General features: G+C 40.3%; 1 protein-coding gene across 1 annotated transcript; it reads left to right on the top strand.

The window, feature by feature from the left end:
- Positions 1-92,025: 92,025 nt before the first annotated feature.
- Positions 92,026-143,153, top strand: LOC127529137 (uncharacterized). Its single transcript, XM_051931754.1, has 8 exons — positions 92,026-92,176; positions 96,138-96,187; positions 96,640-96,769; positions 99,727-100,156; positions 108,731-108,903; positions 119,255-119,324; positions 123,908-124,115; positions 142,644-143,153. Exons 2-8 carry the CDS (start codon positions 96,149-96,151, stop codon positions 143,151-143,153), a joined length of 1,560 nt encoding a protein of 519 aa, XP_051787714.1. The 5' UTR covers positions 92,026-92,176; positions 96,138-96,148.
- The last annotated feature ends 1,026 nt before the right edge of the window (positions 143,154-144,179 follow it).

Genomic DNA, 144,179 nt, shown 5'->3' with positions numbered 1-144,179 from the left:
TGAAATAAGTGACCAAGTAGTGTGGTGGACGGTAGGACTTTGAGACCTCCAGATCTCAACTTGATGTTTTTTTGGAGGCATTAGGTAGAAAGCTTTGTTGTGGTGGATGGTCTCACTGTGTTTAATATTTTAATGAATACCTTAAACTTTGTGTATGTCATGGTTTAGACTTTAGAGAAGCTGGTGGTCCAGTCAATAGAACTGTTTTTGATACCTCTGTGATCTCTACATGGATTTAGAGGAAGTCATCTGACGATAAGTGACAGAGTATTTGATTACACTTTGGGAATCATAGTAGCACAGCAGTTAGCCATGGGGTCTCAAAGTTCCAGAACTCTACATTCAAATAATGGCCTGTTCACTGTTTCTTCTCTCCTTTTTGATGTGGAGCTCTGGTTTTCTCACTCATCCCAAAAACATGCACATCACATTAAAAATGGTTGAGCATGCCCTATGATGGACTGTCACCTTGTTGAAAGCTGTTTCCTGCCTTGCACCAGATCACCAGATGTGGTGCCAATAGGCCGGCATTCTTTTAAACGCTTATTTGAACATACTGGTTTAAAATTAAATACATTGTTGTTGCACCTCTTAATGATTGGTTTTGTTTTAAAGAAATGTTTTCAACCAGCCCTTATATCATGACAGTCTTCAAGGAGACATTTATTTTATAATTCATTTAAAGAATACTATATATGCTGGTAATATAGATTTTTAGACTGTGTTTGAAGAATAAAGCAAAGTAATATGTATTGTTTCTGTATAAATCAAATACAATCCACTGCTTTCTATTTTGTTACAAACGTGCTTTTGTTTAATTTGTTGGCTTTTAATAGTTGGTTAATATCAGTGGTCATTAAGGGATGGTCTTTCATGGCTTATGTATCAATTACTTTTTTACATAAAATTGTCTTCATTTTGACCATTGGAAGAGTACTAGATAAACAAAATGTATTACTACTATTATTATTTTAGTAATTATTATTTTTATTTTTTAGCTATTACAATTTATGTTAATATTGTTATTACATTTGATGATTGATCTAATTATGTATTTTATGTCAGTTTTCTTTATTATGTAGTTTCTGTATATCTAAATTTGTTCTCATATGTTTCTTGTAATTTGTGAGTGGACACCACAAGAGCCGGGCCAATTCGTTTGAATGCACTGGAGTGAAGCATAATCTTCTTGTGATTATTGATTTGTTTCTTTGGATTTATTGGTTTCTTCATTTCTTTTGCATGAATTAAAGAAAGTAATTTGGATTTTGTTTTGGGATGTGATTAGTTTTCATATTGCCATGTAAGCAACTCAAAGGAGAGCTGCACAAACTCTATGATGTGATGTGGATGTCCCAAAACACGTAAGTCTCAAAAGCTTACACAACACTTCCAACAATGCCCACGGAGGCAAAAGGGGCCTTTATGAATCTCTATAAAAAATCCATCCATCCATTATCCAACCCGCTATAACCTAACTACAGGGTCACAGGGGTCTGCTGGAGCCAATCCCAGCCAACACAAGGCACAAAGCAGGAAACAAACCCCGGGCAGGGTGCCAGCCCACCACAGGGCACACACACACACACAGCAAGCACAATTTTGAATCGCCAATGCACCTAACCTGCATGTCTTTGGACTGTGGGAGGAAACCGGAGTACCCAGAGGAAACCCACGCAAGGAGGACATGAAAACTCCACGCAGGGAGGACCCGGGAAGTGAACCCAGGTCTCTTTACTGCAAGGCAGCAGCGCTACCCACTGGGTCCTCCCTGCATGGAGTTTGCATGTTCTCCCCACAGGTGCTCCAGTTTCCTCCCACAGTCCAAAGACATGCAGGTTTGGTGGATTGGCGATCCTAAATTGTCCCTAGTGTGTGCTGGGTGTGTGTGTGTGCCCTGCCCGGGATTTGTTCCTGCCTTGCGCCCTCTGTTGGCTGGGATTGGCAGAAGATGATCTACTGTGGTGAGCCCTAACAGGAGCAGCTGAAAGTGGAAGAAGAATTTAAATGATGACAGGCAGAGATGCATGCAGAGGTAATGCATCTAAATGTTTGTAGATAAGAACTGTAGTCTTTCTTAATGTGTCTAGTCCACAAATTTCATGGAAAGTAAAAGTGTTCTGTTGTATTAGGGTCTTTGGCTGACCCTATTCTCCCTTTTATGTTCTTTATTATATAGACCTTAAATGAATACCCCAAATCCCATACTCTTACCACAATGTCAGGCACCATAGTCCAGCATTTCCCCTTTGTTTTATATCTGTAAACCCAGTAAATTAGACAGAGCAAAAGAATAGGCAGGAGAAGAAGGCTACACATGTATTCATGTATTATAGATAATGTTTTAATCTTCAAATATAACAACTAGTGCCATAAACAAAAGCAAATAGAACATGGCTTTGCCAACCATACAACTTGTTAGTGCTAGACATGTATATTCATCTCCCACAGTCCAAAGACGTGCAGGTTAGGTGCATTGGCGATTCTAAATTGTCCCTAGTGCGTGCTTGGTGTGTGGGTGTGTGTGTGTGCCCTGCGGTGGGCTGGCGCCCTGCCCGGGGTTTGTTTCCTGCCTTGCGCCCTGTGTTGGCTGGGATTGGCTCCATCAGACCCCTGTGACCCTGTAGTTAGGATATAGCTGGTTGGATAATGGATGGATGGATGTAATTTCATGCAGTGCATAAACTTGTATTTGTATTCAATTCTCTCCTTAGCCAGTTCATTGTCTGCCTAGGGCCAGGCAAACATATGACTGCCGAGAGTGACATGATCTTCTCCTCCATGGATATAAAAATGGCAGAGAGATAGAGCATGCCTTTGAAAGCCCCCCTCTTATTGTTGCATCTCAGCTCCTGACACACCCTTCCTTTCAAAGATCCCAGAGTACAGTTGGAAAAGGATCTCTTACTCAACATTTTAGAAAAGGAGTGGAAGGCAGACATGCACAGAATTCACTCGAGCTCCATATTCACAAAAAATACGATTATTCAACTTAAATTTTTTTATCGAGCACATCTATCTTGTTTAAAATTGTCCAAAATGTTTCCAGGGAAAGACCCAACCTGCGAATGCGGCAATCGAGCTCCAGCCTCATGTGTTTTAGGCCTGCACCAAATTAACATCATTTTGGACCAAAATGTGTAAATGCCTATCAGACAGCCTTGGTGTCACAATTCCTCCTAACCCATTTAGCAGCTGTGTTTGGTGGACTCCCAGATGGGTTTAAAGTGGAGAAGGACAAACAAACTGTAATGGCCTTTACTTCACTATTAGCACATAGACTTATCTTACTCAACTGGAAGAATCTTAGCCCTACTCTTTAAAGTCAGTGGGTAACTGATGTTATATACAGTGGAACCTCGGTTCACGACCATTATTCGTCCCAAAACTCTGGTCGTAAACCGATTTGATCGTGAACCGAAGCAATTTCCCCCATAGGATTGTATGTAAATTCAATTAATCCGTTCCAGACCATACGAACTGTATGTAAATATACATTTTTTTAAGTTTTTAAGCACAAATATAGTTAATTAAACCATAGAATGCACAGCGTAATAGTAAATTAAATGTAAAAACATTGAATAACACTGAGAAAACCTTGAACAACAGAGAAAACTAACAGTGCAATAGTTCGCGCTATAGCGCTACCAACCACTGGCTAAAAACACTTTTTTTTTTAATGAGTTTTAAGAACAGGGAAAAAAATGAACATTTGAAAAAATCTGTAATTTAAATAAACCACCAAGATAAGTAACATTGCAACAATGCACGCTACGAACCGATCGCTGTAAACAGAAGTGAAAACAAAATCAAGCCCAGTGCATTCGTTAACTGCCTTCCTACCTTATGTGTCCAGCTCTCTCTCTCGCGCTGCCTCTGTGTGTGTGTGTGTGTGTGTTTCTCTCTCGAGCGCGTGCCTGTGTGTGTGTGTGTTTCTCTTTCGAGCGCGTGCCTGTGTGTGTGTTTGTGTGTGTTGCGCTCTCTCGCTCGCTCTCTCTTGCTCGCTGCACAGGGAGAGACTGAACATGTACAAACCGAAAGTGAAACTGGCTTGTTCGTATACCGAGTGTGTGGTCGTGAACCGAGGCAAAAGTTTGGCGAACTTTTTGGTCGTAAACCGATTTGTATGTGTACCGAGACATTCGTGAACCGAAGTTCCACTGTACTATTTGAAATTGGAAAAAATGTAATTCTCACTTAGAGGATCTGTGCAGAACTTTTTTAAAACCCGTCAGGATCTAATCAATAACATTTTATAATAAGCCTTTGTATTGGGGAATAGGATTCTCCTCCCTCCTTTCTACGCTTAAAGGTTATATTCTGGCTGTTGGCCTTCCTCTCTTTCTCATGGTTGGGGGTTGAACTGAACTTAGTTTTGTTAAGTTTTACTTGTTTGTATGGAATGTTTCTTGTATTTAATAAATTCAATAAACAAAAAAAAAAAAAAAGTTTTCACTCAATAGTAGAATAACCCAGCACTGAGGGGGTGCTTGCTGCCAGCCTACTGTGTACATGTAGTGTGTTTACAGCACTTGTAACATTATTTGAGCCAACTTTGCTACATCAAGAGAAGGGGACACTATGAGTTATCAGCCAAAAGTAAAAAAGAAGAAGAAGAACTTAAGAGTTATAAGAAGACATCTGATTAGACTGCAAGGTTTTGTTTTTCATGGCTTTATGTTTCAGTTATTGAAATTCTAGTTTTATGTTTTGCGGAAAATAAATAGTGGCTTCAGTCTTGCTTTGCCTAAACCTCTACTGGGTACCACTGAGCCCCAAGCCCTAGACACAACTGCCAACACACAGTCCCAAGTTCAAACATAGGTTCATTTATTCAACAAAGTACCTTGGACAGGCTTCTTTAAAATCAGTCCAGCACTGTACATCACAACACAGCACAATCCTGCTCTTCTATCTGTCTGTCCTTTCTTTTCTACTCCGCTCATCTCCAGGCAAGCTTCATCTATCTTCACTCACATCTCTGACTCTCTGAGTGAAGCACAGGAGCTCCTTTTAAGCCGTACCATGGAGTGCTTTGGTGTACCAATATGCAGGCAGCATCTCTTGGGAACAGGGGAAACCTGCACCCTGCAGCTATGTCTAGCATCACCCAAGGACCCCACTTGGGACTCCCACCAGAACTTTAATTCCCATATTGCAAGGTGGGTGTCTAAATGGGGTCCATACCAGACAGATGCTACCACCTAGTGCAGGGCCATCTTAACAACATCATAGGCCCCCAGGCAAAGTAGTGCGCTGGGGCCCCCATTTTGATAGCAAAATAGAAACATACATAGGCATCAGACAAATCGTGGGCCCCCTATGCTCCTGAGGCCCCTGGCCATTATGCCCATACGTTAAGAAGGCCTTAACTACTGTACTGAAGGAACACCTAGTTCCAATAGTCTCCCTCTGTCTTTCCATTATGGTCTCCCATCCAGGAACGCTGACACCAACCAACCTGGCGGGATGCCTGTCCCTCCACACCCTCCTTTACAATACCTGTCAGTATGATAAAGGAACACCTAAATCCACCTTAATGAAAGGATAAGTGTGCGTCTGTCTGTTTGCTATGTTTCTATTATTCTAAAAGCTTTATTTTCAGTAATAAAATGCATTGCATTTGTCATTCCAACAGATGGTGCATCACACACACTAACACTGCTTTTACGAATCACAAATCAAATGGCATATAATTGAGACATGTGCACTGCATGGTGCACTGCAAATGTTAGCACTAAAGTGTACATTGATTATTTAACATTTCAACCCATCCTAGACAAGTAGCACAGCTAGTCTTTTATAAAAATCAAGCAAAACAAATGCAAACTTTTGGGATTTGCAGCAATCACATGTCCTTCCATCCATCTTCTGACTCCAATTTTCTTTCTGCAAACAGGCCATGTAAAGCAGACCCCAATCCAGGCAGTGTCATCTTTTGAAATAAAACACTGAACCAAACAATCAAGTGTGAACTGTGCTTGTGCTGGCCTCTGGCTGTGACTGGGATGACAAAGAGTCATCTGCCTGACAAGCATATGGTATAGCGAGTCCGCGGCTTCACAAGAAAGGCTGGTTTTAAAATAATCCATTTCACAGTGTCAGTCTCTGTGGGTGCGATCGTGCAGCCGCGGGGAGTTGATGAGTTAATTGGGGCGAGTCGCTCTTGCACGTGAGGGGGCAATCTTTCTCAATTGCTTCATTGGCTTCCTGCGGTGCGTGATTAAGACTCTGCGCCCACAGAGCCGTATAAGTACGGGCCGGCACAGAGAGGAAAAAAGGAAAGAAAGAAGATTGAGGAAAAAAATAGACAAAGAGAACAGAGGTTAAAAGACGTGAAGGGCAGCCTGGGGAGGACGATCGGGCCACCTGGAAGGGGAAGGTAGCACGAACTGGGGTCCCATGAAGGAGCGTAGGCTGTGGCGATCTAGGGGCTGGTTCACCCCACTGAATAATGGTGTGGAGTGGGGCGAGCATGGAAGAGGACCTCCCTATGGATCCGAGGTACGACTGGCGGAGCGTGAAGGATGATGGGAGGAGTGCTGACCACAGATGGTCTGGCTGCAATGTGCTGAAGCAGCCAAGATGGGGGTCGGGTGGATGAAGTTCATGGCTGCTGAGTCTCCACCGGCTACGCGAGTGATGGAGGAGATGAAAAAGGAGGTGTGCTGCGATCGGGAGGAGCTAGCAACTACATTATAACCTTTGGTTTTATTGGATTTATTTATTGTGTTTTTTATCCAACACTTTTCACCTGGTTTTTATGGATTTATTTATTAATGGATTTTTTTTTTATCACTGCACTGTGAACATTGTTTTTGATTGTTTTTAATAAAAGCATCTTGGCACTTTTCCACCATCCCCTTGCTCTATGTGAGATTTGTCCCCACTAGTTAGCTCTGCTCGGTCGTAACTATTGACGGTGTTGGGTTCGAGGGCCCCCAAAAGGGAAAAGGGAGCGTGGAGCAGGACCCGCATCATCACAAAACAAAAAGACATTTGTCTAATGTGGAAGGTGTCATGGAGAAAAGAAGGCAGTCTCAGAGTCCAGACGGGAATGCAGAAAAATATCTTTATTACACAGCAATGCAACGTAGAGACTTGACCGTGGTGCAAGTGCAGCAAGTTATATTACATTTCTTATCATCTATGCAAAATACTCGGTTCCTTCTAGTTTTTATTACCTAATGCCCATCACTTGACCAAAACTTGCCAACATTATTCCTTAACTTGTGCAGGTGTCTGAGACCTGTTTATTGATCAATTCCCACCATTAAGCTGGAATCAGGAGGACCCACACATGAGATACTGGGCCACTCGAATTAATAGTTTCCTGTTGCACAAGCATCCATCAAGGCTGTGTTTTAGACAACTGCATCCCTAAGACAATGGCGCTTAGTCTTCGTATAGAACACACTTTCCTTGGCTTGTCATCACCTCATGCTACTGTTTCTTATATAACTTTTATATAACCTAAAGCTAGCTAATAATACATTTCACTTTAACTTGATTAAAAAGCATCGATATATAGATTAAATTCTTTCCATATATTGTGGGATAAGAACAGGCATCCTGGCCAGGGAGGAGCATGGGTTGTTACCTGGATGGGAAGCCTGAGTGGAACAATGGATGGATTGGCCAGTTGGATGAAAAGATAACTTTATACCCAGCTGGTATAAAATAATGGATGGACCAGAGGAAGCTGGAACTTGGAAGTGGTTCCATCTCCCATGCGCTAGGTGGCAGTGGTCTGTATAGGAGAACCCAGTTGGGTCACCCACAGAGGTGCAAGGATGGTGGAATCTGGAAGTGCAGCCCCTATAGAGGTCCCTTGGGATGGATAGAGGACGCTGTCGGGGGGGGAGGACCACCCTATTTTGTCTATGGCCCATAAGTGTTTCCCCGAGGAGACAGAACGACACTGGACTATTTCCCGGGTCCAGGTTAAAAAGGAGCCCACTGCCTCACAGCGGACAACACTCAGCTGGAGGACGAAAGGAGGAAGATTCATTGATTTTACTGCAATTGTTGTTGCATTTGTAGCAGATTGTTGGAAAGAGGTCTGTCGAAAGGTGCTTTGGAAGCAATAAAAGTCCTTTATTTTATCCATATACTAGTTGATTACCCAGTGGCTTCGCTCACTGAGTGCAAGTAAAAAAATAAAATGTAGTCTATAAGTTATTAAACAGTAAAACATTAACATTTTAAGAAGATACATTGAACACTACTGGAGTGGTTTCGGGTAAACTACATTTTAAAGGCGGTATAACACAGCAGCTAGGTAAGTAATACTAACAGCAGCTAAAATGTATTTGGATCATCTCTCGGTAGTAGATCCCTTTTGAAAGGCGCTACACGACCACTGTGGTATAGAAATTACATTTTCTATGTGAACGTCCAAATTTCTGCCTGACAACCTTGCACTATGTGCCTGTGATTTAAGAGAAAAATAATTCTGATAAATGTTGATGCTGCCCTTCCGTGCTTAATGGGCAGAAGGTCCAAACAATTCGCAAGTCCAACACTTTACATGAAGAGGTCTGTACATCTTCTTAGATGTAAACTCTCCATCTTCTTAAAATAATTGATCACAAAAGCAACCTTGAATGTTGTGGGGTTTTAGTGACCTGAACTCACCTTAAGGGACAGTAAGTACTCGTGCTGGGCAATTTACAAACAGAGTCCTGCTTCGATGGTGCAAATTACACTCATTCGCAAAGATTTCCACTCTCCCAGGAGCCGACGGGGCACTTGAAGTGTCACAAACAGTGCGAGAAGAGAGGATGCTGCCCGAAACTGCGAAGCTCTCGACCCGGCAGAGCAGCCCGACATTCCGCGCCTCCCAGCGTCCACTTTGTTCTCACGACCCCTCGCCGTTGAAGGCGGTCTTGTCTTCACATTGTTTACAGCTCAGCACAGTTAAATAAAAATGGCGTCCACAAACGCAATGATTGGTTCCTGTATTATAATATGTTCTGTGGTCATACATAATTTCCATATCGTGTGGTCATACGTAATTTCCGTTTCAAAAGCGAAAAGAATTTTAGATATATATATATATATAGATAGATTGTGTGCTTTATTTGGTGTATCTGTGGTTTAGGGCTCTCTGGTACCCCCTTGTGGTTACAATATACATATTTTCTAAAATAACGGCCTACTTTGTTCTCTCCAAGATTAAAATCTCAACAGCTGTATTACTAATACAATGAGTACAGTGTCCTTGACTTGTCATTATCTCACTGACATTTTAAACTTATGCCAACACATAAAATGATGGCCTTTAAGCTACTTAAAAATATATGCATAAGTTTTTAATAATACTGAAGCTAAATGATTGATGGCACATTGATTCCTAAATATAAATTTCCTATAAAGGCAGAATAATATTTTTTCATTTTTCACACCAACACACATCCATCTTATGAGATCTGGAGGTAACAAACCTCAAAGATACAGTATGTTATCCTCCATTATGATGTATTGATATCTAACAGAAAGGAGTGGAACTGCTCACTCTCTCTGCTGAAATTTGATTTAATCTTTAAAATGACCGAAATGAACAACTGCAAATGCAATCGATAGCATAGGGTATGTTTTCTTTCAATTTTTACCTATTCTGAGAACTCTTCAACTCTGTTCATTCTAATATCCATCATCTGCTGAAGTGCAAAATGAGGCCTGGGCTCTGATTTGTAAGGTCAACTTTTCGCTATTTCTATTACATTATAATAGACAATAGAGTCTGATGAAATTAATTTTTAAAAAAGTGGTTTGCATTTAAGTGTCCTTTTTGTTTGTCAGAATTTCAGGCTATAACAGGTGCATACATGTATTATGTAAGATGAGTTTAAATGATGTAATTATTTTTCATTGAAGTGCAAGTTTTTAATTAACTATAAATTCCAGGGTGATGTTTAATTAGTATGCAGACGGGACTAATCCTTCACATATCAGTTCAGGTGCACTTCTGAAGACCCAACACATTGTGGTTCCCTTTTGTGCCTGCTCATAATAAAAAGGAGCATGCAAATAACGTGAAGCACACAGCGCATTGTTGCATTTCACCATTTTTTGATACTTCTAATTGGCCTGTTCAATGAAAGACTATGCACATGTCATCAATATAATTGTTATTCAGCTATCAGACATTCATTCTGGGAACAGATCTTGTTCATAATAAAATAATAATAATGTACAAAGACAGGGTCTTATTCAATATTGTTTGCTAAAATGGGTAAATGTTATTTTTGAATTGTTTCATTTCAGTGTATGGGCTGATGTGGTATCTTCCATTGAACTGTCAGGTAAGAAAACATAATTTTACAAGTGTATGGTATTTGACCTTTTCAATATTTGACTGTGATGTTCTCTTTCTTCAACCAATTCAATTTAATAATGTCAGGGATGCTATGCTCAAACTATATAACGCATTAGCAAGACAGCATCTTGAGTATTGTTTACAGTGCTGGTCACCACATCACAAGATAGACATAGCAGCACTCGAAGCTGTGCAGAGGAGAGCTACCAAGTGCATCATGGGACTTAACGACATGTCATACTGTGACAGACTCAGAGAATTAAACCTTTTGAGTCTGAAACAGAGGAGACTGCATGTGGACCTTATCCAGGTATTTAAAATCATCACAGGCATTGATAAAGTAGACCCAGTAACATTCTTTCAGCTTAAGAGGACATCACTGGAATTCAAGGGGAAATGCATTTAAGACTGAAGCCAGGAAGTACTGCTATACGCAAAGAGTTGTGGAACTCTGGAACAAACTACAGAGTCATGTAGTTGAAACAGAAACCCTCACAACCATTAAGAAGAATCTGGAGGAGATACTGGGACAGAATAGCAATTAGTGAAACAAACAAGCTTGATGGAGTGAATGGTCTCCTCTCATTTGTCAAATTTCTTATGTAATGATGATAATAATAATTAATTACGTTTATACTGTATAGTGCTTTTTGCACTGCTCTTTTCATAGACACACAGGAATGACTTCAATCACCAGCAATGTGTAGCACTGTGGCAGCCATTATTATGCCAGTACGCTCATACTGCCAGTACCACACATTAGCTGTTAGGTGCTGAAGGGGTGAGATGGGGGATGGTTAGGAAGCCAGAATGGACAAGGCTGTGATTGGCAGTTTTAGCCTGGGATTCAAGATACACCCTACTCTTTTCAAAAGATGCTCAGTGTTCTTTAATGACCACAGAGAATCAGGACCTCAGTTTTACATCTCATCTGAAGGATGGAGCCATATTCACAGCACAGTGTCCCCATCACTGCAGTGGGGCACTGGAATCCATATTCAGACCACAGGGTAAATACCCCCTTGCCAACACCTCTTCTAACAGCAACCCAAGTTTTTCCTAGATGGTCTCCCATCCAAGTACTGGCTGGGCCTGAACATGCTTAGCTTCAGGTGGATAATGGATGGCCAGAAGAGCTGGAGAGTAACATCAGGTATTTAAGAAGGCAAAAGCAAAGAAACAGAGAGTATTTGGACTTATGACTTTGAGAAGCTGAAAATTAAATCTAGGAGTCATGCTTTATGTGTTGGCAAATTTATGAACTACTCCTCACATTCTGTCAAACTGAAATTTCTTATCTTAATTTTATTGAATGAATAGTTAGAAACTGTCCACCTAAATTGTTAGCAAAATATCCATCTTGGTGTCCCTTGTTCAGCCATATTAACAATAATAGCTGGCAACATTCTTCTTATTATTATTATTTTACTTTTTATAAATTCCCTATAATACTTTCACTTTTGGTTATCAACATTAGGAGGTCTTTTTTAATTAAACTGAACTAACATTCACATGTTCTTCTTTACCATTTTACTGAAATGGATGAATATTCTGACTAATGTACATGAATGCGTTGTGAAAGAATGAAATTCTTTATAACTGCTGATTACAACTTTAGAGGTGGGCTCTCCTGATATAAAGCAATGAGCTGCATACAACCACTGGGCTATTATCCACAATAAACAGAAACTAAATTTAGCCATAACTGCAGATGCAAATGGAATTGAAGAAGAGATGCAAATGAAAACTGAAATAGGAGCTGAGATGGTCATGGATATGGAGGATTAAATGGAGATGGAGGTGGAACTGAAAATATAGACAGAGACAGAGGTGAACAAGGAAATGGGAGTTGAGGTGGTAATGGAGATGAAGGTAGGTGGGAACAAAGGTGGAGATGCAAGTGAAGACAGATGAGGGTTGAGGCAGAGATGGAGGTTAAAGTAGAGGTGGGAACAGATGAAGATTATGGTGTATATTGAAAGAGAGGTAGCCATTGAGGTTAAAATGGTGATGGAGGTTAAGGTAGAAGTAGGAATAAATGGAAAATCAAAGAAAGAGATAGTGATGGAGGTGAATAAGGAGATGAAGGTGAAGACTGAAATGAGTCATGAGGTAGAGGTGGAGGTAATTGAAAGAACATGCACATGGTAATGGGGAGTAAGTCCTGTTCAAGTTGGAGATGGACGTTGAGATGGCAATGAAGATGGGGTGGAAGTAGAAATGGAGATAGAGGTGTAGGTTAAGTTATAACTGGAGGTTAAAGTAGTAATGGTGGCAGTGAAAGTAGAGACAGAGGTGCACATGGAGATGGAGGTGAAGATGAGGGCTCAGGTAGAAATGTGAAAGTAAAAACAGATCTTAGCTAAAAAGTGTTCTAAATTACATTTTACAAATTACAAACACAGAACACAAAATAACTGACCAGCTGGCAGACGCTTTTAGTGACATCTTCAACATCTCCCTGAGCACCGCCATCGTCCCAACCTGCTTCAAAACCACCACCATAGTTCCCGTACCAAAAATGTCACAAGTGTCCAACCTCAATGACTACCGTCCCATTGCACTCACACCCATTATCATGAAGTGCTTTGAGAAGCTTGTCATGAGGCACATCAAAATCCTGCTGCCCCCCTCACTGGACCCCCTGCAGTTTGCTTAACGCCGGAACTGCTCAACAGATGATGCAATAACCACCACTCTCATCTGGATAATAAGGACACATACGTTCAAATGCTGTTTATCGACTTCAGCTCAGCATTCAACATGATCATTCATTCCTCAGCAGCTGATGGAAAAGATGAGCCTGCTGGGACTGAACACTTCCCTCTGTAACTGGATTCTAGATTTACTGACTGAGAGACCTCAGTCAGTCAGGATTAGAAACAACATCTCCAGAACCACCACACTGAGCACTAGAGTCCCTCAAGGCTGTGTGCTCAGTCCATTACTGTTCACACTGCTGACTCATGACTGTGCAGCAATGCACAACTCTAATCACATCATAAAATTCACTGATGACACGACTGTGGTGGGTCTCATCAGCAACAACGAGTCAGCATACAGAGAGGAGGTGCAGCGGTTAACGGACTTGTGTAAAGCCAATAACCTGTCTCTGAATGTAGACAAAACAAAGGAGATGACTGCTGACTTTAGGAAGACTAAGAGTGACCATCTGCCACTGAACATTGACGGCTCAACTGTGGAGGTCATCAATAGCACCAAATTCCTGGGTGTCCACCTGGCAGAGAGCCACACTTGGTCCCACAACACCAGCTCTTTAGCCAAGAAAGCCCAGCAGCGGCTCTACGTCTTGCGTAGGCTGAGGAAAGTCCATCTTCCACCAGCTACTCTAACAACATTCTACAGAGGAACCATAGAGGACATCCTGAGCAACTGCATCACTGTCTAGTTTGGAAGTTGCACAGTCAGGGATCGCAAAGCCCTATAACAGATATTGAAGACAGCTGAGATCATCGGTGTCTCTCTTCCCTCCATCATGGACATTTACACCACATGCTGCATCCGCAAAGCCACCAGCATTGTGAATGATCCAACACACCCTTCACATTCACTGTTTACACTCCTGCCATTGAGGAAAAAGGTACCGAAGCATTCGGGCCCTCACCACCAAAATGTGTAACAGTTTCTTCCCCCAAGCAGTCAGACTCCTGAACACTCATGGACTGGTCTGATATCTGATATATGTGTTCTGTTCTGCAGTCTTGCACATGGTTGCACATGTTTGCACATTTGACTCACATGCACTTTGTTATATATTATGTGTCTTTATGTTATGTGTTGTGGATTCTTCATTGTCCTGTGTTTTGTGTAACACTATGGTCCTGGAGGAACGTTGTTTCATTTCACTGTATGCTGTACTACTGTATATGGATGAAATGACAATAAATACTCTTGATACTTGATAATTATTCACCCCCTTCAAGTCAGTGTTTAGTAGATGCACCTTTGGCAGCCATGACAGCCTTGAGTCTGTCTGCACAGGTCTCTATCAGCTTGGCAAACAATCGGTGTCAAAAATGCCAACTTAAATCCACAGTTCTGCTCTTTTCTACCTCTACTGTCACTTCTTCTGTCAGTACAGAGAGAACACCTCCAAGGTTACAAAGGATGATGGAACTACTGCAGAGATGTCATCTCACAGTAATCCACCAATTTTTTCAAAATATTCCAGCTACAAACACATTCTGGAAGTCAGGAATATCAAAGTTACTCAGATAAAAATCACTAAAACCAGCCTGCCTTGGAATGATGCAAAGTTGAAAGATGTGGCAACGATGACTAAGGCTTACCTGAAACTCACAAAATGGATGGTGTCACACACGTGCGAATAGGAGGCAGCTGAAGGGCTTAAAGAATAATGGTAACACATCTGCCCAGGGTGCGGCAGGGTACACTAACTCTCTTTCTACGTCCCCTGCAGACCTTTCCCGGGAAATCCCACCAGGAACCACTGCCTCAACTTGGGACACGTCACTTCTGGCCCCGGCCCCGAGGACGACATCACTTCCCCCAGACCTCCTATAAAGCCTCACTCCCTTCCTCTGGAATTCAGTTCTGTTTTGGACTCAGTCTTGTAAATAACTCTGGTCTTACAATTCTTTACTTTTTCAGCCAGGAACATATTATACAGGTGGCCGCCCCAAACCTTTCCCATGTCTGAAGTCTCATCTTATTAGAGAGAAGAGAAGAAAGTGCGATTGTGGAAGCACAGAGACAAGTTGTTGCGTAACAATTATGATTGTGTCTTACATAGAACCAAGGTGTTGTCATGTGACCCTGCTAGTCATCTGTTTATGGAAAAAGAGAGGGGAAGAGAGAGTTTGGGATTTTATAGTTTTTTAGACTGTGATGTGCGAGCCTATTAATGAAATAGCCAGAAAGTGTTAGTTCTGCACATTTGGCATTCACTCAAAATGCGAATGAGGCCAATCAAGGGGGTTCGTTAAAATGTTCCTACAATTCCAACACCTACGAGCCTGCGATAGGGGCAGTGTTATTATTATCATTATACTTCTGTATGGCTGGCAACTCTAATTAAGATAACATTAACATTACCATTGTGCTCCAGTTTAACAGAAACGCTGTGAAAAGGTTTTGATGGGCACTGTCATTTACATGTTTCTTTTTCTGCCTTCAGTCAGGGAGAGCACGACCTGGAAGAGAACCAATGGCCATATCTTAGACTCTTCAGCTGACCCCATCTCTTTTAGCCACTACCAGATAAAGTTTGCTGGTTTCTTCAACATGGCGTCAGTCTATGGATGACCAACTAGGAAGGCATAACAGCATTGCCTGGTTAATCATCTTCACAACTTGTCTGTTAAAACCCTTTTTAATGTGTTCTCTGTTTCTTTTATAACATTGACCATCATGTGGTGTTAGTGAATCATTCAGAGTCCTGCACTGAGTCAGGGGTGGACACTGATCCAGCAGCTATTTGATTTAAAGTCTGCAATGGTTTCAGGAAAAGATGTAATCACCTGTAACAATGATATCAGTCAAACCCAAAAGGTTTATTTAGCATCTCTGTGTTTCACAAAATGTAGTTGCCAATGTAAACATAAGGTGTAAAAAAATTAATAATGAAATAAGAAAATCACATTAAAATATGAATAAAATAAACTTCCATTACAAAAGTACAAAGTCTGGGATCATGGAGCAGAAACTCCTACCACTACACTAAGGAATACATTGAATCAGGAGATTGACCATTATGAGCACTTTGATTGAGATGGACTATTAAATTTAAAATAGTATTTTTTTTTAGTTCACTGATATGAGCAAATGCATTTGCTATGCAGAAGAGTGACACTCTCACAAAATATTGTTTGTGATAAAGAGCTGGCAACTAAATCAAGTATGAAATGAATGCAGATTGAAGATGAGTCATTTGGCAGTCTTATCAATATTAATAAAATATGCTTCAATCGGGTTACCTGTAAAAATCAAGACATTTCTCTCTTTTTATTCATCTGATAATAATGGCCTTGTAATAATTTACTCCCACCCAGCGCTAGACTTTTGCCTGATGATTCATTGCCTTAAGTGGTCATTTAGCACCATATTACAAATCATGTCTTCCTCTTTAGTCAAGCGCTCTATTCACTGTGCAATTGATTATAAAAGTAATGAATAACATTATCCAGTATGTAGGAGTAATGAGATGGTAAAGCGCTAAATCCTAGTTGGTTGCAGTCCAAATCTGGTATGCCAGTTTTTTGTTAAGCAGTACATCTTTTGAAATTCTCTGAAGGCTTTGGAAAGCAAATGCAGCAAGCCTGGCTCTGTAGACGTAAATGGCAGTTGAAGCAAATGGTCCACGTAGGCACAGACTGTGTTATCTCAGCCACCCAACTTTATCAATGCTAGTTGGGCTTTGTTACCTGTCATTACTCTTTATATCCTTTGTGACAACCTGGTGGTGCCCCAGAGCCCCTACACCAGACACAACTCAACTAAACACAATTTCAGGTAAAATAAATGGTAGTTTACATTACATTTGCTTATTTGGCTGACACCTTTATCCAAGGCAACATTTATGATACAATTGGTTACATCTCTTTTGGTTTTCCAGGTCAGAATTTTACATCAAGGTTCAATTAGTCTGGCACAATAAATAAAGCACAATTAGTTACCCTCCATCACCTCCCACCACTCCTCCACGAGCGTCATCTGCTCCCCTCCGACTCTGACTCTCTGGTGCAGTTATGGTGGTGTCTTTTATGGCAGACCCAGAAGTACTTCTCGGGTTAAAGAATTGCACATTGGAAGCACTTTCAGTCCAGGCAGAAATTCCCCAAAGTAGGCACAATGTTCCTCTGCAGCTCCCCCTGGTGGCACCCAAGTACCCCAACAGGGCTGCCTCTCTGGATTACAACTCCCAATATTCCCTTCTGGGTTACAAATAGGAGTTCCACCAGAGGGATGCTGCCACCTGGTGTACAGGGGGAGTACAGTACATGGCCCCAGGAAGCAGCCTCTCTCTCTCCTTCTATTATGGCCTCCCATCCTGTCCAACACTTACACCCTTTAAAAAAATCTTTGTGGTTATTGAACTAATTATAGTAACTAGAAGTATTCATCCCCCGTAGAAGTTTTCAGATTTTATTATTATTATTCGACATTGAATCACAGAGGATTTAAATTGGCTTTTTTGGATGCAGAAAATACTCTTTAATGTCAAAGAGAAAACAGATCTTTGAAAAGTTAAAAGTGCTAAATTCTGTAAGCACTGTATCAGTACAAAAATTGACAATTTGTCTTTCTCTTAGGACTTTTTCGAGAAGAAGGAACAGAGGGGAGTTACTTGCTTCTACATGAAGACAGTACATGGGATGTGGAGGCCTTTCCCAACCTATCTTCTTCAGTGTTCTTCTTGTCACAAGTCAGGTATGTGTCGTGACCTCTAGGCTAGGCAACATCCCTCAGCAGAGTGACTTCTGTCTTCTTATCATTACTGGCACAAAGAAAGTGTGTTGGCAGTGGATGTTGCTTTGACTCATGATAACTAATTTCATAGCCTTCTAGCCATTAGTTTGCAATCACAAACCCTTTGCTTTAGTTTTGAAGTTCTAATTTTGAATTTTAAAAAACTTGATTTATCCATTTGTTTATCTATCTTCATCAGTCTGGCTTTAAATTTGTCTTTGCACCTTAAGGCAGTTTCTGAATGAAGTTCAAGACTTCAGGTGAATCCAAATCAATGGTCCACTGCTATGTGAAATTAAATTCTAGTGGTAGTCTGAGCCAAAGTAGCACATCACTGTTATTGGCTGTAGAGCCAACATACTGTGCAAGAAAGGACAGAGCCGCCTGTACTTCCTTAGAAGACTGGCATCCTTCAACATCTGCAGTAAGATGCTGCAGATGTTCTATCAGATGGTTGTGGCGAGTGCCCTCTTCTACGCAGTGGTGTGCTGGGGAGGCAGCATTAAGAAGAAGGATGCCTCACGCCTGGACAAACTGGTGAGGAAGGCAGGCTCTATTGTTGGCATAGAGCTGGACGGTTTGACATCCGTAGCAGAGCAACGGGCACTCAGCAGGCTCCTATCAATTATGGAGAATCCACTACATCCATTAAACAGTGTCATCTCCAGACAGAGGAGCAGTTTCAGCGACAGACTGCTGTCACTGTCCTGCTCCACTGACAGACTGAGAAGGTCATTCCTCCCCCAAACTATGCGACTCTTCAATTCCACCAGAGGGGGTAAACGTTGAACATTATTCAAGTTATTGTCTGTTTTTTACCTGCATTTTTTATTACTCTTTAATTTAATATTTTTTGCTGCTGGAGTATGTGAATTTCCCCCTGGGATTAATAAAGTATCTATCTATCTATCTATCTATCTATCTATCTATCTATCTATCTATCTATCTATCTATCTATCTATCTATCTATCTATCTATCTACTGTATGATGTGTTTTGGACAAAGGAGGAGTGTTCATAGAATAAGGATGTACATTGCTTTGGAGGAAATGGGCACTTCTTATCTATCCGCCTTGTTTTTTAATGAAAGGCTGCCATTTAGGCTACCCTAAATTAAACAAGCTTTGAATTCTGAGTTGTATTATTGTTTCATTACAGATTCTCCTTCAGAGTACTTTCTTACTAAAATATGCCCTGTGTGCGGGAAGCATCTCAGGATGTTTCACATTTTTATTTTATCAGAAGTGTGCTGCACTAAAGCTGAAGAAAGCAGCTTTCACTTCTTTGTGATTACTTGTATAAAAACGGGGTAAACATTATATAACATGTTATAACAGACAGAAATGAACCTTCCTGCGTCTGTGAAAGTGAATGTGTTCTACATAATCCAAACGATAACACCCTTGGGATTTATAGTAATTGAACTGCTCATATCCAACTGTTCTAAATTAACACATCTCACAGACTTAGCATTCTGAGTTTGAATATTGTCTGTGTGGTGTCTACATGTTCTCCCCGCGTTTTCATAGACCCCCTGCCTTATTTTCACAAATTGTGAAAAATGAAATGATGACGAGACTTTTTTTTAGTATGCAGGGGAGCTTTATTTATCACAGCTCTTACATCCACGGCATCCGTGCTCTAAATTCACTCTAACACAGAATACATTGAGGTCCCTTTTTCTGGTACAATTCTGATGACACAGGTGCCTAAACCATGCTAATACATTTCAATGACATATAAATATTACACCCCCCCCCCCCCCCCCAAAAGAGAAGAGTGTTAGGTTAATTGACCCCTTGTGTGTGAATGTGGTCTTTGATTAGCTGGTGCCTAATCCACTCTTGTGCTTGAGGTGGCTCGGAGGTCTGCACTCCTAATTTAGATTAAGCAGGTTTTAGACTGCTGCATTAAGATGTCTCTTTCTGTTTTAATGCCATTTTGTGAAATTAGTTCTATGAGTTCAATTTTCACTTATAACTCTCTTTGATTGGTGCTGTAATCTGAAGTCACTGTCCCAAGACCCTCTTTGGCTCTTGTGGATTTAAATTATTTCTGTTCTGAAGGCTTCTGTCTTCAGTTCTATTAGATTCACACCTCCAGAAAGATCTTAATGATGGTAAATATTTAAATAGTAGTAGTAGTTGTATTGTTCTGTAGAGAGTACAGTGAAATTCTTATTTGTATGTTTAATCAACATGAAATATATTGCCACTCTCCTGTGCCAAGATAAAGCAGAATGTATTAAAATACTTTTGTCCACTGCTATCAGACAATTCAATGCATACTCCCAGTGTACTTTAAGTTCATTTTGAAACTTCTGCACAATATTAATTAATTAATTATATAATAGATTAATTAATTGGTTGGCTGTATAATCTGTTCTGTGAGTCTGTATCTGTGTTCTTTTTTACTTTTCTGCTGCTGAATGCTTCTGAATTTCCCTTTGGGAATAATAAGCATCATCTAATCTAATCTAATCTAATCTAAGTCACTTTCCTTGGATGTGTAAATGTAGTCTGGATAATAAAGTGGCTCTGCTTCATCCACTCATCTAAGATTGTTGAACTCAGGCCTGCAACTGTTAAACTTCACCATACCTTAGTGCCATGGGGTGTTCACTTTCACTAGGGCTTTGGTTACACCTACAGGTCTAGTGCTGATGCTGTGACAGTAATTACCACCTATATGTATTTTAAGGAGAACGCAACAGCAAACAAATATAGCACCAAACAGACAGATACATTGTTATAACAGGCAGAGGAAGATATACCAACTAACACAGGCACAAAAGTAATGAGTTGAGTCATAAGGTGGCAACACAGTGGCCTGGCCTGGCCTGGCGTTTGATTAGCGCTTGTATTGCCTGTCTTGGAACCTGCTGTTTTTAAGTTTTACGCCTGAGCTCTGGAGTCCCTCTCTATGGTGCTTAGGCTTTCTGTTCTTATGGCAGGTAAGCATAATAATTATCATTTGCTCTGCCATTACAAACTAGCTGGGGCTTGGTTATTAAAACTGGGAGTAATGCCTAGATTATTATTTGAAGCATTGTACAAGGCCCCACTTTCCTTTCATGCTGAGTTCTTCTTTTTAATTTTGATGCTTAGACTTTTTCTTCTGTTCATCAGCTGAGAGTGCTTTAAGCTTAAGGTTGGTTTGCTATGGTTCGTAGTAAAGATCTTTCTGGTTTGTTTCTGAATTCATGGTATTTAGTCTAGTTTTGGGGATTAATTATTTCTCTTTGATATTCTTTTTAAGGCTTTACCCATATTTAATGTTTAAGGGATTTGCTGCATTTTGCTATTATTGTGTCCATCTATTCTTAAAGAGATAAAGTGCTTTAGGTAGATAAAGGTTAGGTTGGAAGCATGTGCTGATTATAGTGCATTGCCGCACCCACTACACACTGAAAAAGCCAGATTGGGACTCGTTTGCAGCCATGCAATGGGTGACACTTATTGTATTTATTTGTTTTGTTGTTTTATGGGTGGAGTGGTGGCTCTGAGGTTAGGGATCTGCGCTGGCAATTGAAAGGTTACCAGTTCAAATCCCGTAAACACCAGAAGAGACCCAACTCTGTTGAGCAAGGCCCTTAACCTGCTTAAACTTAACCCTTAACCTAACTTATTAGATGCAACTGAGAAGGCAAATTTCATGTTTTCCTGTGTAAACATGACTAAATAAAGAAACCTAACCTAACCTAACCTAACACTTCAACTCCACACTGGAACAGTATGTGTTTTTTTTACAGTGGCTCCAGTGCCAATCCTGCCACCAACCCCCAAGTTTTCTCTACAAGTCATATCCAGGAGGAAGCAATTGCAGGTTAAGGGCCTTGCCCAACAGAGTTGGGTCTCTTCTGGTGTTTACGGGATTTGAACTGGTAACCTTTCAATTGCCAGCGCAGATCCCTAACCTCAGAGCCACCACTCCACCCATAAAACAACAAAACAAATAAATACAATAGATACAATAAAAATGAATGAAATCAAATTTATTTTATACACATAGTGCAAAAATTGTAGTGAGATGCTTAGTTACAGAAGTTCAAGAAAAATATAAATATTTTGTAATTGATAGTTGTAATTGATAGTCTGAATTTCAATTAATCTGTATCTGGAAACTGTATTACACTTTTCTGAAATTATATGAATTCTTACGTTAATTGAAAAGTAGTAGATGTTGGTTAATTAATTGGACTTTTTTGAAAGTAGTCATTCCTATGTATTTAATGTTCCATTATTCCTTATATATATCAGAACAATCTAGGCAAGAACTGGCCATTCAGCTCAACAAAGCTCGCCACTTCTATCCACTTAATTCTTCTAAAATAACATCAGGTCGAGGTTTAAAAGTCCCTAAAGTCCTGCTGTCTACCACATTACTTAGTAACTTATTCCATGTGTCTATAGTTTTTTGTGTAAAGACAAACTTCCTACTTAGTTATTGAATTACCTGTGTCTAATTGAATTTATCTTATTGCTTTATCCAAATCAAAATCTATTAAAAAAAATGTAATTATATTAATGAGCTTTTGACTGCTACTTGTTTTGTGGTGTAATAGTATCCAGAAATGGCACTTTAACCTCTAAGGTTCTTTTTATATTGGTGGGCAAGTTAATACTGGAAACAACTAAATTATTAGCCTTGCTTTACATGTACACCCCGCATTATTTACTTATATGACATCAACTCATCACTCATATCTCAGACACCCAAATCAAGCAATATAGCTGAGGCTGGCAACCATAGCTTGAAAACAGAGCAAGCAAGAAAACCTTTACAAGGGCCATGGGCCTATCGCTGCCCCTGAAAGGACTGCACTTCAGGACATGTTTGACAAAAGCCAGGAGCTGCTTCAAGATCTGCACACCTGCAGGGCCTTACCAGATAACCTTATGAAAGGGATGCAAAAACAAAACAGAGCAGACAGGGGCTGGTGACCTCAGTTTCAAAATATCTTAGCAGGGTTCAGAGAGATGCCTTTATTGGTCAGCTCTCTCGTCGTTACCCCTGAAAGGGCTGCACAGTTCTAGCAGAATGAGCACGGCTCGCACCTGAATCAGCATAAAGGACATACACCAACAAGGTCAGAGCACTACCTTTGAAAGAGCTAAATAAATTACACATCACTCAAACAAGCACACTGAGGTCAGATGATATCAATAAACAAGGCAGGTTTAGGTGAGGAAATATTCAGACTTTAATGTAATCATTACTTACATTTATTTACAGAGAACACTTCTTCCTACTGTTTCTGCACATCTGCATTTTTCTCCCAGAGTTCTCTGTATTAGCAAGTATATTTACATTGCAGAATTTAATGTTGTGTTAAAATATATTTTTATTCCCTTCAATTTGTTTAACTGATGGTCTAGTGGATTCTCGCACTTGGGACAGCACAGTGGCTCAGTGGTAGCGCTTCTGCCACGCAGTAAGAAGACCCAGTCTCACATGCTGGGTCCTCCCTGCATCTACGTGGGTTTCTTCAGTTGCTCTGGTTTCCTAGTGCATGTGATGCATGCTGAATTGGCCCTGGTGTGTGGATGTGTGCGTGTGTTCACCCTGTGATGGACTGATGAATGTGCCCAGGGTTTACTGGTGCCCTATGTTAGCTGGGATAAGCTCCAGCATCCCCTGAGTGTGACCCTGTTTAGTACTAAGTGGATTAGAAAAATGACATGACCTCACATGACAGTGTGATGTCACCATTGAGGTAAACCACCCGTCAGCACTTCTTGCCCTCTGCCTGTATTTAACCTTCTTCATAGCTTTTGGATGAACTCTTGGTTAAATGCCCACAATTAAAAGTAATGCTAGCTTTCCCTTAGAAGTCCTACCATATAGCTATAGTCTCAGTCACACAGTTTATTCACTTAAGAGCTACATCCTGTCTGAAATAAAACACACAAATTAAATTATATCAATTTGATTTAATAAACTAAAAAAACTCTTAATTTCTAAGCCCCATGACACTGCTCATTCAGTGTAATGAGATTCCAAATGTTGTACTGAGATTAATTCTGTTTTTTTGAGTAGTGCATGTCACAGATAAATCTGAGGAAAACAGAAGTTGAAGTAAATTAAGCTTGAGTTCAAGCACAGGAGTAACAAAACATGAGAGGCAAGAAATTAAGAGACTAAGCAAAATAACTGTAAAACTAAGTATAGAGAGGGGGCCTGACATCTGTGTTAAATATATTTCATAATAATGGAGGAGTCTCTGAGTGAATGTGCTTCTTATGATGTTGTCATAAAATGCAAATGATGAAAGTGTGTGCCATAGTATTTCTGTCTCTTTAAGGGGTGGTGTAAGTGCCGCAAATAGCTATTCCAGGGTGTCAATAGTATTTAATGAAACATTTCCTTCTGTTAAATCCATCTCTCCATTTTCAAACATGCCTAATTCATTCAGTTTAAAATGATAAACTTGCTGCAAAGCAAAACAAAAAAAAACCTCTCATTACAGGAAAAAGAATGGTCAATTATATGATAAAATGGTGTCTCGTCAGAGGAATACAGCCAAAGGTTATAAACACCCACTGAGATGTGTCTGTAGTGATGGTGGTCTTGTTCCTTCTGGCAGATGAAAGTAATTTTGTTCTCAACTCTGCAACCTCATGAGGTGCCAGTCGGATTAACTGCTACAGATCTACGAGGATGGGCCTGCATTGTCTCGTCTGGAGCCTAACTCTCCAGCTCTCCATATGGCGAAAAACATGCTCAGCAGATCTGGGTAAGACTGAAAATTCACCTGCAAAGTAAAATTTGTCAAACTCTGCCTTGTATCAAAAACTAGGCATTGTGTAAATTGGTCATAATTCTTCATAGACGAAAAATCAGTACATTACAATTAAAAATTAAACTAAAATAGTAAATTATATTTAAATGCAAATACAGCATTTACTGTAATTCAGCAAAATTTATAAAGATTCGACTTGTTGCGATGTTAAACTCATTTATTGACATAAAACATTACTGATCAACTTATAGTTATGTTTTTTCTGGGGTTTGTTTTTTGTTGTTTTGGAATAAATGAGAAATTGATAGTTTTAGGTCTTTAGTTAATGACATGGGCAATGGTGAATTGCGATAAAAGAGTTGGAATTGTGTGTCTTTGGACATTAATGTGTTTTGTCTCCACTGTAACTGCCCTCAAATGGCCAGAAGTAAAGCCATTATTATGAACGGAAATTGCTTGTTGGTTACACTGTAGCGGGGCTACATAGTAATAGTATATTCTATGTGTGTGCTGAGTGCGTTTTGTTTTCATCGTCCGTTACGGTCCGTTATGTGTGCCTCAGTGAATGTTGTCCCTGAAAGTGCAGAGGGGAAGGATGATGGAGAGAAACCACAGACCCAGTACGGAATCACCTGTTTACACACCAGTTACATCCGGGACATTTTACATTTAAAAAAGAGGAGCGGGAAGTGACAGGGGAGAGGCGGAGAGAGAGAGGGGAAAAGAAAAGAAGACAAGACAATTTTTTCATCCATCTACAAACTCATTACTGCTATTCATTGCTTTATTCCACTGCTTTTTCATCTACTGATCATAAATCACAACAGCCAGAGCCGAGAAACCCGGGGTTGAAGTCATTCCAACCATTGCCAGGACGTTTATGGTGAGGTCGTTTTGTTGTCGGGAGGAAGAACAATAACACCACACCCAGTCTCTATACTGTGGTAATTTGCGCACTCTTATACATATTTATTTATTATTGAATGTTTTTCTGTCTTTCATTTTACAATATATCTGTGTTTAATTTAACATATCTTTTTACTGTCTCTGGTTATTTCATTGTGTCGGTAAAATAAGACATCTTGTAAGGAGTACGGCTTGTTATTAGAGCAAGAAACCTCAGGTATTCCAAGTTATAGTCTTGGTAGTGTAGTGGCCGGTCTGGGTAAGGGGTCGACCGTTACAACACTGCACATTCATTTAAAGCAGGGGTCCTCAATCACGGTCCTGGAGGGCCGCAGTGGCTGCAGGTTTTTGCTCCAACCCAATTCCTTAATAAGAAGCACATATTGCTCAAGTAACACTTCTGCTTCACTTTAGTGGTCTCACTCGTTAAGATTTTGAATCCTTATTTCTTATTTTAGTCTTAAACAGCTGTATTCTTGGTTTTTAATTGCTCCTAATTAGCAATAACATGCAAATGACAAAAGAGACCAGCATTCCTCAACTTAGCTTGCTACCATTTACACCTCTTTGTGTATTCATCATGCACTGTTGGTTTAATTAAATACTTGGAAGGAAAGTGAAGAAAAAAAAGTGAAGGACTGAGAATTACTCCTCCATTTTAGCCTTCAGATCATTTGGATGATATCCTTAGAAAGGGGAAGAAAATCTAGGACATGAGAATGACCTGACACAGCAGAGTTAAAGCACTGACAAGCCATGCAATTAAATTATTGGTAAGAATTGCTTTCTAATTAAGCCATCGAGTTAAAACAAAAACCTGCAGCCCTCCAGCACTGTGATTGAGGACCCCTGATTTAAAGGTTAACTATAATGATTGCAGTGTCACAAATTGACATTGGGGGGCAGTACTTGCTGATAGTCACTGGCACTTCAGATTCAACTCTAATCCCAGAATTAAAAAAGTTTTTAAATGGCCACAAGTTGTCAGGACAAACATAACACAAAGAGGGACTAAGAGTTTTCTAAAGAGGAGGAGGAAGCTGTTCCACCTTTGTATAAGTGCACAAAAAATTACAAGAGACCACTCAGTGTGTCAAGGTGGCTTGTATAATGTTAATAAAGACTTGTCTGGGTATGCTTGGATGAGATAATGGCAACTTATAAATATTGACAGTACAGTGTGCATCAAAGGTATTCATCCCTGGGAAGTTTTCATATTTTATTGAATCATAATGGATTTAATCTGGCTTTGACTCAAATGTCAAAGTGAAAATCGATCTCTAAAAAGTAGTCTAGATTAATTACAAATATAAAACACAAAATAACCGATCACATAAGTATTCACCTTCTTCAAGTCAGTATTTACTGTAGTAGAAGCACCTTTAGCTGCAATTATGGCCTTGAGTCTACGTGGACAGGCTCAATATTGTACAACAATAAAATATAAAAGATTATCGGGTAGTCACAATCAGGTAGGGCTGGGATCAGGTAGGGTCGAGCTACCAGGATGTGGTCAAAAGCCACAAAGGGAGAGAGGAGACAGTTGGTGGTTTAATAAGTGACCAGTTTGGTGGATGAGAGGTACAAGGCCTATTGCAACAAGTGAGGTGGGCAAATTGGGAAGCAGTCACCAGCAGGGCTTTAACATGAGCCGGCATGTGGAAGATTGCTCAGGCAAGGCTGAGTTTCCTTGTTAGATCCACATACAAATACAAGTCTCAGAAACATACATCTCTGGTATGGCACAGAGGAGAATTACCACCCAGCTTGCAACACATTCTTTTGGATGCAAGGCAGCTCTGACCCAGGGCTGGTATCAATGCCTTTATGAACGAGTCCTGCGAAAAATGGCATAGATTTTGGAGGAACACAGATGCAAAGACCAGTCTGTCAACATTCCAGCTGTAGATTCACTTCATCAGCCAAGCAGCCAGTGCACAAATCAACCACAAGGAGTGGTTTGTCCTGGCATCTGGGTGCGAGTGCAACATGAGAGTAGATCTGGACCAACAGCTGAAATTTCCATGTGAGATCGCCACAACTTCCCTACAACCAGATATTGTCCTGTGGTCCACTTCTGCCAGGGCAGTGGTCATGGTTGGGCTCACGGTCTCATGACAGGAAGGTACAAAGACAAACTTATGAAAGGAAGAAGGAGAAGCTCAGTGAGCTGTCCATGCCATGCAAAGAAGCAGGACGGAAGGCATCTACCTACCTGGTAGAGGTTGGCTGCATGGACTTCATTGGAAAACCTACCCAACAATTTCTGAAGCCACTTGGAATCACTGGGTCCAGACAGATGAAGACACTTAAAGAGCTGACTGAGGAGGCAGAGCAAAAGAGTTTCTGGCTGTGACTCAGAAGGAAACATGAAAGGTGGGATAAAGAGGGTGTTATGATCAGCTGCAGGGAGACGTCCTCATAACTGTCCAGCCACCTGGAGATGTTCTGGGTTTAAAAAGTCAAAGCATCTGCAGCTGACCCGATGGCACCGGTGGAGGTGCGACAGGTGCCAGTGTCCAGCAGGCACAGAATACCTGTGTTTTCATCAAAACGTCAAAGGGGTGAACACTTTTTATAGGCCCTTGATTTAAGAAGAACAGGAGCCGATTGACATGAAACATGTACTGGAGATTTTTCCCAGGTAAGGACTGAGCAATCCCTAAGGATCAATCAGTTCAGAATATGTTTGAACAAAGTCATAAAATGACCAGGTTAAACACTGACTGCCTTAACTAATATTCAGAGATGTTAATATGAGTGAATCAAACAAAAATGCAGGCCTTGACATCTATACACCTAGTGACCACTTCAAACTTCAAAACTAGCAAATATTTATTTGCTAGTTAGTTTTGTATTTTGCTGAAGAACTGAGTAAACAACACATTCCATAACAGTTCAAAATGAGCTGGTGGTGGAGCTTCACTTGTCCTTTTATATCTGGCAGATACACAGCTGACCTGAGATCTGGAGACTGGGAATGCTCCAACGCATTATGATCAATTCACCTTTATTCTCAACCATTCTAAGACTTTCCAGCCCTTGTATCACTCTTCTGAAAAAGCTCACTGATTGTTGGGTTTGCAGCTGCCATGAAAGGATGTGTCTCCTTATCAGCAATGTTCAGATATCCTTTAACATTCAAATGTTCCGTTACTGGGATCAAGTAACCCAAAGACTGCCTTGAAAATTCCACCACCAGCCAACAATTTTGTAATGTGGCAGAATGGGTCTATTGACTAAAGCAGTTTTCATCATGTCCTGTTCCTCACATTAGCATTAATCATTAGTTCAGATAACATTTTTCCAAACCTCCAAGGTCTAATTTTAGTGTTTGTGAGCCCGCTTGATTTTGCCTCGTCATAGATGACCATTTATCACCTTGGTCAAGGTACGCGGAATTGTGCACAGTAGTATGATATTCCTCGTTCAGGGCTACTTTTGTACCAAGACTTTACCTGACTGACTATGCCATTTTTTCTGTTGGACATACAGTAAGTCATGTTATCTTGAGCTGGCCTGTTTCATCAATACAACTTCCAACCACAGGGCTACATTCGTGGACATATTTGGATGGTGGCTCATTCTTGACACACATGTAACACTGTTGTTTATCCATGAAAATACCAGGGTGACTGTGTGTCCACTACTGCAATACTATATTCAAAGACACTTAAACCATACAGACTGAAGGGGAAATCATTATGAAGCATCCGAGAAAGCTAAAAGATCTAAGTATGAAGTATGCAACTCTCTTCACTGGATAAAAATTTGATTTCAAGAAAGAAGTATATGACTAAATTTCATCATCCTAAATATGTGTTAAATGTTGAACTCATTATAAACAAACTGAAAACATTTAGGTTTTTGGTGATTTGTGAATCTTTTTCAAAAGTTCTGTCCAACTCGACTCTGTCTCAACTTGGTTCAGTCATGTGTGAACACTACCGCCTGAGCAAAATGAGCGGTCAGCCTTCTACTTACAACAGTGTAAATCTAATCAAATTCCTGAGACAGGGCATGTCTCAAATTCTATATGCAAGAAGGGCTACAGATTAGTGCCATTATTTATTAAGTGACTACCGAATACGGAAATGATCAAAAAACCACAAAGTCACAAAAACTTAACTCGCTAGGAGCTGCCAGAAGACTGGCACACACATTTTAGGAAAGGCTGAATGTTTTGAAAATACTGAACAACAACGAACTCGTAAAAACATTCTAGTTTGATGGAGATAGAATAATATTTGTAACAAATCTTGTACATCACGTGATCGCTCCATTTACACAGAGAAACCATGTGCTGTCCCCTAAAATAAAAGTGTTTTAATGCTTTTTGGCCACGGGGAACATGCAGCTTTACAATAGTGATGATTTAGATATGTCACAACCAACCATTTAATGAATTTTCCACCAAACCCTGAATGCCTTTACAACATGTGAGGTAATATGCAGATTTATACCCATCACTCCAGGTGATGTAATGTTAAAGCAAGCTGCGTTCATGCAAATTGGCACACACATATAGATCACTGCCCCCAGTGTGGATGAGACCACATACGTGAATTGCAAAGAGATATCCCAGTATCAACACACAGGTGGTCATGGATGCAAGCAGTACTATAAAAGACAGAATATTACGATAAGGATAAGCAGGGCTGGACGGGCGATTGATAGAGAAATGTCACACAGGTACATTGAGCATCTGCATCCCATCAACTCTGAAACATTTGTATTACATTTTACAAGCCCAGGGAGGTTCAAGAAGGCAGGTGGAAACTCCTGGGGAATTGGATATATAGACCCTGGTGGAAGGGTAGGGTACAGCACACAACTCTGGAAGATATCAGGAACACAGGAAGAGCAAACACTACTACAGAAACAGTGCTGGAATAGCCATGGCTAATATTGGTAACTGTTACTTTACAAGGCCATAACAGCAAGAAGGCAATTGTTCAATAATGTTCAATAAACTTACCCATTATCAGACTTCAGTCTCATTCAGTCTGTGTGTTTTGGTCTTTCCATCTTGGAGCTTCTTCTTGTTCTTGTTTTACTGGTGATTGGCACACAACAGTTTGGTGCATTACCGTCACCACCTGGTATGGAGTGTGTTCTCAATACTGTATTCTCTCACTCAACTTAGTGTCCTTCAGAAATTGAATTATACACTAATAGCATGCATCCCCTGATTTCTTCTACAAAATATCTTCCAGAATAAGATTCATTTTCAGTTCCCTGAGGTTTTCTACCAAAATGCTCCTATCCTCGTCATATCTCTGAGATTGTAATATCACATGTTCTACTGTTTCTACCTTTCCACAATATCCACATAAGTTGGTATGATGTTTACCTATCCTATAAAGTGAACTGTTTTCATTACAGTATTATTCTTGATGTTGTTGTGAAATTTAAACAATTAGAACATTAGAATGTTAGAACAACCTAGACGAGAACAGGCCATTCAGCCCAACACAACTTGCCAGTCCAATCCACTTAGGCATAAGTCTAATTATATGCAGCTTAATGCAATGCACTACCTTATCATATTTTCCTTCTTCTTCTTCTACTATTAATTCAAATATTTATTTGTATTATTATTATCATCTTTATAGTGAAGCCTTAGTGTTAGTATTAGACTTCATGAGTGCCATTTTGAGACTCAGGGTGCTGTAAAATCATGACGTAATTCATTCTCAAATGTAAACTTCTACTTCTAGCTAGGAGTAGGTGTTGGACGCTTCATAACTTCTTCTCATGTCCTACTCTGGTGTGAGGTAAATTCTTATCCTAGTTGGACATTTTATTGCACTTCCTAGGAGTAATTCTGTGATGCTTGGCAAATATAGGTGCAGGTCTGAATATACTTTAAGGCCTTGAAATTCTCCATATGCTTCCACACATCTATATTTTAATTTATTTTTTTTGTAACAAATTGGAACTTCAAGAGCAGACATTTTCTATGGGTGCTTCTTAGGGAAACTTCTAAAAACAAAGGAAAAAAGAGAATATATTTGAAAAAAAGAATGGTAATTTTTTCGGCAAAACAGGGGCTTATGTCCTAGCTAGTCGTGAGTGAACTTTAAAGAGGAACTTAAGCCGATCAGAATATTTATTTATGTGCTCAAGAGCTGATCGTGTCTCTCATTCGTTTTCTTTGGTTTTGTTGAAATGACAAAAGGCTTTTCTTCAACTCATCCTCTGCTTCGTGTTTAGATTGGTATCCAAGCAACAGGACGCTTGAAGATTTTGTTTTGGGGTAAACAGAGAGAAATGGAGACACTACATTAGGTTTGCTTTCTGCAGCACCATTGATAATTAAGCTAGAGTTTCTTTGTTTCAAAGGAATTATCTTATTAAAGTTGTGCAGTGTTCCTATGTGAATAAGAGATTAACATTGCTGTCTCCGTGTTAAATCCATTGGCTTACTTTCACAATAAGTCAAAGCATTCTTTATATTAGTAATGAACAAGAGGATAGACCGCCTGTGGTGGAGCTTGATTCTTTCTGGGGTCAAGAGAGATGCTTAGTACTACAGCAGTACGATGTGTCCTAACAAGACTACATTGTTTTAATGTGAACTCTTGCTCTGTTTTTCAGTGTTTACCTCTCAACCAGCTGACCATGTTGCCCTTTTAGATGAGCCTCTCGTCATTTCGTGTGTAGCGTATGACACAGACCTTCACGGAGATGCTGTCGTCAACTGGTTCAGACACCAAGATGGGGCTCAGCCTGACTCAGATTGGGAGCATATTCGGCCCAACAATGGATCCCTGTTTTTTCCCAACTTGCACACGAATGATCTCGGGACCTACACCTGCCAAGCAAGTTCAGGGATGACCACTGCTAATGTTACCTTCACCATTTACCAGGCCTGTATGTCACTTAACAAGGGCTTGGTCACTTAGACGTTTATTGTGTATGACGGCATGTAATTAATTTGTGATTGTCACACGCTCTGATGTTTTATTATATTGGACGGAAGCACAGAGAGATCAGTACAGCTGGCTCACAGGTTACAACTGCCTGTGTGACGTTTGCATCCATTCCCTGTGTCTACCTGGGTTTTTCTTTGGGCTGTTTGGTTTACCTTCTCCATATTACTGTTGTACAATTTATGTAAGCTGGCATAGTGTGCCCTATTATTAAGCTTTAACTTCCCAGTGATTTGAAAAACAGAAAAAGCAGGTGGAAAAAATGGGATGAATGTATAAAGTTTGGGTGCGTGAATAAGTGTGTTCCATGATGGACTGGTGCTGCAGCCTGGGCCCGCTCCTACTTTGTGTCTTATGTTGACATTATTGGCTCCAGTTTACCAGAACTAAGTAGTAGACATGTCTTCATGTAGAATGAAGATAAAAAAAAGTTTATGATATAATGCAAGCTAAACAATATTAAAATTGTCCTTGGGGGAAAAAAAAATCTCATTTGAACGCATGTCACATAATACACACATCAGTTATCCAGTCAGGCTCGGAAAATGGATGACTAAAGCAGGATGTTGGTATTGTACAGCTGGAAAGAGCCATCCAAACTTTTGTTTTATTACAGTTTACATCATTTCATATACAGTATTAGTATTAGCAGAGAAATGGAATACTTAAAAATACCTAAAATAAAAATATTAAAAAGCAAAACATGATGATGTCCTTCAATAAATAAGTAGCGTATCAGAGATATTTTGGAAAGGTTCAATGTATCTAAAGGTTGAGAACACATTTTCAAATCCAATACAAGTGTGTAAACACATGCACTATCACATTTGAGATTAAAATGCTTCATTTTGAGACACCAATTGAGCCTTAAAACATTGCATGGTCCTTAGAAACAAAAGTGTGCTATGCAAGAATAAACTGCACTTAAAAAAGATCTCCATTATGCTGAAATATTTGGACTTATGAATATATACACACTAATCATTTTATATACCCGAGCAGCCTTTCACAAGCCTGATGCTCCACATACTGGTCCAATGTCCTTTTTAGGCAAATCATTTCTGCTTTAGGAAGAATCACAGTTTCCTCAAAGATCAGGCAAATTCACAGGAGGGTGTTGTTTAGCATTTATTTGATATATTTGTGCTTTTTGCCAGCTCTAAACTATAATGGAATGAATGATGGTGAGTCACCTACAATGTACTGACATCCTTTCTGGGGTTGTTGTCCACCTTGTGTCCAATTGTTGGCAGGGTAGGCACCAGGTGTCCTTGACAGTGAACTGGATACAAAATGGATGAGCTAGAAAATGGATGGATGGGCGACTTTGAGGTTTTTCTGGTGTATTTTAAGTGTTATGTAATTGACTTCTGTATCTTTTTGAAATTAAATTAGATAGCTAAGGCAAACATTCAAATGTACAGTGCAGATGCATGGTAGCTACTAGAAAGACACGGAAGAGGCAAAAACATATTGGAGTCTAATATAGGGAAAAAGTATAAAGATAAAGCTGGAAAAATGACTGAAACTTAGTGCAAAGAGTCTGGGTGGGGCAGTGTTAGTACTCCTGTCTCACAGATCCAGGGACCTGAGCTTAGCCCCCACAGATGGTAGTTGTTGTTGGTGTGCAGTCTGTCTTCATGGACCCTCGTTTTCCTCCCACACTTCACAAGATGTGCTTGTTAGGCCAATGGCCGTTCCACATTGGCTGTGGGTGTGTATGAGTGAGCTGTGTAATTGAGTGGCACCCTGTCCAGAGTCCATTACTGCTTTACACCTGACGTTTCTGGGATAGGCTCAGGCTTGCATGATACTAAATTGGGATAAGCAGGTTTAAGAATATTATGTTGTGCCAGTGAAGAAAGTGCTGAGCTGCAGTTCATAACATGCTATGCTATTCTCTACATTTAAATAAAGAAACTCTTTTCTTTATAGATATGGAACCTGTGCTTTATGGTCCGACATCACAGACTGCAGTCTTAGGCCAAAATGTGTCACTCGAATGTGTGTCTGGTGACGGTCGTCCTGCAAGTCTAATCACATGGCAGAAGGATGGAGAACGCTATACTAAAGGAGTGCAGATTCAGGTAACAGGAGGACATCTTCATATCTGAAACAATGGACGCTAATGGGAGCCAAGTTAAAAGGGTTATATTACAACTTATTTTTGTATAGCGCTCTTCATTGAGTGCAAGCATAGAGCATTGTGGACAATTCTCAATTAAAATACAAGTAGAGATTATACTCATTACTAAATACAGAACTGGTACGCATGTAAATACAGATTTGCTAAAACACAGAGAACAAGGCAGAAACTGATTAAACAAACAGACACCAACAATATCATTCCATAGTTTCAGAGCCTTCTAGCTAAACGCTCAACCACCCACTGTTATTTTATTAATCATTGGAATCTTAAGTAGGCTGGCATCTTGGGGTCTTAATGTGCACTCTGGTTTGTAAATAACGATAAGTTCAGATAAGTAAGCAGGGTCTCGGCCATTTAAGTCTTTATATGTTAAAAGGGGGATTTTGAAACCAGCCCTAAGGTTAACTGGGAGCTGATCTTGGTAACTGGAGATATGTGTTCATATTTTCTGGCTCTTGTAATAATTCTTGGAGCAACATTTTGAATTAACTGAAGGCTGCATAAAACAGTTTACTTTCTATAGGGTAATTTTGTATCCTCCTATTACCTGACTTTAATTTTGTTTTGGTTTATAACAAACTGGTTAGAGAAGAAAGACACACATTGACTAAATTCAAGAGGAACTGTTCTCTGCAACATGCCAAAGGTGAGAGGCATGGTGGTACATTGGCTAGTGTAGGTTGATGGAGGAGGGCACAGTGGCATAGCTGTAAGTGCAGCTGCTTTGAAGCTCCTGGTCCTGGTCTGTGTGGGTATCCTGCCAATCCTAAAATCATTCAGGTTAGGTTAGCTGGGAATTGCCCTAGTACAACAGCATATGCCTTGTGGGCTGAGGTCCCACACTGGGATGTTTTCCATGTTGAAACACTCTTGAGCAACCTCAAAGATCCATTAGGGTTATTTGGTAATTATAATGGGATGGGTTGGTTTCAACCTTGCATTTAGTTCTTAGTGCTGATTGTATGAACAGCAAAAGGAGGCCATACTCAGTATAAGTAGAGTGGTCCTAAGAATTTGCTCAGTGAGTGTATATATAATTTTCTACTAGGTTGTCTCATTTATTCTGGGTATACTGCAGTAGCTTGCCCTGCAATTCTTCAGTCATTGTAGAAGATTGGTGAGTGGTCTCCAGATCTTCTCCAAAGTAGTAATGGCAGGCGGAGTGGTGGCTCTGAGGCTAGGGATCTGCACTGGCAATCAGAAGGTTGCCGATTCGAATCCCGTAAAATGCCAGAAGGGACTCTGCTCTTTTGGACCCTTGAGCAAGGCCCTTAACCTCCAATTGCTAAGTGCTTTAAGTAGTGAGAAAAGTGCTATATAAATGCAAAAAATTATTATTATTAGGATCCAAAATACCAAAATGCATAGGTTTATTTGAAAAATAATAAGAGGAAGGCATGAGTAGAGGAAATAACAAAATAACACCTACTGCTTATTTAGGCCTAGTATATCAGTTTGGATGGATGCTCACTAACTCCATCACATTAGGCACTCTTTATGCTCCATCCTGGAGCCACTTCTAAGGCAATTCCCTAGTTACTTCTAGTGTAAGGACTGGGGTCAAAAACATATTGGGCCGTTCTCCTAGAGCTCCCTTTAGCGGTCCCAATATTCTTTTGCAAGTGTGAACCCATGACCAGGTAGCCTGTCCTGCCTAATATACAGAAGGGTTCCACACATAATACAGAGGGCTCAGCTGCTGCCCCCTGGTGGTCTGGGGGACTTGTGTAAAATGATTTGTTAGTTCTCAGTGTCATTCTTCATTACTTGTTCTCTGGAGTAACTACTCCCAGGGCATTCATTAAGAATATAAATGCCAGCAAACACAGGGCACAAGGAACAATCCCTGGACAGGGTGGCAGTACATCGCAGGATGAACACACACATAAAGGCAATATAGCCTCGCCAATCCACCTAACCTGCATCTGATGGCTGGTATTTCCCTGCAGTTCTGCCACGATGATGAGTGTCAGGGTTGCTAAAGCCTTTTCTTCATAGTTGACAGTGATTTTACTTTGAAATTCCAGGCTTTACTGGGCACCTCTCCGTACTAAATAAAAATGAGTGATGTTTTATGTGTCAAAAAAGTGACATTGTACCATGAAATAAAGTGATTTAAATGGACAAAGGGGGCCTACCAAGGTAACACAATCCAGTCTTATATATTCAACTTACAGTTAATGTCAAACCTACCATGTAAGGGTGGCACCCCATCTTTAAAAGAAAAGCACTGAGCTGATACCATGCTGGGTTACATAAATGGTTCTTAATGATCACAACTTCTTTTTCAAAAGATGATATAGTGGACAGAGAGGAAATATTAATGCTAACAGCTGAAAGTACTAAGAGAGTTAAATCATAGCATAAATTCCTCTATGCACGTATTGAACTCCTGATATTTCCATCGAGTTGCCAGGAGGATCTTAGTAGCTATAAGGATCTTAGTAGCTATAAAGCTTAATGAAATCAACCTCTAAGAGATGAAAGAGTATGATGAAAGATACAGAAGTAGAAAAAAGTTGTGTCGAACAGGGAATACAGTAGTAACATTCAGAGCAAGCAAAAGAGAAGTGGAAATGGAGGACCACAAAGATGCAATGGGAAGGCAGGCCCAGAATACTGTATATGAGAAAACAAACTGGGAACTTCAAGAGGACATAAATTACAAACAGGCTCATTTTATCATTTTATGGGAGGGGGGTCTTATAAATTCCATGAATTATTTTATATTGAATTATTTAACAATTTAAACTTTTGTTTAAAGATAAATCAAGTTTAAATCTTCTTAAGGGTAAATTTTGCACAAACAGTAGGGAGTTTTTCTTACACAAAGAACGATAGACACTTGGAATAAGCTACCAAGTAGTGTGGTAGACAGTAAGACATTGGGGACTTTCAAAACTCGACTTGGTGTTTTTTTGGAAGAAATAAGTGGATAGGACTGGCGACCTTTGTTGGGCTGAATGGCCTGTTCTCGTCTAGAGTGTTCTAATGTTGTAATGTTCTAATGAATCCCAGTTCAAGGGTGAGAAAGGTGCCAGATCTGAATCCCACTTTAGTGAGACAGAAAGACAGCTTCTTGTGTGCGTCATGAAGATGCACGTACATAACAGGGATTGGTTTGGATTGAAACCTGGTAGTAGAAACATGATTTATAAAAGGATAAGATAGGATAGGAGAGGACAAAGAATTGCTGCACGCTTTGAACACATACCTTAGATGCTGGGAAAATAGAAAAGTAGAGAGAGAAACAGGGAATTTAGAGGAAAGGTCTTGAAACGAAAGGAGTGATGGGGCCCAGTGTATGGATTCCTAGCATGAACCAATGCTGAAAGGAGACGGCAATTACGGCTGTTGTTGATAGTACTTGGGTGTTGTACCACGTTAGCCATTATGAATGTTGTGAAAAGTCAAGCAAAATGACACCTTTTATTGGCTAACTAAGAAGATTACAATATGCCAGCTTTCGAGTCAATTCAGGCCCCTTCTTCAGGCAAGATGTTGAGAAATTTATTATGCAAGATAGGAGTCTGCATATACCATTTTGGCATGACATGACTTGACTTTCCAAAATATCCAGTGTGCATAGGAAATGATAGAGCCTAATTTATCGGTGCTGGACTGAGTATTTGGTGGACTAAAAAAACATTTTAAAAAGGCAAGACTAGGTTCTATGGAAAACCAAGAATTGGGAGAAAAGGGAAAGAATGGCCAATGAGAAAAAGAACGTAAATCAAACGTCCAATGATAAAACTCAAAAAAGTCTGGATGGGTTTTATGGAAATCCAGGAAGGAGGAGAAGAAGAAAGACAAGGCTAATAAGAAAAAGGAACATAAATCAAAAACCCAAATATCGAAATCAGAATCAGAGAGGCCCCCGTCCCCAATCCAACCTGGCCAGAGTGAGGATCAAAAATGTAATCCTTGGCCTGTGTGCATTCCATAAAAAGGATGATAGCTGCCCGCAAACTTCAAACGAAAAACAAGGGGGTGGTAGTAATGGGAGCATGGCACATATGAGGTCTAGCTAAAAGTGAGGAAGAGTTCAGTTGTACTGAAGATAAAGATTAGCATAGTGGTGCGGTGGTAGCACTGTTGCCTCCTAGATGCAGTCTCCATGGTCTGAATGCTGTGGCCAGTCACTGTCTGTGTGGAGCTGACTCAGCCTCCTTGTGTCTGCATAATTATTTGTCCATTTTTGGTGGGCTGATATGAGCTGTTTTTCAAGGTTCCTATTAGGAAACGTCCTGTCTCCCTCTTCCAATTCAAACATTTAAAGGAAGGGGGGACTATAATAAAACTAAATGCAATGATATAACACCAAATATAATTTAAATGTGAGAGGTGTAGTGGTGTAGCACCGCTTTCCTGGTCATTGTCGATGTATCCACTTGGGCTTTCCCCAGGTACATCAGTTTCTTTCCAAATTCAGAAAAGCCTTAAGTCAGATTGTCTGTCAACTCTAAACTGATACAGTATTGGTGAGGGTCCCTTATGGATTTACATTCCAGGGTGGCATCTGCTGTGTAGCCAAAATACTCTTCAGCACATGAGACCTTGTACAGGAGTATGAAATGAAAAACAGAATAAATTAAATATTGTACATCTTTCCCTTTTAGGAACAGTACCAAGAAAGTCTGAAAGTTTCTGGGACTTTGTATATTCCTGCTGTAGTTAAAGAAGATGAAGGACTGTATGCCTGCGTGACCCACAATTCAATGCTAGGAACTTATGTCTCCAGTACGGCAGCCCTTCTCTCTGTTCAAGGTTTGAAAATTTTCTTAGTAATTTAATTCATTTTATTTCCACTAGTGTATATGTAAATATGTATCAATTTCTAAGCCCACTAAATCCTGAGCAGAGTCTCAGTAGCATATCTCAGCAAGCAAAGGGCACAAGGCAGGAACAAACCCTGGACAGGCTGCCAGTACATCTCAGGATGAACACAAACACGCACCAGGGCCAACATAACATCGCCAGTCCACCTAACCAGCATGTCTTTGGAAGGAAACTGGAAAACTCAGAGAAACATGCAAAATCCACACAGGGAGGACACGGGACACAAACTCTGGCCGCCTTCCTGTGAGACAGCAGTGCTAAACCGCTGCACCATCATGCTGCAAGTAAACACTGCTGTTTTATTATTTATATTTTATTCTGTGGTGAATCATTGATATATGATTAGTGCTGCTCCCTCACAACATCCAGAATGTGGACTTAAATGTCAGCCTTGTTGGTGTCTGTGTCGAGTCTTCATATGTCTGTATAACAATGATAATACATTTTATTTATATAGCGCCTTTCCCATGCTCGAGGCGCTTGTGTGATTCAATATGAGTTTATGAGTGGGCCCTAGTGGTGGATCTGATATTGTTTTGTTTCTGATGATTTTTGACATTCCAGAATAGACATTTACCTTCATCAGCATTTACAGTTAAGATACAACGTCATGAAACAAAGGAAGAAGGAAGGTAAATTCACAGAGGAAAATAAATCCCTCTGTGTTATTGATGGAAAAAAATGCAATATTGTCTCAACTTAGATGAAAATATTTATCATTACAGTACTTGAATTTCATGACACTATGAATGTGTCCAGGAGGGGGCGCATGCTCTCTGGCCATGTGTTCTTTTTAGAAATGCAGCTTATTGCTTTAACCAGTATATACTGTATAACCCTTCCAATAACCATGATGGAAATATAAAGAGAAATATGGCACAAAAGAAAGGGTATATTTAACTTGCTTTAAAATGCAACTTCCACTCCTAATATAAATTGTAGTATAGTCATATATACATAACAAATATAGCTGAAGAGAAGCCACTGAAACAGTGCAATTATTGTTCAGTTCTTCAGTTTGATGACTGTGGTTGCATCTTTCGGTAGGAAAGTCAAGGCACGGTTCTGGGTACTGAGTCAACGTCACATCTGTGCCAACAGGGCGCTAAGCTTCAAAGCGTCCTGACAAGCCTTAAATACTTTCACTTTTAGCGTTTTCAGTGATCTATTTATGACCAACACCAGGTATTGATAACCACCCACTGAGCTATTTGTATAAGCTGTATGCAGATTAGGACCGCTATAATTAATAATAATTCTTTGTATTTATATAGTGCTTTTCTCACTACTCAAAGTGTTCAGCAATTTCAGGTTAAGGGCCTTGCTCAAGGGCCCAACATAGCAAAGTCCCTTTTTTTTACGGGATTCGAACCGACAACCTTCCGATTGCCAGTCCAGATCCCTATCCTCAGAGCCACCACTCCACCCGTTCTAAAACCCAAATATGGCTCATGCTATAGGGCCCTGCCTGAAAGAGCTGTCTTTGCTTCAGCTAAAAAAGTATGTATGCTAAACATAATTAGTCAAATTGTTATTTTTTAAATTCTGGTTGCAATGAGGATATACACTCTCTGGCCACTTTATTAGGTACACCTGTTCAGCTGCTTGTTAATGCAAATATCTAATCAGCCAACCACACAACAACAACTCAATGCATTTCGGCCTGTAGACATAGTCAAGATGACCTGCTAAAATTCAAACCAAGCATCAGAATGGGGAAGAAAGATCATTTAAGTGACTTTGAATGTGGCATGGTTGTTGGTGCCAGACAAGCTGGTCTGAGTATTTCAGAAATTCCTGATCTATTGAAATTTATACACACAAACATCTCTAGGGTTTACAAAGAATGGTCTGAAAAAGGGAAAATGTTCAGTGAGCAGCAGTTCTCTAGGCAAAAATGCCTTGTTGATGTCAAAGGTTAGAGGAGAATGGCCAGACTGGTTCGAGCTGACAGAAAGGCAACTATAACTCAAATAACCGAGGTATGCAGAAGAGCATCTCTATGAACGCACAACATGTCAAACCTTGAAGCAGATGGGCTACAACAGCAGGAGACCACACTGGTGACACTTCTGTCAGCTAAGAGCAGACAACTGAGGCTACAATTCACACAGGCTCACCAATATCCTTGGACAACAGAAGGTTGGTTTTGCCTGGTCTGATGAGTGTCGATTTCTGCCGTGTCATTCGGATGGTAGGGTTAGAGTTTGGTGTCAACAACATGAAAGCATGGACCCATCCTGCCTTCTATCAATGGTTCAGCTTGGTGGAAGTGGTGGTGAAATGGTGTGAGGGATATTTTCTTGGCACACTTTGGATCCCTTAGTACCAACTGATCATTGTTTAAATGCCACAGCCTACATCAGTATTGTTACTGATCATGTCCATCCCTTTATGACCGCAGTGTACCCATCTTCTACTTCTAGCAGGATAACGTGTCATGTCATAAAGCTCAAATCATCTCAAACTGGTTTCTTGAACATGACAATGAATTCACTGCACTTAAATGGCCTCCACATTCTAAGAAAGCATCTTTGGGCTGTAGTGGAACGGGAGATTCACATCATGGATGTGCAGCCGACGAATCTGCAGCAACTGCGTGATGCTATCATGTCAATATGGACCACAATCCCTGAAGAATGCTTCCAGCTCCTTGTTGAATCTGTGCCACTGAAGGCAAAACAGGGTTCAGCCCGGTATTAGCAAGGTGTACCTAATAAAGTGGCCGGTGAGTATACAATACTTAAACTATGCATTATTAAGGCGCTGTAGAACAGAGTGGCATTATCCTCTTTTCTTTGGAATGGGACATGAGATTTCATTTGCAGCTGAAGATTTAAGATGCAACCCCTTTGACTTAAATTTAACATCAAATCTCCAAGAATGAAAGAATTTGCTTTTGGTGGTTGCTGAGGCAAAAACTCGGGCGTGGGAGGAGTTTGGGGAGGCCATGGAGAACGACTTTCGGACGGCTTCGAGGAGATTCTGGTCCACCATCCGGCGTCTCAGGAAGGGGAAGCAGTGCAGTGTCAACACTGTATATAGTGGGGATGGTGCGCTGCTGACCTCGACTCGGGACGTTGTGGGTCGGTGGGGGGAGTACTTCGAAGACCTCCTCAATCCCATTAACATGCCTTCCAATGAGGAAGCAGAGCCTGGGGACTCAGAGGTGGGCTCCCCCATCTCTGGGACTGAGGTCACCGAGGTGGTCAAAAAACTCCTTGGTGGCAGGGCCCCGGGGGTGGATGAGATACGACCGGAGTTCCTCAAGGCTCTGGATGTTGTAGGACTGTCTTGGTTGACACGCCTCTGCAACATCACATGGCCATCAGGGACAGTGCCTCTGGATTGGCAGACTGGGGTGGTGGTCCCCCTCTTTAAGAAGGGGGATCGGAGGGTGTGTTCCAACTACAGAGGGATCACACTCCTCAGCCTCCCTGGAAAAGTCTATTCAGGGGTCCTGGAGAGGAGGGTCCGTCGGATAGTCGAGCCTCGGATTCAGGAGGAACTGTGGTTTTCGTCCTGGTCGCGGAACAGTGGACCAGCTCTATACCCTTAGCAGGGTCCTGGAGGGTGCATGAGAGTTTGCCCAACCAGTCTACATGTGTTTTGTGGACTTGGAAAAGGCATTCGACTGTGTCCCTCGGGGAATCCTGTGGGGGGTACTCCGAGAGTATGAGGTACCGGCCCCCCTGATAAGGGCTGTTCGGTCCCTGTACGATCGGTGCCAGAGCCTGGTCCGCATTGCCGGCAGTAAGTCGAACCCGTTTCCAGTGAGAGTTGGACTCCGCCAGGGCTGCCCTTTGTCACCGATTCTGTTCATAACTTTTATGGACAGAATTTCTAGGCGCAGCCAGGGCGTTAAGGGGGTCCGGTTTGGTGGGCTCAGGATTGGGTCACTGCTTTTTGCAGATGATGTTGTCCTGTTTGCTTCATCAGGCCGTGATCTTCAGCTCTCTCTGGATCGGTTCGCAGCCGAGTGTGAAGCGGCTGGGATGAGAATCAGCACCTCCAAATCCGAGACCATGGTCCTCAGCCGGAAAAGGGTGGAGTGCCCTCTCAGGGTTGGTAGCGAGATCCTGCCCCAAGTGGAGGAGTTCAAGTATCTCGGGGTCTTGTTCACGAGTGAGGGAAGAATGGAGCGTGAGATCGACAGGCGGATCGGTGCGGCATCCACAGTAATGCGGGCACTGCATCGGTCTGTCGTGGTGAAAAAGGAGCTGAGCCACAAGGCGAACCTCTCAATTTACCAGTCGATCTATGTTCCTACCCTCACCTATGGTCATGAACTATGGGTAGTGACCGAAAGAACGAGATCGCGAATACAAGCGGCTGAAATGAGTTTTCTCCGCAGGGTGTCTGGGCTTTCCCTTAAAGATAGGGTGAGAAGCTCAGCCATCCGGGAGGGGCTCAGAGTAGAGCCGCTGCTCCTCCGCATCGAGAGGAGTCAGATGAGGTGGCTCGGACATCTGATCAGGATGCCTCCCTGGTGAGGTGTTCCGGGCACGTCTAACCGGGAGGAGGCCCCGGGGAAGACCCAGGACACGCTGGAGGGACTATGTCTCTCGACTGGCCTGGGAGCGCCTTGAGATTCTCCCGGAAGAGCTAGAAGAAGTGGCCGGGGAGAGGGAAGTCTGGGCATCTCTGCTCAAGCTGCTGCCCCCGCGACCCGACCTCGGATAAGCGGGAGACAATGGATGGATGGATGGATGGAAAACAAAGGACCATTTTCACTTTGGAAGTGAGAAAGTGGGCCTCTCGGTGAGCAGGGTTTCCATCTTTTATCTGACTTAGCAATATCAATCACAGCGGAGTGACACTTTTACAAAGCCTATAATGAGCATTAAGGGGCCATAGTCACAGAGGATGGCTACTGTATACTGTAATTCCACTTCACTAACCATTAAGAGACAAACCTATGCATCAACTATCCAACATAAGATGCACCTGAGGAACTAATGACAACATTTCCACTCATTTCTCAAAGTCATCAACAAGATGTTTCTGTCTGCAGAACTGACGCTCACTGAATTTTTTTGTTTTTTTGCGCCATTCTGCATAAACTCTCAAGACTGTTGGGTGCAAATCCCTGGAGATCAGCAGTTACAGAAATACTCAGACCAGCCTGTTTGGCACCAACAATCAAGTCACAGTCACAATCACTACCATTTTTTTCCCATTCTGATGTATGATGTGAACATTAACTGAAACTCCTGACCTGCATCTGCTGGAATTTAATGCATTGTGCTACTGCTACATGATTGGCTGATTAGATAATTGCATTAATAAGCAGGTGTATGTGTATTCCTAATAACCTTTTCAATTAGTGCATTTTCACATTCTATCATCCTTAGTTTATTATTTTCTTACAGCCAGTGTCTTACTTATTTGTTGTCTATTGTCACATCTAAACCATTCACAAATTTATGAACATTATTCATAAATAGAAATTAATACAGTATTTCTTCAAAGTTTTGGCATTCTGGCTTAGACACAAAACAGCTACCCCACGGCATGTGAAATTGTGTGTTTTTGTGTATTTCTTCCATGATTTATAATTCATGGTTGAAAATGAATGTCTGGCCTGGAATGAAAACCTTCATACGCCTCCAGGAACGTGTGAGGTGCACCACACCATGCTGTGAACTGATGCATTATTCACCATTGCTTCCTGTCTTGTGCTCAATGCTGCGGGGCTAGGCTTCCACAATATATGATTCTGCCTTGCAATAAACATGTTAAAATGAATGGATGAAAAAAATTGTATCAATTAAATGCCAAACAAGGATATTTAAAAATACACCACAAATGTAATTGGTGCTTCAGTGATGTGTGTGATCTCCTTGCCTCAGCCTTTAACAGGAACAACATTTAAAACAGTGTTGACATCTTACATATTTTAAAATATGTAGCAAGGAGGTTCCATATGGCATAATATTTACAGTGGACTGACACAATTTCTCTTTAACAATTATTTTTGAGCTTAGTCCTCCCATCCAGACTGGTCATCACTCAGGGCCCCGCTAATATCACTGTGGCAGTGAACGACTCGGCTGTACTTCATTGCACTGTTCATGGACTCCCTCCTCTGTCTTTGAGCTGGTTCAAAGACAACAGACCCTTGCCAGTGAGCACTCGTCTGACTTTACAAGATGGAGGACAGCTGCTTGCAATAAGGTAAGGATGCTGCTTTATTGCTCTTTAGATTCTAGATGGGGAGTTATGGTGGCTCAGTGGTAGCACACAGTACTGTATTTGAATGAATTCTTGGAGTGTGGATTTAATGTTCACACAGAGCTGTTCCAGGGATTCGGTACATGCCAAAGATATGCAAGAAGCTACAATAGGAGTGGGAGGAATAGTGGTGGGCAAAAACATGGATAGGTTTTGGGGATTTACAGTGGACAGAGTAACTGGGGTTGACTAAGCAACTCTTATGCTGGCCTTGTACTTAAAAACCTTTAAACCTTAGTGATTCTGCTCATCTTCTGCATTATATAAATCATTCTATAATTATACCATACCAGTAATGGCATACTGCACGATAACGTGCAGTGAATACACTTGACTTGAGCATTCCTAGTTTTCATCCTCTTTCTCTGTACGTTTACCATTTGTTTGCTCAGAGGTTGATGCGCTTGCTGCTTCTTGAGCAGCTCTTCTTTTCTCCACCCTAGCGGCCCGCTTCTTCTCTTCTTTCGTCGGAATCTTTTCGTGTTAAAACTGATGAAGTCAGTGTTTGTATTGCAATTACTTAGTATGTTTTCTTAATTTTTCATTTAAGCTGGCACTTAAGTCTTCAATCTGCCTCAAGAATGATTTAAGATATGAAGAGGTAGGGGAAGTGACAGCGAAGGTGGTAGGGAATGATAACAACGCCCATACAGATGTGCCACACGGCTGCCCTGCTGGCCGCTGCCGAGAGTTGACTCTACAATAAAATAAAATAAAAATAAAAAGAGGAATAAAAATTATCACCCCGAAAGCAGACAGTAGAGGTCACGTAGTATACAGTATGTGTACAAAATTTCAGGTCAATAGTTCAAATGGTTTGCGAGCTGCAGGTGATTTAAAATCCTGGACAGACAAACGGACAGCCACAGAAGTGTATTATAGAAGAAGATGGAATAAAAACATCGCAATTCATTTGATCATTGAACCTTCAATTGGACTGCCTAATGCTACAGAATAACTCATCAACTAGAATGAAAGCTATGGACCTAAATTTTGGATCCTCCACATCAAGGGGAGCCAGTTTAGGTGGCCTGCCTCCTGGATGTCTCCCTGTGGAGATGTTTTTGGGCATGTCTAACCATTGAGTAGACCTCTGGGCAGACCCAGAACATGCTGTACAGAATGTATCTGTCAACTGGCCTAGCAACACCTCAGTATCCCCCTGGAAGAGTTGGAGGAGATGATGGGGAAAAGAGATATCTGAGCATCTTTGCTTAGACTGCTGCCCCCACAACTTGAATCCAGATAAGTGGCAAAAAATGGATTGATGGATGGACCCTAAACTTACATCAAGTAGACTTATAAAATGTATAGATAGGTATTTAGACATCTGGAATTACATTTGGATCACTCGTTATAACTGTCACCCCGTCCAGGGTTGGATCTTGCCTGGTACTTGATGTTGCCAGGACAAATTCTGCCCCTCATGACCTTCAGCAAGAGTGAGATGGATTTGATAATGGATGGATGGAACAGTCATTACATCTGACATGCAAGAGCATCTGTGGATGCATAATAATAGATTCTCAGCCTGATAATAAATGTTTCTAAATGCTGTATCGCTATTTTTATATTTTATGTATAGATTTGGGTCTTACATTTATGTAATAGTTTGCACTTTCTTAATTGTTTTGCACAATGTCATCTGTTCTGTGTTGCTGCTGGAATTAACCTTTTGAGATCAATACATTTCCATCTATTATATTAGTACATTTTAAATTTATGTATTACTAGCTGTCCCCCGAGGCTCCACCTGCGTAGTAGTGAAACAGATCAAACTTTAAATATCAATTAAAAAATAAAAACAAATATAATACTTTGTATTGAGAAGAATTTATATTGGTAGCTTTCGTATCTGAGGGCCTCTTGATATATACTATATTTTTGGTTTTGCTGTCAGGGGTGAGAATGTAGCTGTGATCTCTTTGCCAAAAATGTAAAAAGCTAGTAAGGTAGCTCTGGCCAAGTGGAAGGTAGGTACGCTCCAATGTCAAGCATTGCCACAGTATCTGATCGTGTTCTGCTCTGATGGGAAAGCATCCTCCATGTGGGGAGAAGATCACATGGCCATGATACCTCTGCCAATGATTAGGTACCCTCTAAAGTACATGTAGCTGCAATCTCTCTCTCAAAAACGTCAAATATTACTCTTTAACAATCTCTAGATGATAATGTCTGCTGAACAAACAGGTATTGCTAGCTAAGCAGTGGTGAGGTACGCTCCAACATGTGGTGAGAGGTGGAGTGACTCGACGCTGACACACGAGTGAGGATGGCTCCACCTGGCTCCCTACTCCTGAGGTCCCATTATATTATTATTATATTATAGAGCACCTTTTATGTCTATTACATAGTGCCTGATCAATCTATCTATTACATAATGCCATTTTGTAACCCATTTAATTCAGACCAGGGTTGCAGGGGGTGCTAGAGCTTAACCCAGCTTGCACAGGGCGAAAGGCAGGTACAAACCCTGGGCATGGCGCCAGTCCATCGCAGGGCAAGCACACACACACACTAGGGCCAATTTAGCAGTAGGGGGTACTAGAGCAACTGAAATAAACCCACACAAGCACTGGGAGAACATGCAAGCTCCATTAAGGGACAACTCTGGACATGAACCCTGGTCTCCTCACTCCAAGGCAGCAGCGCTACTACTGCACCACCGGGCTGTCCTATATATTATACAGTATAATGGATTTTATATTATCTTTTCAGCAAACATGGAAACTTTAGAAATTTTCTATCACAATCACAAAGTCCCCAATTTACTTTTTTTCAGGAGTGTCATGGTGAGTCACCCCAGTCCACTTTGCAGTTTCTGTATAATGTTTGCACATTCTATGCATGTTGGAGTGCAACATCTCCAGATACTGTATTTTCCACCCAAATCCAATTGACACCTCTCAGCTCTCCTAGTATGAGTGAGTGTGCCCTGCTTCAGACTAGTGACCTATTCTGGTCTGGTCCTAGACACCACCACTACAGACTTTTCCTCCCTGTGCCACTCTGGTTAAAACAGATTCCAAAAACTGAATAATGAAAATGCATGACAATAAAGGAGCTGAAGACATGGAACACAGGCATCGGCTGGTTTTTGTTCAGTCCTGGTCAGGCTTACTCAGCAGCAACAGGATAACTGGTGACTCAATTCAAGTCAAGTAGGCCTTATTGTCATACCATCTATGCAAATATCTTGGTACATTATACAGTGGTATGAATTTATATTTCCCAGAGTCACAGTACAATATTTTGACAATACATATGACTATACAGTAATCCCTCACCTATCGCGGGGGTTACGTTCCAGAGCCCAACCCGCGATAGGTGAAATCCGCGAAGTAGCGACCTATATTTATTTTATTATTTATACATATTTTAAGGCTTTATAAACCCTTCCCACACTCTTATAAACCTTTCTCACTCTCTTGTTAACCTTTCCCACACTCTTATAAACACTTCCTATGCTCTTAAACACTTTCTACATTCTTAAACACCTCAGACCAACACTGCACACTGCCTGCACGCAGCGATCAGACGTCAATGTGTCTGCACTTGCTTTGTGAAGGGGGGCAGCTGAACTCACGCTGAGCAGAAATGGACTTTGTGCTGCTTCTGCCAAAATGCCTGCTTGTCGCTCTGCTCGAGGAGTGTGTGTGTGTGGGTGTGTGAGAGCTGAACGCACCTTCGCTCAAACCCCCCCCCCCCTCCCCGGAAGCGCAATAGGCTCCTGCCACTTCGCATTGTCAAGGGGGTGGGGAGCTGAATGAACGCTAAGGAGAAGTGGACTTTGTGCTGGGTTTGTGCTGCTTGTCGCTCTGCGTGTCAATAATTTAAAAGCCTGTACAATCAGGCTTTTAGGTGTACATCACCTATTTTCCTGTCTCACTGTCTTGTCTTGCGTGAAGTTAAAATGTTTTATAATAGTGAGATGTTACTCATATCCTTAGCCCGACATCCACATATCATATGTGTTAACAAAGTGTGTTTTATAAGTTTACATGTGTTTAGATAGATAGATAGATAGATACTTTATTAATCCCGATTTAAAGCATGTGGGATGGGTATTTTAAGGCTTAAACTAAAAAAATGTTTATTTATATGGTCTTTCTATATCACGGATTTTCTCCTGTTGCTGATGGGTCTGGAACATAACTTCCGCGATAGGCGGGCAATCACTTGTATTTAAAAATCCGCGAAGTCGTGAATCCGCGAAAAGTGAACCGCGAAGTAGCGAGGGATTACTGTATAGCAATACAGGTGGTGGGTAATTTTATATAAAGAAATGTAAAACAAGGAGGAACATCTATAAAAATTGACATCACGTAGACAGACATCAGCCAATAATGAAAGGAGATTTACAACAAAAAATAAAATATATAGGAACACAGAACAGAAGAGTAATTAGACATGTACCTATGATAAGCTGGCACATGTAGAGATGGGGGGGGGGGGGGGGGGGGGGGGGGGGTAAAATTGCATTCAGGGTGCCGGTGGGAAGAAGCTATTGTTCATTCTGGCAGTCTTGGTCCACAGGCTCTGATACCTTCTGCTGGAAGGAAGCAGGGAAATGAGATTGTTAGAACAGTGGAGGATTCCCCAGAACTTTGAAGGCTTTTCAGATGCAGAACTTTGCAAATGTGTCCTTCATGCAAGTAGTAATGACCAGTAATGGTCCTGGCAGTGTGCACTATCTGTTATAGGGTCTTGCGATCAGATACTTTATCATTTCCATACCAGACGGTGATGCTTTCAATGATGCCTTGTAGAATGTGGTGAGGATATGGTGTGGAAGGCTTGGCCTCTTCAGCTGGACAGAAAGTAAAGTCACTGATGTGCTTTCTTGGTCAAGGAGAAGGTACTGACAGAGCATATCAGGTACTCCACCAGATTCAAACCAAGGAATTTGTTTCTTTCCACAAAACTCTTGACGTAAACTGAAGTGTGGGCAGGGTGGGTCTTCCAGAAGTCTACGATCATCTCTTTAGTTTTGTCAACATTGAGAGACAGGTTGTTGCACTTGCACCAGTCTACCAGCTGCTCCACTTGTCTCATCATCATTGCCGATGAGATGCTTTTGGAGCTGCACATCCAAGTACACTCATAGGTTAGTGAAGTAACCAGAAGTGGGCTGAGCATTCAGCCCTGGGGGGCTCTGGTGTTCAGTGTTATGGTGCTGGAGATGTTACTGCTGATGAGCCTCTCTGTGGCCTTTCTACCAGGAATAATAAAATCCAGCTGCAAAGGGAAGAACTTGCAGCCCAGCAGTCTCCGCTTTCTCTAAACTGGCCTTGTGATGGACTGGCATCACTGATGGCACCCGATTACTGTAGTGGATGGATAGATGGTTTCCTGAGAGTATACTCATCCTGGCAGATGTTGGCAGGCTTTTCTAGGTTGTCCTATGTCTGTATGGGTTTTTTTCCAGGATTCTTTTCTGTTGATGACTCTAATTGGGCTGAGTACGAGTGTGTGTATATGCGCGAGGACTGATGTCCAATCCATGGTTGCTTCTTGTTTTGTGCCCAGTGCTGGCTTACCACTGTCTCATATGGGATAGAACTGGTGCAGAAAATTAGTGCAGAAGAAACACAAATGTACATATTTGATGTTCATTCAGTAGTCACTGTGGAATCAGCAGTGCTACTTTAATTACAGGAGTAATAGAAGTGACCCTTCTCCTATCATTACGGATTTCCTTGCCTGTTTCATTCAGTACTAGTCCTTATCACTCCAATGAAGTTACTTTCTTCTTTATATATTTGTAGAAAAAGTTTAATATTGGTCAGACACACAAGTAAATTTCACTTCAATACTACCACTAATATTAATGTTTGCTAGAAATGTTTTGGGGGTATGGGAGGAAAGGACAGTTTATATGGAATAAAAATCATGCAAATATATAGTGAACATGGCAACTCAATGAAAAATGATGGGCTTGAACTGAGGATTCTGGACCTTGAGGAAGCAGCACTAACTCCTGCAACTCTGTGTAGCAATACAGTATTACATAATGGAAAAAAAGAAAGGGAGTCAGACATAAGTGTTCCTTCATTTAAGGGGAAAAAATAAAAACAACCTTTCTGTATACTCAATTTATGAAACCTTTCATATTAAGGCAGAGACATTACTCAGCTTCTAGTTGGAGGGGATGTCAGACTTGACAACGACTGTCACTGATCTTGGCACCTCAGGATATCAGATATATGCCTAGCAATCACAGGGCATGTCAAATTAGACGACTGCAGAATGACTTTCCAGCACAGTGACTTTCCAGCACAGTTTCACATTTTCTAATATGCATGAGCTCACCTCTTTTTCTCACAGCCGATAGCATGTTGCCTGATGGAGCCAGTGCCCATGCAAACACTTTATAGGTATGTCGAATTTAGCCACAATCTCTGCCCTTCCTTCTTTCTTTCCATTCTGTCGTGGTACATAAAATACATGAGACAGATGAGCCTCTCTTCTGCTTGCAAGATCCAAAACACCCACAATCCTTACTCCACATAGCTGCATTATATGTATTGTACACCAGGTGAGTGCTCATTGGGTGTCAGCTCCTGCATACACAGAGCCCACTCTAAAAATCAAACCTGCTTGAATTTGTCAAGGCAAGCCGCAGACCAGCTGAACTGACATGCTGGGTATGTTAGGCTACACAACTGTCACCGACTTGTTCGGTGTGTGTTATGTCCAGTAATTCATTTTCAATAACAGACTTCATTTGCTTCTCAGCAAGTTGCAATACTTTGGGAATGTGAAATTATGTGGGAAAGTTGTCACTACCGTGTAATTTGTCAGGCTCTGAATGGATTGCTACTGAACTGAACATGTCACCATCTCTACATCAGGCTGGTGTGGCTAGTTTTGTTCATGCAGTGCAAATTCTGTTTAGAATGTAGCAACATTTTTAGCTTTGTCTTGTTACAGTTCAATGATAACTGACTCAAGAATTACCATGGAAGCAAACCGTCACACTTAGGGTAGAACCAGAAACATTATTTTGTGATTGGGCCAAACAGCAAAACTTGAATTTTATTGCAGCATGGGCCTGCAGACAGATTCAAAGCTGAAGTTATCGTATCTGGCAGGATTTACTTTGTGTTTGTTGCCCTCTGGTGGATAACAGTGGAATATAAATCTTAACATAAAAGACTTTGCTCATGTATTAAAAAGAATAGATCAGCGTTGTGGCACAATGATTGGCAATGCAGTCTGTTAGATTAACATTGCATTCCTCGTCATTGTCTGTCTAGAGTCAGTTTGTTCTCTCTGTGTTTCTGTAGGTTTCGTGTGTGTTGAACTAATCAGTCCCTCTCACTAGGCTCAGTGTGAGTGTGGGTGTGTGTAGACCCTGTAATGGTCTGGGGTCCTGTGCAGAGTTGTTTCCATAGGTTCCAACACTTCATAACCCTGAATTGTATTAAGGGAAATTGAGAATGTATGTATTAACATTAATATTCACAGTTATTTATATATATATTTTCACATTAACATATCATCTGCAAATCTGTATTGAATTAAACATGATAAGAAAATGGATGGATGGACACCTCTATGTTGCAGCCACTGACACGTTATGTAAACTGAAAGGTGTTTTTGTTCACATGTTGGAATGATGTAATTATAACTAGCAGTCTGAGCCTGATATTTGGGGTGACAAGACAGGAGTTCTAAAATATAAACTGTTGCCCTTTACTCTGTAAATCTCACTTCTTCTTCATACGCCTCCTTCATCCTGTGAGCTACCACCACCCTAACCCGGACACAGGCAGGCAGGAGACAGGTTTTGTCACACTACACACTTTTATTTACAATTTGATGTGCCCAAAATACCAGTCAACACAACACACCAATACCATTCAGTTCCTTCTTGCTGCCAGTCCTTCTCCCTCCACTCCTCCTCAGGCTTTGTCCTCCCCTCCCGACTCTGGCCAACTTATGGAGTGAGGCGGCTTCTTTTTATAGGGCACCTGGATGGACTCCAGGTGCCTAACGAGCTTCTTCTGGCCACACTTCCGAGTGTGGCGGAAGTGTGACCAAATAAGGCCCTGGAAAGGTCCATGCGTCCCCTGGCGGTGGAAACCAAGGAGGCTGTCCTCTATCAGTCTGGGGGAGACACTGTCCCACAAATGCAATATGGATCATGGGGGCTTTGGAGCTCACAAACAAAGAAAAGAAGCTCATCTGTTTGATGTCTCGTGTTTTACGTACTACAATTGAATGTAAAAAAGAAAAAGAGGGGCAATGATTGTGGCTCAACTAATCAAAGCTGTTAACCCTTTGTACAGCACTGGCTCTATTGGGCTTTTAGCTGTCGTGAAAGGGGGTGAGCACAGCTGTGCTGGAAGGTGGGCACACAATCACTAAATGTGACATGCCCTGTGATTTTCATGGTTCAGTGACGAGATCAGCAACTGTGGTTGGCAAATCTGATATATCCATGACAATGTGAGATTGTCTTAAAACAATCTTTAATTTATGAGTCTTTCCTTAAACCCATCATAATAAAAAGTAGCATGTTCATTTCTTCATAATTTTTGTGCTCTCTGGCCCACTTATTCTATCCTTAAACTTTGTACCTCTTGTGCCAACCATAGTGACAAATGGCATCACCATACACAGCACACTAAATGCACATCATGACAGTTCCCAGAATATTTAGAATATTAACATCTAGGCTTGAAAAAGTAATTTTTGTGATAAAATGCATTAATGTATTTGTGTGATTATTCTCATAGATCCATTGTTAAGGTAGTTTAAATTGTTCCTATTCTTAATAATTAAAACTGTAGAAGCCGTTAATATTTCTATGTTCTTTAAAAGTTTTGAAGAATCTGTGTCCCAAGATTGCTGTTAGCGTTACTTTGATGGAGACTTTTCTATGCTGCAACTGGTTATTGTGAGATGTGGAAAGAAAGAAAAAAGGGAAGGCAGGACAGCTTGGGGAGAGATAATATGGCTGCAATAAGAAAAATTACCAAGAAGAATATGTTAAATTATATGTCTGTGTCTACGACCACCACCACTCATATGCTCAACCCTCACACATTTTTTGCATTAAATCCTTGGGCTATAGCTGCTACTCCCACATACTTCAAACCTTTTGGTGGTCTTGTTACACCCCCCATAAAGGTGCTCTATATTGAACACATACTGTACATAATTTGTAATCTCTAAGGACTTCTTACAGGTATTGAGAGCAAAGAGGCCTGGGGTTACTCACAATGTCTTCATCTGCATGTCAGTTTGGCACAGCGCCAGAAGAAGTTTGTTGGTGGATGACTACTGGGTGATAGCAGGTATCTGATTCATACCCACCTGTAACTAACCCTCAGCTAGCAGCAGAAGAAGAATACAAAGCTGCACATCAGCATCTCCTCAGCGTGCTGAAATGCAAGGTATAGGCATAGCTACAGTATACTGTATGGAAAATCTGAGGCCGTTATCTTCATAAATCTCTGGGTGCCATCAGATATTCACCTGAGCCTCGCTGCACTCTGAATGGCATAAATGTTACAAGTGGAGAATTGGGGGCTTTATTTATCTTAGGGGCAGGGGGTTTATATCAGCTGGGGTGGTTGTTAGGCATGCCATCATCATCGCCGTTTTTAGCTCTTCATTTTGTTTTGATCAGCAATTTCTAATAATAAGAATTTGTTTTCATTCCTTTGTACTTGAGATACTCTATAATACTCATGTACTCTATTACAAGGATTGTATAGCCCAAACCAAACCTAATTATTGCACTCAGTTAATTACTCGTAATACAGGTATCACCAAGTCTTTGTTTTCATCTCTATATATAATCTTCATTTGGATCTTGATCTTTGTTTGTCCGCGAATGAATTAGAAGAAGAAGCACTAGATGGCAGTAGAGAGACAGCTAAAACATAGGCATTGCATTAAGAATCTCCTCCAGGCTTATACTACTGAAGACTGTAGTACTCCAGTCACACCTCAAAACACAGACATTCAAACTAAACAAATTGTTGTGCTTTAAATTAGCTAATCTTTATATATAATCTTCACTTGGATCTTGATCTTTGTTTGTCCGCGAATTCCACGCATGCGTAGACCACCTTCCAGTTTAGTACGTTGTTGTTACTCACGGATGTCAACAATGTGCTGGAATAACGAAAGGGGTGGTGGACAGTGTTACGCTGATTAGCTCCTGAGGCCTGGTTAGAGAATGAGATTGCCGAAGATAAAAGGTACGTGCCTACGTAACATATGAATGAAAGAAAGACAGTGGGTAAAATGAATGACAACGTAACAGCACGTTCCGTAAATTATTATTGTTACGTTGTAGCCGGCGAGTGCTGCGCATCTCACAGTTGTACCCTGGCTTGCTCATATGTCAGTGAAGTGATCCCTATTTATGCTTTAAAGAGCCTGGATACCTATGTGTCCCCCTTTTATAACCATTGCTCTGTGTATATTACCTTACTCTTTGGATTGCCACAAAGTAACCTGTGAGATTGGATAAAGGTTGAGAAGAGATCGTGAGAGGAAATGACAGCGTCGTGAAAACGAGACGGACTGTGAACGGAGAGAAGCAGAAATGCTCCTACACCACCACATAATTACTATTCGGACAGTGATTCCGAGTAGGCCGTTCCTATCGAATCAATGTTCAAGGGTTTTGTTTTGTAATTTTGTTTCCCTTATAAAAAATCATAATGCTGTGCGACAAAGGGCCCAGTTCACGACTGGCAGCCGCGTTTAAACAGGGAGCCCTTCACAGACAACTTTAACACGTGCAACGTAGTTGGGTGCACATGGCTAGTTACTTAATAATGTTACACAACCTCCAGACTCTTTACCATCTCACCTTTACTCAACTGCTTTCTGTAATTCTCTTATGTCTTTTTTCAATGAGAAAATCCAAAGGATACATCAGCACCTTGGTCCAGATCCTCTCTGTATTCCTTCTGAACTACACTCGTCTATTCACTCTTTCTCTTCTTTCCAGCTTCCCACTTCCTCTGAAATCTCAGATCTCATCTGCAAATCTAAGTTATCTACTTGTCAGCTGGACCCCCAGCCTACTGTTCTGGTTAAAGCCTGCCTCCTCTCTTTGGTCCTTTCTCATTTCTGCCATCATTCACTCTTCTCTTACTACTGGTATTATTCCCTCCTCTTTTAAAACTGCTGCTATAACCCCAATACTGAAAAAACCTGGTGCTGATCCTACTAATTTCAATACTTTTCACCCTATTTCTAACTTGCCCTTTATCTCCAAAATTCTTGAAAAAATAGTAGCTATCCAACTTCACACCCACTTATCTCATAATAATCTATATGAAAAGTTCTAGTCTGGTTTTCACCCTCTTCATAGTACAGAAACGGCACTTGTTAAAATTACCAATGACCTCCTTATGGCTGCTGACTCCATTCTAATTACTATTCTCATCATCCTTGATCTGAGTGCAGCCTTTGATACTATTTGTCATACCACTCTCCTTAATAGATTATCTTTGATTGGCATTACCCACATTCCACTTGATTGGTTTAGATCCTACCTCTCAGGCCGCAGTCAGTTCATACAGCTTAAAACCTTCACATCCCAACCCACCGCTGTTACTTCAGGTGTGCCCCAGGGCTCTGTCCTGGGGCCTCTTCTTTTTATTATTTACCTTCTTCCACTTGGCAATATTTTTCGTAAATATAACATTGATTTTCACTGTTATGCTGATGACACCCAGCTCTACCTTGCTAGTAAACCCACCTCCTCTTTTCCACACCTTTGCTTATTGACTGCATTGCTGAAATTAAATCCTGGTTTTCTGCGAATTTTCTTAAACAGTGACAAAACTGAGGTTCTCCTCATTGGTTCAAAATCATCATTATCCAAAACCAATAATCTTTATCCTATTATTGATAACTCTGTTGTTTCCCCATCACCTCAGGTCAAGAGTCTGGGTGTCATCCTCGACAGTACTCTATCTTTCCAATCTCACATTAATAACATCACCCGGTCTGCTTACTTCCACCTACGTAATATTAATCGCATTCGCCCCTCCCTCACTCCTCATACCACTGCCATTCTTGTTCATAGTCTTGTCACTTCTCAGCTGGACTACTGCAATTCACTCCTCATTGGTCTCCCTAATAAATCTCTTCATAAGCTTCAGTTAGTCCAGAATTCTGCAGCACACATCATTACTCAAACCTCATCTATTCACCATATTACTCCGGTCTTGCAGCAGCTTCATTGGCTCACAATTAAGTTTCAAACTGATTTTAAGATTCTGCTATTAACATTTAAGGCCATTCATAACCTCGCCCCTCCATATCTGTCTGACCTTCTTCATGTTGCCATTCCATCCCATAACCTTAGATCCTCTTCCTCCATCCATCCATCTGACCATCCCTCTCGCTCGTCTAACCACCATGGGGAGTAGAGCTTTCAGCCGTTCTGCTCCCAAGCTCTGGAATTCATTACCTATCGAGCTCAGAAACATCAAATCATATTCATTCTTCAAATGTAAACTTAAAACGCATCTGTTTAAAATGGCCTTTTCTTTTTCTTTATGATTACAGTGGTTTTGTTTGGTTTTCATTTTTTAGATTTTCTGATGTTTTAAGTTGTTTATAATTGTGTCTTTTATTTATTTATTTATTGTTTGTTTGGTGTCCTTGAGTTCTCTGAAAGGTGCCTTGTATAAATAAAATGTATCATTATTATTATTTATTATTATAAAGCATATATTTGAAAAATAAACACATTAAGAATTGTCCAAAAGAATAAGGAAATTTTTAATAAATGATCAAATTGATTTATCTCATTTACAGACAGTAGAAAAGTTACATATCATTTAAATCAAACATATTTACAAACCCTTAGCCAGTTGCCACCAGGCAGTCCAGATAATGACTTTGTGCCAGAATAAAGTTAATGTCGATGATTCTGCTCTTGACCAGGGTTAATGTCTTGGGTGCTCCCTGCATGAAGTCTGCAAGTTCTCCCCATGTCCATGTAGATTTCTTCCCTCAGTCCATAGACATGCATGTTAGTTGGATTGGTGATGTTAAACTGGTTTCTGGGGTATGTGTGTGTGTGTGTGTGTGTGTGTGTGTGTGTGTGTTCACACTGTGATGGACTAGCACAACTAGCAAACTCGATCCTGAGGACCCCCTGTGGCTGCAGGTTTTTGTTCCAAGCAACTTCCATTTTTCATTGGACTCTTAGCGTAATTAAGTGAGTCATCATTTCCCAGTTTCTGTGTTTTGGAGTCAATGTAGAGATTGCAAACAAAATTTGGTAGATTTTTATTAAAATGTAATAAGCAGTTATATGGGGAATATGTAGTTTTTTTTAAATTGTTAGCAGCCTCCTTATGTAATCCTGCCCAGAATAAAGTAGACTTGGAAATTGGATGGATGGATTCTGTTTTTCCTTTAATATTTTATAGGATTATTTAGCATTAATTTCATGTTGTCTCTTTTGGGGGGTTGAGAGTATGTAAAATTCAGTCAATTTGCTGTGACAAAAGGATATTTTCATGGTTTTGACCATTTGGTTGACTTCTGATGCCTTTTTGAAAGCGACTTACCAAATTAGTGCATTACACTCCATTTTAAAGTTGCTGGTTTAAGAGGGGGTTTTAGGAAGCCCATGAAAAAGTAGCTTCTACGTTTATCCCTCATAAAGTTGCTCATTAACCTCTAAGAGTTATCCAATTTTAGGAAACCCCCAGAGTGACTAGGCAAGGATTCAAGTCCAAATCCATGGAGCTAAACATCAGGAGCACAACCACAGTGTCCTATTACTTACCTCACCTGAATAAAATAAAAAAATGGCACTCAGTTCAGGACACTTATTAAAGGAAGGCAAGCATACTAAACTTTCTTGTTCTCTGCAGAAATGTGTCTTTGGTGGATGAGGGATTCTATCACTGTGAAGCCAAAAATGACATGGAGTCTGTGACGTCAGCTGCTGCCTACTTGCTCCCTGCTGGTATTTATCTCACTGACCTAGTTCTGTGTGTCATGTCTTAGCGACTTGAACTCTTGCGTGTCTTTCAGTATATCACCATCTCTTTCTAAATGACATTCATCTGTAGACGTTATCTTGGTTAATCACTTAGGTTCATGAGAACACTAGGAGCCAGGAACCATGTTTATATCTCATGTGCAATGCTGCCACCCACTATGAGCACATGAAGCCTCTCCTGAGGATGAAGGGCTCAGTGTTACAACGGATTGTTGAGACTTTTTATAATGTAAGCTTAAGATGGATTCAAAATTGTGGATGGAGTATTGGCAGAGGGTTAGAAGACTTTAATAAGCAGTTTTACTCTACTAATAGAATCATCTTTAAAAAGGGATAAAGGAATAAAGGTAAAATAGCTTTGTGTGAAATGAAAAAAGAGTCTTTTTTAAACAAGAGCACAGGAAGGCATATAAACAACGATTCAGAGAATAAACCTCCCTCTAAGCTGCACTAAACACGATGGTCACCACGATGACCAATACTAGGGGTGGTGGCTCATCCACTTGCAGTGTCCCATTTCTCCCGTGGTGTATAGCCTTGGCCATGGATCTGCTGGAGTCGTGTCAGAGTTACTAGGCTCATTTATTGTTTTAGGTGTATGGATGACTGAAAATTACTTTTCCTGTGGCTCTTCTTCAACAAGTCACATAATGGCAGTTCTTTTCACCTCCTTTTAACTGGATGTGGTGGCACACTTTTCAGCCCATCCATCCATTCATCTATTCTCTTAACCCACTTCTCCAGGGCAGGGTCATGGGACAGCTTGAGCCTACGCCATCACTCACTGGAACAACACCTGGACAGGGCACCAGTTGTACCATTTAGTTCAAATGCATATTTTACAGTTCATCTTTTCATGGATGTAGCTGCCATTTCTTTCAACCTCACACTGACTGCAACAGTATCATCCTAATTAAGAGCAACTGGCACCACATACAGCTGGCAGCCGTGCATCGCCCACTTTTACCAGTAGTCTAGTGATGTCTTTGAATGCCAAAGTATAATCTGGTTTTGCAGAAAGGTTTTCATTTGGAACAGGTTATGTGTATTTTTAACACATGTAAAGTGTTCTTTTTAGAAGATTTGTCAACTGTAGAAGGTTAATCTATCGTGACCACAGACTTGCTGTCAGTCAGATCAGGTTAACAAGTGCACTGTCACTCTCCGTTGCCTAAATCAATGCCCCTACTCTGAGCTCCGCCTTTATGAGGCGATGGATTGGTTCAGAAGTTTCACATGGAGCAGACCATCTAATTGTTCCCACCCACTTTTAAACACAATTAACTCGCGTTTATCTCCAGACATGCTGTATGTAGTATACATCTGGCTCTGTCAGGTCCATCTTACTAGGATTGCCAGATGTTCTTTATATATGGGACATATACCATATTTGATAATTTTGTCCCCCCCACCCAAATGTCCCATGTTCATTTTCAAATTTCGTAATAAAAATATATTTTTACTATCTTCTTACATTACTTAGTTGTAACTTTATAAGTAATTATACTTTCTTTTCTCAGATTCTCTTGACAAAAATAACCCAAATGTAATGAGGTAACGAGTGTTTGCTGCCTGTTTGCAACTTGTTCAGTTGTTATGCTGACAGCCACACTCTTACCATTTAGCTCTCCAGTTGCACTGCTGTGTAGTTCTGGATCAGCATTGCAACATACAGGGTCAACAAAGTGGGTTGTTACTACTTGCCATGGCCCACTTTTTTTCTGACTGCCTGTATTAAATAATAATAATATTTCTCTGTTGTCTGTAGTAAATAAATATTTTCAAATGATTTCACTTTTACATATTTATTTTTAGCTTGTATTAAATAATTTTCAAATTAATTTACTTTTGTTTTCCTCATAACCAATTAAAATCCTTGCTTTATGTTTTTAACTTATGTCTCTACTTTTATATAATATATTGGTCTGAGTGTGTAGGGGGCATGTATAAATTTATATATATATATACAGTAATCCCTCCTCCATCGCGGGGGTTGCGTTCCAGAGCCACCCGCGAAATAAGATAATCCGCGAAGTAGAAACCATATGTTTATATGGTTATTTTTATATTGTCATGCTTGGGTCACAGATTTGCGCAGAAACACAGGAGGTTGTAGAGAGACAGGAACGTTATTCAAACACTGCAAACAAACATTTGTCTCTTTTTCAAAAGTTTAAACTGTGCTCCATGACAAGACAGAGATGACAGTTCCGTCTCACAATTAAAAGAATGCAAACATATCTTCCTCTTCAAAGGAGCAAACAAATCAATAGGGCCGTTTTTCTTTTAAGTATGCGAAGCACCGCGGCACAAAGCTGTTGAAGACGGCAGCTCACACCCCCTCCGTCAGGAGCAGGGAGAGAGAGAGAGAGAGACAGAGTTTGTTTTTCAATCAAAAATCAATACGTGCCCTTCGAGCTTTTAAGTATGCGAAGCACCGTGCAGCATGTCGTTTCAGGAAGCAGCTGCACAAAAGATAGCAACGTGAAGATAATCTTTCAGCATTTTTAGACGAGCGTCCGTATCGTCTAGGTGTGCGAACAGCCCCCCTGCTCAATCCCCCTACGTCAGGATCAGAGAAAGTCAGCGCAAGAGAAAGAGAAAAGTAAGCTGGGTAGCTTCTCAGCCATCTGCCAATAGCGTCCCTTGTATGAAATCAACTGGGCAAACCAACTGAGGAAGCATGTACCAGAAATTAAAAGACCCATTGTCCGCAGAAACCCGCGAAGCAGCGAAAAACCCGCGATATATATTTAAATATGCTTACATATAAAATCCGCGATGGAGTGAAGCCGCGAAAGGCGAAGCGCGATATAGCGAGGGATTACTGTATAGAGTAATATAGAGAGAGATTTTAAGAGTGTCCCGTATGTCTAATTTTCTAATCTGGCAACCCTATACTAGCATCATAGGCCCAGAGGCGAAGTAGGGCCTCTGTTTTGATAGCAAAACAGAAACACGCATAGGCATCAGAAACATCGTTGGCCCCTATGCTTTTGGGGGGCCCCCGGCCAGTGCCCAAACATTAAGACAGCCCTGGGCTCTGTGAGACTACATCATATCTGAATTAATATATTATTTGAAAAGACAATAGTGAAGGTCTGAGAAATACAAACATTTGGCTGGTGTTCACTGAAAGAAAGAAAAATTCTGATGTGGCAGAAAGATTATTTTACCATCAAGGATTTGCTTCCAATAAAGATATTGGCTGAAGTGTCTCTTTAGAAATGGAATTTGAGACCCTAGAGCTAACTGGAAAATAATAAAAAGACTCTTAAAAGAACTAAGAATGCTAAATCTTAAAAAGCAAATCAATTGAAATAATGGTAAAAGTATTATGTTCCATTAGCAGAGGTATCTGAGTGCTAATTGAGAAAGTGTTTAGAATGAAAACCTGCAGCCACTATGGCCCTCCAGGATCTGAGATTGATACCTTTGGTCTCAACCAGGGGCTGGCAACCTACGGCACTCGTGCCAAGTGTAGCACGCAGAACGATTTTCAATGGTACTCTGATTAAATTGAAATATAGTAAAAAATAATATTTTTATTACAGCACATGCGTTCGCGCCCTCACCTACGTTTTGCGTATGCGACTCACATGTAAATGGAAACAATGTGTTCAGTGCAGGCCGTGGTACGTTAAAGACGTGTGCGTTAGGCTGTGAAAAGATCAAGTGTGCAAAGACATTATCAAACTAAACATCAGTCCATGTTTAAAAACTCTGATGGGAAAAGTGAAGCTAAAAAAAGGGCTGTTTCTGACTTTAAGAAGCAAACTACTCATTGTAGTCAAATTATTGAAACCAAAAATAAAGCCACCGAATGTAGTTATAAAAACATTTGACAAAACATTATTTTCACATATGATCCTATGTACTTTAAAATATTGAACGACCAATAATATAAGATCTGGTTATAATGGACTTCAAAATTATATAATATAATAATATATACTTTTGAAGCCCATTATAACCAGACCAATTTCGATAATATATATAACAAAATTGGTAGAATTATGTCGGGACACGGAGTAACATTGTAACATAGGTTCAGCACGACACCACTGAAAGGTTTAAACAATTAAAGTTAAATCGATGAATCAAACTCTCAGTGTTTAGATGAGGAGGAGAGACTTGTAAGTGTGGAGAGCAGCTGTGCGCTGTAGACACTGGAGAAGTGACTGGCAATAGAAGAGTTAAGTGAGAATTAAGAGTATACAGGGCAACTGGTGCTAGGAATATCACGGGTTGGCATCAAAAACGTTAAGGCTATGAACAAAAAGAGAACATTATTCAGTTTAGTTAGAGATTCCATAAGAGAAAACAAAATTCAATGTATCTCCATATTCATGAGTAGAGCCTGTAAAAGACTGTGTAAGGTTGAAAGATTTGATAAGATTTAATAATTCTCTGGCCAATGACAGCGGATACGAATATTAAAGTATCCAAGGATTAAAATGTGATCAGATCATGTCATAAATAATGGAGGGTCTGAGATAATATTCCAACTTAGGAGTCCAGGTAAATGTGCACATGCCAAAGGCAGTCATCTCCAGCTTTGAATGACAAGTAGTTCATGGTAACTATCAACGCAGCAACAATAATTTTTGTTATTATAGAATATCTGAGCTGAATTCCATTTTGCAATACCAGTTTCCTCTTATGTGATATTAACTGCAATACCAGGGCATAGCCCACTGAATTTGTTCCTGGTTTGGGCATTTTACAGAGACGGTAGTGGAAGTAACATTATGTCATCCAAAGGAAATGGTATAAATATTAGTCTCTGAGACAACATGCCACTTTCCTGTGGAAGAACTAAATGTTTTTCTCGGCAGAGAGATTTATTTGCTATTTCTCATTAGGGAGACAAATTGTCACATTTCATTTTATGATGTTTCACCTTTACCTTGACCCCCACTGGCTTCTTTAATCACGTGCATTGTCTTTCCCAGATGTTTTATTGTGTGTTTGTCCAGCTGATGTTCTTCCCATTTTATTAACTGTTGTCATTCTTTCTTTGTTTTGACAATGTTATAGGAATTTTGCCCCTGACACAAATTTTAAATCTGTGTCTGTTTCAGCCATTGACTGGGACTTCATTCCAGAAGTTAGCAATGTCACTGCTGAGGAAGGTCAATCTGTAACATTAAAGTGTCGACCACCAAACAGCCCGTCTCCGGCCCAGATCACTTGGTTTAAGAACAACAGGGCATTAACAAAGATGCCACGTGTTGTCATTCGAGAGAGTGGAGACCTTTACTTTGTAAGGTATGCAGCTATTTAGAAGCTCTTTTTCATTAAAAACATTTCTCCATAAAAATGTTTTTTTTACAACTACAGGCCAGTAAAATGACAAATTCAAGGTAAGTCTGAAAGACAAATAAATCACAAATTAATCTATAAAAGATGTTCAGATATTCATTAATTTTGTTTTTAATTTTGACTACAGAATCCAGATATTAGACAGAGGGATTTATATGTGCAGAGTCCTGAATGCCTGTCTACCTTGTTCAGCTTCTTCAGTCAAAGTGTACCTACATGTGAATGGTAAGTCTATGTTAAACACCAAGTCGTATACAGTACATAACTGTATATACACTGCATGGCCAAAAGTATGTGGACAGCTCTCCAAAGTATTCAGTTCAGGCGTTTCATTGTCAGCAGATACATAAAATCAAGCACCTAGCCATGCCATCTGCATTGATGCACATTGGCAGTAGAATGGGTCCTACTGAAGAACTCAGTGACTTCACACATGGCACTGTCATAGGATGCCACCACAAGTCAGTGCATGAGATTTCTACTCTGATAGACCCAGACTGGTCTACTGTAAGGTGTTATTATTGTGAAGTAGAGCCATCAAGGAGCAACAACAGCTCAACTACAAAGTGGTAGATGTGAAGATATCATAAGGTTAATTTTGGTTTAAATATTATTTATTTTCTGTCAGACGTTGAACTTAACAAATGTACTGTAGAACATTAGACAACTTTATTTAATATTATCCATCCATCCATCCATCCATTGTCCAACCCGCTGAATCCGAACACAGGGTCACGGGGGTCTGCTGGAGCCAATCCCAGCTAACAAAGGGCACAAAGCAGGAACAAATCCCTGGGCAGGGCGACAGCCCACTGTAGGGCACACACACACACACCAAGGACAATTTAGGATCACCAATGCACCTAACCTGCATGTCTTTGGACTGTGAGAGGAAACCGGAGAACCTGGAGGAAACCCATGCAGACACAGGGAGAACATGCAAACTCCACGAAGGGAGGACCCGGGAAGCGAACCAAGGTCTCCTTACTGCAAGGCAGCAGCGCTACCGTGCCACCCATAATAGTTATATATAATAAGCTAAAATCTAACTTCTGACCAGTCAAAAGCTTCAGTTGTTACAGGAGAATACAAACAAAATGTACAACTAAATTGTTTGGTCAATTCCAAAAAGATAAAATAAGCACCCAAAGGCAAATTCATATAACAAACAAACATGATAGCTGCCCTGTCAATGTCAAACTGACTAATAAATTACAATATGACCAAGCTATTGGCAAATAAGTTAAAATGAAATATTACTGAGAACCAAAAGTTTTTTTTCAAGAAAAAAAGATAGAGAAGGATCATCTCTTTACAGCAAAGCCATGCTCTTCTAAACCTGAAATTGGAATTTGTGGTAAGTAATTTTTGTTCATTCCTGTTAATAGAAAGACTTTGTACTAGCCATTAAGAGTGTGCTTTACAGAGGGGAAGATTCATGGGAGCTATTCAAGGGACAGATGATATTCACAAAGCTGCATGTGTGTGGAATTTAGCACTTGACTTTGAACAAACTGTGGAGGGCCTGCTTGTTTTTCAGTTGAATATTTTTGCCTGCTTTTAGTTAACACCTGCCTGAGACTGAAATGGACGGGGTCTTGGGATACTGAGGCCAGTTCATTGGTAGTTAACAAGCTCACTGGAGTCCTCTTTCAGTGAAATTTTAATTTTTAGCATATATATATACTGTGTAGAAGCAACTCTCAACAGCACACAGCAGGGCGGCCGTGCAGCACATGCGTATGGGCACTGGTCTCATTCCCTACCTCCTTCAACGTCACTTCCCCTACCTCTTCATATCTTAAATCATTCTTGAGGCAGATTGAAGACTTAAGTGCCAGCTTAACTGAATCAGTTTTAACGCGAAAAGATGCCGACGGACGAAGAGAAGAAACGGGCCGCCAGGATGGAGAAAAGAAGAGCTGCTCAGTAAGGAGCAAGCGCATCAACCTCTGAGCAAACGAATGATAAACGTACAGAGAAAGAGGATGAAAACTAGGAATGCTCAAGTCAAGTGTATTCACTGCACGCTATCGTGCAGTACGCCGTTACTAGTGTGTGTATATATATATATATATATATATATATATATATATATATATATATATATATATATATATATATACAGTGCATCCGGAAAGTGTTCACAGCGCATCACTTTTTCCACATTTTGTTATGTTACAGCCTTATTCCAAAATAGATTAAATTAATTTTTTTCCTCAGAATTCTACACACAACACCCCATAATGACAATGTGAAAAAAGTTTACTTGAGGTTTTTGCAAATTTATTAAAAAATAAAAAAACTGAGAAATCCCATGTACATAAGTATTCACAGCCTTTGCTCAATACTTTGTCGATGCACCTTTGGCAGCAATTACAGCCTCAAGTCTTTTTGAATATGATGCCACAAGCTTGGCACACCTATCCTTGGCCAGTTTCGCCCATTCCTCTTTGAAGCACCTCTCAAGCTCCATCAGGTTGGATGGGATGCGTCGGTGCACAGCCATTTTAAGATCTCTCCAGAGATGTTCAATCAGATTCAAGTCTGGGCTCTGGCTGGGCCACTCAAGGACATTCACAGAGTTGTCCTGAAACTACTCCTTTGATATCTTGGCTGTGTGCTTAGGGTCGTTGTCCTGCTGAAAGATGAACCGTCGCCCCAGTCTGAGGTCAAGAGCGCTCTGGAGCAGGTTTTCATCCAGGATGTCTCTGTACATTGCTGCAGTCATCTTTCCCTTTATCCTGACTAGTCTCCCAGTCCCTGCCGCTGAAAAACATCCCCACAGCATGATGCTGGCACCACCATGCTTCACTGTAGGGATGGTATTGGCCTGGTGATGAGCGGTGCCTGGTTTCCTCCAAAAGTGACGCCTGGCATTCACACCAAAGAGTTCAATCTTTGTCTCATCAGACCAGAGAATTATCTTTCTCATGGTCTGAGAGTCCTTCAGGTGCCTTTTGGCAAACTCCAGGCAGGCTGCCATGTGCCTTTTACTAAGGAGTGGCTTCCGTCTGGCTACTCTACCATACAGGCCTGATTGGTGGATTGCTGCAGAGATGCTTGTCCTTCTGGAAGGTTCTCCTCTCTCCACAGAGGACATCTGGAGCTCTGACAGAGTGACCATCGGGTTCTTGGTCACGTCCCTGGCTAAGGCCCTTCTCCTCCGATCGCTCAGTTTAGATGGCCGGCCAGCTGTAGGAAGAGTCCTGGTGGTTTCGAACTTCTTCCACTTACAGATGATGGAGGCCACTGTGCTCATTGGGACCTTCAAAGCAGCAGAAAATTTTTCTGTAACCTTCCCCAGATTTGTGTCTCGAGACAATCCTGTCTCGGAGGTCTACAGACAATTCCTTTGACTTCATGCTTGGTTTGTGCTCTGACATGCACTGTCAACTGTGGGACCTTATATAGACAGGTGTGTGCCTTTCCAAATCATGTCCAGTCAACTGAATTTACCACAGGTGGACTCCAAAGAAGCTGCAGAAACATCTCAAGGATGATCAGGGCAAACAGGATGCACCTGAGCTCAATTTTGAGCTTCATGGCAAAGGCTGTGAATACTTATGTACATGTGCTTTCTCAGTTTTTTTATTTTTAATAAATTTGCAAAAATCTCAAGTACACTTTTTTCACGTTGTCATTATGGGGTGTTGTGTGTAGAATTCTGAGGAAAAAAATGAATTTAATCCATTTTGGAATAAGGCTGTAACATAGCAAATGTGGAAAAAGTGATGTGTTGTGAATACTTTCCGGATGCACTGTATATGTATATGTATATGTATATGTATATATATATATATATATATATATATATATGTATATATATATATATATTGGTTCCCTGCCTTGTGCCCTGTGTTGGCTGGGATTGGCTCCAGCAGACCCCTGTGACCCTGTGTTCGGATTCAGAGGGGTTGGAAAATGGATGGATGGATGTATATATATATATATATATATATATATATATATATATAGAGAGAGAGAGAGAGAGAGAGAGAGTGAGAGAGAGAGAGAGAGAGAGAGAGAGAGAGACAGTATATGTGAATACAGTATACATGGTGCATTAAATGTATGCTGCCTTTTGTGTGTGTGCCATTTGCATTTGACATGTGAGTATGAATTTCATTGTACTATGTACACAACAATAAATTTGAACTTGAAGAAAATGTTTACCCCAGCTGAAAAATATCAACTACAGCATTCACTAAATGAGCAACAGAAAACTACGCCTTTAGGCTGAAAGGTTGCCATTGAGGGTAAAGAGCACAGCCAGACCCCTTTTAAAATTCCAGAATCTCACGAAAAATGTGTAGTTTTTTCATAAACAACATGGTCATGTGGCTTAAAACATCTGTACTACCTTAAGATGTGCATCAATACTCAGAAACACTCATGGCTTGATAATGGACATGTTTGTTAAGTTTTCACATTTGCGTCATTGACCCATAGATGCCATTTTAAACCACAAGAACAGGCACAGTATTTTTAATTTAAGAATACTATTGCTAGACAAAAACTGATGTATAGCACAATTGTGAAGAAACAACTGACTTTTGAAATGCTAAACTTGTCCTTTAATTGAATTAAATTCATTCTTATTACATACATTTCCACTTATCTACTGTAGTCCAAAGTGCTATACAATAATTAAAAATATATCTAAAAAACAAACTGAACATACGTGTTAACATAATGTTGAACCATAAGCAGAAAATTATAACATAACGTTCCCTGATCCACTTAATCCAATTCATGGTTGCTGAGGCCCAAGGACCCTGTGGCACTAAATGCAAGGCAGGAAGCTGCCCTGGAGGGGGCGCCAGTCCATCACAAAGCAGCAGCATCATAAACGTAATCGGGGAGTTTTAAACACATATAAATATTTTTCTTTGCAGCAAATGAGTTTAGAGATTGAGCAAGCAAGATAGCGTGCTGTGGTGTTTCAAGTTGCATTTTCTTTCCTACAATAAAAGTTTATCTATCTTAAGGTGTGAGTCAGTGCCAGGATGTTCAAGGGTGATGTTAAAGCTGATTATCTCACACTGAAAATGATTTATCTTTACCCAGCTAGACTGACTCAGCCCTTCTCTGACTTTATCTGAAATTAGCAGTTGCTTGATAGGATTGGGGAGGTTAAGGTGATCACTATCGCTGTTTGGTGCATCTTCCTTTTCTTCTACTTTATAGATACTTATCCAAATTGGCAATATGATTGTACACATACTTATCATATCCTGATTAGCTCTTAGATTAAATGTCTTTCTGTCCATCTATCTGCCTTCTAGAATTTGTCACTGACACCTACTGTGTGAGTGAGTCTTGTGATTCAAGGTATGATTCCTACTTGGGGATCAAAACCCCTGTACCCCTTTGTTAATTTATTTTTCATTTTCTAAACTGCTTTTTCCCATTCAGAGTTGTGGGGACCCGAGGCCTAATAGAGGAGCATTGGACACAAAGCAGGAGCCATCCCTGTTTATTTTGAATTCACTATAAAGCCAACGTTGACATGATTGCATCACGCATATTCTGCAGATCTGTCAACTGTGCATTCATGCTGTGAATCTCCTTTTCAATCAAATCCCAAAAGTGTTCTGCTGCATTCAGATCCAGTGATTGGGAAAACCACTAAAGAAAACCAAACTCACCAAATTCTGACCTTACTATATCATATGTGTGCCTCACCAGAAATCGAGATTTATCAAACCAGGACACATTTACCCAGTTTTAATGAGCCTGTGCCCACTGCAGCCTCAGGTTTTGGTTCTTGGCTGACAGGAGGAACTCAAACATGGTCCTCTGCTGCTGTAGCCCATCAGCATCAAGGTTCAATGCGTTGTGCACTCTGAGATGGTTTGCTACTCACCACACTTGTACAGAATGGTTATCGGAGTTATTGCAGCCTTTCTACCAGGCTGACCCAGTCTAGCCATTCTCCTCTGTCCTTTCTCATCAAAAAGGTGTTTCATTGTACAGAATTGCGGCTCACTGGCTGTTTCTGCGTAAATTCTAGAGACTGTTGTGCATAGAGATCAGCAGTTACTGAAACACTCCAACAAGCCCGTCTGGCACCAACAATCATGCCACATTCGAAATCACGGAGATCTCATTACTTCCTCATTCTGGTGTTTGTTGTGAACATTAACTGAAGCTCCTGACTTGTATCTGCAGGATTTTATGCATTGTGCTGTTGCCACATGATTGGCTAATTGGATAATTGCATGAATAAACTGCACAGGTGTTCCTCATAATTTCTAAGCGATTGTAAATATACTGTATGTGTGTGTGTATATACATATATATATATATATATATATATATATACACTGTATATTGCATGGTTGTGCATACTGGCCATGTTTAGGTCTGCCTGATAAAGTAATCTCCATGTTTTTGGGATGTGAGATGAAAACCAGACTACTCAAAGAAAAACCTACACAGAATGGGAAAACAAACTCCAGAGTGGAAATTATTTAAACCCAATAAACTAATGGAAGACCGGGAAGGCAGCATCACAGCACCACATATGACTAAAACAATGGGTTCGGAATACAAATGAATGACCTTAAACTAAGCATAAGGTCCCAACAATATTGTGTCATGCAAACTGAATGTTCTTTTACTCTACTTTGAGCTTCCAGTGCTTGATAGCTTCCGATGACCTAGCTGTGCTTGCTTAAGTCAGACACTAGGTGGCACCAGTCCCTGTGTCTTCTAATATGCGTAAACCTTTCAAAATATTAAGTTAACTGTTAAGTTAGTTATCCTAACAGGAGTCAGAACTCATCCAATTGATGCATAGGTTTGGCCAATTACTAACCTGATACAGGTGTGTGTGTGTGTCCTGCAGTGGACTGGAGTGTGGGGTCACTCCTAGCTTGGGATAGGCTTTGCTGTTCTGCAAATCTGTATTGGAAGGAGCAGGTTCAGCAAATGGATAAATGGATGGATAACCAATTAAGTCAATAGTCAGCAGGTAAAACACAGTGACGGATCAATAGTGAGTGTGTGATTTTTTGATCTCATCTATCCACCCATTTTCTTACCCACTATCCAAGCTCAGAGTCATGGCAGCCAGAACTTTTCACAGCAGCAAGGCTGGAGCCCACTCTGGACAGGACAACCTGCAAGCAAGACGACAAAGACACAGAATTTACATTCAAACCTCACAAAGTCATGACAGGGCATGGTGTCTGAAACTGAGAAGCCACGGCCCTAATCACAATGCCACCATGTTGGCCTGTTGAGCATTATCAAATTACAGTAGCAGTCAAAAATCTGGACACATGCAGACATGTTCATGTTTTAGACAGAATTGGTACGTACCTTTTTATTATCAAGATACCATTAAATTGATTTAAAAATATTGCCAAGACCATACAAGTGTTGCTAATAGCTATTACTGCTTGAAATGACTGATTTTTAATTTATTTTTCATATATGACTACAAAGCTCCATTTTCAGTGGTCATTTCTTCAGTGTCCTAATGATAAACTCCTTTAGGTTATCTGTAATTAGTCATTTTAACAGTTATTTGGTTATTAGAGAAACCTTTGCAATTGAATTAGCACCACGGAAACCTGGGCTGCGAGGTACGGACATTCCTAAAGTTTAGTTCTGGGTTCTTAAGATTATGTCAGTCTATTGTTTTTGTAGAATGACAGTTATTCCATGTGACAAGTTGAGAAGAAAATGAAAATGTAATACAAAAGTGTCTATAAAGATTGGAAGGTCCAGATGCACAACTACATAAAAAGTGTAAGTACATCTGAGTCTGTAGTCTGAAAATCTAACATCTTACAGGTTCTCAGCTGGCCTTTTCCTTAAATACATGGCAAATCCCAGTGTCATCGGCAACCAAAAGACCACTCTGGGATGCTGGATAAGAGTCGTGAGTTTCAAAGAAAAAGCCATATGTGAAAATAAAAAGAAAAGGTTAAAATGGGCAAAACAATGCAGTCATTGGATGGCAGATGACTGGAAAAACTTATTATGGCTGTCATCCTGGAGTCATCTTTCCTCGGTTGCAGATGACATTGGAATTTGGTGTGTATTTAATGAAGAAGCCAGCTGAGGACCAATAAGGCATGTGTTTCTCAAATTACAAACTCTGATGTCCTTATCCTCTTATGCAGTTGTGGATCTGGGCCTTATCACCTTTATAGACACATTTGTATAAAATCTTTAGTTTCTTGGCAATGGAATTCACATGGAATTAATTTCACACATATAAAAAACAATAAACTGACATGTTTCATGAGAAAGTTGTTTCATGCTGGCTATTTTTGAAACCAGAACTGAATTTTAGGAATGCCAGTACCTTGCAACACAAGTGAACAAAATAACAGGTTTCAGTGGCACTAATGCAATTGCAAAGGTTTCTCTAATAACCAATTAGCATTTATTCAGGACTAATTAAGGATAAGCTAAGGGAGTTGACCATTATGACATGTGAATTATAATTTTAAAATCAGTCACTTCAAACAGTAGTATCCATTAGCAAACTTAGTAATGTATTGGCTATATCTTTAAATCAGTTTAATGGTATCTTGATCAGTTTCTATCAAAAACATGAACATTTCTAGTTGTGTCCAGACTTTTGACTGGTACTGCATGTGAAATGAACAAGGAAACTTTTGTTTCCCTGTTGACTGCACATTTTTAAAATCTTTTTTTCTCTTTCATTATAATTTTGCTGCTGTGAGCTGTAGGGGAAGCATTGACTGACAGAGGTTATTTATGGTAAATTTAGCCTCAAAATATTCACTGGGCTACTTTTACTGGTACATTCTAGTAAAGCGATGCAGTGGGAGTGTTCATTCAGCGTCATGGCTGAAAAAGAGTGGTCTGGTTAAAGGACCACAGGGAGATGCAAGGAAATCCTCCTTATGTGCTCACTTTGTCTTCTGTCGACATTTTGCCACACTGGCTAACAGAAGGGCGTTGCATTTAATTTTTTCTTCTTATATGACCACTACAGTATCACTATATTAGAATCTTAAAGGAAAATTCTTACAGGCTAAGAAATTTATATTCATAAGAGTGATCTATATATATATATATATATATATATATATATATATACACAAACATCCATTTTGTTAGCTGCTTATCCAGTTCAGCAATATTGGACACAAAGTGGGAAGGCAGCCATGGCTGGGTGATAGTTCATTGAATGGCGCAGGCGCAAACACTCATATGGGGAAAATTTACACACTGCACACATTGCATTGTCAAACCTAGTGGGCCTGGATAGGGCATCAGTCCATCATAGTGCACACACACAACCACACAAGCATACTCATTCACACTGGAGTCCATTTAGAGCCACCAATTAAATGAACCTGCATGTCTGGGGTGTGAAAACTGAAGCACAGTGATAAAAATCCACAAAGAGAATATTCAAACTCTGCACGGGCAGTTACTGAAACGCAGAACTCTGAATGTGAGAGTCAACAGCGTTGGTCACTGTCTCACCATACCACCCCATAACATAACATCGATGAAAATATGGAAATCTGTCAACAGATCTGTAAATACAGTAAAAATGCAAAAGACCTTAACTTTACAGAACACCACTTTAAACATTTCACTTTGAAGATATTTCTTAGCTTCTTTGTAAGAAGAAAGCTACTAGGAATTGATAACGCCTCTTCACTGAAATACAGGAGGCTAATTATAAAGCAGACTCGGAGATACGAGCTTCAGCCTAACGTGTGCCCTGTGATAATAGCACTATCAATCTGAAGAGGAAGTGTCTCTGAAATCAGGAGGCCGCACACTTACCCTGGAGCTCTCCTCTTACGTTATCTTCCAATTCAAATGTGCCAAAACTCCAAGAACAGACCCTGAGCAGAACAAAGAGAACTGCGGTCAAATGTTTTATTTAGTGTCACTTGAAATGAAGGCAGGAAATTTGCAGAAACTGGCGCAGTGAGTAAGGCTGCTGCCACCATTCTCAACTCTGTAAAATTTTCTGAGCAACTAAAAAAGACCTTTCGAAAGAGAAGGTCAACAGAATTGACTTGGATTCATATTCAAAGGTCTGACACTGTCTTGCAATCTGCTCAATTGTAGCATTTATCCCAAGCCTTCCCGGGTTTCCTCTAGTGACTCTGCTTTCCTCCTATACAATGGACAACTGGTAACTCGAAATTCACCCAGCTTGAGTGTGTCCTGTGATGGACTGCCTTTCTGTCCAATATTGATATCCATCTTGTGTCCAAAAGGCTTTAACAGCAATGCTTGTAACATGAAAAGTGCCAAGATTAGACTTTTATGTGCTAGCCAACCAAAACCACTCACTCTGCTAAAAGGGTAAGTGTAATTAATCACACTAATACAAAAATAACTACAAGAAATACCAAATACTGTTTAAAGTAGAAATTAAACTAAATAAAGAGCAAAAATATGAGGTATGAAGAGAAAAATTTGGATGTGAGCATCAGTAGATTTTGCACCCTAGGAACCAAATTACCCAAACTGTTCTATAACATTTCAGTAATTATTTACTGCTCTGATGCTGATCTTTCTGATCATAAAATAGTTCATTACAATAGCAATTGACGAGAAGAATTCATAATTAATTGCAGAATTACGGTATTTTCCATAACTCAAGATAGTTTCAAAAATTCATTTGAGGGTTCCTTCAGAGTGCCTCCTTCCCTTGTACGATTTGGCTCAAAAACTAATCAGCACATCGTCATCTCATAACAGGCTTACATTTCGAGTTTGGGATTTTTCCATTCAGGTGTTTTAACTCTAGACTGGTGATTCCCAACGTGGGGCACACGCCCCACTTGGGGGGCAATTTGAGAATTTAGGTACATTAAACAATTTATAAAATGAAAAAAACAGAAATTCACTGTTAAAAATGATAGAAAAAATAAACAAATCATTTTTATTTTTTACTAAGACATTTATGTATTTATATAAACATAGAAGGGATGGTGAAGAACCCTTTAATTTATAATTTTACAACCGGCTTGAATTTTTCTACTTAGAAATCGTTTTTACCATTAAAATAATATAAATTATAACAATGATTATAAGATTTTGCAATATAACAAAATATAAAATGATCAAAATATTACAGAAAAATCCATCCATCCTCTTCCGCTTATCTGAGGTCGGGTCGCGGGGGCAGCAGCTTGAGCAGAGATGCCCAGACTTCCCTCTCCCCGGCCACTTCTTCTAGCTCTTCCGGGAGAATCCCAAGGCGTTCCCAGGCCAGCCGAGAGACATAGTCCCTCCAGCGTGTCTTGGGTCTTCCCCGGGGCCTCCTCCCGGTTGGACGTTCCCGGAACACCTCACCAGGGAGGCTTCCAGGAGGCATCCTGATCAGATGCCCAAGCCAGAAAAATTACAGAAAAAGCTGTCATTAAAGTTATTTTATATTTATGAATATCACGTCTCTTTTTATATGTTTTCAAAACTGTATTTGCTGTATTTTCATATTACTTCATATTATATATATATATTTTTTTTAACAATTTCTTAGTGATTTCTTTGTCAGTACTTCAACTATCCTTTCCCTCTTTTGTTTCCATGTTCTTTGTAAGCTTGTTTAGACCAAATTAATGACATTATGGGCTTCCACCATGTGAGTAGGAGTTCACTTTTTGAATAGGTAATAATAAGAATAAGGTATATGTTACAGTGGGGGACATCATGATTTTAAAGAGGCCTAGGTAGGGCATGGCCAAAAAAAGGTTGGGAACCACAGGTCTAGACCATCCTCAAGAAACAGTGACACACAGACACACACACACACATCAAGGAGATATCAATGTTATTGGTATCAGAGGACCCTGAAACATCAAAATCGGCCAAAAACTGGAGATTTTTGACAAATCTAAAGCTTTTACTCCTCCTCCATAGATGATAGGTTATGGTGGGGGAGGATACAAAGCAAAAAATGATGAGGAAAAATACAAAACATGAATGAAAAGATTAAAAAAACTAAAGCAACAGATTCTGTTAAATGTAGCCTTAACCTTAAAGGTATAAATCAAAAACTGGTACTTTTATTATCTGTTACTCGCCCCCGAGAAAACGTCCAAGAAAAAATTTTAATCACATTTTTATGGAGAACTAAACAAATGGGAAATAAGCAGTAATTAGAGATTTAAATCAGCAATTGTCAAGTTCAATCTTGAGAGCCCACTGTGGCTACAAGTTTTTTCTGAACCAAATTCTGCTTGTATTTGGACTCCTGACTTAATTGAGGAAGCATGCCATTATTTCCCAGTTTCTTTTTTTATTGTTAATCCAGAAATTACAAAACTAACTTTGGGAAATTTTCCTTAGAATGCAGCAAGTGTCGAGGCATGTTACTTGTAGATAATTAAGTATTGTTTATCTTGTTTTTTTAATATTTTCAACATCATCATTATTATGACTTTCATTCAGTTTTTTCAGTTGTTATTTCCTCATGATTAAGTTGGTGAGTCTTCCATTTATGTAGTCGCATCCTTCCAGCATTCAATGTTGTCTGCTCTACTCATCGTTAGTTGTTATTATTAGGACACAAACAAGGGAGCTGTTCTGCTGAAGCTGAATGACTTTTATTTCGTGATGAAAAGAAGAAACCAGAACAAAATGGAGTATGCACCGGGGTCAAAACTAAGGACACAAACCGATCTTTTGCCAAGCCAGAAACGTGAGACAACAATTAGAATCCAAGCCAGAAAGTAACTCAGAACACTGAGAACAAAAACACAGAGAAAAGCAAGATTTTAATTTTATTGAAACATGGATATCAAAACGTTCCACAAAATGACGCTTTATAGTGTCACGCGATGCCACGTGAGCGTACTCTAGAGGACTTCTGGGAGGATTGCCTCAGGCAACAGTCAACACAAAAATCGAGAGGCGTCTAGCTAGTCAGGTACTCATGGAAAAATCGCCAAGATGGAACCCGTCATCAATATTTAAAATGGCGCCACTAAGTTGTTAAAAAAAATTACATATTAATCAGGAATCAAGATTGAACAAAATAATGGTTTGATTCGTATTCCTCAACCTCGGAAACTCCACAATAGCCACCAAAGACTCCCAAAAAAATCCACAGGAAAGTACAAAAAATAATAAGTAACACCGATCACGATAGGAGCAAACTACACAATTAATAGCATAATGAAAAAGAACTTATGGCAAAAATATATATATATAAATATAAACGTATTTCAAAATTTGGTATAAATGGAAAGCTCTCACTACCTAATCCATAATAAGTGAAGAAAAAAAGTTAATTAAAAACAACATCAATCATAGGTAATTGGGAAACTGATGTGGACAAAAACCTGTTGCCACAGGTCTGAACTTAAGAATCACTGCTTCAGATACCTATAATACAACCTTCTTCAACATCAATCTCTAAATATAATTATTTAAGCACTGAAACATCTACCTGTATACATGACAACAGTAATTATCCACATATGTTTATTTTCTTGGGTAAAAGACAATGAAGTACATTAAATTCAAAGCCTTGATCCAGTTACCAGTATTGCCACCACCATTAGTGCTTTCTGTGCAGTCTTTATAGCCTCCTCAACGGCATACAAGGCAGGACCAAATGTTCAGAAATACCATGGAACTTTATAGCTTTCATTACAGGACTAATAACAGTATCCTGAGTGGTTCCATCATCTGCAGTACTCTAATCTCAGCTGACAATCACCTTTAATTCTGAATGAAAGACCAAATTAAAAAACAAAAACATATCTAGTTAAATAATAAACTTACAATGCCAGGTCTATGTAATGGAAATTGTATTTACAAAATATATGGAAGTCATTTTGGTCTTTTTCTGTCTGACTGTTGATTCATAATTTGAATTACTGAAGTATTTTTCCAGCCTTCAGGAAAAAAAAAAAAAACTTGCATCTTCAAATTTCATTATACAGTTCCAGTAAAAACAACTTATGCACCATCCAGTAAATGTTTCATTTCTTCATAATTGCGATCTTTGTCAGGACTGTATTTTTAGAAAACGTGAGTTCATTCCACCATGTACGCAAGTGACCCTTGTTTTTCAGAAATCTTTTTTTCTATTTGCTCCTAAACTCTTGGCACCTCCTGACACAGTCCCCTTCCAAGGTTATCCAAATTTGATATTTCTGCCAAAGTATTTCCTAAATGCTCAGTAATCGCCATAGACCAGGGGTGGGTGATCTTTTGTTTTGGTGGTGTTGAATTGTCAAAAATAACTCTGTATAAAATCTAGGTGTACCTGTGAACCCAGAGAATCTAAGACATGATTCTAATGACAATTATTAACTTGAAAAATAGTTCATCAAAGAAATGGTAACAACGTTTATTAGAAACTGTTAAAAGCAATGCCCAAACACCAGTAACAGAGTGAATTTAAAGCATAGTGATTTTGCAATAAATCATTCTAGTCATGAATATGAAACTGCTTGCTTTTGCATAAACTGTTCATATCAAATGAGCTGCTAGATAGTACTTCTAGGGTTGCTTTTAGTAATTTTCCTTTGTGAAAACACCTGCTTGCAACTGTTTGTGCTACCATATAACAGAACCACATACACAGCACACTCGCATAGTCTTGGAAACAAATCCTCAGTCGTGTGCGGTCGTGCTGCCTCCATTTGGCAGTTTTATAGACAATTGGCATGGTAAAAGCTTTGTTTAAATATTTTTTTAATGACACAGTATGGCAACCTGTTATGCTTACACCACCTGAGTGTAGCATCATCCTGTTAAGAACACCTCACAAAAGACAGAATATTGTAGATTTCTACAAGTAGCCTGCGGGCTGCTCCCACCTGTGCCCAGGGGTGTAGTGCAGAACACTGGGCCCTAGACATAAGCAGTCTCTGTAGGCTCCTTCCTCTGAAAACAAATGCCAGGCTTTGAGCTCCTAAGTGGGCTCTAGGTAATCATTACCCTATTTCCCCCCACTATGACGCCCATGCCACAGGCTCTAGTTTGTTCATCCTTGCCACCTAGACCCACTCTTTCAAAACTTTCATTTATTTCCTTCATCCACACTACATCTATGGCAGTCTCCTGCCCAAGTGAGCTACAAATCCTCTTCTAGCTGTTTACTTCATATTCTTCCTCACCTTGGCTCTCCAAAGCATCCAAAGTCAAATTATATTTCAAAGCTCAACAGTCTGTTTCTTATCTTGAGTTGCCTCAGTTTCTTCTCTACTTTCATTTCATTACAGTTCTCCTCAATCTTAATATATATAATGGTATATAGTCCATTGCTTCTTGAAACAGTAATGCAAAACCTTGCAGCAGACTATCCTCAATAGAACCACCATGATTGGTAATAGCTGACACAACAATTTACAAAAGAACATAAGGCGTTTCACAAACACGGGAGACCATTTAGTCTAAGAAGCTTGTTTGCCTAGCTAATAATTTTAAAACAGGAGTGTCCAAACTTTTTTCACTGGGGGCCACATACAGAGAAATATACGAAGGGCTGGACCACCCACTACAGGTGAGGTACTGTATATTGCCTCACCTCCTGTGTATTAAGATACGAAAACCAATTAAATATCGGTAAATTATGTTTCATAATTGAATATGCTTAAAGAAAAAACAGCATCACAGCTCTCCATTAATGGGTTTTCATTTCTTGTATTACAAAGTGTTCTCATCACATGCAATCGAGTAAAAATCAAAAGTTCAAGCTTTATCTGACACTTGATATTTTAAGTTAGCTGACAAATCTTCAGTTCACCGCACAATTAAATTTCCGGACAAGCAAACGTTGTTGAATTCCTGCATTTTCTCCGGGCACATTATTCCTACGACTTTAGTGAGGCACTGTTTAATGAAATCACCATCTGAGAAAGGTTTCCCGTGACGGGCAGTGAGTTGTGCGACCTCGTAACTGGCTAATGTAGCATTTACTTGTGTTTTGTTAGCACAGAAAAAATACTGTTGTTGAGCTAGCAGACTAGCTGCCATTTGATTAACTTTCGGTTCTCGCTCGGCACCAGTGTAGGATGTGCAGGTCCGATGTTTGGTTTTGTAGTGTCGACACACATTATACTCTTTCATCACTGCAATAATTTCATTCCAAATCAAATAGACACACTTGCCCTTGACTACTAGGAAGACATATTCATTTTCCCACCGTGTCTGAAATCTTCTGCACTTATTTACTATTGTGCGTTTCTTTGGTTCTGCCATTTTTGGTCACCCGTAGCAAAATTGTTCTTTGGTTGCGCTTGTTTGTGAAGACGCAGCCTTGATCAAGACAGTGGCCTCGTGTTAAACCTAAGAAGTACAATACAGGTAAAAACAAGTTTCGTGTGTGAGCCATATTTCATTATATTTTTAGAATTTGCTGCGGGCCAATTAAAAATGGACCATGGGCCGCGGTTGGCCCGCGGGCCGTAGTTTGGACACCCCTGTTTTAAAATAAATGGTTTTGCAATATGTTGTCCACATGCTTTTTAAAAGTTGGCTAAGGTTTCTGTTTTGCCAGCATGACTGGGTCATTTGCTTCAGATTCCCACAACCCTTTGTGTGCCTAAGCACATCTTGACTTCACTTTTAATTTCCTTTGGTGTCCTCAAGTAAGGTGCAGTGGCGTTCTTGTTTTGCTCAGATGCTTACAGCTAAATACACTGTGATTTATTTTAGAAATATTTCTAGACCTAACCTCAGCACAATTTTACAAGAGAAACAAAAAAACAGTGACATTCCCATCAAGAATAATCATTCACTAAAGACCTGTAGGAAACTGTAATCCAAATAATAAGTTGACAGAAAGAGTAATGTTGGCAGTGAGCGGCAGGTACTGTAGCGGCAGGTATCAGATATGCCGGCGTCCTTTGAAATGTGGCTCTCTTCCTGTGGTGTTTTCCTGATTGCCTGCAAGTGAGCACCTCAGACTGCTCACATGGCACTAAGCGGCATTGCCACAACACGACTCACAACATACTTGAACAAATTACATTTTGATCGCTTTACTGATGCCTCTGAGAATTCTGAAGAGTTGAATTACTCCCCCAGACGGCCCTTTCTGCTCAAGAATCAAGATTTTTAATTCCTTTAGCATGCAAGAGTTATTTTAGTTCTGGGATGCACCTTCCCTAATGTGTGCTCTTTAAAACATAGACAAACTGCCATTCCCATCTAAACTTACGTACATCAGTCCCCATATGATCCTCAGTAATATCCCATTCATTGAGCCAAATAAGGAACACCAATATAAAAGTCAAGTCCTGACAGGTCATCTCTCCTGCCCAAGGCCGCCCTTGTCTCCTGCCTATCTTTTAAATAAATCAGTGAACACCATTCCAGAAATTCTTTTATAGCCTTCTATTGTATAAAGTGAGCACAGAGACATTTTTGTTGAGTATTGGTTTGTCACCTACAGCACATGTTGAAACAAGTGACTAAAACTAATCAGCCTTTCAGTGTCTTACCAAGGCCATAGTGAATCCACAGGCCTTACATACAGAAAGAAAACTACAGTACTTGATTCCAGAGACCTATTATTCCAGAGACTTATTATTAGCATTTACAGTTCTGCATTATTTGGATTTGTTAACTTTTTTATATGTTTTTTTTTTTTATTTAAACCATTGACTCTCTAACATCATTCTTTTCAGGGTTTGTCATTCAAACAATTTTGATGAGAACAGGCCATTCAGTCCAACAACCTTGCCAATCCTATTCACCCAATTTTCCCAAAATAACATCAAATCGGATTTTGAAAGTCCTAGTATGTACCACACTGTGTGCATTTTTATTTGTCTGAATGAAAATTTTCTAGTATTTGTGTAAAATGGACTTTTTACAGGTTTCCTTCTGTGTTCTTGCTGAACTGACCACTTTCATAGTTTTAAACACTTCAGCCATATCTCCTCTTAACCAATATTTGCTTCAACTCTTTCATTGTTTCCTTAAGCATGTTGGGATCTGGAAAAGATGGCAGAGGTTTTAACTGCAGTCACACTAAGTCACTAGAATATTAAATGATAGATTCAAATCACTCTATATATGAGAAATAAAGTACTAAAACAACATGAGAAGCGCTCACAGGCTCATGGATGCTTTCAGTTGGGCTCACGTATTAATAAAGATGCAAATATGTTTTAAAAACTCACAGAATTTTATTTTACAAAAACTAAAAGGGTGAACAACAAGCCTCTGTGTACACCAGCGCTTCCATAAACAGTAAAAGCAGCCAAGCTGTAAGGAACACCGTCATTGGCTTTATAACGGTTCTAAGAAGCAAGTGCTCACTGACATCAACAACAGCTGTTTATGAGGATAAACACTCCTTACTGTATTTGCCATATTGTACCCTGAATCTGAGAATGTTCTGATACTCATAGCACGCCCGTATTGCACGCTACAGTACATCAGGCTCACTCTACGCTTTCTCTCTGTGCTACGTGTGCTCATTGCTTGCCTAGAACTTCACTGCTGCTTCCATAGCTGTGTCATTAAATAGGACAGCGTGGGAACTATAATTGTATCTATAAGTCCTCATTGTGCGTATCATCTCATCGTGTGAAAGGAGGTAGACCAGTGAGGAAGAGTTCCACAACCCATTCTACCTGGGTCTGCCAGAGGTCCTTTTGCTATAACACTTGATTTGATTCCAGTGTACAAATCAGATTTATAGGATCAACATGCAATTTTCCATTTTGTTTTCTCTGTAAAACGCATTGCAATTTGTGGTAGGGGTAGCGAGTTTAGAGGCTGGAGCGTAAATGCTAATCACATGTTTTATTTCCAAATGGCTTTCATCTTCAAATTAGCTAAACATTTACATGGTTTTAATTATCATACCTCTTAGTCCCAGAATTTGCCTAGTTGCTCTTCTTTGGATTTTCTCAAGCACAGTATGTGATTTTTTTTTTTTTTTTGTAATAAAAATTCCAAAACTATACACAGTACTCCAGGTGAGACCTCATGAGTGCATTACAAAGATTAAGCATGACTTGTACTGCGTGCATCGTGCTATATAAACTAACCTCCTATTAGCCATCTTGGTTGGTTCTGTACACTGGATTTGGATAATGACCAGCATACTGTGACACCCAGGGCTTTTTCATAAGGTGTGCTTTCAAGGTCCAGTCCTCCCATTGTTCATTTAAATCTAAAATGTTTACATCAAAGTTAATCTGCCCAAGCCTGTATTCTGCCCAGGTCTCTCCGTGGAGATTCAGCTGATTCCAGCTAGTTTAGTATCATCTACAAACATAACCAGAATAAGAAAAACCACAAAGAGTCATAAAGTGTTGGGCCACCCACAGGCAAACGCTGTATAACTGAAAACAAAATGCAGGCTATAAACATGTTATAAAGAAAAGAAACATCTTCACAGATGCGAGTCTCATGAGTGAGTGACTCAAGATTCCAAAACTTCCAGCAGGGAGAGGCAGGTCCAGGTGGGCAGACACCAGAAGCGACGTGAAGGGTGGTAAAGCTGTCAGTCTTCTGATGTGCAGATGGAGGAAGAGACAAGGTGTTAGTAACAAGTGGTCCAACAGGATATTACCATCACCCAAGCCTTGTAGGTGACCTCAATGTGACACCAGATAACCATTTTGTACCCACCTACACATTGCATCCTGACCCTTATCATGCTAGATCTTATCAATTCTGTTTCTCTCCACTACAATCACTGCACCTGCAGTGCGCAGCCTCGGCAGTGACATCCATGTCTCTGATGACTCTTCCTGTGAAGTCAGTAGACGGACTGGGAGAGCATGGGAGTTCATGAGGTTGCTGGAAAGGGGTGTATGGCACTCCCGATATCTATGCAAAAGGTCTAAGTCTTTAGAGTTCTGGTGCTTCCTGTCTTGCTATATGGTTGCGAGACATGGACGCTATGCAGTGACCTGAGATGAAGACTGGACTCCTTTGGTACTGTGTCTTTTCATAGAATCCTTGAGTACCGCTAGTTTGACTTTGTGTCGAATGAGTGGTTGCTCATGGAGTCCCAAATGAGGCACATTACCTGCATTGTGAGGGAGCGTCACTTATGGCACTACAGCCATGTGGCGCGATTCACAGAGGGTGATCTGGCTCGCAGGTTCCTCATTGTTGAGGGCCTGAATGGTTGGAGCAGGCCAAGGGGACGCCCACATAACACCTGGCTGCAGCAGATAGAGGGTTATTCCCGGAGGGTGGGTGGGGGGTTGCCAACCAGGATCCCGAGCTGTTTCCTTGTGTGGTGGATGCGGCAACATGCTGTACCAGTGCATACTCCCCAACCTGACCAGATCTGACCACTGCAGTGCCCATTTGGTCCAAGCTCACTTAGCATTAAGTTCTCCGTGACAGAGAAACATATTGGTATTACGACACACAAGGATGCAAGATGTCTTTATTGTTGCCTTTTTTTCATTTCATTTTAACCTCGTTTATTAAATTCGGTACCTGGTTGGTCATCAACTCTTCATGATATTTTGTCTACTTAGTTTTACAGGATTGCAGTATCTTATTTCAAATATTGAGAAAGATTGAAATCAAAAATGGGATTGATAACAAAATATACAAAAAAAAAACAACAAAGTTAAATAAACAGAAAAAACAACTGTGCCGGGGAAAGGACCTAGCTGAACCATAACAGTTCAGTACAAATTTAGACGTCTCCTTGCCCTATTCATAACTGACCATCTCCTCTCTGTGTTTTTATTAGCTTGGCATTTTTGTGCCTTGCCCTTTACCTCTCTAAATACATTAATTGCTTTTCACTCTTTTTCAGATTTTAAATGTTGACATAACGTTATGGTTGTTTACGGAAACACTTGTAAAATAAACTCACAGAAACAGAGACTAAGCCCTGGTCCTAGTAATACAGTTAATAGATCTCAATGGTGCTCTCCTATTGTGTTGGAGGAGGCTGCCATGCACTGCATACTTGGCACCATCAAAAGGACACATTCATGTACCCCCCACACTCACACTCATTCATATTGGGATCATTTAGAAATCTTAGAGATGCAGGGGGAAATTAAAGCTCTGGAATAAAGCCACGTCTACATGGGGAGAAGATGCAAACCTCACACAGCAGAAATGTGATCCCCAGTCCTTTGGGACTGTGAGGCTGTAGCACTGTGGCTTTGCCACCATACATCCCATTCCTAGCACAATCATATGATGTATAGGGAAATCTGCTTCTCGCTCCTAACTGTAATTGATTCTGAAAACCATTGGTCAAAAAATAATGTGTCACCTCACCTTTGTCTTTGAACAGAGCCTTATGAAATTCAAGCTTTATAGGAAAAGGAAAATGATGCTGGAAAAAAAAAACTGAATTGCATTTAAGATGAAATACTCCGTGTTTTTTTTTTACTTTAGCAATCCAGATGGCCCCATCCTTGGAAAACGAAGCCTACTGCACAGAAGGCTCAACTTTGGTATTGCCATGTCCTGTCCAGGGTTTCCCTCCACTCTCCTTCATTTGGCACAAGAATGCAGAAGTCCTGCAGGAGTCAGACGTTGCCTATCATGTAGATGGTGAGTGTGGCAGGGGACTTGGGAAGGAAGTCTTCCAAATTGAGTTGGAAAGTTATCTTTAAATAGAAAATGTACAAAAATGAAACAGGCTGTGATAAAAAAAAAAATGGCTAAACAACGAAACCTTGTAACTGAACCAAAATGGTGTGATCTGGAGCAGGGGTTGCCAGCTCCAGTCCTGGTGGGCCGCAGTGGCTGCAGGTATTCATTCTAACCCTTTTCTTAATGAGTGATCTGTTTTTGCTGCTAATTAACTTCTTTTGAATTAATTTTAATTGACTTGTTCTTGAAGACTCAGACGCCATGGTTGTTTCTTTTTCCTTAATTAGTAGCCAAACAATAATGAGATACAAAAATGAGCCAAAACAACTGGTGTCCATCATACAATATCTGAAAATAAAGAAAGATGACGGTCTCAAGAATGTTGATCTGCTCAGGTCCTCAGTACTCTTAGGAAAGAGAAAAATCAACAATTTCTGAAATGTCTACTATTGCACCACAAGAGCAGCAACAAGCCATGGAATTAAAGAACGGATTTAATTAACAACAAGAATTGGCACCTCATTAAGCAACTGGTTGGAGTGAAATTGGTTGGAGTTTGAGGCCCTGACTTAGTTGGTCTTCTGCTGGCTCCCTCACTTCACATTTCATTTCTCAGAAGCAATTCAGAGGAATGATGAAGAAATTGAGGGGAACAAATCTTAAAACAGCAATTCAATTAAAATGAATTCACAAGAAGTTAATTAGCAGCACAAACAGGGCACTCGTTAAACAAAGGATTAGAATGAAAACCTGCAGCTGCGGTGGACCTCCAGGACCGGACTTGGTGACCCCTGGTCTAGAGGTTAAGGCTGCAGCTTCATTCACCATGACAGGCTTTCTGTTGTAATAAGAGACAAAAACAAGCATAAAGGTTTGGGGACACCGTCCCGGTATACTTTAAAAATGTGAAAGATTAATAACGGTCCTTACAGACTAGAGTCCAAAACAGAACTAAGTATGTTAGCAAAAATGGCGGAATTATAGTTGAGGAACAGGAAGAGGAAGGATCTTGGGGGTCAGAACCGGATGTGATGTCATCAGGCTGTGATTTCTTGGGAGGTGGAAATTATGTCATTAGGATGCGGGTTCTTCTGATGGTCTGCAGAGCGAGGTCTGCAGGGAAAGCCTGTGGCAGGTATTTGTGGAAAAATAATTTGTGTTATCAACTTGTAAAAATTGTTGTTTTAGGGGGTTGAAGCACATGAGCACCTCCTGGGGGGACACTCTGGATTGAGCATTCATTGGTTGTCAGGTCTCATGCACACTCTGCTTCATTGGACCCTTAAGGAAGGCCTGTAACCTGCAATTGCTTCATCCTGGGTATGATGTTAATCTGCATCCATCCCTGTAAGCAGCTCCTCCAACTTGAAGGGAAAACTTGGGTGGTGGTGGCAGGATTGACACTCCAACCTCTGTAACAAACCTCACACTGTTCCAGCGTGGTGCTGAAGTGTCACCCGTTGCATGGCTACACTCGGGTCCCAATCCGGGTATTTTGTGGTATGGTAGGTGCGGCTCTCAGCCTCTCCTCTGCTCACGCACACACACCTGCCTCAACGACAAAACAGAAAATCGATTTTATCTGAGCGAGTTGCAGGGCATGTTACATTATGTGACACACTTTATGGGAGTGCACCACCTACTGACTCTGACTTGCTAAGATTATGTATATGAAGACTACAACGGAAAACTGCTGGAAGTCATCTAATATGACGTGGCCTTAAGGCACTGCAAATGTCAAGACAACCACAGAGTCACCTATCAGGTCATTTACAGTATCTCACAAAAGTGAGTACACCCCTCACATTTTGGTAAATATTTTATTATATCTTTTCATGGGACAACACTGAAGATATGACACTTTAGTACAATGTAAAGTAGTCAGTGTACAGCTTGTATCCATCAATTATCCAACCCGCTATATCTTAACTACAGGGTCACAGGGGTCTGCTGGAGCCAATCCCAGCCAACACAGCGTGCAAGGCAGGAAACAAACCCCGGGCAGGGCACCAGCCAGCCCACCGCAGGGCGCGCACACACACACACACACACACACACACACACACACACACACACCAAGCACACACTAGGGACAATTTAGAATTGCCAATGCACCTAACCTGCATGCCTTTGGACTGTGGGAGGAAACTGGAGCACCCGTGGGGAGAACATGCAAACTCCACGCAGGGAGGACCCGGGAAGCGAACCCGGGTCTCCTAACTGCGAGGCAGCAGCGCTACCCATTGCGTCAAGGATTGCGCGTATTAGTCAAGGTATAGCTGCGATTCTTGAGAGACTATCTACCAGAAATTATCGCAGGGACCCAGGTCCGAATTCCGCTCATGGCACATTGCTCAATGGAAGAATACATCTCTAAAATAAATTAAAAAAAAACTTTCTCTTCAACGAACGGTGGTTTTAATCCTACATTGCAGATGTAGTTGTTTATTTTTTTCTTTTTTGATTAAACAAAAACTGTATAATGAATGACTGATTTGTTAAGGAACACATGGACAACACGCAGAGTTAAACAAACTGCCTGCCCATTCTGTTGAATCAAAATTATAACAAATAATAAAGCATTTCAATTACTTATGTAGCACCTTTACCATGGTCTGAGACGGCTGCACAGATAATCACAGATAAGCACAATAAGAATGAATAAATAATAGTGCACAGCTTTGTGTTTGTATGTATTTATAAAATTTGGGAAGTAATATATTCTAATTGATGCTGACATTTAATTAATTTAAAGTAGGTAAAAATAAATATTTGGAATTATAGCAAAGGGAAATGTTTATATACTTATAGTAAATAGCACACACACCATTTAGATAATTATATACGGTATATATATCTTCTTCTTCTTTCGGCTGCTCCCGTTAGGGATTGCCACAGCGGATCACCTTATATTATATATATATATATATATGCTGTTCTACAGCACGGTTAGGATCGTCTGAGTATTAAAGGTGTAGGTCTATTTTATAACATCAATGTTAATATAGAGTATAACTATAATTATTATTATTCTGTATTAGCATTGATATGAACGATTTGTGAAATTAGTGTTAAGTATAAAAAATGAAACTACGATTATACAATTCAATGTTTATTATATTTATACATTATTATATCTGTCTTTACATGTTTTGCACACATATTTTATAAATGTAATAAACTGCACCAAGAATGTTTAAAAAATCATTCAAAAAATGTGTACGTGAATGTAAATATATCTGCACAAACTGACAGTTGTGAGTAACATTTTTAGAAAGTTCAAAATGAAACACGAATCGCAAAGCATCTGTGTGCTCACTCGAACAAGCTTTTGCAGAATACATTAACAAGAGGTTGGCCCACCCTTTACTAGTTTTGGTAGCCAACATGAGCCGTGATTCTGCAATTCTTGGTAGCCGACCGAGCCATCATTGGCCAATTCTTGGTAGCCGATACGGGCTGCGATTGGTCCGAGCTTTCAATTCTTGGTAGAATCTTGGTAGCAGAAAGCGATCTGATTGGTTTTCGCTACCAAGAATTACTTCGACTCATGGCTGCTCGGGGGCGCCACCATGTACAACTTGTATAACAGTGTAAATTTGCTGTCCCCTCAAAATAACTCAACACACGCCCATTAATGTCTAAACTGCTGGCAACAAAAGTGAGTACACCTCTAAGTGAAAAATGTCCAAATTGTGCCCAATTAGCCATTTTCCCTCCCTGGTGTCATGTGACTCGTTAGTGTTACAAGGTCTCAGGTGTGTTAGATTTGGTTATATCACTCTCACAGTTTCTCATACTGGTCACTGGAAGTTCAACCTGGCACCTCATGGCAAAGAACTCTCTGAGGATCTGAGATAAAGAATTGTTGCTCTACATAAAGATGGCGTAGGCTATAAGAAGATTGCCAACACCCTGAAATTGAGCTGCAGCATGGTGGCCAAGACCATACAGCGGTTTAACAGGACAGGTTCCACTCAGAACAGGCCTCGCCATGGTTGACCAAAGAAGTTGAGTGCATGTGCTCAGCGTCATATCCAGAGGTTATCTTTTGAAAATAGACGTACGAGTGCTGCCAGCATTGCTGCAGAGGTTGAAGGGGTAGGGGGTCAGCCTGTCAGTGCTCAGACCATACACCTGCCGCGCACTGCATCAAATTGGTCTGCATGGCTGTCGTCCCAGAAGGAAGCCTCTTCTAAAGATGATGCCCGCTAACAGTTTGCTGAAGACAAGCAGACTAAGGACATGGATTACTGGAACCATGTACTGTAGTCTGATGAGACCAAGATAAACTTATTTGGTTCAGATGGTGTCAAGCGTGTGTGGCGGCAACCAGGTGAGGAGTACAAAGGCAAGTGTGTCTTGCCTATGGTCAAGCATGGTGGTGGGAGTGTCATGGTTTTGGACTGCTTGAGTGCTGCCGGCACTGGGGAGCTACAGTTCATTGAGGGAACCATGAATGCCAACATGTACTGTGACATACTGAAGCAGAGCTTGATCCCCTCCCTGGGCCGCAGGGCAGTATTCCAACATGAGAACGACCCCAAACACACCTCCAGGACGACCACTGCCTTGCTAAAGAAACTGAGGGTAAAGGTGCTGGACTGGCCAAGCATGTCTCCAGACCTAAATCCTATTGAGCATCTGTGGGGCATCCTCAATCAAAAGGTGGAGGAGCGCAAGGTCTCTAACATCCACCAGCTCCGCGATGTCGTCACGGAGGAGTGGAAGAGGATTCCATTGGCAACCTGTGAAGCTCTAGTGAACTCCATGCCCAAGAGAGTTAAGGCAGTGCTGGAAAATAATGGTGGCCACACAAAAATATTGACACTTTGGGCATAATTTGGACATTTTTCACTTAGGGGTGTACTCACTTTTGTTGCCAGCGGCTTAGACATTAATGGCTATGTGTTGAGTTATTTTGAGGGTACAGCAAATTTACACTTTTATACAAGCTGTACACCGACTACTTTACATTGTATCAAAGTGTCATATCTTCAGTGTTGTCCCATGAAAAGATAGAATAAAACATTTACAAAAATGTGAGGGGTGAACTTACTTTTGTGAGATACTGTAATCCAGCAAAGTTCATTCACTAATGGTAGACAATCATCCACCTTAATAAATGTATAGGTGTCTGTTTATCTTTGTGTCTTTCCAGTTGCTATGTGTGTCATTCCAACAGATGGCGTATCACAAACATTTGCAGTAATAAAATGTATTGCATTTGTCACTGCATATGTCTATGTTATATGTCATTTGGTGTGGAATACGGGATTCATAAAAACAGTGTTAATGTCTGTAATTAAGCTTATCGATTATTTTCATAACTCACCACAAACTTGCATATTGTAATCAGTTCAGTTAGCTAATAAAAAGTGACATTATGCTTGACTTCTCATTGCATCCATAATGGCTAACATGGTACAACACCCTACTACTACATAACTAGCCACAAACCCACCATACTTCCAATTATTATTTTGCACTGTGTAGCCCACTCCAGATGTTAAGCATACACATTCTTCCCATATTTTGGCCCATGACACTAGCAGTCCAGAATACACTTCCCACCGTCACAACATGGTGCTGTCTGTATTCATGACTAAATGACAGGAATTTCATTTTTTTTTTTTTTTTAGATCTAGGGACTCTCTTCATTTTAAATGTGAGTGAGAAGCACAAGGGGACTTATCTTTGTGTAGCAGAAAACACAGCTATAAAGACCGAAAGGACAACCAAACTTTCTGTGGCAGGTAAGTCAGAAACTTTGAACAAACAAAATGAGAGATTATCGTTCCAAGAACGGCATACACTGTAGACAGCTAAGGTTTACAGCCATCATTATCAGAAATGTTTTGCCAAAAGATACTCTGCCTTATTTACATGGAGTACAGAAGGGAAAAATGCCTTTGTAACAGAAGAAAGTCTGTGCTATATAGTATACTGTATGTGCTTAAGTGTTACAGCAACATGATTTAAAAAACTGAATGGCACTTTTCTATTTCACACCACAAAGAGAAAGATATCATCAGTTAATCAAAAACATGAGCACCCCCTTAGCAACATGGCATTTTTAAGTGCTTTCTCATAGCGGGAGATACTAATAAGGTGGGATCAGATTAGCAGCTATACCAAGAAGAGAACCACAAAATGCAAGTTGGAAATAATCATCTGAAATCAAGGAGATCACCACACCAAATAACAAATTGCTTCATCTGGATTTCTATTTGACTTCAAATGCGTGGTACGGTGGCTCAGTGGTTAGTGATTAAACCTCACAGTTCTATAGTCCTTCATTCAAATCCCAATCCAGTGGCGGCCTGTGTGGAGGTTGTCTGTTTTCCATGATTTTTTTCCCCTGTACTCCAGCTTTCCTCACTTGTGAGAGAAATGTGCGTGATCGGTAATTAATTACTGATTAATAGGCAAATCTAAACTGGTCTGGAGTGAGTTAGTGGACTGGCAGCTCCTCTAAAGTTGATTCGTGTCTTGTATCTAACACTGAGGAGATTAGTCAACCCGATTAGTCATCCTGAAGTGGACTCAGGACTGGATTAAGCAGATTTGTTCAAGTAAGGATGATGGGATGTCTGTCTTAAGATCTGAATATTGCATTTTTTGGAGTGCGCCTTGCTAGATGTGAGGAGTGGTCTGTGATCTTGAATAACCCCCAGTTCTCTATCAGGAGCATCACCTCCTGGTCAGAGAAGTTGTCACTGCCTGGGTGTTATGAATGGGCTCAGTATTTAAACATTTGCACATTATTCTCTATTGTTTTACAAGATCTAGGACTTGTTCTGCAGGTTTCTTGAGTCTTAGAACTTGAATCTGACATCTAGTTTACCCCTGGAAAACTGAGCAGAAAAACAATGATTTTATTTCAACAAGTAAAATATGTTAATGTATGTAAAAAAATGGGCAAATACCCAAATGTAACATACAGTAGTAACGTTCTGCTGTACTGATGCAGATTTAGTTCACATCCTTCATGTGTTATGTTCTGAAACAGTCGCCAAACAACAACTCGACGTCACAATCAGGACGTGTTTCTTTGCACACTTATAATACTGTTTCTGTTTTTTGCACGAGAGAGTAGAGTATCTGAACTGCACGATTAACTGCCCCTTGTGTTACTGTAGGCTACTGTAATGCAAGGCTTAGTGACTTTCACATTTCCCCTGACACAAACATGGACAGTTGTTGCCTTGTGAACACTGCTTAGGGAGCTAACATTTTCCTTGTCCTTCCACTTGATCATAATTATTTAACCTTTGGCCACGCTGAAGCTTCATGTGACCAAAATGTACCAGGCATATCACAACATTTAAGTCATACAGTGCCGTATGCGTCAGTTTCTCTATTCGTGTCAATGTCTGATGACTAATTCACATCATCATCATTGCTATCGATTCATTCAACTAACGGCTCATTTTCAGTTTGTGCCACCACAGTTATGAACACTGATAAGTTACCATAGACCAGGGGTTCTCAACGTCAGTCCTGGGGACCACCTGTGGCTGCGGGTTTTTGTTTCAACCCGCTTCTGTTTTTAATTGGAAACCAGGGCTAGTTAAGTGAACTGTTATTGCCCAGATTCTGTGTTTTGGGAACATTGTGGAATTTAGAAAACTAAGTTTGGTTAAAAAAAATATATTAAAATGTACCTCTTCCTCTCCTTCTCTAATGCTGAGAAACTTGTCCATGCTTTTATCACATCCCGCATCGATTATTGTGATTCCCTACTGGCAGGTGCCCCTTCTAATCTTATATCACAGCTCCAGCTTATTCAAAACTCAGCTGCAAGAGTCCTTACTCGAACCAGCAGCAGCGAGCACATCACACCCATCCTGCTCTGTCTTCACTGGCTCCCTGTGTCCTACAGAATCGAATATAAAATCCTACTAATAACCTACAAAGCTTTAAATAACCTCACACCAAACTACATCAGTGACCTTCTCCATCACTATGTGCCTGCCCGCCCACTAAGGTCCTCTGATTCTGGTAATCTTGTTGTGCCCCTCACTAATCTACACTCCATGGGTGACAGGGCCTTCAGCTGTATAGCGCCCAGACTCTGGAATGACCTACCAAAATTAATCAGGTCAGCTGTCTCCATGAATTCTTTTAAAAAACAACTCAAAACTCATCTGTTCAGGAAGGCTTTTAGCTCTACTTGACTTTATTACCTTTCTCTCAGTTTACTTCTCTGTCAAGATGCTCATGTAACCTGTATGTGTGTGCGAGACCATCAATTATGTTGTCTGTTTTTTTTTTCAGAATTTACTGTCTTAATCTTCTTTATTTATTTATCTGGTTTGTACAATGCTATATACTGTATATTCTGCCGTTATTTATTATATTCTGTAAGTGCCTTGAGCATGGGAAAGGCGCTATATAAATAAAATGTATTATTATTATTATTATTATTATTACTAAGCAGTTATATGGGAATAATGTGTTTTTTTTTCCTTTTAACAATATTTTCATCTTGATGTTCACTCTGTTTTTCCAGGTGTTCTAATTGTTTAATTAATCCATTGTTTTCTAATTAGTGGGTCTAACGCTAAAGTAGTTGCAGCCTTTCATGATTCAGTGTCCTTTTCCTGGGTGTCTGCTCTGCTCATTTTTAATTGTCATTAATAAGATACAACAAAGGGAGAAAACTGCACAGAGAAAGGGCAAAATATAAAGAAAGCAACAAAAGTGAGTTAAGTATTTAAATCTATAGCAAAAATGGAAATATTTCTAAATGTCTTATAATAAATGTAAAAATCATGCCTCTGTGCTTTCTTAATATAGAATAAGAGAAGAGAAAAAAAACAGCTAATTAATTGAGATCAGTCTTAGCAGTTGCTCACTGATTATGAATCTGGTTGAAGCAAAAACCTGAAGCCACAGTGGGCCCCCAGGACTGACTTTGAGAACCACTGCCATAGACTGACAAAAGGCTTAAAAATATTCATTATTTGTTTCGCATCATGACGTTTTATGCACTATGTAGCAACAGACATTTGCCCAGAGCATCATTTGGGCTTACTTTACATTGGATTATAATAGTGCAACCCAAGAGACACTCAGGCTTAACCATTTTTATATTGAATTCTGAGACCGAGTGATGCTCAGGGTTACCGTCAAGAAGGTTAAATCTTACTTTTATTTTTGCTATTAATTTTGTGCCATTTTCACCACCGTTTTTGTTTATTTACAATTAGTACTTTTTTGGAAATCTATTACTATGGTAGCCTCAGAGGATACCGACTGAGTTAACAAAAAGTTGCTATCTGAGTTTATGGATTCAAAACAACCCTTTTTGTGCCTTTAAAACCTATTACTTTTGCTTTTCTGAGTTTTGACTTAAATTTTTGTCTCACTATTTGACCTTTATAACAGTTCGGCTGACTTCTCAGTTTTCAAATATTTTTACATTTTTGACTTCGCTTTCTCCCGGTTACTACTCAAATATTTGTTTCTAGATTGCCTAGCGTAATATTCAGCTTTCTATCATGGACAGATGGATGGATGGTTCTTAGGGGACTGTCAAAGCCTAAAAAAATACCAGATAACAAGCAATTATGTAAGGTGTTTGCTCTTTAAAAATTATCCTGACTCACTGAAGAAAAAAATGTTCAGTTTCACATTTATTATCAACAATACCATTCTTCTGTTGTCCAAAGTACTGTCTGTGTTATTCATTTTCTAATATTTGTTTTAAAGCACGAGACCCCATGTGTCCATCAGGGGAAGGGAGTGAAGACAACTGCAGGGTGAGTTCAATAAACTTGCTTTTACCCTTACAATCTGTAAGTTAAGAAAGTGACAACAATGAAAGTATGACAGTAAAAAAATATTTTTAATTCGTCATTTAAAAAAAAATGGCAACAAAGTGATTATCCCTACTGATTTGCAATTCTGGAGTCCTGAATTTGAGTCTCGGCCTGGGCACTGTGCAGACAATCCAGAAAAAAACTAACAGTAACACCAGGAGAATCTGGAGCTCCACACAGACATCACCCAGGTATAGTATTTGAACCCGGGACACTGGTGCTGTGAGGCACCTGTGCTAATAACTGTGCCACTAAGTGCTTTAGCTAAATTGTACTACAAACGCATAATGCTGGCAATAGTGTTACAGATCAGTGAGTCTTTGATTTGTGATGCAAAATGTGATATTTACAGCATTGTATGCTTTTAAAAACATTAACACTCTGATTTGCAGGACTACCTTTCCCTAAAGAACAACACTTTGAATGGCCGTACTGCATGCAGATTTGGTCAGATCACCACAGTCAACAGACTTAAAGAGGACTCAGTAAAAAGTCTTCTCACACTGGATGATGAAGAAAAAAGTGAGATGAATAAGTGCCATTTTTAGAATTATATTTCATTGTTTAGTGGTTGTCATGGATACACAAATAATGCACCATTTTATGTACTTGTAATTTTTGCCATCATTTGAAAGATTATTTTTCATGGGTGTCACCATTTTGTGCATTTTTTTGAATGGCCTCTGTGATTCTGTGTGGCTGCTAGGCACATGATGTAGGTGTTATGTAACCCATTACATCATGACAAACTTGTTATAAATGATGGCCAGGTATGCAGCATTAAACAGCGTATGAACTTAGCTGCAAAATTAAGGAATGATTTGTGATAAATGAAACAGGTATGTTTTCGATTCAAATACAATTTCACAAAGCTGACACTAAAATGTATTTTATTCCTCCTCAGACCACTGTCTTGACCTTGACATGCACTGCTGTCTTAAAATAGTCAAAGTCATTCACTTCATATGAGAGTGGTTATAATATTTTGGCACATTAGAGTACATATTTTGAGTGCCATGGAGGACGGACAGGCATCCTAACATGAATGGAGGGTGATATTTTGGTCAGCTGGTGGGCCACAATAGATAGATAGATAGATAGATAGATAGATAGATAGATAGATAGATAGATAGATAGATAGATAGATAGATAGATAGATAGATAGATACTTTATTAATCCCCAAGGGGAAATTCACAATGGATGGACTACATACAGTACATGGAAGCATATCCCAGCAGCCAGGACACTTTGCAATCCTCGTCCCCATTCGGATAACGGAATAATGGAAGGACTGGGCAAAGCTAGATCCCAGGAGTAGTTAATTCCCCCAAACAGAAGGTGGCAGTATTCCTCTCAGCTGCCCCCAAGTTTGGACACTTGCAGGGTTTGCATAAGAATCAGAGTGCAGAAGTGCAACCCTGTCAGGGTCCTTAGGTGCTGCCAGAGGGAGGGGGTTCATTGCAGATTTCCACATGATCCCAGAAGTGCTCACAGCAGCCAATGCAGTAACACCGGAAACATTCCCAGGTTTATCTTAATAGGAGTGGGCTGCTTTACCTTGGGGAGTCAGAGTCATGAGACAGTGGGCAACACTCGCCATGAGGGTTGGGAAGGAGATAAAGATCACTCACTTTATTTGTAGATGTGTTGATTTGTCAGAGTCCATAGGTATCGGGGATAATAAAAACCCTTTATTTGAACCTGGAGTTGTGTCAGATGAAATTGTGGCTGAGGTGCTGGGGCTCAGGGCATCCCCTTGTGGTTATGTATGTATATACAGTGGAACCTCGGTTTGCAAGCATGATTCGTTCCGGAAACTTGCTCGCAGTCCAAAGCACTCGTGTATCAAAGTGAATTTCCCCATAAGAAATAATGGAAACTCAGATGATTCGTTCCACAACCCAAAACTATTCATATAAAAATGATTAATACAAAATATAAAGTAAAAATACATAAAACAAATTAACCTGCACTTTATCTTTGAAAAGAATCATGGCTGGTGTGAGTGAGTTTCTAAACTCTTGTGGGATTCCACCCAACAGGACGACACGCGGAAGAGCGTCCCAAAGCAATCGCAGTCTCCCAGCGCTGTAGCAGTTTGCTGTAAAAGTGAATCCTAAAAGATCGCGGACATGCTATAAGTGCCTGTCATCGATGAGTGATACAAGGAACATTATAAATGCGCAGGGCACAGTATTACTTGGCCACGGCCCTGCCTGACTGCTGTGTCTGTGTATAGGAGACTGGCAGATCCTGCTAAAATAAATAACCGCGCTGTTGCTGCTTCAAGCTGAATAAAGCTGGTGTTGCTAAAGTACTGAGACTCAGCTTGGTGTTTTGCGGTGCAAGACGGGGACTCGCACGTCACAGCGCACACACACATACACACACACACACACACAGTCACAATGCTGTAGTAAACAGTATTTGCTCGTACGGATGTTGACTACATGAGTGAGGCACGCCGACTCAGATGGAGAATAGGAGACGATTGCCCACAATCCCGCAGCAAGAGAGAAGAACCATCAACTCAGTTGTGATCACATGACTCTCAGCAGACAAAGTGTATACATACTACTCATATTACAAGACCTCACTCGTTTATCAAGTCAAAATTTATTACAAATTTTAGCTCGTCTTGCAAAACACTCATAAACCAAGTTACTCGCAAACCGAGGTTCCACTGTATATATATTTCTGCTATTAAAGAAACACATTATGTACCCTGAGGCAGTGGTCACTGCAATTATGGTGGTAATGAGTAGCATTATGACAGGAGTATGGAAGAGGAAGAAAAGTGCAGGATGTCTGAAGTCTTTAATATTAGAAAAACTTGCCGTTCTAAAGTAGTTTGTGTGTGTTATACACTATATATCCTTGACTGAAGGCAGCCATGTGTCAGTAATATCTCATAGTGACTACTAAATCCTCCTCCTGCTTTGTAGCCCTGAGCTGAGCAGGTCCCAAACCAGGATACTGTGCAGAGTGTCAATATGGACTCCACTATACACCTATAACAGGCAGTGAGCAGAGAACAAGACATTGGGATTTTCAGACATCGGAGGAAATAAAAACAGTGGCAATTCGTCTTGAATATAGCAGAGATCGGTTGTGCCCATGTTATTTGTAATGCATCATCATTAAGGAGCAAAGCAAGCAAAAACAACAAACCTCTTCTCTAGATTCAAATCTATTTAGAGTTTATGGGTTAGTGGAAGCAGTGATGTGTCACAAAGCAAACCATGTCTGTTCAGTTGTCCTTTAGGATTTCAATATTATGTTATTTTACACGATCTAAATAATAATGTTAAAAAAATTAATTTCTGATTCCTCATTTTTTTTTATTTTATTAATTTTATTGTAATCATTCCATACAAATAGATCAATTAATACAAAAAAGAATTGAAGACAAATCAAATTCCTCATTTTGATGACAACTAGTAGCTTCTTCCTCTTTCTCTATGACTAATAACTCTAGCTCCTGTCCCAAGTGGTCTGATGGCAACAACATCCTTTGGGAAGTCAAAGAATGTAAAAGAACTCATGTCAAGCCTCCCAGAAGTCTTAAATGCCACACTTTCAACTGTAAAAAGAAATACTTCATACCATGGGACTACTCCTAGAGATCCAATGAATACAATGCAACCTGATCTTGTTGGCAGTGTGAGCGTCACAAGTGCCTTGGAAGATAACGCCTTTGGGTCCACTCAAACTGCTCCATTTACAATGCAACCAAATCCCGCTGAAATGACCTTCAAAAGAGGAGCATCGACACAGCAATTATCCACCAAAGAAAACCTGCAAAGTCCATCTACTGAACTCTTGACCCCAGACAATTTGGAACTAAACGAATGGCCAAAGAAGAACAGTTCTCAGTCTCCAATGAAAACGAGTGACGGTAATCCAAGGTATGTGTAGATGTTTCCTGACTTAAAGATAGATCTGCTCTTACTTCAGATCAAATACATTTTTCTTTTATATAGTGCATTTTACAACAAGTGTTGTCACAAAGCAGCTTTACAGATTTCTGGGCCTTAAACCCCAAGAAATAGGTCTATCATGTCAGTGAGAGGGAAGGTGGTGTGGTTGTGTGAGGTGTTACAACCGATCCCAAAAAATGTTGATACACCAACTGGGTCACCCTATTTAATTACTGAGATAACTTTAAACAGAAATGGCACACGACAGCACATATGAGGCAGTGAAATACAAAGTAAAATGCTGTTGTAGCAATCAGGTCTGGATCAGAGCTCCGTCTATCTTGAGCGTCGGTCCAGAATGAGACTCCACCCTCTGTGAACGCCTTGTATATGCAGTCCTCCGACTGGAAGGGGCGGGGTCAGTTGCCCTCACTGGGCGTGTTCTCCTGGCCCTGGGAATAGTAACGATACCATTAGCTACACCATCCCCTCTTGTCCCAGTGTGGGTTTGCTTACCCAAGATGAGTCAAGGAGGGTGATCCACAGACACACATGTGTGACAGTAGTAAAAACCTAAAGTTCTTAGGCTAGAACTAGATAAAAGTTGTCACCATTATTTACACAAATTAAATTAATAAAATAACAATAATACAATAGCAACTTAATGAGAAGAGAGAAAGTGTGGTGAAGCAGATCTGTGGCGTGGTTAGCAGATCTGGCAATTGCAGTTTTGTTTTTAATAATTCTGCTCTCATTATATGAGTGTAGGTGTGAATGGGAAAAAAAATCTGATCACGTAGAAAGATGTTAGCCCCATAATCGCTGTTCACAATGCAGCACAATTCAATGTTAGTGTTGGGGCAAATGTGGAAATCACCAAGCTTTGCTCTGTGCTAGCCAACAATAACCCGAGGGCCACATCACTTTGTGCTGATCAGGCACCGATATTCTACAATCTTATGCTCAAGCAGCAGAAAAGAAATGTTATAGGAAGAGTGCGTAAAGAACCATGTTTGTACTGTCCTGATTAAAACACTGGGCAGTGCGTTGGTGCCTGTCTGAAAACATATCACACATAGGACGTGTACTACTGTAAATCTACATCAGTACAGTAGATAGACACTAGACTTTAACTTTACTATTGCATTGAAATTGACATTGTAGTATTTATGTATCAATTACATGTAATTTTTTTATTGATGAAAAAAATTGAATGTTTTTGACTCATTATTATGGGGGTAAACATAAAGCTAAGAAGGATATACAATAAATACAAAACATAAACAAGCAGAACCGCGTCTCTGAAATGACCTGTTCTCAGGTATCAGAGGCCAACCTGCAGTAGATGAGGGTCCTTATACTAATGTTTAAATATATATATAAGAAAATATATATTAAGCTTTGTATGCACAAATGTATGTGAAATGTGTATATGCAACTTCCCATGCAAATGACAGGATTTATAAAAGAAAACTTGATGGGGATATGTGCATATATTTACAGGAACTCTGGGAAATGATGATCCCCCCATTGATCAAGTGGGGAAATGCAGGTAAACCAGTTAAGTGACAACTTGCACACTTAATAGTTCATAGTGCCAAGCTGTTATTAAAATATGCATTGACGTGACAAAAGAGATGAAAATGATGCACCCACTGTATTTTATTTCCCTTTTAAGAGGGCCAATGCTGTTTGAACTTGAGAACTTGTTGTTTTTTTCTTCAGTTTATATTGGCTATTAGTTGTCACGTCTCAGGGAACTGGCCGACAGGTCAGGAATATCTCAGCCAAGCTTCATTCCATCATGTCCACTGTGCTGGAAGGCACGAACTGACCAACAAACTGCTACATCTACATTTCAGAAGGTGTGAATGTACATACATATATCATAGCACATTACCAAAATCAAAAAGCAATTGGCAGCAGTTTCCGTTTTTCTTAATGTAATCAGAGCACTTTAATGCACTCGTATTGCAAAAAGGGCACCTAGCGAGAATGAAGCTTCTTTTGTTAACCATAAGCAGTGATATTCTATTAAACACATGAGTCATCTGAGATGCCAAGATGAGACTGACAATCATCAGGACTGCTCTGGCATAATGCCACATAAGCAGGCATCTCCAATTTCAAATGCTCTTCACAGATCGAATTCAGAGAACGTTAATGTGTTTTTCCTCCTCTCATTACAAGTTCACTCTGCTGGTAGCTGGCACTCTGCTTTGTCACCAGAAACTTTTTTTTTTTTTTTATTTGAGACATGGTGTGGCTGCAGCTCACAGAATTTGCAGAAGCAGTAACACGGCGCCATTAAACATATAAGGTTCTCTTGCGTGCCTCTAATTTAAAGACAAGAACTTCTTGCATGTGGCTGCACTTCTAGCCAATGAAGGTCTGCAGCATTGTGATTGCATATGTATGAGGTTGATTAGCATGCTCCATATATGGTTGTTTCAGAGTGTAACATGGTGGAGTTTTAGGTGCATTCACAAATGCACATTTACAGGATGATTGCGATTTATAAAGGGTAAATTGCGTGGAAATATGCGTACGCAAGGTTTTTGGGTTTTTTTGGCCTACACATTTTCCAGTTTTTTGGTGTACGCACATTTTCACACTCAAAATCACAAAGTTCTATAAATGAGGCCCCTGGCTTTCTGCCTTTCCCCTGTTCTTTCTATTACATCAGTGCTTATGGAGTTTTACATTCTGGGAGTCTTTTTAAGACACACTGGCGAGGCTCTCCCCATATTAAAAGTGTGAATTACCCCTTGGCACTACAGAATTGCCATTCTCATCTCCATCTTAATCCCTGTCCTTCCATCTTCTCTCTCTTTATTACATGTCAGTCTGGCAACATCTCACTTTGCTCAATCAAATCTTTGAGCATTGAGCAATAAGTAGGGTTGTCAAAATGGTTATCATCTAAAATGAGATCACTTCCAGGACGCTCATGTAGATACACTAACAATACTGCATAATGGCAATAATAACCCACAGCATTACAGTAATCAACACGTGATGTGCAAATAAATGTGAAACAAATAAAATGAAACATACAGCATGTTGACCGGTGCTCTGTCCAGGGATATTTTCTGCTTTGTTCCCAGAGCCAATAGCACAGGCTCTACTCCATGCTGATCCGGAACTGTAGGCAGTTGGTTTGAAAACAAAATGTTATATATAACGTGCTGCAACATGTTTTATTGTTTGGCAATTCTAACAAGACGAAATTGTGAAAACCATAAAATAAAACTGAAATCATACACAAGAGATAATCTTATATCTTTAAGTAAACCAACCAAATGTGCAATATGAATAAACAGTCCAATTACAGACACAAAGCCTTCTGTGTTTGACAGTTTGTTCCAACATGATTTAATGCAGTTACCTGAACTTCATTTTGGGCAGCAGTCAAAAGAGCAAGTTCTGTCTGAGGTTAAGTCAACACACCTTGGATGGAGGCCAAGAAGGATCAGTGGAATAAGTTGTGCCATGCAGAACGGAAATTGCTGTCCTTGGCATTTCAAAAATGTGGTTCCTGTGTTACTTGGCATTGCCAGGAGGCAGCATTGGTAAACTGTTCTGGAAGTTATCAAGTGAATGTTCAGGCACATGTGGTAATCAGTACTTGGGTGGGGGTTGCCTAATATTCAGCTCACAGGTTTGGATGCTCAGGATATCAGCCTTTTAAACCCGTAGACATGTGAGGGATGCCTGACTGTTGTATCCACTAGTTAAACAGAGGGCCCCTTCATTATAACTTTGTATTCTGTTCTGCTTACTGCTCTTGATAAAATGACTTTAAAATAAAACAATTCTGTAGAGGAGGAATTCTGCCAAAATACAAACATAATAAAGGAACAAAGTTAAGCAAATAATGCAAGAGATAAGAATTTCAAACTCTGTTGAAATATAAAACTAAAATTCTCAAGAGTAAAAAAAAAATAGAAATGAAAGACCAAGCCACCATAAGAATTACAGGAAAGTTCACCCTGTGTGCTGGCCCGGTTTGATAATTGCCTGCTGAGTATCAGATGTTTACTAAATCTCTTAAAATGCAGACCATTGTTGGCCAGCCTGTATTAAACATGTCTCAAGTGGCCAAAATGTGCAAAATCAAAGGTATGTATTGATCTCACAGGAGGGTCATCACAAATGTCTGTGTCTCCCTAGGCCTGCCTGCCAAAGACCTCTTTAATATATGGGGTGGCTCCCCCACTTACCTGCTAATGTATAATTGACAAGCTCCATTTGACCTCCATGTCACATCCTGTTTCTTCTAGTCCTGGCCTAGCCCTTCCTTCCAAGTCTGCAATCAATGTTTCTCTGGAAAGTAAATGTTTTTTATCTGTCCTCCTGGGATCACGTCTCAGGTCAATGCATCTCTAATACACCAAACCATCTCCCTACTGAAGTCTGGAGTCAGTATATTTCAGCAAGAAGTCCAAAGAAACAGCAGGCAGATCACAGAAAACTTTGATTAAATTTACCAACCACCAAACATAAACATTATATTTGGGGAAAAAGGCTTCTAATCTTTATAACTGGAGTTTATCAGTTTCCACAATACCAATTTTTAATGTCAGAAAAATTATAGAATAGAATAGAATAGAATGCCTTTTATTGTCACTATACACATGTACAATGAGATTAAAAGATGCTCCTTCAGTGCAGACTTACATGTAGAACACAACACGTAAATAAACAAATAAACAAATGGTGCAAAAAGTTGCAAAGAAGTTGCAAAAAAGTTCTGCAACGCTATATACATATGGAAAGAATAATAACTATTGGACTATTGGGTTATTGCACATAATTTAAATATTGCACATTACTGATGATCATGTGCAGTGAGTAGTGAATGTTGGACCCTGAGAGTAAGGATATTGTACAGTATACAGATACTTCACAGTTATTATCAGTACCATTTAGATATTAGATATTGCACAGTTGATGGATAGAAGGAAGTCCAGGGGTTGGAGGGTTAGACTGTGTAGTCAGTGCATGTGTGAGTTTAGAATGGTTATGGCTTTTGGGAAAAAACTGTTCTTGAGTCTGTTTGTCCTTGTTATTAATGCAAATATCCATCAAAACCTTTCCACACTTGTTGTGATGTGAGATTATGCATATAAGTTGATAAATATTTTGTATGTCTTTATTTGTAACTTAGGCAATTTTAGTGTTACATTAGTGAGAAGTATTCATGTTTACAACCCCCCCCCCCCCCTTTTAGGAATTGTTCTCTGAATTTTGCAATAGGGTTGGGGGGGGGGGGGGGGGTAGTGCCTTAAACCAGTTTGTCAAGTGTTTCTCTGCTAAAGTCTCTCTCTCATCCCCCACACAATGCCAGGCTGCCTAACTGCCAATCTTTACCTTAACATATGGTTTGGAGGGCAGGTGTTAAGGTGTTCTATTCCCCCATTGGTCTGAAGTATGGCTGTTTGGAACTGGCTTGTATCAGAAGCCTTCAAGTACTATGACGCCCTATTGGCTCTAGGGATTGGACAGAAAATCTATAAATTTTCTCACTCCCTCACTCTCTCTCTCTTACCAAACTGATGAAGAAGCATCTCACACCCACCATGAATTGAAAAGGACAACACAATGAAGAGCACATAATAATGTGCACAAAGCACCCTCCACTCCACAATACTCAATAAACAATACAATTCCCTATGATCAAATCACAATCCTCCACTCCCAGATGCTTAGCTACCCTGCCTCCCAACTCAGCTCAACCCTGGGATCTCCCACAGTCCTTTATATAGTCCGTGACCCGAAAGTGCTTCTGAACCCCTGTCCATGTGACTTCTTAGCACTTCCGGGTCAAATCAAAACTCTTCTCTTTCATCCCGGAAGTATGTCATTCCCTCTGTCGCTATGACTAAGACGCACTTCCGGGTTATAGGGCACATAATAGTCCTTGGGCCTCCCTGCAGCGACTCCTGGCAGGCAAAATTGGAATCCAGCAGGGTTGTGCATTAAAAGTCCACTGTCCATAATTCCCTGCTGGCATTCGGGGCACCTCCATGCTGCAAGGAGGGCTCCATCTGGCGGCCTGGGGGTATTGGCTGGGATGAATGGCCGGCCATATCTCACAGAGGATTTTCCAGATCGGATAACAGTATCTCCCATCCATCCGTTGGCTTCAAAGGTGTGCTGGGCAATGTTCCAAGGCTTTATACTCTTTCTTCATGTGCAGGCCCCCACTTAGGTAAATCATGCCATTCCAAACAAGGATAAGAAGATCCAATGTCATGATGACTCTGACACACAGAAACAGTACAATGCCCATTTCGCAGTTGCCCTTGTCTTGTCTTCTAATGCTTGCCTTGCAGTTCTAAATGATGAGCTCCTTGTGCTAAATCTGGCTTTGTATTAGCTGTGCATGTGAGTAGAAAACAATAGCAGATTTTAAATATTTGCACAGAGCACAGTGACATATTAAACTTATATTCTGATTACAAGGTCTGGACCTCTAAGGGCGCATCCCTAACTTTACTCAAGCTGCCTTAACAATGGGCAGAAAAAATAGCAACAATCATAAATAATGAAGATTGCATGAAAAGTAATGCAAAATACTGTAATTAACAACAACAACAGCAAATTTTAAATAAAAAAACTCATGGAAGATTCAGAATATAGGGCTAAAATAACATGTCTGTTTCTATTTGTGGCACATCAGCGAAAGAACAGCTATGCTGGGAAACTCTTCAATATGGCCACCTCAAAAGTGGAAAGGGTTTCAACCACCAAGTGAGGCAATTTCCTGCCTGGCCTTGGATAGTCCACGCCTGTATCCTCCACTACAAAAGCTTGTGTTCTGTATTGTTCTTCTTCTCCTGTCTTTTTGCGCTCCTTATTAACTGTACATTAGCATCCATTATCATGGCAACTGTCCATACCTCAGAAAGGTCCTCCTTATTACCGTCTTCCCAACATACCTGTTTCATTACTTTCACTTTTTATACATGTGCTTGGGTGGTGACAGAGTTTACAAGACAAAACAGAAAATACATTCATTATGTGGCGGTGCTACAAACTTACCAAGTAATGTTATGATACACCTTCAAAGATGGGAGGTATTCACAATTATGATTTCTGTTTTCACAGTGGGGAAATGGGGGCCCATCTAACACTGGTAATCAAAAAAGCAGACTGGCAGCAAGTAAGGCGCAGCAAAATGACCAAGTCTGACAAGCAGGTATTATGAGAATGCAATTGACAGAGGAGGCACTGAGCAAGAGGGGATACCCAGGGGAGGCATAAGAGGAATGCAGCAGGTACACTCAGAGCCAGAGATATCAACTGTTTTTTCATATACTCTATTACCTGTCTTCGTTAGAAAACTTGTTCTTCATGCAAAAAACCATTGACACATGGAATAAATGGCCAAGTAGTGTGATGAAATCTTTAAGGACCTCAACTTAATGTCATTTTGGGCAATCTAGGTGAGCAGAATGGTTGAGGATTATTGGGGTGAAGGGCCTTGTGGTAGGAAAAACAAATTCGGACATGGCAGCAACATGCCAAGGCAGTGTGCAGGCTGTGATTTCATTCCAAATCTCTTCAGTGTTGAGTCAGTGACTCTGACCACTGTGCAGCCTTATTAAAATGTCAATTCACTATGGTTGAGAAAACGTTTAGTGTTTAAAAGTATATTAAAGTAAAGTAAATTAAAGGAGATTTGTTATTAACTTGTGAGACATGTAGGTTCATTAAATTTACAGCTGTGTTTAGAAAACGGAGCCAAAAGATTAAGGACTCGCGTAACCAAGGAAGTGGGCAAATGAAACGTAAGCAGGGTTCGTTACAACATCGTGGTTTTCTCCAAGTGAGATGTCTCAGATGTGTGATACATTTTAAATTAAAACACAAGGATAAACAGCTTTTAGTGAAACTTACATACTCTTAAGAGGGGTTGTGGGTTTGGCTGGAAAACTGAAAAACTTCTGCAAAATGATTTCACAAATATTATGCAAATTGGTGGCATTGTGGGAATTGCTACCCTCATCACCAAAGACATGTTAAGTCAGGTGAACTGCCGGTTCTAAATGGAGCGAGTGGGCCCTGTGATAAAACGGGTGGTCTGCCTTGTGCCCAGTGCTGCCCAGTGTGACCCTGAGTTGGATTACACAGATCTGAGAATGAGATGAGCTGTTACACAAAGAAGGGTCCAGTCTGGCTGAAAAACATACAAGTCATGGAGTAATTGAATTTCTAGTGTATGTTATTACTAAAGTGCCTAAATTGCTTGCATCAATATTGTGCAATTTGTGAAATGTGCTTTTAAAGCAAATGTGGTCTTTAATTAAATGAATAACTCATTTACATTTATGCATTTATTTGATTTTTTTTGTAATGCACTTTAATAAATCAAGACAGTATAACAAATATGGGTGATCAATATTTTATTGAAAAATGTAAGAATAAATGTTAGTGGGTCAGGGGTCCTGAAAAGCAAGTTTGAACTACCGAAAAAAAAAAAAGTGATCCCACTGGCATCTCTGCCTCTGCCTTTCAGGCCTTCCTTCCTTACACTGGATGCTTTTTATTTTGCAGGGCCAAACATCCAGATGCACCTTTGGGCACACCATCCTCATGGCTCCCAGTTTTGGAAAAGCATGACATTCCCATTGTAGTTGGTGTTGGAATCTCACTATTGCTCATTTTTCTGACCATGGGTTTCTATTCACTTATTCAGAAGAATGGCAATACAGACAGCAGCCATGGATGTAAGTAGTGTTGTTTTCTGTGATTTGCCATATCAATATCCTACATGTGTCTCTGAACCTTTTAAGGTTTTAGTTCCATTTTAGGTCATGTGACAGTAAAGCTGGTATCACATTACACCTCTTCTATTCCTAGGGTAGGTCAGACTTGCCATTCACAGTTGCTGGTCTCTTAAATCAGACCATATCAGCTTAAACCACTGAAAATGACTACCTGTCAGTCATAGTTACCAAATGAGTGCCGACTTTCCACCATAGTCATGCTAGTCCCTGTTTCTGACAGCGACTAGCTAGCTGGTGCTGTATGAAGAGTTAACAGCTACGGCAAGTTAAGCCACAATCTCAGCACTTTTATCTTTTTTCCATTTTGTCATGGTACATACAGACAGAGTTTCTCTTCTGTTTGTGGGCTCCAAAGCACACACATTCCTTATTTCTCATTGCTGCGTTCACTGTGCCTCTGAATGAGGATTCATTAGTTGTCAGCTCTCACACACGCAAAGCCCACCACTATGACTTAAGTTAAAATTTTTTGGAGTGAGTCATTGACTAGGTTGACTGTGTTTTTGGGAATTTCACAATAGGTGACTGGATATACACCACTGGATGAAGGCTGCAACTTAAAATCACTGGAGAAGTTGCAGAATCTGACATGGCCCTTAGTGTAGGGCCTTATGAGTTTTCGTGATGCGGAAAACACGGATGGAGTCATGAAATTAACGCATAAAAACGGATTTTAGATTTAAAAACATGGAAATGCGTGAAATTTAAAGACTGAAGGTGTGACTGTTACAAAACTTCCCAATAAATTAAATGATTGAATAATCTGTAGTTCTATCATTCAGATACTATTTTCTAGTTTGTTGTTTTCAAGCGAATGCAATTCTTCGTACAAATCCAGTCATGCCTCTATCTGATTGTGCGCATGTTTTCTGCATGTTATCTTGTTAAAGGCACACAAATTAGTTAGCTGCATGAGACAGAAATGTTTTAGCGAGCAGTATCAGATACCCTAACTACGGAGAAAAAACTAAGAAACACGAGCTTAACTGCAAAATTGAGGGCACAGCAATATCCCGCCGACTTTTATGAAACTGGACAACTTTTCTGTAAGTTTTGCCAGCACACCATAGTACCTTTTTAAAGATTAACAACAATGTTTCTGGATTTAATAAATGTTTTGGCTCACGGTTACAAGGCACGCAAAGTCCACATTTGACTCTTCTGTTATAAACTCGGCACCTACAATCCTGGGCAGAAAAGCAGGCTTCTCCTCAGATGCAACGAGCCCTTAAAAGCGGGCCTCTCTTTCTTTTTTTCTGTTTAATTCCCCAATTTAGCATCTTGCAGAAGAGTTTGCTTTTGCTTTGTAATTCATTATTTTAAGATATGCAGTAGATGAAGCTACAGATATAATAATGCATGTTTTAAATCTGTAAACATTTAAGGTTCAAGAATCATTAGAAATAATAGATAGACAGATAGATATTTTAATTTAATATTAATTTAATATTTTTTTGCTGCTGGAGTATGTGAATTTCCCCTTGGGATTAATAAAGTATCTATCTATCTATCTAGATACTTTATTAATCCCAAGGGGAAATTCACATACTCCTGCAGCAGCATACTGATACAAAAAACAATATTAAAGAGTGATAAAAATGCAGGTAAAAACAGACAATAACTTTGAATAATGTTAACGTTTACCCCGCCCAGGTGGAATTGAAGAGTCGCATAGTTTAGGGGAGGAACGATCTCCTCAGTCTGTCAGTGGAGCAGGACAGTGACAGCAGTCTGTTGCTGAAGCTGCTCCTCTGTCTGGAGATGATACTGTTTAGTGGATGCAGTGGATTCTCCATGATTGACAGGAGCCTGCTCAGCGCCCGTCACTCTGCCACAGATGTCAAACTGTCCAGCTCCGTGCCTACAATAGAGCCTGCCTTCCTTACCAGTTTGTCCAGGCGTGAGGCGTCCTTCTTCTTTATGCTGCCTCCCCAGCACACCACCGCGTAGAAGAGGGTGCTCGCCACAACCGACTGATAGAACATCTGCAGCATCTTATTGCAGATGTTGAAGGACGCCAGTCTTCTAAGGAAGTATAGCCATAATTCACATAACTACAATTACAGGTACTGAAGACCAGCACTTATTGGCAGAGGTTATCTTTATGGAGAGCTGCAACTTTTCCACCTTTTCACAGGCAGCACTTAAGTTCCTTCACAACCACCAGCTGAATCTTAATGACATTTTAGCTGAGGTTACCGACAATGCATCAAACTGTCTGAAAGCATATCAGGACGTTTTAAAAAGGGTTATGCCTAACAGTTTACATTCTTCCTGCTTGCGTCATGTCATCAGTTTGGTGGGAGAGACCTGGCAGCACTATAAATACTTTAGTGAGGCTGCATCACTAGTGATGTGGGTAAAGTTTACCTTCTTCAAGAAGCCTGCCAGGAACCCCAGAGGCTGGAAACACCACAAGGAATAGCTGCTTTGAATCAGTAGGATACCTCGCTGAACATGTTCACCACTACAAAAAGTTCTTTCTGGCCAAGAACACATCAGCTCAGGCTGTAACAAATTTCCAAGACCCTAAAAGTGAAGTTAACAATCATCTCAGAAGGATGCATCAAACTAGTAACAGCTTTTACAATTCTGGAGGGCACTCACTGTCCTACTGCAGTCTTAGCATACAGCATCATGGAGGATCTGGGCTCCTACCTGATGAATGGAACTGCAAAATAAGGTCCAGTTGTGCTAGTGTTGCATTTCATTAAAAGGAATGTAAAGTGCCATTCCATTATTGTTTTGTTGTAGCTGTTGCTACTTACAGTAAAAAACAAAAAAAACAAAAACTTAAAAACCCAAAAATCCAAATCAAGGAAAAATAAAACGGTGAAAACAGAAAATCAAAAAAAATAAAACGAAATTTGTGAAAAAATAAAACGGATTTCATGGGACACTATTAGTGTAACAGTATGCCATTCCAAATGTGACTGCAGAGCACAAGACTGGTTAACCATAAGCTGGTTAGGTTTGCAGATGATACCAAAATAGGTGGAATAGCAGATAATTTGGAATCCGTTACATCATTACAGAAGGACTTGGATAGCATACAGGCTTGGTCAGATTTGTGGCAGATGAAATTTAATGTCAGTAAATGTAAAATATTACACATAGGAAGTAAAAATGTTTGAATACACAATGGGAGGTCAGAAAATCGAGAGTATACCTTAAGAGAAGGATTTAGGAGTCGTAGTGGACTCAAACCTATCGACTTCCCGACAGTGTTCTGAAGCCATTAAGAAGGATAACAGAATGTCAGGTTATATAGCGCCCTGATGTGTGGAGTACAAGTCCAAGGAGGTTCTGCTCAACCTTTATAACACACTGGTGAGGCCTCATCTGGAGTACTGGGTGCAGTTTTGGTCTCCAGGCTACAAAAAAGGACATAGCAGCACTAGAGAAGGTCCAGAGAAGAGCAACTAGGCTGATCCCAGGCCTACAGTTTAATGAGGAGTTATGAGGAAAGATTAAAAGAGCTGAGCCTGTTCAGTTTAAGCAAAAGAAGATTAAGAGGTGACATGATTGAAGTGTTTAAAATTATGAAGGGAATCAGTGCAGTGGATCGAGACTGTTATTTTAAAATGAGTTCATCAAGAACACGGGGACACAGTTGGAAACTTGTTAAGGGTAAATTTCGCTCAAACATTAGGGAGTTTTTCTTTACACAAAGAACGATAGACACTTGGAATAAGCTACCAAGTAGTGTGGTAGACAGCAAGACTTTAGGGACTTTCAAAACTCGACTTGATGTTTTTTTTGGAAGAAACAAGTGGATAGGACTGGTGAGCTTTGTTGGGCTGAATGGCCAGTTCTCGTCCAGAGTGTTCTAAAGACATGTTATGGAAAAATTATTGCAGGATGTAGTCTCCCAGCTCTTACTTTCGGTTAATTAATGCATCATCTAACACTCAATTACAAAACATCATCATATTCCTCACTTTTCGTCTGTGTTTTTGGGTAAGGGTCGCAATGGTTATTCTCCATACTGGATATAACAGGCTACCCACCACACCCAACAATATTTTCCAGTTCCTCCTAAGAAATGTTGAGAGGCATACTGCCAAGCGAAGAGATAGTCGTTTTCTAAGTTTACACCAAGTCACGTCTGATTTCCTCCAAACATATTGTCAATACCTGGGGGCCTCCTAATAATAATAATGTCCTCCTGGCCATAACTAAGCTCCATATACCATCAGTTTGATGTAATCAATGCAGAGCCTAGTGGTATGGAGTGATATCCTCATACTATGAAGGGATGCACCCAGTGGGAATAATCTTCAGATATCCTTTAAACAGTACTCTGCTCAAATCAAGGAATTAGACAAAACATTTATTTCTATAGCAAATTGTCATACAGATGATGTTGCTCAAAATGCTTTACAAGATGTCAAAGAAGTAGTTATATGCAAAGAAAAACAACTTAAAATAAGATGAGAATGATACACGACAGATGCTACAAAAAGGCACTCCATGCATTGTTGACACTTGGTAAGATAGATCTGTTTATTTTATTTGATTATAACAGAACAATCAAACACACTACTAGAAACCCCAATTATGAATTCAATCAATACAACATATCCAATACAGAGTTAAGATAGTTTAATCACGATTAGCATAAGAAATATAAGAAAATCGACAAACGAGAGGAGACCACTCAGTCCATCAGGTTTGTTTCTTTAGCTAATAGCTAAGCTGTCCCAGTATCTCCTCCAGATTCATCTTAAAGGTTGTCAGAGTTTCTGCTTCAACTCCATGCCTTGGTAGCTTGTTCCAGAATCCAACAACTCTGAGTAATGAAGTGCTTTCTGGCTTCAGTTTTAAATGCACTTCCCCCTAATTTCCACTGATGTCCTCGAGTATGTGATTTACTTCTAAGCTGAAAATACTCTGTTGGATCTACTTTATCGATGTCTTCGAGGATTTAAAACACCTGGATGAGGTCCCCTCACAGTCTCCTCTGCTCGACCCTAAACAGGTTTAATTCTCTGAGTCTGTCACAATACCACATATCCTTAAAGTCCCAGGATGCACTTGGTTGCTCTCCTCTGCACAGCTCCAAGTGCTGCTTTGTCTTTCTTGTGCCGTGGTGACCAGAACTGCACACGATACTCCAGATGTGGTCTTACTAGTGCATTATATACAGTAGTTTAAATTTAAGTCAATGGATGTTCTGTTCAACACTTTTCATCATATAACGTCTTTTTAATTGCTTGTGTGCATTTCATAGTCAATGAGAATTTTGTGTCAACATAAACCCTTAAATCTTTTACAGAGGTTCCTTCCCATAGCTCAGTGTCTCCCAACTTGTATTTATAATTGATGTTCCTTTCGTCCACATGTAGCACTTCACACTTTCCTACATTAAATTGCATTTTCCAGGTTTTTGCCCAGTTCTGAACCTTTTTCAGGTCTTTTTGAATTATTTTTGCTGCCTCCTCTCTGTCTGCCATCCCTCCAATTTTAATGTCATCTGTGAATTTCACAAACTTGCAAACTATACCTGAATCAATATCATTAAAGTAAGGGTTCAAGGACAGACTCCTGAGGGACTCCTCTGATAACCTCGCACCATTTGGAACATTCTCCTCTTATCTGTACCCTTGATCTCCTGCCAGTTAAGCAACTAGAGATCCAATTTTGTAGGTTACCTCTGATGCCCACCGCTTCTAGTTTCATAATTCATTTTTGGTGTGGGATGCTCTTTGAGAGTCGAGGTGAATTATGTCGTACGCTTTGCTTTGCCAGCTATTCCGGTTGCTTCAAAAGGAAATCTAAAAGACTGGTTTCGCACTAGCTGTTATTTAGAATGCTATTTTAATTTATATAAATAAATTAAATAAATTAATTTATTTCTTTTAATAATTTCCATAATTTTGCATTGCACAGAAGTAACACTAAATGGTCTGTAATTACTAGGATCCATTTGGTCTCCCTTCTTGAAGATTGGAGTCACATTTGCAACTTTCCAGTTCTCGGGTACTTCTCCTTTCTGAAGTGCCTGTTGAACTATAATAAACTATAATCCACAATAAAAGTTTTATAGATGATGTCTTATTTCTTTCAATACAATTGGTAAGATACCGTCAGGTCCAGGAGTTTTTTTTATAGTCTTCAACATAGGTACATCTGACTCTTCTATTTTAAAATCTATGAACTCAGAGTTTATTTTTACTTGTGCATGAGGCATTCCACTTGTTTCTTCCTTTATAAATACTTGGGTGAAATATTTGTTCAGTTCATTTGATATTTCATTTCAATTTTTAAGGATTTCTCCATTCATGTCCCTAAGGTTTCTTAAATTGTTTTTTATCGTCTTTTTACAAGAGTAGAACTGAAAAAATTGCTAATGCGGTTTGTTTTCATTTCTCTAATAATTATTTTGGTTTCTCTTTTGATTTTTCAAATGCTTTTTCTGATCCCTTGCTGTAGTTTCCGATATTCTTGTATGTCAGAATTATCTTGCTTTTTAAAATTTCTCTTTAGTTTTTAATTTTCTTTTAATTTTCTTCTACAGTGTAGCACTTGAATCCCCAACCTTGCCCAGTGTAGAGAGCGGTTTGATACCAAAAAGACCACTGTGTGCTAGCTCCTCATACTAATTTAAATCAAATCAGAAATTAAACAGAAATGTAGGCAGGAGCCCAGCAGACTTATTTTAAAGTAGCTCACGGACAAATTCTTGCCAAATTCTGAAAACTTGACACTGTTCCATGCAAAGATATTTGATTTATGGGGCTTTTGGACACAGGCTGGTGCTCTAAGCAGTCTGAATCAGCTGGAAACAGGAAATGCCAATCCTCCAGTATCTGGTGTTTGTGGTACTTAGATCACTGAACTCAGACAGACAGGAGTGGAACTCAGTTGGTTATCAGCCACCATCCCCATTAGTGTGTTCACATGTTCTGTGTTGTCCTCATCAACTGCTATCTGTCTTTTCATGTCCTCCTTCGGCCCCTTTCATCAACAGTCTGTTTATGACCACTTGACTGTCATTGGCTGGATGTGTCCCTGATGGATAATCATTTTTAATGGATGGCAACACCATCTGCTGCTCCTGGTATACTCAAATGGGAACTCACCATTAAGAACCACTTACATCTTTAGTTTTGCCCTCCAAAATGCCCACGCACTTCATCCATTGATACTTGCCTGCATACTTTAAATCATATTCATTGATGAGGCAGTTATGTGGAAAGGACTGCTGGAACCTATAAGGTGCCCACTCAGTGTAGATAAAGTTTTCTATACCAGTAAAATGTAAATGGTGCCTTTAAACATAATTAAAAATTTACATAAATTTAAAAATAAACCAAGCATGGCATATAATATCACATTGGTGCTCTGATATCTGCCACACTGAAACTCAAAAAGAGGGTGCAGGCCTCAAAAAACCACACAAAAATGCCAAACCAACCCCCGTTTCTTGACTGAGCCCACTTGAAACGCCACATCTGTAGGCTCATAAGCCCAAACTAAAAAAGGAACGGTTTTAGCCCACACAGGCCCAACAGGAGGCTAAGGATGTTAAATAATAAATGTATGAAAATGTCCACAAAAATGGAGAAGAGGGAAACTGTGAAATCTCTGATCCAACATAAAACAATGCAAGATTCTTGTATATAAATATTTATACAAAAAAATAATGAAAAAAAAAACAGGAAAAGCAAGGCAGGAACAAAAAGTACTAAAAATTAAACCTAAAAGCAAATAACTCTAATAAACACCAACCATAAAAAGTACCTTTCATCGAAAACTGGGGTCAAATGCCAGAAAAGGCAATACATGAAACCAAAATCAAATCAAAACCGACAATAATACTAACTATGTCTAAATGAGGACTTAAAGCCATCAACGTGTCTTGGGAAGAAGCAAAAATGATCGTCAGAGACCACAGGAAGTGGAAGACAATGGTTGAGGCCCCGTGTTCCACAAGGAATAAGGAGGACTGAATGCCAAAGAGGATGAAACGTCCCAAGCTTCAACTCAGCTGCACAATTAGGTGTACCCACCTCCCTAGATCTCAAATATAGGTGAAAGGGTAGAACACAAGCAATATTACAAAGAAACACAAAAGAAAATCATAAAATTACAATTTATAAAGACAAGTAAATCAGAATTAATGACATAATAGGCAAAAACATTTATAAACAATCACAAAGAAACTAAATGAACAATAAATTACAAAAGCCAGGGCAATAACACCAGCCAAACCATAACTACAGGTGACATGGCAAGCTAAATAAATGTTACACCAGTCAAGTAGACTGCTTCTAGCCATCCAGCGTCAAACCAACTTCATCTGGTTCTGTGTCATGGCAGGAACAACGCTGGATGGGGAAGGCAAACCCCTTTTACAGCCCAAAACACTACATCAGAGTGTGTGCAATTCCATAACTCTCATGCCCAGTCGTCCATTTTCTAACCCACAGGGAGTCAGTGCTTACCCCAGCAGTACATGGTGCAATGGTAAGAAGCAAAAGTGGGCAGGTGCAAGTCCAGTGCAGGACCCACTTGCACGTATGCATACTACACCCACTAACTTAGTGTGTATATTTTTGGATTATGGGAGGAAAGCTGGAAAGCCTGAAGACAAATCCACAAAGACCATAAGGAGAACATGCAAGGGGAACAAGCATGATGGCGGCAGTGCTTGGGCCAGGATTCAAACTCAGGACTCTGCAGCTGTGAGGCAGCAGTGCTCTAAACCACTTAACACTTCCATTTTCTTCCCTGTTCTCCCATTGAGATACCGTGTATTTCGTGTTAATGCTCCATGAAATACAATACCTGGTGGCATGGATCGTGGACTATCTTAAAGACAGACCTCAGCATGTGCGTCTCGGGAACTGTAGGTCTGACATTGTGGTCAGCAACACAGGAGCGCCACAGGGGACTGAACTTTCTCTGGTCCTGTTCAGCCTATATACATCGGACTTCCAATACAACTCGGAGTCCTGCCACGTGCAAAAGTTCGCTGACAACACTGCTATCGTGGGCTGCATCAGGAGTATAGGAACCTAATCAAGGACTTTGTTAAATGGTGCGATTCAAACCACCTACAACTAAACACCAGCAAAACCAAGGAGCTGGTGGTGGATTTTAGGAGGCCCAGGCCCTTCATGGACCCCGTGATCATCAGAGGTGACTGTATGCAGAGGGTGCAGACCTATAAATACCTGGGAGTGCGGCTGGATGATAAACTTGACTGGACTTCCAATACTGATGCTCTGTGTAAGAAAGGACAGAACCGAGTATACATCATTAGAAGGCTGACGTACTTCAACATCTGCAATAACATGCTGCAGATGTTCTATCAGACGGTTGTGGCGAGTGCCCTCTTCTACGCGGTGGTGTGCTGGGGAGGCAGCATAAAGAAGAAGGACGCCTCACGCCTGGACAAACTGGTGAGGAAGGCAGGCTCTATTGTAGGCACAGAGCTGGACAGTTTGACATCCGTGGCAGAGCGACGGGCACTGAGCAGGCTCCTGTCAATCATGGAGAATCCACTGCATCCACTAAACAGTGTCATCTCCAGACAGAGGAGCAGCTTCAATGGCAGACTGCTGTCACCGTCCTGTTCCACTGACAGACTGAGGAGATCGTTCCTCCCTCACACTATGCGACTCTTCAATTCCACCCGGGGGGGTAAACGTTAACATTATATAAAGTTATTGTCTGTTTTTACCTGCATTTTTATTACTCTTTAATTTAATATTGTTCTTTATCAGTATGCTGCTGCTGGAGTATGTGAATTTCCCCTTGGGATTAATAAAGTATCTATCTATCTATGAGTGGATGTGGTGTACATTTTCTGTTAATGGCAATAGCATGCTGTATACTGCACCTCATCTGTTAAAGTCCATCAAACAAGAACAAGAAAGAATACTGGCAGGTGCAGAACCTATACAACTTTTAAAGTCAGCAGACTGAAAAATAAAATAACTGCCAATGTCAGAGAGAGGCACATGGCGAAGGTAGATGGTGATGTGATCAGTTAAGATCTGTCCCAGAATGCTGTTGTACATCAGGTTTCAAAAAATGTTTCACGTTTTTCTGGCTTCTTTGGGCTCCTGAAACAAATATTTCATTTTAGCCCTCCATATATGCTCAGTAAATGTAAGCAGGCCACCCACATGCTGCAGCTTTACTACTGCACAGGATGATGAATTTGTATGCTTTGATTTCACACTTTTGGAATCACTCACTCCTCAAGTGTTTAAAGAACATCAAGATAAAGCAACTCCATCAGGCTTAGACTGCTCTCTCTCTCTCTCTTTCTTTTCAGTTTTGCGCCACTCTGGGGTCTCAAGTCGAAACTGCAGCAAACTGGAGTCAACACGAACGTATGAGAACAGGTACATAGAGGCCGGTAAGGTGGCAGGGAGGTCTTGATAATTCATCTTAAAGGAATGAAGCAAAGGGTTTGGTGAGATCCATAGCTCTCAGGCTTTACACAAATACATTTCATTTACTGTACTTGTTTTCTACGGACCACCCACAGGGAACCAAAACCTAAAACTGTATCTCCTCATTAATCACGCTTCAGATAAATTGTAAAATAAGTAATTAATTTAAAAACACAAGACTAGAATACTAGAAAAATGTAAACAAGACACCAAGAAATAAATGTATTAAATCATTTAGGTTTAAGATAAATCCTCAATGCTTCTCAAAATAAACAAAAGGAAAGACTGGAAAGAAATGCGACACTGGGAAAGGAAGGGAGGAATATCAGATACTAACTAAATAAACTGAAGCTAAGGACGCTAAGAACTTAAAAAATCAGAACAGAAATTTAGAAAACCAAAACACAACTGTAGACACTCACAAAATCGAGGTTCTGAGAATTAAAGAAAAAAACAAAATGTGTAATTTACAACTCTAGACCTGTGCCTGTATTTATCAAGTGTCTCAGAGTACGGAAACAGTCCTAACTGGCTCACAAAATCTCACAGTGACGCAAATTTGGTCCTATTCTTGGGAGAAGAAGTAAAATCATTTTTCAAATTTAGAAAACTACTTCTAACTTCACCATGAGCTGATGAGCTGTCTTATCTCGCTAGGAGCTGCCAGAAGATGGCAATCAGAACTCAAACTCTGGGAAAGGTGGAATGTTTTGGAAACGCTGGACAGCAATGAACTCATAAAAAGATATCAATTTGACAAAGACACAATAATATTTGTAATAAATCTTGTAAGTCACATGATTGCTGCATCTATGTGGAGAACCCATGCACCATTAGCCAAAATGAAAATGTTGGTAAGGTGACATTTTATGGCCATGGGTAAAATGTAGCTTTGCAATAGCAATGATATGGGTCTGTCACGTCCAACCATTTCTTGAACTCTGAACCAATGTCTGAAGGCCCATACAATACATGAGGTAAAACACAGATTTATACATTTCCTCCCCAATCTAAGTGGGTTAATTTTAAAGCAAGCTGTACTCAAGTAAATCAGCATGCAGATAAAGATCTTTGCCTCAGTGTGGATGAGCATGTATATGTGAATCACAAGAGATATCGCACTATGAACACACAAGTGGCCATGGATGTAAACCGTACTGTAACAGCCAGCATATTACCCTGAAGATAGGCAGACTGGATGGGTTATTGACAGGGAAATGTCACACAGGTACACCAAGCACTGAATGGAACATCATATTACACTTTACAAACCCAGGAAAGTTCAAGAAGAAGGCAGAGACTCATGGGACATTTGATAAATAAAGCCGCACAGAAGATAAGGCTATTTCATGGAGAGAAGTATGGCATGCAGAAACACCACAGGAATAGCTATGGCTAGTTTTACCGATTACTACTTTAATAAGCATAATAAATCTCATATCCTTCTCTGTGGATGGACAAATCCTTATCCTAGTCAAACTTTTAATGCAAATCATAGGAGTAATTCTCAGACACTTGATAAAGGTGTACACCGATTTTGACACCAAAGCTGAGGCCAGAACGACAAAACGCAAAACCTGCATGACCACTAGGGGGCATTATAGAACCCAAACCCCTGACACAACCAGCATGACACAAGTTCCGGTAATAATAAAAGGTTTATTTACACCAAATACCTAAGAAAGACTTTGCAAATCACCACAATATTTGTTTTCTTCTCCTTCCACTCCTCCAGGCAAGCTTTGTCCTTCTCCACCTGACTCTGACTCGCCTGGCTGAGACTGAGCATCTTCTTATCTATAACCCGGGAGTACTTCTGGTGCTGGGGCACTTCCTGGAAGTCCCTGAAAGTAGGGTATATGAATCCCGGTGGCTCCCCCTGATAGCCCCCTCAGCACCCAACAAGGCTGCTCCATGAGACTTCAGGCCCCAGCATACCCTACAGGTGTTTGTGTTGGAATGCCCTCCAGTGATGTTGCCATTTAACAAATTGGGGGAGAAATTATACAGGAGTGCTCATTTCTCCTGGACCTCCTATTGCACTGGACACCTATGGATTCTGGTCCATTACACCCAGCATAACCAAGAAGCTTGAGACTTTAAAGAGGCACAACCTTAATCTGCAGGCCTCTCTTAAATGTCCTCTCTGGTAACTGGCCTATTTAGCAGCAGCACCTGGGGATGAGGCAAAGTTCGAGGCCTCACCTACTCTTTTTGAAATCTTAATTAGAACGGGGTGGGTGTAGAAATTAATTATTTTCCTTTAAAGTGGTCATCAAAAAAGGAAAAACTAGAAGTTAAAGGGTGGAGCACCCACAGGACTATGACATCTTGAAGTCTGTTTGTCTCAATAAGTCAGAAACAGGAGAATAGAACAGAAAAAAGGACGTTACACTCAAAAATATGCAGAAACACTCAGCAAACATTTGCTACTTTCAAATACTGAGAAAAAGCAGAGCCTTCAGTGATCACCCGAGAATGAATAAGTACAACAACAAAAGCAGGAAGTGGTCTTCTTCACATCCTCAATGCAAAACTAGCATAACTTCTTTGTTTTCATCTTGTTTCTTGAACATGTTTGACTGCCAAAACAAGATTCACGATAAGACTAGGGATTAAAACAAAAAAAAAAGGAGAAAATGACAAGGAAAGCTAACATACAAGATGGCAGATTCTGGACCATGTAGTAATAACTCTTTGAAATTAAGAGTAATGGGCCAAATGTAATCTCTGATGTATTTGGAAAAGACAGGAAGATCAGAATTATTCATCTGGTGCTAAATCCCTTCGTTTCCCACTGATTGTATGAGGCGATGGCATAGAGAAAAACCTAAAAACACCTTGAAACTGTTAAGTGAGCAGAAAATGAACTGATCACTAAAAGGCATAAAGTTAAAGAGGATACATTTCTTGAATATTTTAAGCAAGATTACATTTTTATTTCCAGGATTCACAGGTAAAAAATACCAAAAAAAATTAAAAGGGCCTGAAGCAAAAGTTTGAGCAACCGATATGGTCAGTACTTAGTAAGACCCCCTTTGGCAAGCACTACAGCTTGGAAATGCTTTGTGTAGCCATCTAAGAGTCTTTCAGTTCTTATTTGGGGTATTCTTGCCCATTTGTCCTTGCAAAAGGCTTCCAGTTCTGTGAGATTCCTTGGCCATCTCACATGTGCTGCTCTTTTGAGATCTATCCACAGATTCCCAATGATATTTAGGTGTGGGGACTGTAAGGGCCATGGCAAAACCATCAGCTTGCTCCTCTCGAGGTATTCCATTGTAGATTTTGAGTTGTATTTTGGATCATTATCTTGTTGTAGGATCCATCCTCCTTTTAACTTCAAGTTTTTTTTACAGACAGTGTGATGTTTGCTTCTAGAAAATGCTGGTATTTATTTGAATCCATTCTTCCCTCTACCAATGACATCTTTCCTGTGCCACTGGCTGTAACACAAGCCCAAAGCCTGATCGATCCACTGCCATACTTAATAGTTGGAGATGTGTTCTGTTCCTGGAGTTTGACACCCTTTTTTCTCCAAACATACCTTTGCACACTGTGGCCACAAAGTTCTGTTTTGACTTCATCAGTCTACAGGACCTGTTTCCAAAATGCATCAGGCTTGTTTAGATGTTCATTTGCAAACTTCAGGAGCTGAATTTTGTGGCTAGGATTCAGGAAAAGGATTTCTTCTGCTGACTCTGAAATGAAGGCCATATTTGTGCTAGTGTCATTGCACAGTAGAACAGTGAAGCACCACTCCAGAATTTGCTAAATCTTCCTGAAGATGTTTCACAGTCAAATAGAGGTTTGCCTTTCTACCAATCCAAATAGCAGTTCTTTTAGACTTCCACTTGTTCTCCACCGTTTCTCTTAACTGCCATTTCTTAATAACATTAAGAACTGAGGAAACAGCAACCTGAAAATGCTTTACTATTTTCTTGTAGCCTTCTCCTGCTTTGTGAGCGTCAATTATTTTATTTATGAGTGCTAGGCAGCTGCCTAGAGGAGCCCATAGCTGCAGACTGTTGGGACAAGGATTGAGAAGTCAGAGAATTAATACGGCTTTGCCATAAGCATCTCCTGGGGTTCTCTAATGATGACTGTGAACAAGCCATAGCCCTAATGAGATAATTTAGTTCTGAGACCTTGGGAAACGTTACCTGAGATCTCAAATACTTTGGGGTGCCCAAACATTTGCATAGTGTGCCTTTCCTATTTTCACTGTACAATTATACAAAACAAAGACAATACACAAATGTTGCATAAAATGCTGAAAAGAAATGTCATCTTTACCTTTATGCCTTTTGGTGATTAGTTCATCTTCTACTCACTTAACTATTCACAGTAATAGACATTTTAAGCAAGGTTGCCCTCATGTTTGTGTGCCACTATAAGTGCTTCATATGGTATACGTGCTGCAGACATGTTAACCAATGTGTCTTTGTTTTTCGCTACAGTATCTCAGCTATCAGTACAGTATGGTGTCATTAATTGAAGAACAATCTGTCTAATATGAGATATCTCAAAAACAGGGCTTTTGAAGACGACAACTCTGTGGCTGTTATTGAGGAGATTTCATACCAAACCGTCTCCAGCCCCAGTCAGCCCACTTCCAACACCATCACAGTGACAGCGGAGCTCTCTCCAAAAGGGCAGCGACAGACTATGGACCTGCTGACCGAGAACATTCTTGAATCTTCCCAGAATGCCTTAGCAGAAACTGGCCTGGACCAGATAACAGTGAGTCATGTTACCTTTTGTCTAATTTTTATACACTTCAAGAAAATTGGTACCTTGTAGTTGGTGTGTACTCTTCATGTTGAATATTTTATTCACAATAAAACAAAAAGGACAAGGAGATGAAATTAAGGGCACAGGTGAAATCAGAGTCTTAAAAGCAGGAAGGGGCCACTTCAAAAAGGACAAACTAAAACACGTCAAAAGCAAAACATAGGGCAAATTCTTTGGTCAAAAAATACAGCAAAAGTCAGTAAGCCAGAACTAACAGAAGAATTTCTAGCCAAAACAAGATCTTACAGGAATGCAAATAGGACATGTTTTGAATGATGGGGTGCAAGGTCTGCTGGTTAGGCCCTACTGAAAACTGTCATGGAAGAACTTTGATAAAAGGATCAGGAGATGGAATTGTAAACCAGAAATGGGCCAAAAGTCACAACCAAGAAATCAAAGGTTCAAGACTTTAAACCCATTCACTTAACAAGATTCAAAACCAAAAAAAAAAAAAGTATAAGCAGAAAATTCAGAAACCAAAAATAATAGCGTGATAGATTGTTAAGCTTTTTTATTGACAAACTTGGATAAATTGGCCAGTGAAAGTTTGGGTTACAACGGGTTTTGTGTGTGTGTGTGATGTCACATTGCATCTCTAGGGACAGAACCACAAAATGGTGGTAACCCCAAAAACAAAATGGCATCATATCTAAATCAATAAAGTTACTGTGAAAGAAAATTGAACTGCTTGCAAGCTACGAAGGGTTAAAAGCTGTTTAATTATAATGGCAGGTTATTCATAGAGGCGTCTGTCATAAGACAGGTTGCAGTAAGCTGACATAAGACAACTTCCTTTTTTAGGAACGCGTGTTAGACACAGGAAAGGTGACCTTTCCTTCTTTTGGGGTCCCTCTTGATACGTACACAAACAAGAAACGGTTGGCTGATTTGCGAAATATAAAATGAAAATACTTAGATGCTGTTTCATAAGTAAGGGGGAGGGAAGAAAATGAATATTAAAAGCCAAATGAAACAGGGGAACTTTGCTCTTCTGATTTGCAAAGCATGAATCCATGTACTCATCTGTGACTGAATAAAAGCTGATTGATTAGACTATTCCTGTCTTCCTCGGGGGTTACTTCCACATTACTAATGCCAGTCTGTCTGTCCAGGCATCACTCAAGAATGGCTCAACTGATTTCCATGAAATATGGTATGGACAGAGTATAGGCTACTTTTTTGAAGTGGGGTTGGTTTGGGGGCAGCTTATTATCAATAATTGCTTCTATACAAATAAGAAATGACTTGGAAAACTTTGTCCTAATGAGGCATCCATACTGGATATCCCAGAAGTGATGGAAGGAAATTAAAACTTGTCCCAGAGTATAAATTGTATCATTACCAAGAAGGAGAAAATACACGCTAGAACTGCGAGTCCTTCTCTGATGAGGTACACCACTGTCACGTCTTGAAAACCGGTGAATGATAATTTTGATCTTCAGCCTGATTGGGACAAAGGAGCTGCTGCAATGTAACTTTTTATATCTTGGGATCCTGCCGTTTTTTCCATCGCAACAGCTCCTTTGCCAATCCTAGTTTATCAGTCAGTTACAGGAATTGTATTTGGACTTTGCTGATTTCGTGTTATTTCTTTTTGTTGTATGTGGAATGTTTTGGTCACACAACTGACTGTGGTCCTAATTTGTTCCTCTTATGTTTTTTATATTTATGTCTTTATAGAAATGTCTCTGTGTTGCATTTACCGAAATACAATATTTACTCTATATACAGAATATAAAATCCTAAGCCTAAAAGTAAAACGATTTTGTGCAACAATTTTATGTCACGTTTTTTGTTATGCTTTAAATTGGCTTATTTTAAAACCTACATATATATGCTGCGGTGGGTTGGCACCCTGCCCAGGATTGGTTCCTGCCTTGTGCCCTGTGTTGGCTGGGATTGGCTCCAGCAGACCCCCGTGACCCTGTATTCGGATTCAGCGGGTTGGAAAATGGATGGATGGATATATATGTTTGGTATCATTCTTTCAGACTTTATCAAACTTTAATGTGATCTTGTTAGATTTTCAGATTCTTATTCCGTTTTTAAATTATAAACTAAAATATCTTGAAAGTTGTGGTTTTTAATTTCAATAAATCATTATTATTTCAACAATTTAATTCAATAAATTACATTATTTTTGATCGAGTAAACTTTCTTTCACAGGAACAAATTATTAAAAAAAATATCTATTCATAACACCAATGTTTGTTATTTAGGTGTTTAGTATCTAGTTGGCTGAAGGTCGAGTTACGATGACCCATTGCATACCACTTTTTTTTCATGTGATTTTTCCTATTATTTAAATGAGTAATTTTTTAAAAAAAGTTTTTTAATCTATAAGAATGTCAGTTAAAATGCTCAAAGAAACTGTGTTTTGACTGGTTATCGATGGCCATATTTAGCACAGATAATTCAGAATCAGACTCCAAAGAGGACGATGAATTCAGAGCTTCTTGAATTAAAGTGGCCATTTCATGCAGTAATTTTGGCCAACTGTTTCTTGCACTCGTATCCACCACTGACAAGCACAGTCACAACTTTCAGTACCGACAATTCACCAATCAAAAGAGGGTATTCACTAGAGCCCACCCTCTCTAATTTAATGGCTGAAAATGTCAGTTTCCATTTCATTGCACATTTCAAATTGTGTGTGATGACAGAGAAATAAAAAAATGAAAAAATAAAAACATCCTCTTTAATAAAGTCCCTTTGTGCGTCCAGGTGTCCGTGTGTGTGTGTGTCTTCTGGTGAAGTGCGCATGTGCGGGGCTTCTGGTGAAGTGTGCATGCGCGGGGCTCGGTGCAATGCGCGATATTACTGTCAGAGAAAGTTAGAGCCGTTTTATGGAAATACAAACCAGTATTACTGCGAGAGGAAATTAAAGGTACACAATACAGTGACTCATATTACAGCCACATACAAGCCAGTATTACTGTCAGAGGAGATTAAAGGCATATTACCGGCGCGCACGCCTGTATTACCGCCAGAGAAAATTAAAGGTATATTACGGACGTACAAGCCAGCGGACGTACAAGACAGTATTACTGTCACAGAAAATTAAAGACACACAATACACAGTGGCAGCACACGAAGAATGGTCAGCACAGCAAGTAAACATCAACAAGACTGAAAGACAAAGAAAAATACGACCAACAAAAAGAATGAGGTCAAGGTCCCTTGCCATTTAATCTAGACTGTTCCTACTAATGTTTATGCACTACTGTTCTAGCGCCCGTTATTGTAACGGGCTAAATGACTAGTATGTAAATAAATAAACAAAACATATACTCAATGTATTGTGAATTGTGAGAATAAGAAGAAATACTATATGTGAGCATAATGATTTAATTTGTTTGCATATTTATTTATTCATTTATTTAATTTTTTCCAAAATTTTCTTTCATGTTAGTGAGCATCAGTTTTCAGTAATGAACTTCAAGTTGCAAGCTCTACACAGGTGGCGATGTTGAATCTGAGAGGTGTCAGTGCAACAAACTGCACCCGAGTGCTGCTCTGTTAATTATGTACTAGGGCGAGCAACAAATCCCTTCTCATTTTACTATAAGGCATCATTTAATATATAAAGTGGATGTGTTTATTTGGTGTGCAAATCTCCACTGTTGAACTTGCTGTATCTGTGCCAAATTACCCACAGATTCCCAATTTGTGAGGGGGAAACACCATATGCTAGATTTCTTTTCAAAACTTAGTTTGTTCCCAACACCTGTGCAGTGCTGCTTCCCCCAGATAGCTATAAATAAATAATAATGTTAACAAAAAGTAAATGGAAAAAAAGTCTCAAAATAATAATACATTGTGATTCTACAGGATTTCCAACTCTTGTAGAGCAACACAGAGCTGTTGTGTTTCCCCCAACTGGCTGGGGTTCAAATTCTGTATTTATGTCTATTTGGTTCATTTATGTTAACAATCTGGATTACTTTATTTCTGTGTATTTACTGTTACGTTCCATCTTTCATGTGGGATGTTCACAAAGAAGCAGGGAAAGCTTCTCCATCCAGGACTTACATCTATTATGCTGGCACCCCAGCCTGGTAAGGGACTCCTATTTAGAATGTATTATTATTTTGTACTTCGTACTTATTTCAAGCTAAGTTACTGCCATTGCTGCTGGGATTCTAGTCCTGGTGAACTAAGTTGCTGCAATGCCCCTCCATGCCCCCCTACTGACCAGAAAAGGGAATGTTCATTCCTGGCCATCTGTTATACCGGCCTCCTAGCCAGGTAAGGGTCTGGAGTCCATCCTGGCATGAGACACTGGTCGCCCATCACAAAAGTTAACACATTTACGTTAGTAACTATGAAGGAAGGCCTTGACAAAAACAAACAAAAAAAAATTCTATAGCCTTGTCCATTTTTTGATGCTTCTGTTGTATAGTGCTTTTCTAAAATATACAGAGCCCTGTAGACGTCAGGCAAAAAAAATTTGTTTGAATGAATTACGTGACTCGTTCAAACAGATTTTTTTTTTTCTTATTTCAGTAGCTATTTACTTTTCTTGGTATGCAGTTTAATGAACCAGAACTGGAAGAGTATAGGAAGCCAGCAGTTTCAGTCTATTTGACGCTGTTCAGTGCCATTATTGACTAAACCTCCAACTAGTTTCTCTTCCGATTCACTGGTTTTAATACATATCTTATAGTTCACTTAGGGTTCACTGAACTGTATGCCAGGAAAACAGTACGGGGCTCCGTAATAAGAACTGGACTGCAAGGTGGAAAAATAATAATAATTTGCTTAAGCAAATTAATATGAAAAGGGGCTCCGTACTACTGAAATATGAGTCAGGGAAAAAAATAGAAAATAATCCATTTGAACGAGTTACGAAATTCATTTGAACGAGTAATATAAAACATATTGCTAAAATCTTTTTTTTGGAAGTCAAAAGAAAGAAGCAGAAGATACATGATTCAGTGCTAGCTAACTGGAAATATAGCACACCCTCAGAAAGTATTCAGACTACTTCACTTTTTTTTCCACATTTTGTTGCAGCTTTCTGCTAAAATCACCTAAATTCATTTTGTTCCCATTCAAACATCGCTCAATACTCCATAGTGACAAAGCAAAAACAGGATCTCAGGAATTTTTACAAATTCATTGCAACTGAACAATCCCATTGACACAAGTATTCAGACCCTTCAATAGGACACTTGAAATGTGTCTCAGGTGCATCCCATTCTGTTGCTCATCACCGAAATGTTTTAACATCTTGTTTGGTGTCCACTTGTGGTCAGTCCAAGTGATTGGACATGACTAGTAAAAGGCACATACTTGTCTATAGACGACCCCACATTTCACAATGTGTATTTCAGCAAAATCAAGCCATGAGGACGACGGAACTGCCTGAAGACCTTACAGACAGGATTGTGTCAAGGCACAGATCTGGGGAAGGCTACAAAAAACACTTCTAAGCACTGAAATTTCCCAAGAGCACAGTAGCCTCCATGATTCTTAAATGGAATATGTTTGGCACAGTCATAACTATCTCATGTTGGCTGCCCAGCTAATCTGAGCAGTCTGGGGAGAAAGAACTTGGTAAGTGAGGTGTCCAAGAACTGAATGGTCACTCTAGCTGAGGTGCAGAGAATCTATCTGGGGATGGGTGAATCTTCCAGAAGGACAACCACAATACAACACTCCAAGGTTTTAGGGCATAGTGGCCAGACAGCACATGGCAATCCACTTGGAGTTGGCAAAAAAGGTGACTAAAGGACTTGGAGACTAAAAAACAAGATTCTGGTGAAAGCAACATTGAACTATCTAGCCTAAATTCTATGTGTCATATAGCAAACACCACTCATCACCTATGTGATACCATTCCAACGATAGTGCAAGGTGGCAGCATCATGCTATGGATTGCTTTGAGAGACAGGGATTGGGAGACCATTCAGATTTGCAGGAAAGCTGAACAAAGAAAACTACAGAGACACAGTATCCTTAATGAAAACCTGCTCCAGAGCGATCTAAATGTCAGTCTTGGCCGAAGCATCACCTTCCAACAGGACAAGGACCTTAAGTAAAACCAAAGACAACACAGGAGTAGTTGGGGTTCACATCTGAAACTTTCAGCTGAGCTTCAGTCTTCTGACAATGGTCTCATATTTTCCTTAATCACCCTGTGATACAATGAAGAATACACAGTAGATTATATGATGGTGACCTGCCCAGGCCCTGATACAGCAAAGCAGCCAAAAGTCACAACACTTTCACCATCATGCTTTACAGGTGGCATCCACTTCTTCTGGTCAAATACTGTTTTTGGTTTTCACCAAACATGTCTTCTGGTACTGTGACCAAATAACTCCATCTTTGCGTCGTCTGTTCAGAGTACATTATTCCAGAAGTCCTGGTCTTTGCTTTGATGTTAATGGGCAAATTTTAATCTTGCCATGATGTCTTCTGGACAGCAACGTCTTCCTCCTGGCAAATCACCCATGTACCTTTTCTAATGGTAGACTTAAGCACTTTGAGATCAATGGTGGCAAGAGCTGCCAAGATGAAATTCTGAAGTTCTTAGAGACGTCATTTAGCATCTTTTGTTCTGCTCTTGTGCAAAACTTGATAGGGAAGCCTGGCCTGGACAAGCTGGAATTTGTTTAAAATGGTTTCCACATACAGATGATCTTTCAGAAAGTGGCATGGTTTATTTTCAGCTCTTTGTAGAGCAGTTAAAAATCGCTTCCCAGACTCATAGGCATTTATAACCTTCTTTCTGGATGTCTTAGAGATCTCTCATCTGTCTACCCATCCATCTATGTATCTACTATATATTGCCTTATATATCCTTCTATATTGTTTTATCTAAAGATACTGTTCAGGTGAAATTCAAATCCTGAAATGTCCACACATGTTAAAAATGAAAAAACATCTGTGGGGTGTTTCACATGACGGTAGTCAAGTCTTAGAAGCTATCCAGTTTTAGGTGATATGCATTGGGGTGAAACCTCACAAAACAATGCAGGTCAGATCTCTCATTAGTGCCATAACATTATTGCCATTCAGTTTCCTTGCTTATAACAGTAGCCTTCATAATAATACTGTATGTTAAAATATCAACTGTAGTAGTGCAAACAGGCATTCATTTTTTCAAGTGAATCAGAGAACTGAACTTCATTCATGGTTAGTGTATCATAACCCCCTCCATTCACAAAGACCCCTGTAATCTCACCCAAATGCAGAGTTTTATTGATGCCAACTCTAAAATAATATGTTGTGAGATCATGGGCCAACAGTCCCCGTCTACAGTCCGAGTATTAATGATCTGCTCATGAGCTGCCCGTCCTGTAATATGACTGCTAGTGGGTCTGTCAACAAGTTACCAAAGTATGAGACTAGAAAGTTTCATTACACAGACATTGACAGTAGGCAGAATTGCACCCAGGACTGTCTTTTGATGAAGCATCAAAAAGAAAGCCTTCCATAAGTCACAGTGCTGTGCATTTAATGTGAGGTCTTAATTATATGAATTTTCCCCTGGGATTAATAATAAAGTATCTATCTATCTATCTATCTATCTATTTATTTCAGGCAGACAGTCTGAATGCTTGGTACCAACCACCCCTGCTGCCACTTGATGCTTGCCTATAGGCAATACTTCTACAGGCTACACAATCATATTGGAAGGTGTGTCCTCATGTTAGAACAAGTCTGTAGCAATTAAAACGCTCAAATGTAATTAAACCCCCTCATAAACTGTCTTGGCAGGTTCAGACAATAAGAGCACATCTGCAAAATCCACCCATTCATAGCACCATTGCCTGGCCTTCCATTACTATTTATGAATGTATTTGGTCTTGAAAGCCGCAGTCACGTCTTTAGTCTAATAGAGGTTATCTGAACTTTAAGGTCCAATTAATTGTTTGTATGTGAATTAAAAAATATAAAAGGAGTATGGGACTTTAGCACAGTGCTAAGTGCTGCTGCATGGTGGACACGCTGGGTGCAATGTGGAAATGGATGATTGCACCAGTCCTCCATGGATATAAAGAACATGCAAAATATTTTCACACTTACTTAATCCTGTGTGGCAGAGCAGCTGCAGACTCTCCCAACAGCCCTCCTGGACAGGGAGCCAGACCACCACAGGGCCCACTCACACATGGCCAATTTGGAGTTAACAATACATAGCAGACAGTATATCAGACAGTATAGATCTTGTGCATAGCATCGTCAAAAACGTAAACATTGATCCTTCTTTGTAAGTCTTCATTTGAAAGCTGGTATTGTCACTGCATCCAAGGTGTGAAGTAACTCTTTGGAACCCCTAAAAGCCTGAAAATATGTTTTAAAACATTTTGGTGTTATAAATCACTAGGTGCCCATTCGAGGTTTTATGAGAAAGTATTGTAGCAGACAGCACTTCACTGGCTGAGCTGAAGGTAGATGCTGGAGTGGTAGCAGCTCGTCCATCAGGGAGAGGAAATGCATCCTTTGGGAAACCTCAGAGGGTCTGAGAAAGAGAGCAGAGGTTATAAGAGAAAAATACTAAGAGGAGCTATTAGGACTTGCCTTGGTCTCAGTGATGGGGAATTACTGAAAGGGACAGAGATTGCTGAAGCTGCCATACCGACACTCTTCACGTTCCCTGGGAACACTACGTCTGCCTCCCATACTCTTAACTAACTAGAGCTCTGGCACTGGTCCATTGCAGGGTGGCAGACTGGTTCACAGCACATAATCTTCAGCTTGTATGATCAAATAGCAATAGTTATACACATACACACACACACACACACACACACACAGTGTCTACAATTGAAGTCAGAAGTTTGCATACACTTATTAAGTGAATTTTAAAGAATTCACCCTAACTCCTCCACTGATTTCACACTCATAAACTATAAATTTGGCATTTTGTTTAAGACTTCTGCTTTGTGCAGGGCAAAGGTTATTTTTTTTTCATGTTCACAGATGGAGTATTTCACTTTTTGTTGACTATCACACAATTCCAGTGGGTCACAAGTTTACAAACACTTTGTTAACTCTGCCTTTAAACAGCTTGGAAAATTCCAGAAAATTATGTTAAACCATAGACAATTAGCTTCTGATAGCCAATTAGCCTAATTAGAGTCAACATGTGGATGTATGTTAAGGCCTACCATCAAAGTCACTGCCTCTTTGCTTGACATAATGGGAAAAGCAAAAGAAATCAGCCAAGACCTCAGGAAAAAAAAAGAAAAATGTGGACCTCCACAAATCTGGTTCATCCTTGGGAACAATTTCCAAATGCCAGAAGGTTCCACATTCATCTGTGCAAACAATACTACGCAAGCATTAACACCATGGGACCACACAGCCATCATACCACTCAGGAAGGAGACGCATTCTGTCTCCTAGAGAAGAATTTGCTTTGTCACAAAAAGTGCAAATCAATCCCAGAATAACACCAAAGGACACTGTGAAGATACTGGAGGATACAGGTAGACATGTATCTATATCCACAGTGAAACTAGTACTATATCAACATAACCCGAAAGGCTGCTCAACAAGGAAGAAGAAGCCACTGTTCCAAAGACTACAGTTTGCAGTGGCACATGGGGACAAAGATCTTACATCCTGGAGAAATGTCCTCTGGTCTGATGAATCCAGGATCAAACTGTTTGGCCATAATGACCATCGTTATGTTTGGAGGAAAAAGGGTGAGGCTTGCAAGCTAAAGAACAACCAGCCATCAAGCATGGGAGTGGAATCATGTTGTGAGGGTACTTTGCTGCAGGAGAGACTTGTGCACTTCACATAATACATGGCATTATGAGGAATGAAACTTGTGTAGATATACTGCAGCAACATCTCAAGAGCTCAGCAAGGAAGTTGATGCCCAGTCGCAGATGGGTCTTCCAAATGGTCAGTGACCTTAAGCATATCTCCAGAGTTGTGGCAAAATGGCTTAAGGACAACAAGGTCAAGGTACTGGAGCGGCCATCACAAAGCCCTGACCTCAATCCGACTGAACATTTGAACTGAAAAGTGTGTGTGAGCAAGGAGGCCTAGAAACCTGTCCCAGTTACACCAGTTCTGTCTGGATGAATGGACCAATATTCCAGCAACTTCTTGTAAGAAGCTTGTGGAAGGTGACCCAAAATGGTTGGCTCAAATTAAGCAATTTAAAGGCAATGCTAACAAATATTATGCATCATGAAAAGTTACCATCCTGTGTAATGCTAGTCAGAGGTACAAATTGGCATTGCTTTTGTTTGTAGATTATGAATATGTGTACGATGTGATTCATCCAATTAAGATAGTCATATCCTAATTAATATCATTCCCTATAGCAGTGGTGGCAAACCTATGGCATACGTGCCAGAGGGGGCACTCAGAGCCCTCTCTGTGGGCATATGCGCCGTCGCCCCAGCACAGAGTTCGTTATTAGAAAGGCAGAGGGACACGGGGCCAGGCTGCTCCACACCCCATCTCCACATGTGCCTGAGGACATTTCTCACATCACCCACCCCTTTGCCTAGCAGCCCAGTGGGAACGCTTCCTCCCTCTCCTGTTTGGGGTAAGGCGGGCGGCTCACATGCAGAGTGAGGGTGTGGCGTGAACGGCAGCCTGTTGAGTCTGTGGCAAAGGTGATTCCCGTGGTGGGGTTGGAGAGGATGTGGTATAGAGGGTCCACAGCTCAAAATTGAAAAAGCCAGTTTTAATAGATAATCGCGCGGCTTAGAGGGGGTGTGGTAGTGTAGCTGGAGCGGTTCCTGGGAGCTTAGTGATGCAGGTGGTTCTCGCTTAAGTGCACAAGTGAGGAGTCGTCCGCATCTGTAATTGATGCTGAGAGCTACTAATTGCCACACCTGATCCACGTCCCCGTAATGTATAATAGAAATGCAAGGCGGATGGAAAGGGGAAAAAAAGAGAGAATGAGAACGGGAACAGAGATTAATGGGAAAGACCTGCGTGAAACACTTGAGAAGATAGAAGGGATGACAAAGGACAGCACAGTTAGTTCTGAAAATGAAATCCTTTAAGTGTGAAATTCTCTGCCAAATAATTTTAAGTCATTGAAAGCACTCGGAATTGCTTCCCTTAATATGCTTGGATCATCTTATGCTTGTGAGCAGCTGTTTTCAGCTTTGAATTATATCAAATCTGACACCATTAAGAAGAAAGACGCCTCACGCCTGGACAAACTGGTGAGGAAGGCAGGCTCTATTGTTGGCATGGAGCTGGACAGTTTCACATCTGTGGCAGAGTGACGGGCACTGAGCAGGCTCCTATCAATTATGGAGAATCCACTGCATCCACTAAACAGTGTCGACTCCAGACAGAAGAGCAGCTTCAGCGACAGACTGCTGTCACTGTCCTGCTCCACTGACAGACTGAGGAGATCATTACACCACCAAACTATGCGACTCTTCAATTCCACCCGGGGGGGTAAACATTAACATTATACAAAGTTATTGTCTGTTTTTACCTGCATTATTATCACTTTTTAATTTAATATTGTTTTTTGTATCAGTATGCTGCGGCTGGAGTATGTGAATTTCCCCTTGGGATTAATAAAGTATCTATCTATCTATCTATCTATCTATCTACCAGAAACAGACTAACAGATGACCTGAGTGCTGCATGTGTTGCTCTCAAAACTTACAAAGTATGAGCCAAGGTTAGATAAATTATCAGCATGCATACAACAGAAATCACATTAATTGTTCAAAAGCATGCCAAATGCAAACTTTTACCTTTCAATATAAAGTTGTTTGTATCACTGAAAGCTCTGTTATTTTGTTTTTCTTTTAAGACAAAAAAATGTTAATGTAGGAGTTGTTTTTTCTAAACTAAAACTCAGTATTGAGGTTAAATTGCCATGTTGGCCCTTTGCGATAAATAAGTGGGGTTTTTTGTTGCAGTTTGGGCACTCGGTCTCTAAACGGTTCGCCATCACTGCCCTATAGTCATCTGCATATTCCATAGTGACACAGTAAGCGTTCTGTCACCTATGGAGCAGTAATGAGACACCGTGATCCGATTCCCGAGAGGTATTTTGCGCATTGACCGTATCTGTCATTTATTGGTATGCTTTTAGGTCCTCATTGCTCGAGTTCGTCGCTTGGTATGCCTCCAGCATTATTGGGGAGTGGCCACCAAAGTCGTGACCAATGAGTAATCGATGCGCCGAAATAGAAGGACGACTTCGAGTTCAAATCCTTTACCAATCTGCCAAAACTGTAAAGAATTCTGAATGTATCATTGTGCTCTTTTCTCACATCTATTTTCAGATTTGACCTTCTTGTTCTATCGACCACAATAAGCGCCTCTTGTATAAGACTTCAGTTTTGCTTTGCTTTGCTTTCTAACTTTTTTTTTTTTTTTTATGGGCATCTCTTGGTATTGCTCAAAACATTTATCTGCCCGTTCACTGACAAAACATCAGACTGGATCAGCAGCAGTAACTCCAAGATGTGGTGTATTTTTTAGGGATATGTGGGATTTGCAAGGGGGGGATGAAAACAATGACAAAACAAATGGGGGAAATTCAGGCGATGGTGGAGCATTTAGCAGGAGCTATGAACAACTTGGACCTAAGGATGGAATCAAACCATGGCACTGTTTGAAGACCCCAAATCATACCAAATGATGACAGTATCCATCCATCCCTCCATCTTCCAACCCGCTGAATCCGAACACAGGGTCACGGGGGTCTGTTGGTGCCAACCCACCGCAGGAGACACACACACACCAAGTACACACTAGGGACAATTTAGAATCGCCAATGCACCTAACCTGCATGTCTTTGGACTGTGGGAGGAAACCGGAGCACCAGGAGGAAACCCACGCAGACACGGGGAGAACATGCAAACTCCATGCAGGGAGGTCCCGGGAAGCGAACCCAGATCTCCTAAATGCCGCCCAAGACAGTATCCATCACACCGTAAATAACACTTTATAAGCATCCTAGGAGAGTCACAAAATGTAGATCAGTGCTTTGCAGTCCAGCTGCCAGTAAGCCACTATTTTGGGCCAATTTCATTACAGCCAAAGCCTCAGGTTCGGAATAACAGTCTGAATTAAAATAATATCAAGCTTGCGTAAGTATTTATTTTACTTTTAAATTATGCTCCCCTACACAGCAACTAATCTTGTCCACTTAAATTGAATACAGCCCACATGTTTCCAGACACACACACACAGAATGCACATTTAGGCCGATTTCCCCAGGGTTGTGCCATTCCTGGAACTTCAAAGTTGTCATTTAATATCAACCAATCAGGTATCAGGGTAAACTCTGACATCATAAGGGAGGGACTGTAGGCATCAAGACGCATCATCCCACACCCTTTAATATCACATTTGTTCACTAGTAACTATCTAAGAAACCTTACCTTAGAAATTATAATAACATTAAATTTTCCTCCAGGTCCTGGGGACTTTTCTTAAATTTTGAAAGTTTAGTTTTTCCCAGCAGGATATTTTGCATGTCTTTTTTTGCAGTCCCTGCTCTGTGATTACAGAGGCTAACTTTAAAGCTGATTGTCTGAAGCTAGATGCTCGTTCTGGAATGAAAACTGTGCTGTCGGCCTAACATTGTCTGTAGTTCGCTCAGTTAGTAATCAAGAAATAACTGAACAACAAAATGGCTGATTAAATTTTAACAGTACCTTTATGTCTTCTACAAGGTTGCGTTTGCCTCCTGCTCCGTTATAGAGGTCTCTCCAGATCTCCATTAAAACACACTGGCCACCTCCATGTCTCTTCAGCATCACACCTCTTGCTGTCACTTCTAATACACTCAAGTGGCCAGTTATTTATTAATCGGTGGCACAGCAGCACGACGGTCCAGCAGGCACAGTGTGGCATATTAAATGAGTGACCACAGTTGTCAGTCTCTCCCACCAGGAGTCAGGAACCTCCTACTGATTTAAGAATTATCTTGAAAAATATGTCTGGCATTATGGGAAGAACAATGCTTGGCAGACGTTCTGCCCATTTATGCACCCACCTAGCATTTGGGCAATTTTTACAGATCATCAGATGACAGCTTTACAGCTCGTTAAGGTCATAATATTTTTCCAATTTTGCAGTCTGTGATTTTTTTTTTTTGTAATATTAAGATTGATTCTAAGGGCGGTACGGTGGCGCAGTGGTAGTGCTGCTGCCTTACATTAAGGAGACCTGGGTTTGCTTCCCGGGTCCTCCCTGTGTGGAGTTTGCATGTTCATGTTATTTTAGGAGAATTAAGTGGATAGCACTGGCACGCTTTGTTGGGCTGAATGGCCTGTTCTCGTCTAGATTGTTCTAATGTGTCTTGCAATGCACTGGCATTCATTCCAGGGTAAGTAAACTCCATCCTGAAATGGAAGAAGCAGTTTACAAATACTGGATGGATATATTTAGAGTGGATGTTTATAAGAGAATGTGTCCAGCAGTGGTCTGGAGGATCATCTGGAATTCCCATTTTACATCTGATTCTACTGGGACAGGCTCTGGTCCATTTCAAACATAGAACTGGATACATGTGTATTTATATAAAACTAGCTATTTCAGAAGTTGCAAACTGGCTCAAACTGCTGCTTCATGGTTCACAGTTTTCCATCCCATCAGTTTCTTTTGACTTTGCATGTTCTCCCTGAGTTTGTTTGCTCCAGATATTCCAATTTCTTTCCACAAATCTCAAAGACAAAGGAGTTAATATCATTGGGGGACTCTAAATCAACCCAATGCAACTACCAGTGACGGACCACAATGCAGGGTTTGTTCTATCTCCATGTAACCCTGAAATGGAAACAGTAGGAAAAAAAAATAGAATGGATGAATTGAAACACAATTATTTTTAATACTTAAATTAGCACATTACTATACTTTAATCTACTCAACATTTTAAGAAAAGGGTCTTGAGGTAAGGAAGGCTATGGTGATAGCATTTGCCACAAGGCAGGTTCAAAACCAGAAGGGGGTGTTAGTTCATTGCAGAAAGCACTCATTCAAAGCAAAAAGCTTCATGGGGTAACTTGGAGATGTGGGAGAAAACCAGAGAGCCCAGGCACACAAGATGAACGCACACTCCATACTGACAGGTGACTGTTGTACTCGGGTCCCAGAAGGTGCGAGGCAGTGCTGCTAACCCTTGTAATATAAAAAGCATACACATTCATAATTAAAGACCTTTAAAAAGGGAGTAGATATAAAATAATATGTGAAATTCCATCCTGCATATTTCAATTTGACAAACTGCAATAAATGACTAAGGTCTGGGAATAAGAGAAGACATAAGCAGAGGCATCAGACCTCGTGGGCTGGAAAAGAAGACCCTTGTTGTTGGAATTGGGTGACGGGAGTGCCAATTATAATGCCAATTGAACCGTAAATGAGAATAATAATTATTCACAACACAATGCCCCCCCTGTGACCCTGTGTTCAGATTCAGCGGGTTGGACAATGGATGGATGGAACACAATGCCATAGAAACATGGCCCATTAAAGTTTAGGACAGCCATTTAAACCACTGCATTACATTTACCGGTTTGGCTGACACCTTTATCCAAAGCAACTTACAACATTTATGACACAATTAATTACATTTTTTTTTTGTTTTTTCCATTGTACCACAGGCAGGTCAAGTGACTTGCTCAGGATCACACAGTGTCTGTAGTGGGATTTGAACCTAGAACCGCAAGGTTTGAAGTCTAAAGCCTTAACCACTACACCATAGTGTCCCACTGTAGCCCCTAAAAAAATGATCATAATATACTGTATGAGGTCAATCTCTGTTGGTATTTTATGCATAAGCGGATACCACCATACCTTTCAGGGACCATCCCCTTATTATCCAGGTGCAGGTTACAACAGTCCTTCATTTAAATACTGCAACTCAACACACCACCAATAGGAGCCCCTCTGATCAGAACTACTGTAATTTGCTGCGAGTAAAATGCTTCCCAAGCCAGCCCCGACATCACGAAACGCCCTCAACGTCAGTCAGGTAACACCCATCGTATTAGACTATGATTAGCATTAGGGTCCCGGTACACTGTGGTTAAGATCAGGGTTGTAGGAGGGTTATCTGAATCAGATGGCGTTTTGGGTATTTCGTGATCAATGTCATAGGTATCGAGAGCTGCGGCTAGCTAGACTCTTCTCTCCCAAGCAGGAAGGACAGTCACCTAAGGCCGGCAGCATTAAAAGACACCTGGCATTTCCCACCTTCAGCTCTTAGTGGCCGTGAGGAAGCGAAGATTCACACCACCCGAAAACGGCGATTTGTTTATATCAGTTTTCTTTAAAACCAGTGTACTGTGAAAATAATGTGAAGCACCTGGGTCTGAGCCGGAGAGTGCTATGTTGCAGACAACAGCACTTCAGACATGTCTCCAGGCTTATAGAGTCCATCTGCCGTGGGTATGTGGTCACCAGCGAGTCTCACAAGGCCGGTGGACAGTGGGCGTATGAGTGCTCTCTGAGGTAGAGAGGGGTGGACAAAATGGACAAAGCAGCTGAGAGATGCCACTAAAGTGCTGACTAAGTGCCCAGACTGCGAACGCTGATCTCGGGGCTTTGCTTTGCCTCTCCGCTAGTCCCGCCGCTTCGAACAGTTGAGCGCGTGTATGAGACAGAATGTGTTTGTGGTTAGAACACTGGTGTGCCTTGGGATGTTTTTGGTTACAAAAAGCGTGCCACCACAGAAAAAAAGGATGGGGAACGCAAGTTTATTCTATTGCGGGGCCACACAAAAACATCCAGCTTTGACCCGGCACGGACACACTGATAAAGCAACTCAATGAATCAATAAACAATGCTAATAACGTACATATTATACAATCAATGAAGGAAAGAAAAACAAGAAGTCCTCCTCAGTTCCCCGAAACACCAGGCACTACACAGTAAAACAACTCAAATTTACAATTAAGTCTATACACAGTCCCGTAGGTCAGGTGCAGATAGCGATGGTGTATGAAATGAAACGCCCCAGTGAACAGCCCTCTGAATGAAAAGCAAATGTTTTGTCCTACCAAGATCCAGATTTGGCGTGATTGAAGAGCTCCCCAGACGAAGACGTATCCAACCAAGACGAAGTCAAACGGACAAGCAGATATATCCGGGTTTAAACTTTAATCCAATGGTGGAGGGATGCGTAGAAACAAATATACTGTACACAGATGATTGCTTTTTGAAGAGACCGCTTATTTATTTTCCCTCCCAGCAACCACTGCGCCCTCTATAGCGGCCCAATGGTGGAATACTACCGGGTGCTGCTGGGAGTTGTAGTCAATGTAAGTGGCGCAGCTACAAACTTTATGTGCCACGTTCCATGGTTGAGGGTTTGTGGTGTTGTATAACGAACCCAACAGCCATACGTGCGTAAAAGTGAAGATATCTTTCTTTTTTTTTTACTCAAGTAAAAGTAAAATTTAACCATAAGAAAACTGCTCAAATAGAAATCTGTTGTCTGACTTTATAAGCCTGTAACAACAGCCTGGTAATGACTTTCTAGCACCTGCTCAGCCCACCTGTACAAAGTTTAGAGCCCTAATATTAATAAACTTTATGTGGTGGGTTATGGATGATTGAAAATAGTGATAAATTGACACACAAGTTGGGAAACCAAAGTCCTGACATGACTAGGCTAGAGTTGCTAAAGCAGGCCAATGCGGTAGTACCCACCACCACATCTTCCCAGCAAAACACTTCAGCTACAAGAGTGGGCAGTTTGACGAGTGAGGGTGAGAGGAAACAACAAAAATGGTCAGCTCTATCCAAAGAGGACAAGACCATCACGAGGTAAAGGGATCAGGTGCATATTATTATACCAGACCAAATGGACAACTCATGTATCAAATAAAAACCATGAGGTTTGCACTGATTGCTTAGATTTCAAGCCAACTTAGATGGGTAGCACAGCTAGTGTTTAATAAAGTGCTTTAGCTTTATCACTTCTAGTCTCATATTCAAAGGAATGGCCTTTGAGTTTTTCAACTATTTCATGATCTGTTTTGGATCCACGTATATAAAGTATGGTCATTTCTACACGGTGTGACCAAAATGAATGCAAATACCATTAAATGAAAGTCTGCAATGTGCCCTTTAATCACATCTGAATTGTTTGATTTGTAATTTTAAACTGTGGAGCAGAGGAGTAAATTAAGGAAAAATGTGTCTGTCCGAAATACAAGGTAATGGATGGCACTGTATAAAGGTAGAAGCATGAAGCGTTTGCAAACACCTCCGCACTGATACGGCCGAGGCAGGGACCTGAACTCGTGTTCCTTCAGTTGCGGGCCAGCAGCACACAGCACTGTGCCACCCTGCTGTCTAGCAGTTCATTTTATTTCTGCACTGACCAAAGGCTTGGGAATGACAACCATGAGGAGCTGACGCCCAAGTTTCTGGTCATGTGGTTTAATCCCCATGGTTTAATACAGAGGGGCCAGTCTGATGGCGCATGTCATGTATTTCTATGCAGTAAAACGTGCCGTTCTAATTTGACATAAATGATGTAGCATTACCTTTTTTTTATTTAAGGAAATCCAAGTGGCTGACAATGATTTCAAGCTGGATGTTACAAACGAATGGGGAAAAAACATTGCTACTCTCGAAGATTGTGCTCCACTTCGCACTGAAGCTGACCAAAACGACGACACATCCAGACAATGCCCGGAAACTGAGGTGTCAGCCCTGGGCAGCCCAGTTCCTCCTCCAGAGGAAGCGTTGCACACTTCCTTAACTCTCCAAACACCAGAGTCCGGCGCTACGAACGCTACACCCATCAGACATAACATCAACATCTGCCGTGGCCAGGCAGCAGCTCCCATCGTCCTGTCACACACGATGTCACTTGGGGACAGGAACAGCCTGGGGATTACAACCGTTGCAGTCGATGTACATTTCTACTCGGGCTTACCTGGTCCGGCAGCTGTCCCGGCTCAAGGCCTCGGCTCAAACAGCAGCCCAGCTGTGTGCCCAGAACTTGACTCTCAAGACTCAGCAGTGCACTGTGGAGCGTGTTCAGCAGCCGGAGTATCGACGACATAGAATGGAGGTTCAAGTTACAAGTATGTTGTATGAGGTTAGGTGCTGCTCTTTGTTAACATATACTGTTTAATGCACAAAGTAGAAAATATCATGAATGCATAGCACTACACACACCCAAGGAAAGGTAACAAAGTCGTGATATTACACACACCAAATAAATACTGTGCAGTAAACACACACAGCCAAGCACTGAACACTATCCCAAGTTGCGACAGGAAAGATTTGTTTGAGTGTGTATGTGTTTACTGCACTGTATTTATTTACTACTTAATTTTATTACATCGATTTATCTATTAGTGTTACAGTTTGAACACAGGGAGGCTAAAAGACTTGCTGAGCGGTATGGCGATCCAGAGGCACTCTTGTGATTTTCACTTCATTGCCTTATCCAGTAGTCCATAGTCATTAGTAAAGAGAAAAGAAAAGTAGAAATATTAATGTGATGAACATACAGAAAAGAGAGCAGCATGTTGGCGCAGTGGTTAGTGCTGCTACCTCACCTCTCTAGAACCCTGGGTTCAAATCCTATCCCGGGCTGTGTACTCTGAGCATACCTGCTTGGATTTTCTCAGGATTCATTTTATTGTTGAACAAAGACAATGCTCTCCCTCAACCCAAGATTTTTATTTGACACCAAACACGAAACTTAGCAAATGACAAGTGGGTTTTGTGTCTTTCTCTGGGGAAATTATTTGGCCACTATTAGTGTTCAGAATTATTAGGCAGCTGCATTGACAATCTTTTTTACCCACTTGCTTGTTTATTCTCAGGTTTTGCTGCAAGTGTACACTAAACAACTAACATAAAGCAAGATATTACAATGAACAAATGACATTTTTGGCTTTTGAAAAGTATTCAGCGAGCAATACAGCCACCTTTCATTTCAATAACTGCCATGAGCCTTCCACCCACATAATCTGTCAGTTCCTTCATCTGTTCAACCACAGCCAAGATTGTGGCCTTCATTGAATGCTGCCGATATCTTCCTGTACTACTGCCTGAAGAACATATCTTCTAGAAACTGGT

This window comes from Erpetoichthys calabaricus, chromosome 9, assembly GCF_900747795.2.
Source record: "Erpetoichthys calabaricus chromosome 9, fErpCal1.3, whole genome shotgun sequence".
NCBI lineage: Eukaryota > Metazoa > Chordata > Cladistia > Polypteriformes > Polypteridae > Erpetoichthys > Erpetoichthys calabaricus.
This window is presented reverse-complemented; position numbering and strand designations above follow the sequence as displayed.

What these genes read in the sequence shown, in the direction of transcription:
- LOC127529137 (XM_051931754.1), top strand. Translation starts at nt 96,149, where the DNA reads ATGTGTCCATCAGGGGAAGGGAGTGAAGACAACTGCAGG. An exon ending in GGAGTGAAGACAACTGCAGG is followed by an intron (nt 96,188 to 96,639) that starts GTGAGTTCAATA and finishes TCTGATTTGCAG; the next exon opens with GACTACCTTTCCCTAAAGAA. An exon ending in ACTGGATGATGAAGAAAAAA is followed by an intron (nt 96,770 to 99,726) that starts GTGAGATGAATA and finishes TAATAACTCTAG; the next exon opens with CTCCTGTCCCAAGTGGTCTG.